Source organism: Pleurodeles waltl, chromosome 12 (genome assembly GCF_031143425.1).
Source record: "Pleurodeles waltl isolate 20211129_DDA chromosome 12, aPleWal1.hap1.20221129, whole genome shotgun sequence".
In the NCBI taxonomy this organism is placed as follows: Eukaryota; Metazoa; Chordata; class Amphibia; order Caudata; family Salamandridae; genus Pleurodeles; species Pleurodeles waltl.
In genome coordinates this window covers 5,175,598-5,319,776 of record NC_090451.1, presented here as the reverse complement: position 1 = coordinate 5,319,776, position 144,179 = coordinate 5,175,598, and the positions used below count along the sequence as shown (strand labels likewise).

General features: G+C 46.4%; 1 long non-coding RNA gene and 3 other non-coding genes across 4 annotated transcripts; 1 reads left to right on the top strand and 3 right to left on the bottom strand.

Moving 5' to 3' along the window:
- The first annotated feature begins 47,000 nt into the window (after positions 1-47,000).
- On the top strand, positions 47,001-97,375 carry LOC138267327 (uncharacterized). Its single transcript, XR_011199778.1, has 3 exons — positions 47,001-47,035; positions 77,789-77,912; positions 96,991-97,375. It is a non-coding gene; the product is annotated as an uncharacterized lncRNA (long non-coding RNA).
- Positions 47,563-47,634, bottom strand: TRNAH-GUG (transfer RNA histidin (anticodon GUG)). Its single transcript has one exon. It is a non-coding gene; the product is annotated as a tRNA-His (tRNA).
- Positions 97,376-98,153: 778 nt separating the features above from the next.
- On the bottom strand, positions 98,154-98,224 carry TRNAG-GCC (transfer RNA glycine (anticodon GCC)). The gene has a single exon. It is a non-coding gene; the product is annotated as a tRNA-Gly (tRNA).
- A 587-nt stretch (positions 98,225-98,811) lies between these two features.
- On the bottom strand, positions 98,812-98,883 carry TRNAH-GUG (transfer RNA histidin (anticodon GUG)). Its single transcript has one exon. It is a non-coding gene; the product is annotated as a tRNA-His (tRNA).
- Between the last annotated feature and the right edge of the window lie 45,296 nt (positions 98,884-144,179).

The following is a 144,179-nucleotide window of genomic DNA, read 5'->3' as shown; positions in this document are numbered from 1 at the left end:
GTTAAGGATTGCTTTAAATCGTGGTTTAATCGCTCCGCTACAGAATTTCCCTCGGGATGAAATGGAGACGAGTACTGGAGCTGGACCCCCAACTAAGCCATGGTGTCCCTGAATGCCCTTGACGCAAAAGCAGGGCCCTAGTCCGAATGGAACGCCGCAACTGCATATGTACCGACAAAGACTCGCAAATCTTTAATAACAGTCCGAGCGCCAGCCGAGCGTTGTGGCCACACCCACACAAATCTAGAGCAAGAATCAACAGCAACTAGGATATATTTATATGCACTATCCAGTGTTAGTGGACCACTATTCCGGTAGGCAGATATGAAAAGTTGGGAGATAGTTACATCCATGAGGTGTGGGAGCTTCCCTTCACTATCACAGATGACAAGGTCCTTCTCAATAGCGAGAACTTTTGAAAATGGGGACATAATTCTCATCTCATTATTATACTCATAGGGTGTGTGGAGTTTTGGTTTGTACTTCTTGCTCTTTGTCACATAGGAGGTGGGGATCACCTAAAAAGTAATTACTGGAATGAGGAGGAGGCACTTAGGGACAATTATTTTTTGGGTCCTAGTTCCCCTGTTGTTTCCCTGTTTCAGTCGCCACACCAGGAAATATTGATATCCTGAAGTGTTCCATTTACACCACAAAGGTTGTGTCTGTTGTCAGATTATCTCTTTGTAGCTACAACATTTAACAAGTAGAGGAGTGATAATGACAGTGGGCTTCATTATGATTTTGGCAGTCGGACCGCCAGACTACCGTGGCAGTGGTCAGAACGTCGCTAAGCCGGTGGCATCCTAAGCGCCACACTATCACATCCCCGCGGACTGGTGGTGTGTCGGCTGCGCAGTCAATGTGGCAGCATGGACAGAGCCTGAATTCAATGCTGACTACACTGCTGAACCTCCAGCAAGTCGGGTGCACTGTTTCCATGCACCATGTCGTGCATGGCAAATTGTGTGCACATTGACATTGCCGGCATCAGGGGGAACAACATGGGCCCTGGTCACAATCCAAATGGGCTTATTTGCCTTGAAGTCCTTTTTTGAGGCCCTTTACCTGCCTTTCTGCCGAGCTTTTCATGGCGATGTCCCCGCCATGAAAATTTTAGTGTAAAGGCAGGTCTTATACACACAGCGGAGCCAATGCTGGTACCGCCACCAGTGACCGCTTCTGTCCTCACCGCCACTGTTGCAGTACCTTCAATGTTGGCGCTGGAAGCGGTCCAACCGCACAGATTGTAATCGGGCAGTAGGACCACCAAGGAGGCAGCGGTTGGACTGCCAAAGACGGGACCGCCAAACTCATAATTAGCCCCAATGTCTTCATTAAGTCAAAGAGTGGAGGGGACATTGTTCCAAGAGGGCAAGAGGAAAAGAGAGAGAGAGAGAGGGACAGAAAAAAACAACCACACAGAAAGTTGGCACGCAAAGGGACCAAGGAAGAGAGTGGGACACAACTGTGGACATAAACTGAGAAAGGGAGAAGGAGAGGACGATATAAAATTCAAAGACAGATTGGGGCGATCAAATGACTAGCAAAACTAGAGAGAATAGAACATAGGATACCTAGACACATATACTATGAGGGAGAATTATGTTATCTAACAGTGGTGGTCAGTGGGGCGGAGCCTGAGGAGCAAATGGAAGAGCCAGTCCCCCTCTTACTCCTCTCACAACCTCCTCTCAACCATGCTTGCTTCATCTGAGTGGCACACACCACAGGAATAAGTGGCATGGGATACCTAAAGTGTGAGGAGGGGAGGGTTTACGTGTTAGACCTATTTAGGGTACTAGGCAGAGTTGGCTTTAGCATTGGTGATGCCCAGTATAACAATCTTTGTTGGAAACCCCATGACCTCCTTTGTCACGTATTTCCTCACTACCACCCTGCAAAGATGTCTTTCATTTCTCGTTTGTCCCTTTCTCACATGTATCTATTTTATAGCTCTACACATCCCACTGTAGGGCATCAGAGCGTTTTATGTCACAAGCATGAAATGAGCTATACAAGTGTACCAATCAATGTATAGGAAATGTTATTTAAGACAAGGAGGACTACAAGGTGTAGGAGTCACATGTCATTCATGCTGGTAAACATTATGGGCCTGATTATGAATTCGGCAGCAGTTTAGGCTGTCTGCCAAACTTCCGACGGGGAGGTTGCTGCCATAGTGGCTACCTCCCCGCCAGGCCCATTAAGAGTTTCCTGCTAGGTCGGCGGGCGGAACCTAGTCTTCTGGCCTAGCGAGAAACACCCTACAGCATTGTCTCCAGCTCATAATCGAGCTGGTGGCAATACAGTAGGATGCAGGGTGCACCAGCACCCTCGCAATGTTCACTGTCTGCTGGCCAGTGGGACATGTCAAGCGCGTGGGGCAGTGCAGAGGCCCTCTGGGGCCCACTGCACCCATTCTCCAACAGCCTTTTCATGTCGGTGTTACCTCCATGAAACCACTGACGGAGTACGAGGTCTTAATACTCAGGGCAGCGTTGCTTGCAGTGCTGCCCTGGCAGATTAGGACCTCTGCAACCACTGGTATCTTTAATCGAAGCAGTGCTGGCGGTCCAATCACGGCACGACTGCCTTGGTCATAATGTGGCGCTTGGACCACCCCCCTGGTGGTGGTCCAACTGCCACAGCGAGTCTGGCGATCAAGTGACCGCCAGACTTGTAATGATCACCTATATGTTAAGCGTGCTTTGTCTGGAGAAATTAAGGGGCAGAGTTATTATGTTTTCAGGAAGCTCAGCAACAACATTTTCTGTGGTGCATTGTGTTGTGTGGCCAGGAGAGAGGACAACATCATTAGCAGTGGGCATACCATGGAATTCCATGTAGTGTAAGCTAAATGCAACAGAACATAAACAGTTTTTCGAACAGCAGCTCACACTTGCTAAATGTGCTCTTACTTTAGGACCTTTTTCTCCAAATTACTCCTAATTATGCAAGTGGTTGTAAACACATTATTATCTGTAATTTGACATCAAAGAGTAATGTGGAATTACTAAAATTACTCTAATTACTCCAGCATAATTGGATTTTTGCCCAGGCCTAACCATCACCATATATACTGATATATGGTGCTGTTGATCTCTTATCTAGTGCTGCCGTATCTTAGGCTGCCTTGTGCCAGTGCACACACCCATGCACCATGGTGCAAGAGTGTGTGTGTGATGCCAAGCTTAGGTTATATACTGGAAGAGTAACCTTACAGCACACATTTTCATGCTTTAACAAATTTTAACAGTTTGCAAGTGTGCTACACTGTAATACACACATACAAAGTTGGTAAGGTTTGTAGATCATAAATGTTTTTCCCAACTTTACGCCTTCCTTAAGGAGGCATGGTTTTTGGATGCAAATCCCTTTATACCAAAGTTAGTAGATAGTGGTTAGCATCAGAAACCAATTGTTGGGTCCAAAGGAACATCCATGTACCACCCATGGTACACTTCCTTGGTGCAAAGTAGCACATTGTGTTACTATGTGTTACTTTAGGGCTACTTTCCAATGCAAATTAATGATTTATTCTTTGCACCAGGTTTGCCTCACCATTTGTATGCTAATTAAGCAGAGTGGTAGCAATTCTGTGTTGTATTCATGTATTGATGGAATTCTCTGCATGATCCTCATGCCGACAATTCCATGTTAAGAATGTCTAGGGGATTCGATGTGGGGCGGTTGATGAACTGAGGGAGAGGAGCGAAGCTAGCGAGGGACCTTGTACTGTGTCTGTTTCCACACTGGATTTTACATAAAGCTGAACTGAAGCTGCATTGAATCTACGCTTTTCTTTATTCACAACAAATTTATGGCGACGAACACTAGCGCTCTGGAGCGGATCGAGTGACAGACACAGGTGGGAAGAGTGGAAGAGCAATGAACTCATGAGACACTTTTGTTCATTTTGAGAGGAAACAAAGGAATAAAATAAGATACTGTTTGCGTTGCTTACAATTGTTCTGGAGCCTTACTTAATTCAGCTGATTGATTCAGGGTCATTGTATTAAAATGATACCTAAAGAATTACTTTCACAGGAGTGGCCGGGAGTCAGACTTTTGCCTAAAGACATAAATCCAAGAGGTTACCATGGTGAGACAATTGACATATTGGGGTATATGTTGACAAAGATTGAGTTTGGGAAGAGACAAGTTGATGGGAAGATGTATGTGGCCAGGAATGGACCACCAATTTTGGGTTGGCATAATCAGTATGATCTTCACATTAAGATTGATCCACAAGCGCATGAGAAAGTTATGTTGGTGGATATTGGTAACATTGATGAGATTGTGGATGAATACAAGTAACTTTTAAATGATACATTGGGAGAACTTAAAGGTTATGTACATAAGATTGAGGTGAAAGAAAATGCGATTCCCGTCCAACAAACAATTGAGAAGGGTTCCAATTTCAGCTCGCCGAGAAGTGAGTAAGATGATCCTATGCTGAGGGATGCTATTGAAATAGCAAAGATGGTTTAACAGTCTGAATACTGTATGAGAGAGATGGAAAAAAAAGACAAAGTAGATGCTGATGAGATTGATATGAATTGTATAAGTAAAGTAGGGAGTGAAGATAATGAGGTATTAGCAGGTACAAACTCAGTACGTAAACATTTAAACAAAACTACCCATGGTAATTTTGGAAAAAATGGGAATAAGCTATGTACAAGATATGGGTGCAAATGTCACAATTCAGAGTCTAAAACATGTTTTGCAATAGGTAAGGAGTGCACGGAGTGAGGAAAGAAAGGCCATTTTGCACATGTATGTAAGACAGGGTCCAAGTACAGTGTGGGGTGGTGCATAATAATCCAACACTTGAAGAAGGATTGGGTAGAGTTTTGTTAGTGGAAAACAAAGGAGTACTATGGGACATTAAACCACCTAGACCAACCATAAGAGGCAAGAGTATACAACTAATGATTGATTCAGAGTCATTGTATACAATTATACCAAAATAATTATTTTCATAGGAGTGGGCGGGAGTCAGACTTTTGCCTAAAGACATACATCCAGGAGGTTACCAGGGTGAGACAATTGACATATTGGGGTATATGTTGGAAAAGATTGAGTTTGGGAAGAGACATGTTGATGGGAAGGTGTATGTGGCCAGCAATGGACCATCAATTTTGGGTTGGCATCATCAGTATGATCTTCACATTAAGATTGATCCATGAGCGCATGAGAAAGTTATGTTGGTGGATATTGGTAACACTGACGAGATTGTGAATGAATACAAGGAAGTTTTCAATGATACATTGGGAGAACTTAAAGATTAAGTACATAAGATTGTGGTGAAAGAAAATGCGATTCCCGTCCAACAAAAAATTGAGAAGGGTACCAATTTCGGCTCGCCAAGAAGTGAGTAAGATGATCTCGAAAATGGTACAGGAGGATATTATTGATACAACTGAAACTTCTAGTTGGATTTCTCTGGTGGTCATAACGGGAAAATAGAATGGTAGCTTGAGATTTTGTGTTGACCTCCGCACGCTCAATCAAATATTGTGGTGGATAACTATCCATTACCAAATATCAATGAGTTGATTTGATTGTTGCGAGGGGGGGAAGTATTTTTCTAAGCTTGATCTTAGAAGTGCATATCATCAAATCAAACTTCATACTGAATTTAAAGGGCTTAAAGCCTTTATTACTATGGAGAGAATCTTCCAATTCACGAGGATGCCATTTGGACTTTCTTCTGCTGCAGGAGTATTCCAAGGGGAATGAAAAATTTAATTTACTTTCAAGATGATATGTCGGTGTTTGGTGACTCAGTGGAGAAACATAACAATGTATTGAGATGTGTGTTAGACAGGACTACAAAATCTGGGTTAACGTTAAAGAAAGAAAAATGCAAATTGTTGGTGAATGAGATTGAGTATTTGGGGTACACATTATCTGAGCAGGGAGTTAAGCGAAATAAGTGTTTATTGGATGCAATTAAAAATACTCCCTCTCCTCTGGATAAGGATCAACTTAGAACATTTCTTGGGTTGATAGGGTATTATTCGAAGTATATACAAAATTTTGCAGACAAGTCGGAGAATTTGAGGAAGCTGTTGCACAAAGGACAGAACTTTCAGTGGGGAGTAGAACAAAAAGATGCGTTTCAAATTATTAAGGATGAGATGTGTAAGGCACAAGTTTTGGTACCGTTTGATGTTAATGTAAAACAATCATTACAGTTGATGCAAGTGCCATTGGTTTGGGGGCGATACTGTCACAAATCCATGGTATCAAAGAAAAAAACAGAGGCATTTGCTTCCCGATCTTTGACTGTAACGGAACGGAATTTCTCGGTGATTGAAAGAGAGACTTTGGCTGCCACTTGGGTGATTGAGTATTTCAGGACTTATGTGTGGGGACGTAAAATTACTCTTTGCACAGACCATAAGCCTCTGTTGAAGATATTGTTACCGGGAGGTATGAGCAAGGTTTCCGCAAGGCTGGCCAGTTTGGTGGCTCATTTCCAACAATATCGGTTTGATGTTGAATATATTCAGGATTAGCGTAATGTTAGGGCTGATTGTTTGTCTCGCCCACCACAAGATTGTCAAAAAATTGATAGAGAGTGTACAAGAATGTGAGGAGGAAGGAGCAGTGGCGAGTATTGAGGATGTTTTAGAGTGTACTCAGGGCACAATCTCCCAGAAAGAATGGTGTAAGAGTATGGAAAATTATGTGATTATGAATGGTGTCATTAAATTGGTCAAGGAAGGGGGGAGGAGAGAAAGTACTTTTAGTGTCCAAATTCGTCCTTATGTAAAAGTGTTGGAGGAGTTATCATTGACAACTGAGAACATTATTTTGGGGGGTGACAGATTTATTCCCCTCAAAGAGTTAAGAATCAAATTGTTCAAGTTAGCACATGAGGGCCATTTAGGTCAAACCTTAACTAAGAAAAGGTTAAGGGAACATTTCTGGTGGCCAGGACTAGATGCTAATGTGGACCTGTGGGTTGCAAAGTGTAGTGATTGTAAGGAAGGTGAAAAGAGGTTAAAAATTGGGGGAAAAAGTGCTGTTAGGACAATACCAGACCCTGGGAAAGCGTGGCACACAGTGTGTATGGACTTTATTGGCCCACTCGGGGGGGTTACCCCAGATTTGAGATGTGCTGACAGTATAATTCTTAAGAGAGATCACTACCAGTAGTACGATTAAAGCGATGAAATAAATATTTCTGGAAGAAGGGTGTCCTGCAAAAATCATCACTGATAATGGGACGCAATTAACATCTCTTGAGATGGAAAATATCTTAAAATCATGTGGGATTTGTCATTCTCACACCTCCTTGTACAATCCACAAGCAAATGGTATAGTGGAGAGGAGTAACGGTATGGTGAAGGGTAATAGCCAAATGGCATTATGTAGTGGGAAAGATGTACGTGATATGGTGAATGACTTCGTTTGGGCTTATAGGACAACTGAAAATGGGGCAACAGGTAAAATGCCTTCATGGTGATGAGAGGCAGAGAAGCTGGGACAAAATTGAATCCATCATGGATGTCTATTTGAATAGAGAAAGGGGCGATGTTCAAGAGTAAGAGGGTACACCCCATGCCAAATGTTGGAAAAATCTTAAAAAGAGGGGATTTTGTTAAAATACGGTCGGGACACATTTGTGGAGGTCTTACGAAATTTCGAGGACCATATAAAGTGAGGGAAGTTCATGATTTTCATGTGGTGTTAGAGAATGGTCCACGATGGAACAAAAGGAAAGTTGCCTTTTATAGTAAAGGAGGTGAAAGAAGAGACAATGACAATAGTGAAAATGCTGGTAGTTACAACAGTTTTTTGCTCATGTTGGATGAGGAACTTTCATGAAATAATCACATAGATAGGGAAAGTGATGTGCAGACACCAACTACCAGTTGTGATCCTCATACACGTGGATTAGGTCCTAGGTGTCAAAAAATTCCAAGATATTTACAGGATTATATTATGTGATAAGTTGTTATACATTTTATGTTATTCTTTTTGCTTATATTAATTTGCTTCCTTTTTTTTCTTTGTATAAAGGGAGTGGATATGTTGTATTCATGTACTGATGGACTTGTCAGCATGTTCCTCGTGCAGACAATTCCATGTTAAGAATGTCTAGGGGATTCGATGTGGGGCGGTTATTGAACTGAGGGAGATGAGCCAGACGCCAGCAAGGGACCTCGTACTGTGTCTGTTTCCACAATGGATTTTAAATAAAGCTGAACTGAAGCTGCATTGGATCTACGCTCTTCTTTATTCACAACATTCTGCCTCATAAAAATCAGGATTTGGAATGTAACATTCTAAACCTATGCCTCGCAGTTAGCATGCACTGATTTGATGCCAGTGCCTGGCTCAATTCACAATATTAGAAGGATTGTAACTTATGCACTCCGAATAACAAAAGGATCTGTGTGTGTGACACAAGCAGGAACACACTGAGCTAGCCAAACAAAACAGAAATTTGTTGTCTGCATGTTACATTTTGGGGGTCATTCTGACCCCGGTGGTCTTAGACCGCCGGGGCCAGGGTCGGCGGGAGCACCGCCGACAGGCCGGCGGTGCCCTGCAGGGCATTCTGACCGCGGCGGTAAAGCCGCGGTCAGACCGGCAACACTGGCGGTCTCCCGCCAGTGTACCGCCGCCCTTATGAATCCTCCAAGGGGATTCCGACCACCCCTACCGCCATCCAGCAAACCGGGAACCGGATGGCGGTAGGGGGGGTCGCGGGGCCCCTGCAGTGCCCATGCCACTGCCATTGGCAGACAGTGAAATACGCGACGGGTGCAACGATTACGAGCCGGCTTCATCGTGGGAAGGACGGTTTCCCCTTGGCTGGCGGGCGGCCTTTTGGAGGCCGCCCGCCAGCCCAGGGGAAACCTCAAAATACCCACTGCGGTCTTCCGACCGCGGTACGGTATTTTGGCGGCTCCCGCCGGGCGCGCGGTGACCGCGCCCGGCGGGAGTCAGAATGACCCCCTTTGTGTCTTGCAGTGGAAATGTTAACCCTCTGGGCTACTTAAGGGCGAGTCAAAATTGTGACCAGATAAATCATACATTTCTCCATTATGTGCATGTTAGACCTGACAGCCTGAGGGTGGACATCCCCAAACTTTTTGCCTGCCTCTGTACACTTTTCTGACACTGTTTTTGCTGGTTTTAGGACTCTGTGTACTTTACCACTTCTAACCAGTGCTAAAGTGCATATGCTCTCTCCCTTAAACATGGTAACATTGGTTCATCCCCAATTGGCATATTTTATTTAGTACTACATGTGCCCAGGGCCTGTTTCCCTGCCGCACTGATTGTGCCACTGCCATAAGTAGCCCCTTAACCATGTCTCAGGCTTGCTATTGCAATGCCTGTGTGTGCAGTGTCACTGACACTTCGACTTGGCATTTAAAAGTACTTGCCAAGCCTTAAACTCCCCTTTTTCTACATATGTCACCCCTAGTGTAGGCCCTAGGTACCCCATGGGGCAGAGTGCTATGTAGGTAAACGGCAGGATATGTACAAATGTATTTTATATGTCCTAGTAGTAAAAAACTTCTAAATTTGTTTTCCACTACTGTGTGGCCTGCTCCGTTCATAGACTAGCATTAGGATTGCTGTCATATACTTTGTGAATGGTAGGTTCTGATCTGAAAGGGGCGATCAGGTCATATTTAGTATGGCCAGAATGGTAATAGACAATCCTGCTAATTGGTGTAGTTGGATTTAATATCACTATTTTAGAAATGCCACTTTTAGAAAGTGAGCATTTCTCTGCACTTGAAACCATCTGCGCCTTACAGCCTGTCTCCAATCAACATCTGGTCGGTGCTGGTTGACAGCTCTCTTGTGCATTTCATCCACACAACCACAAACACAGGACACTCAGTGACACCAGCATTCATCTGCATATTGAATGGGTCTTCCTGGGCTGGAAGGATGGAGGGCATGATACTTACATTTCAAAGGCCAGTGGCCTGCCCTCACACAATAGACTGATAAACCCAGCACTGGGACCTTGGCAGAGAGGACTAGGCTGAAAGGGGAACTAGTGCACTTCAAAACCACTCTTTGATGTATCCCCCACTTCAAAGGCATTTTTGGGTATATAAACTGGGTCTCTGACCCCACCAACACAGACAGTTCTGGACTTACACCTGCACTCTGTCAAAGGAGGTGCCTGGCTGCCCAATGGACTAATTTGGACTGCTTTGCTGAGAAGGACTGCTGCCATGCTGTTGCCCTGTTGGCCTCTGACTTTGCTGAGAAGGACTCTGCCTTCTCCAAAAGTGCTCTCCATGGGCTTGGATTGAGCTTGCCTCATGTTTTCTGAAGTCTCAGGGCCAACAAAGACTTCATCTGTTCAAGAAGCTCCTTGTGCATTGAAAATTGACGCACCGCTTGACAAAATTGGCACAAACCCTGCATTGAGACCAAGAAATCACTGCACAACCGACGAGACAATGCATCCCGATTGGAAATTTGACGCAAAGCCTGCCTTGCAGTGGAAAACTTGACACATCACCTACTGGATCGACGAGCACCTGTGCCTTCTCCCAGCGCATCAAGGATTTTAAACGCATCGTCCCTGGGCCTCATAATACACCCGCTTCGCAGTGAGGAACAAGGAAAGCGCTCTGAAAAACAATGCAAACCCTTGCAGCTTGGAAAGAAACAACGCATCGTCTGTGCCGCTTCAGAAAGTCCAATGCAACACCCTACTTTCCCATGCATCTCCTTCTCTGTAGTCTCCGTGCTTTGTTATTTTTGATGCATATCAGGTACTGTGTATAACAAAGAGAAAACTGTTTATTTCTAAGGATTGAGACTCTTTTAAACCTTTTAAAAGTGATATTTCAACTTGTGCATATTGGATCTTTGTTGTTTTTACCTTATTTTATTCCAATAAATATTATCTATTTTTCTAAACCCAAGTGGTGTATTTTTGTGTTGTTTTCACTGTTGCTGTATGATTTATTGCACAAATACTTTACACATTGTCTTCTAAGTTAAGCCTGATTGCTCAGTGCCGAGCTACCAGAAGGTGGGCACAGGATAACTTGGATTGTGTGTGACTTACCCTGACTAGGATTGCGGTCTTACTTGGACAATGGTGTATACCTCGCCCAATTAGAGACCCCATTTCTAACAGTGCATTTGCCACCAGAATCATTATCTGTAGTTATTAGCCCCTCAAAAATGCGGAACAGGCAAAGAGCTCTTCAGGTTGCTTTATCTTGCTTCATTATGTCAAAGTTCGTCTGTCCGAGCCAGGTCCCTGGTTCATTGGTACCCGCCACACCACCTTAACCCCTTCGCTGCCAGGCCTTTTCCCCTCCTGTGCCGAGCCTTTTTTTGGCTATTTGGGGCAGTTCACGCTTACGCCCTCATAACCTTTTCTCCACATAAGCTACCCATGCCAAATTAGTGTCCTTTTTTTCCAACATCCTAGGGATTCTAGAGGTACCCAGACTTTGTGGGTTTTTTAATGAAAACAAAGGGCTGCAGAGAAGGCTTGCGTTTTTTTTTCTCCTGAAAATGGCATCAACAAAGTGTTTGCGGAGGTAAACTCACCATTTTCCCAGCTTTCAGGAACAGGCAGACTTGAATTAGAAAACCCAATTTTTCAACACAATTTTGACATTTTACTGGGACATACCCCGTTTTGACTATTTTTAGTACTTTCAGCCTCCATCCAGTTAGTGACAGAAATGGGTGAGAAACCAATGCTGGATCCCAGCAAGCTAAACATTTGTGTAAAGTAGTACCAAATCCTGAATTAAGCAAGGGGTCATTTGTGTAGATCCTACAAGTGTTTCCTACAGAAAATAACAGCTAAAAAGAAAGAATATTGTAATTGAGGTGACAAAAACTGCCATTTTTCTCCATGGTTTACTCTGTAACTTCTTCCTGCGATGTCAGATTTTCTAAAACAATATACCGTTACCTCTGCTGCACTGTTCTGGTTGCAGGGATATGTAGGACTTGTAGGTTCATCAAGAACCCTAGGTACCCAGAGCCAATAAATGAGCTGCACCTTGCAATGGGTTTTCATTCTATACCGGGTATACAGCAATTAATTTGCTGAAATATAAAAAGTGAAAAATAGGTATCAAGAGAACCTTTGTATTTCCAAAATGGCCACAAGACAAGGTGTTGAGAAGCATTGGTTATTTGCACATCTCTGAATTCTGGGGTGCCCACACTAGCATGTGAATTACAGGGCATTTCCCAAATAGACTTCTCACACACTGTCTTACATTTGGAAGGAACACATTTAGAGAAAGACAAGGGGCAATAACACTTGTTCTTCTATTCTGTGTTCCCCCAAGTCTCCCGATAAAAATGGTACCTCACTTGTGTGGGTAGGCCTAATGCCCGCAACAGAAAACGCAACATCACATTTTTACATCAAAATCTGACAGGTTCTTTGGAAAGTGCCTAGCTGTAGATTTTGGCCTCTAGCTCAGCCGGCACCTAGGGAAACCTAACAAACCTGCACATTTTTTAAAACAAGACACCTAGGGAATCCAAGATGGGGTGACTTGTGGGGCTCTGACCGGGTTCTGTTACCCAGAATCCTTTGCAAACCTCAAAATCTGTCCAAAAAAACACCTTTTCCTCACATTTCGGTGACAGAAAGTTCTGGAATCTGAGAGGAGCCACAAATTTCCTTCCACCCAGCGTTCCCCGAAGTCTCCCGATAACAATGGTACCTCACATGTGGGGGTAGGCCTAGCGCCCGCAACAGGAAATGCCCCAAAACATAACGTGGACACATCACATTTTCACAAAGAAAACAGCTGTTTTTTGTGAAGTGTCTAGCTGTGGATTGTGTCCCTTAGCTCAGCCGGCACCTAGGGAAACCTAGCAAACCTGCACAGTTTTGAAAAATAGACGCCTAGGGGAATCCAGGATGGGGTGACTTGTGGGGCTCTGACCACGTTATGTTACCCAGAATCCTTTGCAAACCTCAACATTTGATTATGGGTTTGGCGGTCGGACCGCCAGACCACTGCGGCAGTGGCCAGGAGAACGTCGCCAAGCTGGTGGCATTCTGACTGCCGCATTATGACATTCCTGCGGGGCTGGCGGTGTGTCGGCGGCGCAGTCCATGCAGCAGCATGGACAGAGCCTGAAGCCAATGCCAGCTACACTACTGAACCTCCAGCAAGTCGGGTGCACTGTTTTTATGCACCATGTCGTGCATGGCAAACAGTGTGCACATCGACATTGCCGGCATCAGGGGAGAACAATATGGGTCCCGGTCACAATCCACTTGGGCTTATTTGCCTTGTGGCCCTTTTTTGAGGCCCTTTACCTGCCTTTATGCCCACCTTTTCATGGCGTGTCCCTGCCATGAAAATTTCAGTGTAAAGGCAGGTCATAATACACAAGCTGTCCCTACCGCCGCTGTCGCAGTAACTCCAATGTTGGCGGTGGACCGCACGTATCGTAATTGGGCGGTCGGACCACGAAGGAGGCGGCGGTCGGACCCCCAGAGACAGTACAGCGGTCCCAAGATTTCAGAGCTCGTAATCAGCCTCAAAGTCTTTACTAGATCAGCCAGTGTAGGGGGCATTGTTCCAAGAGGAAAGAGGAAAAGAGAGAGAGACAGTAAGACGCAAATACAAATAGAATATGAGAGACTGAAAAAAACACACAGAAAGTGGACACGTAAAAGGACCAAGGAAGAGAGTGAGACACAACCGAGGGCATAAACTGAAAAAGGAAGCAGGAGAGGAAGATATAAAATGCAGAGACAGCTAGGGGTGATCAAAGGAATGACAAAATTAAAGAGAATGGAACATAGGAGACCTACACACAGATACTATGAGAGAAAATGATGTTATCTAACAGTGGTGGTCAGTGGGGCGGAGCCTGAGAAACAAATGGAAGAACTAATCCCCCTCTTACCCCTCTCGAAAACTCCTCTCAACCAGCTAGCTTCATCTGAGTGGGACAGGCCACAGGACTAAGTTGCATGGGATAGCTAAAGGGTGAGGAGGGGTGGGTTTAAGTGTTAGACCTAATTAGGATACTAGGCAGAGTTGGCTTTAGCATTGGTGGTGCCCAGTATGACAATCCTTGTTTGGAACCCTCATGATCCCCTTTGTCACAGATTCCACCACTACCACCCTGAAAAGATGTCCTTCATCTCTCCTGAGCCCCTTTCTCACATGTATCTATATTATAGCTCTACCCATCCCAATGTGGGGCATCAGAGCGCTTTATATAACACAGATGAAATGAGCTATACAAGTGCATAAATCAATGTATAGGAAATGTCACTTGAGACAATGAGGTCTACAAGGTTTAGGAGTCACATGTCAATCATGCTGGTAAACATTATGGGCCTGATTACGAGTTTGGCGGATGGTTTAGGCTGTTTGCAAGCTTCCAACGGGGAGGTTACTGCCATAGTGGCTACCTCCCGTCGGGCCCATTAAGCATTTCCCGCTAGGTCGGCGGGCGGAAACCTGGGTTGCTGCCTGCTGACCTACCGGGAAACACCCAACAGCAGTGTCTCCAACTCGTAATCGAGCAGGCAACAATGCTGAGGATGCAGGGTGCACCAGCACCCCTGCAATGTTCACTGTCTGCTGGCCAGGGGGACCTGCCAAGTGCATGGGCATTGCAAGGCCCTCTGGGGTCCCTTGCACCCATTCTCCGGCAGCCTTTTCATAGCGTGTTACCGCAATGAAATTGCTGGCGGAGAACGAGGTCGTAATCCAAAAGGGTCCAATTGTGGCATGACCGCCGTGGTCATAATGTAGTCCTCACACCGTCGCATTGGAGGCGGTCCAAAGCCACCGTGAGTCTGGCGGTCAAGTGATCGCCAGACTCATAATGACCACCTATATGTTAAGAGCGCTTTGTCTGGAGAAATTAAGGGGTAGATTTGTTATGTTCTTAAGCAGCTTCTGTGGTGCACTGTGTTGTGTGGCTAGGAGAGAGCACAACAGCACTAGCAGTGGGCATACCATGGAATTCCATGTAGTGTAATCACACAGAATTACCCACAAATTCTGTGAGATTACGCAGAATAACGCAGAGAGCAATTCTATATTTAGCACTATTTTCTTAGCTTAAAACAGTCCCCTTGAATCCAAAAAGGACACTAGGAAGCATTTTGCACTACGAAATAGCTTAGAATGTCGATTTTCCTAGTCTTATGACGGAAAGTCTTAATTTTATTAAAGACACGGAGGCGAGAATTATGCGTTTCTTTGCTTACTTTAATAAATAGCAGCAGTCAAGAAATATACTACAATTCCCAGAAGGCAAAGTAACAATAGCCAACGGGAATAAAAACATAGTCAGAACAGAGTACACCAATCAGCTGTAAACAAGGGTATTGTGACATCACTTGACTGCGAACAGCCCTCTTTTCTTGCGAGAGAGTTAGTTAAAATTAAACAATGGAACAATGGAAAACAAAATGAGAATTGCCACAATGAACGAGAAAACATCGGAACAAAAGTTCAAAATCCAAGATAGCCAAAACGGATTCCGGTAGGTAGCTCCAACGGGAAGATCGGCTTTGAATGGTGTCATGGAAGTTTGAAGAGTAGTAAACCAGGCTGAAATCAGAGATTTAAGTGGAAGGCTGAGTGATGGCCAGCGGTGCTGAAAGAAGGGAGGGAAAATAAAGAAACAAAGTTAATAAAGAGGAGCGATAATACTCGCCTCTGTGTCTTTAATAAAATTAAGACTTTCCGTCATAAGACTAGGAAAATCTACATTTTATGGCAAGACCGGACGCTCCTATTATGCGAGTTTAAAGCATATTAATAACATTTAGAGACATATTATTGACAGGTTTACAGTAGAAAACTTTAAATACATTATCATTAGACCAGTCTGCAGATTTAAGAATATCCTCTAAACGGGAACCTGCCAAAAATGCTTTAGAAGCCATAGCACCCCTGGAGGAATGAGCTCCAAACATAGAAGTATCTATGCCCACCAGAGACATCAACCATTTAACCCATCTCGCTAGGGTAGCAGCCGAAACAGGAGAGTGAGGTTTCCTGAATGAGATTAATAATTGGGAATGAGAAGAAGATCTTAAATCTGCAGTTTTTAATTCGTACGCTTTTAAACATTGTCCAGCACATAATTTCGGATGATCAGGAAAATATGGATAAAATACTGAGGATAAATTGGTTTTTGTGCGGCAAACAACAGTAAACAAAACCCCTGTAGGTGTAAATTGTCGATTAGAAATATCAAGAGCTTTAACATCTGAGATACGTTTAATAGAAACCAGACACAATAACATAGTCAACTTTGCAGACAACATTTTGAGCGAAAGCATGAGATTATCAGGCCATGACAGGATGAATTTTAAAACAATGTTAACATCCCATAATTGACTGTATTTAGGTAAAGAAGGATTAGAAAACTTTACTCCCTTAAGTAAGCGGCAAATCAGAGGATGTTCTCCCCCGGGTCTCCCATTGACTGGAATATGATTGAAAGATAAAGCAGAACGATATAGGTTAATTTTACGGTAGTTTGGACTCTTGCTCTGAGCAAGACTGCTGGTCTCAGGATGACAGTACTTTCGTATGTAGGCGACTAAGTCTCTTCCTACAACTAATTGTAACTGTTGTCCAAACCTTACCGGCTTACTAGCAGTACCTCACCAGAAACACAATAGTAAAAGGTGATTTGTAGCAGTTGCTTACGCATGGACTCAAATAAGATCTCTCAGGGCTGTCGTGGTTAAACGGGAATTACCCTTTTCTCACAGATTTAGTATGTCTCATACAAACAAAGGCAAAAACACAGATGCAGTGTAGTTAAAATAGTTTTTATTCAACATAACTGCAATTTGCGATAAGTTGCATGAACTGCAATGATTAGGATAATGAATATACCAAGCAGTAATATTGTAAAGAGGAGAGTCATTGTTATAAAGACCCCCACCATTATGCAATGTATAACAGAGATATATGTATATGAATGAAAAATGGAATAAGCCCTAATACCCTAAATAGAGTAAGTCTAACCTCCTATCTAGAAAAGGAGAGCTGGGTTCGTTAAACCTAATCTGCCAAAGCCGTGTCCATGAGAGGAGCCCCCAACCCTCGTTACCTTGGAATGAGGTCTCTATCTCAGTCTCCGCAGGGACACGAAGACTGGTTCAGCGTCAAGATGACTGCAGCATCGGTATCAGCGATGGTGGCGATGCCCTCTGGTCGGAATCCCTCTGATTATCTGTCTAAAAGTGTGTTGTATTTATACAGATCTACAAGGTCCCTTTACTTAAGTGTCATTCATAACAATAGATAACATGCATGCTTGGGACGGCAATTAATATCAACAATTCCCTCGAAAGTATAGAGAGGGAAAATCCCTAAGTGTGAATGCCTACTGTATGTTTGTCTTTCGCACTTGATTTTGACGCCTTGGCGCAGTGACACTGATAATGGAACTCATAATAAGTGGCCTAACTATAAACAAGGCCGCCATCTTTAACAGAAATAAATAATTAAATGGAGCAAGCTAAGTAGGTTAAAAGTCACTGGGTGACGGGGGCACGAGTTTACAAGCCTATGGCTAAGCTAACTCCTGTTACCCTAATAAAATAAACTAGGATTCACTACACCCTCCCCATTGCCGTAACAGGCATGATAAAGAAGATAAAGAAACCCAATCACTAAAAGCTGCTACTAAACTAAACAATGCAAAAACTACTAAAAAATCTAACAAGTCGTTAATATAAAAAATCAGAGATGTCAATATCAATCATGACAAGTGTAGCAAACTTTTAATATAATCGGCATTTTTAGAACCAGGAACTGGCAATCAAATTCATCAAATTATGTGCTATATGCGGGATCTTGAAGAATGTCATCGAAGTCACCATTCAATGATCTCAAAAATGAACTAACATCGTCCGAAGTGAGATCGAGAGCTGGACGGACAAACTGATCCACAGAGCAGAAGTGAGCCATATTCATCGGTGGTGTATCGACACTCGCTGCAGCGACCTCATTAATGTCAGATTGTATAACAGAAGGCTCATAGGTAGCCTCGCGGAGCAACCTCAGTCTCAAGGGGCATGACCGTGTATGAACCCTCATCGGGGACATCAGCAGTGCGTGGTCCACAGGAGATGTCAGTGCAACAGCAAGACAGACCATCGGAAGATGTTCAAAGAGGCACCAGATGCAGCGGAACACCGGTCGTACACACCATAGTAGAGGTCGAAATGACAATGACCAATCATATTCCAGTTCCACCAGCAAAGGTGTACCGAAGATCCGAACCATGCGTTCACGGCACAGTAGTGTTGACGGGAGTGGCTCCATTGCTCTGTACTGCTGGAAAAAAACAACCACCGCGAATCAGATAAAATAGCAGTAGTAGTCCGCCAATTAAAGCCAAAATAATAGGATAGCCACCAAACACACTTGAAAAGATAGAATGGATGGCTGATGGGATGACTCCGAAGACAGTCTGGAAGATGGACACAAAACCAGACCCGACAGCCTTAAAGAAATGAACAATCCCAGTAGTGCTCGAAGCATTGAATATTCTGGACACCAACTCTCCAAAGTGTTTGGGGAAATCGGTATTTAAAAGGGATTGTATCTCGGCTGATGATCTCGCTATCTGGAGAGCATACGTCTCTCTAGCGGATGTCAAGGCGACCTGTTTTTGAAACAATAGCGCCTTCAGTCTGCTCAACTTGTCATAATTCACATTAATAGTATCTATGTGGGGCCACATTTCAGATACTTGAATCTCTTGTGTGGGGGGAAACAGAACATGGCCACAACACGTAACGACCTTCGTGACTGAGATCGCGTAGGCAATTCCAGGTCGCAAGCCACAACAGCTGTCATCGCTCAGTAGAACATAACTTCCATTAGAAAGTACATGAAACACTGAACGAATCAAAGGGACGGGAGTACCCTTCAGAAAACAGGCCAAATTCGGGACCCCCGCATTGCAAAGACCGTGAAGAGACACCTGCTTGCATATCATGGAATGACGAACAGTAGTCTCACATTCACTTCCGCTAAGAAAGACCTCCTGTTCACCGTTTAGACAGCGATACTCAAAGGGCAACTCCCACACTTCCTTAATAAAGCTATCTCCCAGCCGCTCATATCGTCCCACTGCAAGATGTTTCAGGCAGTTCGAGAAACGAAAGGTCGAAAACTGTAAAGTTATTATGCCGTGTAAGAGCCAAATAGTCGAAGGACTTTCTGCTACAGTGAAGGGCAACTTATCTAATTTCTCTACTTGAAGCAAGGTAAAACGCGCCTCCCTTTTAGCCATTGTCTCTTGTTCCCTGGAAAAATTAAAAGCAGCAAATAGTTCACTCCCATTAATGTATTTCCATGGAATGTGGCCGCTTCTCAGTGTCTGTAATGTCCAACCCAGCTGCATGATGGAACGTAGCTGTGTTTGTCCATGATATAAGCGGGACAAATCAGTCTGAGTGATATCAATAGCAGAAGACACTATATTCGACAGCGAATAAATCCGATTCGATAGCATGTTCATGCCATTATCGACAACAGCCAGTGTTTTTTCTACATTTTCCCTGTCAAGTTGCCTTAAACGTGTAGCAGCTTCAATTTGAGAAAGTTTCCAAATTTCATTATACATAGCATATAAAAACCGCTTCGAGCGTTGTTTTCTCGGACCTAATATGAAATCCTGTAAATCTATATTGTCAGAAAGAGTGTTCAGGTGTTGTTCAACCGCTGTTAAAGTGTTCGTCTGCACCCATTGCTGGCACAGCTTACCCACACTGTATGTTGTAATTATACCAGTATGTTGACCTGATAGAAATCGAGGGTCTGGTCTATTGATGGTAAAACCCCCGGATCTGTTCAAAAACCGTCGTTGACACTCATCAGTGTCGGTGGGCCACACTAACCATCCCCCGGAACGGGAAAGTGAAGAATTATAAGCACCAGCCTGAACCAGTGCATCCAGACTGCCCTCTGAAATATTTAAAAAGCGCTGCCAATCTTTAAACTTTGTTGGTGTAGGTATATTGGGCGTGTTGAGATCTTTAATTTTAGCTAACCCCAGACATGATGTCTGCTCAATAGTATCATTCAAAAAAATCATTTGCACAGGAATCAAGCAAGCTCGAAACAAAGCCTCTCTTCCCTGTATTTGCCAATCTTGTGTACCCCACACGCTTTTCAAATCTATAGTGTTCTTCCAATATTCATAACCTTCAATCGATAGTCGGGAAACAAAAGGATCAGAATAAATCAATTTTGTATCTGTCAGCAATAATTTACCAATTCGTGCTGCAGGTAGTTTAAAATAATATGATTCAGCTTTCTTTGTATCATGCCCAGAAAAGTACGTGAATTTATCACTGTAATACTTCGGACTCCCCACCTGTGGTGTTGAACAGTGTTCCCACTGTGTGTAATTAAAGAGAGGCCTATATCTAGTTGCACGGTGCAAGTAGTGATGTCCCCAATTGTGATAGCAGAACATTTCCCCATAATTCATCGTATAATCATATACATCATCACTTCCAAAAGCGGAATAGTCCTTCATTTCAGTCAGCATTGAATTAACCGTTTGGACATCCCACTCATCAGAGACAACATTAGGTGTAATAACATCAGACATTGAAATTTTGAACAAATATGGTACTTGAATTATCTCTGTAGGCCCGTATATATCGAACAGAACTTTGTCCCATACAATCCCATCAGGAATTGGAATAGCTGTAATATTGACAGGGGACAAATCACGTCGGACTTTGTGTGATGAATGATGTGGTGTTAGAATTACATCAACGGGCTCAACAGAGGAGCGATCAGCGATATAGTGACCATTAATCAGTAAAAAGAAAACAGTCACAAAACCAATCCATAAAAACAATGCAAGAAATGTCAAACAGAACCAGAGATAGTTCCATGGATATTTAAAATAGTTCTTTTTAAGCCAATGATAGAATTTGCTACAATTAAATAGTTTGTCAGTCTCAGTTGAGGATGAATCTGAAGAAAAATCATCAATGTCTACAAAATAGCCAGACGAATTTTCCACAAACACAGGACACATCGAACTCCCATCCACTGTTTGTGGAGGCTCTTGATAGTCAACGTTATTAGTTGTAGAAGTATTGGTGTAAAATACCGCCACATCCTGAAGCGTGTTGTCCACCGAAGTTGTTACTGGAACCAATAAAAGTTCATTTTCTGCCCTCCCCACGGTCGAGGAAGTGTCCGGAACAACAGTTGACATAGATGCATAGTCAGTAGCAGTGATATTCATTCTACTATGTAGATGGATGTCCTGTTGGGTAGTGAGAGGGGATCGGGAACTACCCAAGGAACCTCCTGGTCTACTGTGAAGAATCGGCCACATGATGTAGTTTGATGTCATCAATTGAGATAAATCTGTTTGATTTCGAACCAGACAATGGTGGAAGGATGACAGTCCTGGTGCCTTTTATCCCCAAGACCTGTACAGGTGCTCTGTATGATGGACCAAATTCTTTTTTCACAGCGATCTTCTCACGAACCAGATCCCCAACTTTAGGAATCCAGCCAGTCGAAGTTTTCGCCAAGTCCCTTATTCCCAAGGTGGCAGCACTCGCAGATGATTTATCATCACGGAATTGTTGAAGCTCCTGTAAAACAGCGAGACGTTCTTTTATGTCAAATGGTGTATCTGCTGCCACCACACCAGGGGCATCAAGATCGGGAACATACATAGGTGTCCCAAAGAGAACCTCATATGGAGACTTACCCCCCAAGGACCGTCTTGGCAGATTATTCAGTGCTCTCTGGACCCCATATAGGTGATGCAACCAACTGCGGCCTGAACCTAATACTCGGGCTGTTAAGGATTGCTTTAGATCACGATTCCGCCTCTCCACGACCGAATTTCCCTCGGGATGGTATGGTGAGGAGTAATGGAGTTCAACACCCATCGTCCTCATGGTATCCCTGAATGCCTTAGAGGCAAATGCAGGGCCCTGGTCCGAATGGAATGCTGCAACCGCATATGTACCGATAAAGATCAGCAAATCTTTTATAACAGTCCGAGCGTCAGCCGACCGTTGTGGCCATACCCACAGGAATCTAGAACAGGAATCTACAGCCACTAAAATATATTTGTATGCACCATCAGGTTGTAAGGGACCACAATGGTCCAAGTACACACAATGGAGTGGCTTGTCTGACACTAAGAGAGAGGTCTGTCTAGGGCGTCTGATATTAGAACCTTTAATCTGCTGACAAATGTCACAGCAAAGGACATATTGTTTAGTCCGTCTGCATAGACCAGGCCACCAGTACCGTTGTTGTAAAAGGGTGATAGTGGCCTGTATGCCCGCATGTGCAGAAGCTACCCCCTCATGTGCTGCTGTAATCAGTCCTAATCTTTGATCTTCATTTGGGATCACTCGATCACCAACATCAGGAATCGTTGCAAAAGCAACATTCTGTGCACTGATATGATAGGTATAATTCATAGGGTATCCTTTCGGAAGAGTTTTACCCGCAGCCGAGGCTTTAACTGCAATCAGTATTTCATTATCCAATCTCGTACGTGAACGAGTCACCGCAGCCACAGTAGCCGTAGCTACTGATGCTTTGGCTGCTTCATCCGCCAATGTATTACCTGCAACATGTATTCCTACACGTTGGTGTCCCAATGTATGAATTACATGGACACATTGCAGCTTATCTTTAAGATCAGCCACCCTTCCCCACAATATTCTGTGTTTAATGGTGTTCCCTTTAGAATCTCTGAACCCGTTCAGCTTCCAATGATTGAGGTATTCATTGTATGACTGGACGCAGTAGTATGAATCACAGACGATCAAAGTCTGTGTTCCTGGGTCTGAATGTTCAAGCGCTAGAAGAAGAGCCTTAAGCTCGGCCAACTGGGCTGTGCAGTCCCCTAAGGTCTGCGTATAGGTATTATGAGGATGAAAAACTCCGTCTTCCATGACCCCACATACGGCTGCGCAAGCCGCCGAGTATTGATGTTTAGTACCTACCGCCGGTTGTGCCGAGCCATCAGTATATATGATGGAATCATAACTGTCTATTGGCAATATGTGCATGGGAGTGGGGTACTCCTGCTCATACTGGAGAAATTCTTGCGTCTGAAGTCTTGGGTCAAACACATAGTCAACATCAGAGGCGGTCAGAGACGTCGCCCATTGAATCCAGCGTGGATGTAATGCTTTAGCGTTTGGAACGCTCGCTTTAGTGACCGCCTCTAAGGCCGGTACTGGGGAGACAACTATAATGCGCTTCCCCTGGGCAAGTGACCTCTCTTTTATGACGGCCATCTGAACTGCTGTCAGAATTTTTTCAGTAGGAGCAAAACGTTTTTCAGCATTGGAGTACAAATGTGATTTGTATGCTATTGGCACTGTGTCACCCTCATTAAAGGTGACATAGGTAAATCCAAGGGCACCAGCTATTATTCTGATGACCAAATTTGTTTTATTGTCTCGTGTATATAAGTGTCTAGCTTCCAGTAAGTCTTGTTGTAAATCCCTAAGGATGTGTGTGTGTTCAATTGTCCATTGCCTGCCAGAAAAATTATGTCTAATTAAGTCATAAAGTGGTTTTATGCGTTCAGCATAATCCGGAATGTATGTTCTGCCAAAATTAAAGAAACCCAGTAATGACTGTAACTTTTTGAGTGTATTTGGAGGCTGTAGTTGAGCACACTTTTCAAGGAAATGTGGGGCCAGGCTCTTTCCCTCTTTTGACAGCTCATATCCCAGGAACAATACACTAAGAAAAGCTATCTTACTTTTCTTAAAATTAAATTTATAACCAAGAGCTGCAAACCCCAATATTATCCGATCGACCCTCGCAAGATGAACGTCAAGAGTGTCGTCTGTGAGATAAATGTCATCCACATAGGATAACGCATCGGAATCAAGCTCGTGCAAGATCGAAGTTACACGTGCCGAGAAAAGTCCTGGACTGTTTTTATAGCCTTGGGGTAAACGACAAAAGCGTTTTTGAGAGCCAAAAGAGAATGCACTTAGGTCCCTACTTTCATGTGCTAAATTCTGGCAGAAAAACCCATTAGATATATCCAATGTAGTTTTATACTTTTTACGCACTATATTATTGACCAGCGCTGTGCTGTGTGAATTTTGTATAGCATATGTGCGTGTATGACTATTCAAATGTCTGTAATCAACCACTATTCTAAATGAATGATCAGATTTGGCAACGGGAAATAGTGGATTATTCATTGATGATGTACAGGGCTCTATTACTCCCTGATACTCAAGTTGTGACAGTATCTCCGTCACTGGAGTTTTCGCCTCATGTTTAACAGGGTATTGTGGCTGTGGTTGTGGCGTAGATCGTATGGGAATAATATGACAAGGAGAGTCCTTGTCCCAACCTACATGATTACGGTATAGTGCAGGTGCCTGCGCTAAAGCCCACTCAACAGCATACGCTTGTTTGTCTGCGTCTGGAACAAGATTGGAAAAAGAAGGCAAAATGACATCTTCCCCATGCGGGAGCTTGCGGACATGTTCAGGCGGCCAATCTTTTTCGCCCAACAAGATATCACTAGCTAATTCATCCCAGAATATTATACTAATAATACGTTCCACGTCTCCCTCAATCTGAATCGTTAAATCATAAACCCGATCCGGTGGGAGTACGCGGCCATCCGCCGTTTCAACTGCGATGTAATCGCTAGTTGCTGTCACAACCAGATGATCTTTCAGACTCTGGCGACATATCGTGACCTCTGCTGCGCTGTCCAACAGAGTCACTGCCCACGTCTTGTTCCTCAACAGTGTTCTCAATACTATTGGCATTTTTAATGGTCAGTGCCGCCACTTTCTTCTTTTTAAATTGTGGCTTTTGCTGAGCAGTCTTTTCTTCTTTTTTAATGGTAGACTGCGGCGAGTCTTTTTTTTCTTTCACGTATTCCGGACGTCGATCTTGACGGCCCCCTCTCTCGCTACGTCTATCCGGTGCGTCCTGAAAGGAACGAGAAGGACGTGAATCAGTATATCTGTCCGGGGTTCTAATGTTATCCCTATTCCTGAGATTATATCTCCTTTCGAAGTATTCTGGATGTGGAGAATCTGCTCTTTTAGTTCTCCTATCTTTGAAATCTTTTTGTTTGTCCCAGCGCTTTTTAGAGCCCTCCTGTGCTTGCTTTGTACCTTCCTTATGGGTGGTACTTGGTACGTCCAATTTTTTAGGTTTGGCTCCTAGCCCATCCCGTCCTATACTGGTATAGGTATCTGATATTATTTTTGGTAGCTGTCTCTCTTGGTCCCCATTTGGAGTTTCTCGGAGACGCTGGCGTATTGCCAGTGCCACCGCTTCCCCTTTAATATTACTTAGTATTATCGAGGAGACGGCGTCAAAATTACGCATTAATTTCATCCCCAGATCTAGGGCTGGTGCAGCCCCATGTTCGTTTTGTATATGTTTTAACACTTCCGGTAAATTGGCAAGTGTAGGGGTACCATGTGTGGTACTATATACGGCAGCGAACACTGTACCCCAAGTGGCACATTCATCCACCGAGGGAACCATCCCGAATGGCAAGCACATAGTGAGCAGCCTATGTTTTTCCTGTGGCCCCGTATGGGGGAACACAGCTTCCAGCTGATTCGTTTTCTGAGCAATCCAGAACGGTATTTTTTCTCGTTCCGTGGGCCTTTACCCATAATAGTATGTACTGTTTGAGGATTAATGCCAGTAGCCAATTGATATCCACCAGCAACTGGTGGCGCTGGGCGCGCTGGTGTCGTGTTCAATGTTCGCATTACGAACTGAACCAATCGTCTATATAATGCCACTAATTCATTATACAGTAGTCTTAAATCTGCGATGGGCATATTCATCATGCCCGGGTGAGGTGTATATGTGGCAAACATGGGCCATGTATGCCCTTCATTACTTAAAGGTCCCAGCCTCACCCGTCGTTGTATATGTGGTAGGGCGCCTTCAAACCAGTTCTGATGCTCTTGATACGTGAGCGGTATTTCATGATACTGGTATGCTTCGTATCGTACTGGAGCTTCCGCAATCTCATATGTGTGAAATGTGTGCGTCCGTTGGTCAGCCTCAGGAAAGGCAACCCAACAGTAAAATGTTTGGTATGCTTCTGTTGCTTCAATAATTAAAGTAACCTCCCCGCCCTCTTCTGTAAGGCCATGCGATAATAAATGTTGTGTAAGTGCATGTCTAGCATTTGCAGGAATATCTTTGGCATCAGCCATGTCGTATTTTGTTCAGAGAAACGGAACACCAAAACAGGGGAAGTTTTCCTTTTGTAAGTTCGAGCTCGAACAACCTACAGCCTAATTAGGGGTTTCCTGTTCGGCTGAGGAGGATTTTTCCCAAAGACCACGGACGTCTCCGTATAACACTACTGAGGGTACCTGTTGTCTGTGAGACTGTGATAATCAGGGTACCCGTAAATTAGTGCCTAAACACCATCGTTGGGGGCGCCATGTCGTAGTTTGGACTCTTGCTCTGAGCAAGACTGCTGGTCTCAGGAAGACAGTACTTTCGTATGTAGGCGACTAAGGGGGTCATTCTGACCTCGGCGGTAAAAGGCGCCTACCGCCGGTCAGAAATCCTCCATAATCCCGCCGCGGTCGCGGAAACCCGCCACGGTCATTCTGACCCGCAGAAGGCAAACCTCCGAAAATCCGACCGCCACAACAGACCGCCAGACCAGCGGTCGGCGGAAAGGTGGAGGTGACAAAACCTCCACCGCCACGCCAACAGAAATACGCCCATGCCATTACGACCCACGAATCCACGCGGCGGTCATTCAAACGCGGTATTCCATTGGCGGGACACACCGCCGCGGTCAGAATACACACAAACGAACAAAACTCAGCCACATTGGACGATTTGAATCCCACACACCTGATACACATACACACACCACTCCCACACACACAATACAATATAAAACACACACCCACATCACCCACAAACCCCTACGCTAAAAAATTCGTAAAGAAGGCAAGAGCGAAACACCAGCATCCAAAAAATAACAGCCACAGCCACTCAACACCATCACCCACACACTATCCACACACAAAACAACACACACCACCACACTCAACTCACTTAAATACACATACTCCACCCCACACATCATACACACCACCCCATGGCACCCCAAAGACAACCCCGCTTCACAGACGAAGAACTCAGGGTCATGGTGGAGGAAATCGTTCGGGTAGAGCCCCAGCTGTTCGGCACACAGATACAATACACCAGCATTGCCCGGAGGACGGAGCTATGGCAGAGGATTGTCGACAGGGTGAACGCAGTGGGACAGCACCCCAGAAATCGGGAAGACATCAGGAAGCGATGGAACGACCTACGGGGGAAGGTGCGTTCCATGGTATCCAGGCACAACATCGCCGTGCAGAAGACTGGCGGAGGACCCCCACCTCAACCCCCACAATTCACATCATGGGAGGAGGAAGTCTTGAACATCCTGCATCCTGACGGCCTCGCAGGAGTCGGCGGAGGAATGGATACTGGTAAGTTGAAGCTTCAATACTGCTTCCCCCCCACCTGCATGCCAAATCAGACCCCAACCCTCACCCCCATCCTCGAACCCCACCCTCACCCCCACCCCCATCCTCACCCCCACCCTCACCCCCACCACCATCCTCACCCCCACCACCATCCTCACCCCCACCCCCAGCACACCTATTCCCCGCCAATGTCTCACCATCACAACCCACACATCCCAAAACCTAGGCCTGCATGCGTCCACTAAGCATGGACACCCATCACCAAAGCATGCCCAATGCATATACACATCCCCCCCACAAGCCACCCTCACCAAAGCCCCCACACACGAATGCCAGCACTTGGGGACACGAGAACCCACAGATACACCCATATGCCACTCATTGAAACTATAACCATACCTCTATACCCCTGCAGGACCCGACCGTCAACACACCGCGGCGGAGGGGCCAGAATTCTCCACACCCCCCACCCAAGAGGCCGTCAGCGATGACAGCAGCTCTGTCGACCTGGACACCGATGACCAGCCCGGACCATCGGGGACCTCTGGACAGTCGGTTCCCCTCACACAGGCCCAGGCCACTATAGACCCTAACCCCTCTGGGAACACCAGCACAGCTCCCACCCAGCGGGCCCATGCCTCTGTCTCCAGGGCGCGTCAATCTGCGGTGTGTCTACCACTACAGGGCACCCAGGATAACCCACCACCCCAACAACAACAGGGACCTGGGGGCAGTGGTAGTGGGCACACCGGCCAGGGGGCAGAGGCCCAGGGAAACAGGGGAACTCGGAGGGCAGCTGTGCGACAGGGGGGGGAGGAGAGGCCCAGGGAACCCACTCTCCACGAGGTCCTCACCACCATCATGGGAGCATACAACCGCTCCCAGGAGACGATGGCGACGGTACTGGCCCGGTTCCAGGAGATCCAGGCACTGCAGGAGGAACACTATCGGGGGTACAGGGAGGACATCAGAGCCATCAACACCACCCTGGTTACCATGGTAGGGCTACTGCAGGACCTCGTAAACACCAGGGCGGACACTGAACAACACCCAAGGGCCCCTGCCACTAGCCTGGACCAAGAACAGCCAACCACCTCCGCCGGCGCTAGTGGACAGGAGGCCCCCGCACAGCAGCAGCCCACCAGACCCCCACCTCCTGCAGGAGAAGAACCACCATGCAAGAGGGCCCTGAGATCTCGCAAGAAGACAGAGTAGGATGTCAAGACCCCCGCCAGCAATGGATACCACCTGATGTCATCCCACTGTCCCACATTGTCACCCTGTCCATCCTTGAACTGCCCATGCTCCATCTCTCCACAGGCCTCTGGACAATGCACCTGTGTGACTGTTACTCTGGACTCTGCCATGGACATTCCTTCACCATAGCCCCCACCCACTTGAAACCACCCATCCCATTTCGAGCACTTAAATAAACACCTATTTTGCACCAAAATATCTGGAGTCTGGCTGTGATTTCAATAGATTGTAATTGACATGACAGTGCAAATATGTCCTTGTACATGGTGAAGTCAACAAACAGCTGCCACAAAGCTGTAGTCCATGGGGAAACGAAGCATAGGACTCGTAGTGGGGACCCCAGATCTGAAATAGGGAGGGAAAAGCCAAAACTCAGTCATCATACACTGGGGCAAATAGACAGGCAGCAGAGATGCTGGAGAGTAGTTAACATTTACTAAATTATCTTTGAAATGTTACCTGTGTCCTATTGGAAGTACTGTTCAATGATTCTGTCCCTGTTGTCTGTTTCAGCCCCGTCGTCTTCCTCCTCGTCACTCTCCTCAGGTTCCACCGCTGCCACAACACCACTGTCTCGACCATCCTCCTGCAGGAAAGGCACCTGGCGGCGCAAAGCCAGGTTGTGAAGCATGCAGCAGGCCACGATGATGTGACACACCTTCTTAGGTGAGTACATTAGGGATCCACCTGTCATATGCAGGCACCTAAACCTGGCTTTTAGGAGGCCAAAGGTGCGTTCGATCACCCTCCTAGTACGCCCATGGGCCTCATTGTACCGTTCCTCTGCCCTGGTCCGGGGATTCCTTACTGGGGTCAGTAGCCACGACAGGTTGGGGTACCCAGAGTCCCCCACTAGCCATACACGGTGTCTCTGTAGCTGTTCCATCACGTAAGGGATGCTGCTATTCCTTAGGATGTAGGCGTCATGCACTGACCCTGGGAATTTGGCATTTACATGCGAGATGTACTGGTCAGCCAAACACACCACCTGGATGTTCATTGAATGGTAATTTTTTCTGTTCCTGTACACCTGCTCCCTGTCTCTTGGGGGAACCAAAGCCACATGGGTCCCATCAATGGCACCAATTACGTTGGGAATATGTCCAAGGGCGTAGAAATCACCCTTCACTGTAGCCAATTCGCCCACCTCAGGGAAAATGATGTAGCTCCTCACGGATTTCATCAGGGCAGACAACACTCTGGATAACACCTTCGAAAACATGGGCTGAGACATCCCAGAAGCAATTCCCACGGTTGTCTGAAATGACCCACTTGCCAAGAAATGGAGTACTGACATGACCTGCACCAGAGGGGGAATCCCTGTGGGTTGGCGGATGGGGGACATCAGGTCGGGCTCCAGCTGGGCACACAGTTCATGGATAGTGGCACGGTTAAGACGGTAGGTCAGGATAATGTGGCGTTCTTCCATTGTCGACAGGTCCACCAGCGGTCGGTACACGCGAGGATTCATCCGTCTCCTCGCCCAACCCAGCGGACGGTGCCTAGGAAGGACAACATGGAGCACACAGTCAAGCAACCCACAGGTACGTACTCACAGCTAGCACAGTATACGATTCTCTATGCAGTGAATGGCGTGTCTGAGTGGCTATGCAAGGCCTAGGCCTGTGTGACGCAGTTGAAATTGAGCCATGTGGGCCCTGGAAATGGCGGCTGCCTGACCTGTGAAGTGTGACAATGGGATGTGAGGTCAATGCGCTGGCGTGGCACACCGCGGCGGGCGAAGACCGCGGCGCAAAGCCGCATTGGTTAACATTGAAGCCTATGGGTTTCAGGAGCCAATGGCGAAGGGCGCCGGCGGTGGCGGGACGCACCGCCGCGGTACGCACCGCCGCGGACGTCACCGCCATTTTCTATCTACTTATCCACTTGCGACTTGAACTTTCACAGGAGAGGACCTATACTGCAAGTGTTGCTGTGACCTTGGTCTGGAAGGGACAATGGCTGCTGCGCCTGGGGAAAGGGCCCCTGCCTTCACTAGAGAGGAGTTGGAGAAACTCGTGGATGGGGTCCTCCCCCAGTATGCGCTACTCTACGGTCCTCCAGACCAACAAGTGAGTTTAATTCAATCTGGATTTGGGGCCACTGGCTGGCTTGGGGGCCTGGCGGGGGGCCTGGCGGGGATGGGGGGCATGTTGGGCCTGGCGGGGGGCATGGCGGGGGGCATGGCGGGGGGCCTGGCGGGGATGGGGGGCATGTTGGGCCTGGCGAGGGCATGGCGGGGGGCCTGGCGGGGATGGGGGGCATGTTGGGCCTGGCGGAGGGCCTGGCGGGGATGGGGGGCATGTTGGGCCTGGCGGGGGGCCTGGCGGGGATGGGGGGCATGTTGGGCCTGGCGGGGGCCTGGCGGGGATGGGGGGCATGTTGGGCCTGGCGGGGGGCATGGCGGGGGGCCTGGCGGGGATGGGGGGCATGTTGGGCCTGGCGGGGGGCATGGCGGGGGGCCTGGCGGGGATGGGGGGCATGTTGGGCCTGGCAGGGGGCCTGGCGGGGATGGGGGGCATGTTGGGCCTGGCGGGGGGCATGGCGGGGATGGGGGTCATGTTGGGCCTGGCGGGGGGCATGGCGGGGATGGGGGGCATGTTGGGCCTGGCGGGGGGCATGGCGGGGATGGGGGGCATGTTGGGCCTGGCGGGGGGCATGGCGGGGGGCCTGGCGGGGATGGGGGGCATGTTGGGCCTGGCGGGGGGCCTGGCGGGGATGGGGGGCATGTTGGGCCTGGCGGGGGGCATGGCGGGGATGGGGGGCATGTTGGGCCTGGCGGGGGGCATGGCGGGGATGGGGGGCATGTTGGGCCTGGCGGGGGGCATGGCGGGGATGGGGGGCATGTTGGGCCTGGCGGGGGGCATGGCGGGGGGCCTGGCGGGGATGGGGGGCATGTTGGGCCTGGCGGGGGCATGGCGGGGGGCCTGGCGGGGATGGGGGGCATGTTGGGCCTGGCGGGGGGCATGGCGGGGGGCCTGGCGGGGATGGGGGGCATGTTGGGCCTGGCGGGGGGCATGGCGGGGGGCCTGGCGGGGATGGGGGGCGTTGGGCCACTGGAAAGGAAAATGCTGACAAACTTGAACGTGGTATTTCTCCCTCCCTGTACGTGTCACATAGGTCCGCGCCCATGAGAAGATCGGGATTTGGCGTGCCATCGCCAAGGAAGTCCGGACCCTGGGGGTCCACCATCGATGGGGCACCCACTGCCGCAAGAGGTGGGAGGACATCCGCCGCGGGACCAAGAAGACCGCCGAGTCTCTGCTGGGGATGGCCTCCCAACGTAGGCGGGGTGCCTGCCGTCAACTGAGCCCCCTGATGTTCCGGATCCTGGCGGTGGCCTACCCTGAATTGGATGGGCGTGTGAGGGCAGCACAGCAGACACAAGGGGGTGAGTACAAGCATTATCTACTCTGTTGTCGCGCAGTGGAGGTGTCTGGTTGGGGGAGGAGGGCTGGGGGTCCCCCTAGGCCAGGGCGATATCTGTAGGCTGGGCACCCCCGTAAGCCCCTGTGTCCCCAGCCACCACCCTCAGTAGTTTGTCAGTACAGCCATCCCTGGGCCGTGTCATCCATGGGTGCAGTTGTCAACTCTAGGCGTGTAGGGCATGTTCCACGGAATGCGTAGCGGACCCCAAGTGCGCAACTTAGTGCAGGGGGCATCTGTGTCTGTCATGTCCGCTAACTGTACCGGAGATCCATGTACTCAATATCCCTTTATTTCTCTCTCCCCCCCCCTTTTTGTTTGTCTTTCTGTGCTTGTGTGCATCAGCATCATCAGGCGGAGGAGAAGTGGCATCGGGGCAGGAGGGAGCTGCATCTCACATGGCCCAGGAGGGCCATGCCACAGAGTCAGACTGGACCAGTGAGACGGAGGGCGAGGGGAGCTCCACGACGGGGACGACTGGACCCTGCAGCGACACGGACACGTCCTCGGAAGGGGGCTCCCTTGCGGGGGTGGCACCATCCGTGCCCCCCGCCATTACAGGTACAGCCGCCACCCAGCGCACCATCTCCGCCCTCCCAGCAGCCCCTCAGCGTTCGCCCCGTGCCCGCTCTGCCAGGAAGCCGGGCATCTCCTTCGCCCCAGGCACCTCAGGCCCTGCCCCTGTTACCCCCGCTGCCCTCAGTGAGGAGGTCATTGACCTCCTCCGAACGCTCATTGTTGGGCAGACTACCCTTTTGAATGCCATCCAGGGGGTGGAGAGGGAGGTTCATCGCAGCAATGCGTACCTGGAGGGCATTCATTCGGGTCAGGCTGCCCATCAGCGATCGTTCCAGGCTCTGGCCTCAGCACTGACGGCAGCCATTGTCCCTGTCTCCTGCCTGCCTCTACTAACTCCCTCCTCCCAGTCTCCTGTTCCTCTGTCTGTCCCACCCACACCATCAGACCAGCCTGCACACACCTCAACACCCAAGAGAAGCTCATCCAAACATAAGCACCACAGATCACGCAGACATTCACACACGCAACATTCCGATGCAGACATGCCAACAGTCACTCCCACCTCTGTGACCCCCACCTCCTCGTCTCCCTCCTCCCTCCCTGTGACGTCTACACTCACACCTCCATTCACCTCACCATCAGCCAGTGTTTCCATCACCAGCACACCCTCCACTCCAGTCCGCACACGTGCAGTCACCACCCCCACTGCCATTTACACGTCCCCTGTGTCCTCTCCCACTGTGTCTGTCACCCCCTCTTCCACACCACACAAACGCAGCCACCCACCCACCCAACAGCCATCCACCTCACGACAGCCTATCCCTCCTGCACCTGCACCCAAAGACAGCAAACGTGACTCACCTACAACCACATCCTCTCCCTCCACTCCCATTCCCACTGTACCTACCACTCTCCATTGTCCCAAGAAGCTCTTCCTCGCCACTACTAACTTCTTTCCTGACCCTGAGCCCCCCCCTCCTTCTCGTCGGGGTAAGAAGAGCACCTCAGCCACCACCAGCCCTGCAGCCCCCTTGACAAGGGTGCAGGGGTATTGGAGCCCGCCAGCCCGCATGTCTGGATCTTCGCCCAGCAGCAAGGGGACAGCCAGCCCACCCCCTGGGAAGAGGAGCGGAAGGGGCGCCGCAGGATCCCGCCTTCTACATCCCCCCCGGACACCACCCAGAGACAGTCACCAGCCACAGCTCCAAAGGGAGGGAAGGGCCACAGGCCCACGACTAAGGAGGGCAAGGGCAGCAAGTCGGAGAGGTCAGGCAGCAGGCCTGCTGCCCAGGAGGAGCCCACAACCCCCATAGCCGCTGCCCCGGGAGGAACCGGCACAGCTGCCCCGGGAGAGCCCACCACCCCCATAGCCGCTGCCCAGGGAGGACCCAGCCCAGCTGGCCAGGAGGGCCCCACCACCCACAGCCCAGGTGGGCAGTGAAGGAGCACCATCCCCGCTGCCCAGGAGGGCACCACCAGGCAATTAGCAGTTGGCCATAGACCGTCCGCCGTCTCAAGAACCGCTGAACTGGGCCCCGCCGTCTCAAGAACTGCTGAACTGGGCCCTTCAAGGCAAGAACCGCTGAACTGGGCCCCGCCGTCTCAAGAACCGCTGAACTGGGCCCCGCCGTCTCAAGCACCGCTGAACTGGGCCCTTCAGGGCAAGAACCGCTGAACTGGGCCCCGCCGTCTCAAGAACCGCTGAACTGGGCCCCGCCGTCTCAAGAGCCGCTGAACTGGGCCCCGCCGTCTCAAGCACCGCTGAACTGGGCCCTTCAGGGCAAGAACCGCTGAACTGGGCCCCGCCGTCTCAAGAACCGCTGAACTGGGCCCCGCCGTCTCAAGAACCGCTGAACTGGGCCCCGCCGTCTCAAGAACCGCTGAACTGGGCCCCGCCGTCTCAAGCACCGCTGAACTGGGCCCTTCAGGGCAAGAACCGCTGAACTGGGCCCCGCCGTCTCAAGAACCGCTGAACTGGGCCCCGCCGTCTCAAGCACCGCTCCGCTGGGCCCCGCCGTCTCAAGAACCGCTTAACTGGGCCCCGCCGTCTCAAGCACTGCTCCGCTGGGCCCCGCCGTCTCAAGAACCGCTGAACTGGGCCCCGCCGTCTCAAGTACCGCTGAACTGGGCCCCGCCGTCTCAAGAACCGCTGAACTGGGCCCCGCCGTCTCAAGCACCGCTGAACTGGGCCCTTCAGGGCAAGAACCGCTGAACTGGGCCCCGCCGTCTCAAGAACCGCTGAACTGGGCCCCGCCGTCTCAAGAACCGCTGAACTGGGCCCCGCCGTCTCAAGCACCGCTGAACTGGGCCCTTCAGGGCAAGAACCGCTGAACTGGGCCCCGCCGTCTCAAGAACCGCTGAACTGGGCCCCGCCGTCTCAAGAACCGCTGAACTGGGCCCCGCCGTCTCAAGCACCGCTGAACTGGGCCCTTCAGGGCAAGAACCGCTGAACTGGGCCCCGCCGTCTCAAGAACCGCTGAACTGGGCCCCGCCGTCTCAAGCACCGCTCCGCTGGGCCCCGCCGTCTCAAGAACCGCTTAACTGGGCCCCGCCGTCTCAAGCACCACTCCGCTGGGCCCCGCCGTCTCAAGAACCGCTGAACTGGGCCCCGCCGTCTCAAGAACTGCTGAACTGGGCCCCGCCGTCTCAAGAACCGCTGAACTGGGCCCCGCCGTCTCAAGCACCGCTGAACTGGGCCCTTCAGGGCAAGAACCGCTGAACTGGGCCCCGCCGTCTCAAGAACCGCTGAACTGGGCCCCGCCGTCTCAAGCACCGCTCCGCTGGGCCCCGCCGTCTCAGGAACTGCTGAACTGGGCCCTTCAAGGCAAGAACCGCTGGCCCTTTGGCAGACGTGGCAGGGCAGGATCTATCTCGGGCAGGGCTGCAGGATGTCCTCTGGCCAACTTGCCTCCTCCAGTGGCAGTGGGGTCTGTTATGGACTGTATGGACTGTGGCTTTGCTCTCCCCAGGATGGCCCAGTGGGCAGGCCACCCACTGTATGGACTGTTTGGACTGTGCCTTTGCTCTCCCCAGGATGGCCCAGTGGGCAGGCCACCCACTGTATGGACTGTTTGGACTGTGGCTTTGCTCTCCCCAGGATGGCCCAGTGGGCAGGCCACCCACTGTATGGACTGTTTGGACTGTGGCTTTGCTCTCCCCAGGATGGCCCAGTGGTCAGGCCACCCACTGTATGGACTGTTTGGACTGTGGCTTTGCTCTCCCCAGGATGGCCCAGTGGGCAGGCCACCCACTGTATGGACTGTTTGGACTGTGGCTTTGCTCTCCCCAGGATGGCCCAGTGGGCAGGCCACCCACTGTATGGACTGTTTGGACTGTGGCTTTGCTCTCCCCAGGATGGCCCAGTGGGCAGGCCACCCACTGTATGGACTGTTTGGACTGTGGCTTTGCTCTCCCCAGGATGGCCCAGTGGGCAGGCCACCCACTGTATGGACTGTTTGGACTGTGGCTTTGCTCTCCCAAGGATGGCCCAGTGGTCAGGCCACCCACTGTATGGACTGTTTGGACTGTGGCTTTGCTCTCCCCAGGATGGCCCAGTGGGCAGGCCACCCACTGTATGGACTGTATGGACTGTATGGACTGTGGCTTTGCTCTCCCCAGGATGGCCCAGTGGTCATGGAGTCCCCTCGTGGATCTGGCGTCGTGTACTCAAGTGGCTGAGGTGCCCCCCCTTCCCTTCCCCCTGAGGTGCCTGTCCTATTTTCTTTCTGATGCCCCTGCAGTGTTCTCTCCTTGGAGTTCTTGTCGTGGGACTGGGCCTTGCCCCTATGCACAGGACCCCTGTGATCCACGGACAGTGGTTGGACTACATTTAGTAGCTGTATATATTTTGTACATAGTTTATTTATTTATTTGGATTACTGGTGTCCATATTTCAATATATCTGCCCGTTTATGATCTCTTCTTTTGGTCTTTGCATTATTTCGGAGGGGGGTGGTTTGTGGGTTGTGACAGTGATCTGTGGGAATGCATTGATGTGTGTGTTGTAGTGGGTGTGGGTGGGTGGGTGTGTGCCGGTAATCTTTTCCCTCCCCTGTGTCGTAGGTGCAGTACTCACCGATGTCTTCCGCGCCGCCGGGCGTGCTCCTGGTATATGAGCAGGAATAGGAGTGCGGGGATGACCTGCAACTCTGGTTCCATACTGCCGGAATCTCGCGTGGAGTGCGTAGAGGTGAGCGTTTTCCCGTTCGTAGTCTGTTTCCGCCGTGTTCTTATCGGCGGTGCTCCCGCCCCGGAAAAGGTGGCAGATTGGTGGGTCGTAATAGGGTGGGCGGTACATTGTCTGCCGCCTGGCTGTTGGCGGGAACCGCCGCGCTGTTTGTTTGTACCGCTGTGGCGGCCGGAGTGTTAAGTTGGCGGGCTGTGTTGGCGGTTCCCGCCAGGGTCAGAATTGCATATTTTAGACCGCCGGCCTGTTGGCTGCTTGGCCGCCGCTTTATCACCGACCGCCAGGGTCAGAATGAGGGCCTGAGTCTCTTCCTACAACTAATTGTAACTGTTGTCCAAACCTTACCGGCTTACTAGCAGTACCTCACCAGAAACACAATAGTAAAAGGTGATTTGTAGCACTCGCTTACGCATGGACTCAAATAAGATCTCTCAGGGCTGTCGTGGTTAAACGGGAATTACCCTTTTCTCACAGATTTAGTATGTCTCATACAAACAAAGGCAAAAACACAGATGCAGTGTAGTTAAAATAGTTTTTATTCAACATAACTGCAATTTGCGATAAGTTGCATGAACTGCAATAATTAGGATAATGAATATACCAAGCAGTAATATTGTAAAGAGGAGAGTCATTGTTATAAAGACCCCCACCATTATGCAATGTATAACAGAGATATATGTATATGAATGAAAAATTGAATAAGCCCTAATACCCTAAATAGAGTAAGTCTAACCTCCTATCTAGAAAAGGAGAGCTGGGTTCGTTAAACCTAATCTGCCAAAGCCGTGTCCATGAGAGGAGCCCCCAACCCTCGTTACCTTGGAATGAGGTCTCTATCTCAGTCTCCGCAGGGACACGAAGACTGGGTCAGCGTCAAGATGACTGCAGCATCGGTATCAGCGATGGTGGCGATGCCCTCTGGTCGGAATCCCTCTGATTATCTGTCTAAAAGTGTGTTGTATTTATACAGATCTACAAGGTCCCTTTACTTAAGTGTTATTCATAACAATAGATAACATGCATGCTTGGGACGGCAATTAATATCAACAATTCCCTCGAAAGTATAGAGAGGGAAAATCCCTAAGTGTGAATGCCTACTGTATGTTTGTCTTTCGCACTTGATTTTGACGCCTTGGCGCAGTGACACTGATAATGGAACTCATAATAAGTGGCCTAACTATAAACAAGGCCGCCATCTTTAACAGAAATAAATAATTAAATGGAGCAAGCTAAGTAGGTTAAAAGTCACTGGGTGACGGGGGCACGAGTTTACAAGCCTATGGCTAAGCTAACTCCTGTTACCCTAATAAAATAAACTAGGATTCACTACAGCTTTGCCTTTGCTGGCTTCAGCCGCTAAAAAGTTGATAATATAAATCAAATCTGCTGAAAAGGATCAATGTGTTTTCCCAAGCACCAGCTGTGCCAAATAGACCAGGCTGACGTGTAAGCCTTTTTTGTGCCTGGGGCCCAGGATCGTGAGATGTATTGGGAAGCTTCTGTCGAAATGCACGGGAGAGATTGAGGTTGCCCGAGAGTTTCCATGCCGAAGGAGTTAGTAAATTGTCCAGGATGAGAGGATGAGATTGACCTAGCGGGTCTAGAAGCAGTTCGGGGAAGGAAGGAATTAAAATTGGGAAATCTATAGAAAGTTCTAGAAGAGCCAGGAACCACGTTTGTGATTGCCAAAAGGGAGCTATGAGAATTAAAGAGGCTTGTTGACGCCTGATATGGGCCAGCAACCTGCTGATCATAAGGAAAGGGGGAAAGGCGTAATTGAGGGCAAGGGACCAGTCCTGTAAAAAGGCATCTGATGCCAAGGCTAATGGATCTGGACGCCAGCTGTAGAATCGGGAAAGTTGAGCATTGAGGAGAGATGCTAAAAGATCGATTTGTAGGGGACCACATTTGTTGTAAATGATCTGGAAAATTGAAGTGTGGAGTTTCCAATCGCTTGCATCTCGGAGATGACGAGAATGCCAATCCGCTACCGAATTCTGAGAGCCGGGAAGGTACTCTGCATGAACCGAAATGTGGTTTGAAAGGCAAAATTCCCAAAAACCCTTGGCTAGTTCCGCCAGAGATTTGGATCTTGTGCCGCCGAGGTGATTTATATAACGGACAGCAGAGATGTTGTCCATTCTGAGAAGAATGGCACAGCGAACCCTGTTTTTTGCACGGCTTTTGATCGCAAAGGAGCCGGCAAGCATCTCTAAACAATTGATATGCATTTTGGACTCCTCTGATGACCATGTGCCTCCAGTCGAGATTGGTCCACACCGGGCCCCCCAGGCGGTTCGGCTTGCATCTGATTTTAATACTAGATCTTGGGCTGATGCAAAGATAGTCCTTCCATTCCAGGCTTCTAAATGGTCTATCCACCATTGAAGTTCTGTGCAAGAATCGACGTCTAAAGGAATTATATCTGCGTATGAGAGCCCGTTCCTTAAGTGGCAAATTTTTAACCTTTGAAGGGCTCTGTAGTGAAGAGGGCCCGGACAAATGGCTTCAATTGAGGAGGAAAGTAGGCCCACAATTCGCGCTAACGTTCTGAGAGAGATCTGAGAACTGCGTAGGACTTGAAGGATCTCCGACTTTATGGTCTTGATTTTTGCGGAGGGAAGAAAAAGAGTGGCAGAAATTGAGTTTATTTGGAAGCCTAAAAATTCTATAATTTGTGAAGGGGTTAGTATAGATTTTTCTTTGTTTATGATAAAACCTAAATCTGAAAGGAGTGAGCACGTGATGGATAGATGAAACAGTAGGGATTGTGGAGACTGGTTCATTAATAGGATATCGTCGAGGTATATAGTCAATCTGATGCCTTGAGCTCGGAGAAAAGCTACCACTGGTTTCATGAGTTTGGTGAAGCACCACGGGGCGGAAGAAAGACCGAAGGGTAGAGAGGTAAAATGATAATATTGGTCTGACCATTGAAATTGGAGGAATTTCCTGAAATGAGGGTGGATTGGAACTACTAGATATGCATCTTGAAGATCCAATCGAACCATCCAATCATGTTGAAGAAGAGAATCTCTGAGATGGAGGATAGTTTCCATCTTGAAATGGTGATAGACTACAAAATGGTTGAAACCTTTGAGGTTTATCATTTTCTTGTTTTTCTTTAGGACCAGGAAAATTGAGCTGGTAAAACCTGTTGGATCGGGAATGGTAGGAGCAATGGCTTGTTTTTGTAACAGGGATTGTACTTCTGATGTAATGAGAGATGCCATGTCTGAGGAAAAACGTGGAAGGGAGGGTAACCGAGTCTGAACAGGGGTTGCATAAAGTTCCATGGAATAGCCTTGAACTGTGTAAAGGACCCAAGGATCTGCCGTGATCTCTGACCATTTTGGAAGGAAAAAACGGAGACGGCCTCCCACAGGTATAAAAGAAGGTATAAGACTTACTTGGTTGAGAAGAGGACCTTGTGTTCCTGAAGCGCCTGGAGCGGAACCCTCTTGCTCTTTGGGGGTAAAATTCCGGCCTATACTCTTGGTATGACGCGTTGTGGTATCCTCTGGAACCTTGATAGTAGTATGGACGGCCGGCAAAGCGGTTCCTTCCTCTGCTAGCCCTTGCAAAAACCAGCTGGGCAAACATCTTTTTCATTGATTGTTGCGCTTTGTCCAGTGATGTGAAAGTCGCAACATATTTGCTTAAGTCTTTGATAAAAGACTCTCCAAATAGAGCACCGTCGGTGTGAGTGTTAGGCTGGATAGACGCCAGGTTGATCAGTTTAGGGTCGAGTTTCAGAAGTAAACCCTTGCGTCTCTCGTGTGTAAGGGAAGAGTTTGCATTGCCTAAAAGGCAAAAAGCCCGTTGGACCCACAGGGTAAGCTCTTCAGGATCTATAAAAGAGCTGTCAATTCTAGCTGCCTCCGCAATCTCAAAGATGCGAGTTAGCAGACCCAAAATATCAAGCAGTTTGTCCTGGCAAGAGGACCACGCCTTGTCCACCCCTTTGCGTGGGTCCTTGCCTAATTTTATGAAAAAAGTCAAAAGGGATTGGTCAATAGAGGGAGTAACTGAGAGATTACGGGAAAGGGAGGGGCGTGGACATTCTGATTTTAGTTTAGCTCTGGTTTGTTTATCTAAGGGACAATTGATTTTAGTTGAGACATATTGTGCGACATGATCTGCAGGAACCCATTCGGTAGAATTGGGGTGAATTATATTGGAAGGGTCAAACATTGGGAAACCCTCAGGGTCTAAAATATTAGAGGTTTGAAGGGAAGAGGATTTGGCTTTTTTGGAGGGAGGAGGAGAAGGAGAAACATCATCACCATTAGAGGACACGTTGGAATCAGAGTCCAAGTCAGAGAGATCGTCATCGGTGTCTGGTATGGACGATATTATCAAGGGAGCAATAACGTTCTTTTGCTTGAGTTTGTGTTTTAAACCAGGTTTTAAAGTTGGTTTCCCAATGTCCAAATGTTTATACTCCTTGGAGGGAGCCTTTTGAGGAGCTGCGTCCTCTGCCACATGTGAGAGAGTCTCACCTTTCTTTTGCGCCAATCTTTTTGATTTTTGGGGATTTTTAGAAGGGGAAAGGCGCTGACTGCATTCCCCCGCAGTCTGGCCCGAAATGGACCTAGATATCATATCTGAAAAAAAAAGTTCTAGGTTTTGGGAAATTTTTTGCATAGAGGATGAAACAGCCTGTTGTACAGAGGTTTTTATAAAAGCAGATAATTCTTGTCTAATGTCCTCAACCTCATTTGAATGGGAGTTGTCAGAATCCATTATTGAAATAGGAAAGGCTGGAGAGTGAGGGGTTAACAGAACCAGGAAGGGAAAGAAGCTAGCAAACTCCGCCTGTGGGCGTCATCAAACCTGTCAGTCGAGAGAGAAGGCAAGAGCAGGAATGACCACAGCCTCGGGTTTTCGACCAGTAGGAGAAAATAGAGGAAACACAGGACAAAGCTTTTCTTCAGCGTAAAGAGCAAGCGCTTGATTCAACGAGCGCAGGAGAGTGAGCGTAATGAAAATAGCTGGAATTCCTCAAGCGCGGTGAAGCGAACTGCCGCCTGAGGGAGTATTGTATCCAAATAGTAGAATTAATTGATCTGTTGTTCCAAGATTGCTATGATCCAAAGTCCAAGTCCAGATTTCTCTAATCAAAGTTGGACCCAGATTTACTGACTCTCTGGGACAAAGAACTAACCTCTAGTTCATTAAAACTTATGGATATTCTTATCACTAATTCTGAAAGGAAGGTTTCTAAATTACAAAAAGAAATTGCCACACTCGAGATAGAAATTAAGGAGCTTAACCTTCCCGAGGCTACAGAGAAAAATTACAAAATCCTAGAGGAGATTCTCTCCTCATTTCAACAAGAAATTACTCAGCGAAAGGCAAGAAAATTAAGAAGGGATGAAAGGGATTACGAATCAGGAAGAGTATTTACTTTTGCTCGAAAATATGATCATTTGGTACAATCGAATCTCACTAGGCAAGTATCACAGTCTTCTATTAACTCAGGTTCCACATCCATTAGTGCTCAGATTTCCAGTGACAGTGACATTGAAGGTGGTGGGGGAAGTGTACCACAAAGTAAACAGCCTGGTAGTAGTGGTTTTTTACAAGAACTTATGAGAATAAAGCAAAGCAATTGCGATCTGAACATGAAGAAGCAATATTCAGGAGGACCAGAAGGGGTAGACGAGGGGGGAAACATAAGGGAAAAAACAGGCATGAAAACAAGATCCTGGGACAAGAGGGTATAAACCAAAGCACAACTGACTCTATAAATGTTGTTAACCTATCTAGTTTGACTCTCACATCTGATTTGAGGACATTGTTGGAAAAGGGCCTTAATTTTTGCCCCACTGATCGAGGAGATGTACATAAGTTGAAAATAGATTTATTTAAATTTGTTCGCAAACTTAAACTGAAGAAACATTTTTCGCTTTATCAATCTGATATACAGAATCAAGACAATGTAATTCAGAGTTTAGATTTAAATTAATTTTCAATTAAAGATATTCAAGACACAGCAACATTACTGTCTATCTCTGAACATGAGGAATTTCCAATTATTTTCTCTCAGGTGGTAAATGATCTTGACATCACACATAATATCAGTATAAGTAGTGGTCTTAAAAGTAAGTCCAAATGGGTTCCTAAGCTTATTGGTAATAATAAGTTAGACATGTTCTTTGATTTAGTGTGTAGAGATTTGGATGAAGCTAAGCCACATTTCTCAGGTTCGAACCTGAGTCATGGTGAAAAAATGGCCCTGAAGGATTTACGACAGAATAAAGAAATTATCATCAGACCAGCGGATAAAGGGGGCAATGTAGTGATAATGAATATAAATGACTATGAGACAGAAATTTCTTCTCAATTACAGGATAAATGTTGTTATGAGAAACTTACATATAACACAATTCCTGGATTGATCAACTGCATACAGAAGAAATTGAAAGATTGGTACGAATCGAAATTACTGGATAAAGATGAATACCAATATTTGTTGAATGCCCGGCCTAGATATCCATGTATTTACACTTTACCGAAAATACATAAAGCATTACCATTCCCCCCAGGAAGACCTATTATTTCGGGGATCTCAGGACCTACAGAAAAAATATCTGAATTTGTAGATGTTTTCCTCCAACCCATGGTCAATAATTTACCATCATTCATTAAGAATACTACACACATCCTGAGTATTCTTAGTGATTTTGAATGGGATACTAACATGACACTTGTCTCCTTAGATGTGGTTGCTTTATACACGTGTATAAAACATGATTTAGGTTTGAAGGCCGTTGAGGCATTTCTTAATAGAAAATCGATCACGTTGTGGCAACACACAAGAATGATACTAGATATGATAGAGTTAATTTTGAATAACAACTTTTTTCTGTTCAAGAGAGACTGGTACAGACAGAAACAAGGTGTGGCAATGGGCTCGAGATTCTCCCCCTCTTACGCGAACCTATTTATGGGTTGGTTTGAGGAGAGGTGGGTCTGGGGCCCAGAGGCCGCCAAGTGGCACTCGGACATATTGTACTGGGGTCGTTATATCGACGATTGTCTTATGATTTGGACAGGATTTAGCCCTGATGAAGTCATTGGGAAACTCCCGGATGAAACACGTGTTGGCTATCAATTTGGATGCGGCTGCTAACATTTAAATAATAAGCTATATCATCCTTTGAAGAATATGATTGAACCTTGATTTGAGAAAATCTGGACTGGCTATCAATTTGGATGCGGCTGCTAAAGTTTAAATAATAAGCTATATCATCTTTTGAAGAATATGATTGAACTTTGATTAGAGAAATCTGGACTTGGAATTTGGATCATAGCAATCTTGGAACAACAGATCAATTAATTCTACTATTTGGATTTGGACAGTGATACTGTAATTGGGGATTATGTTGGGAATAATCCTATTAATTTTCAGAAATATATGACAAAACATTACCTATGTATACTGACTTATGAGTACTATTATTTTTCATGTTATAATGAGTGCCTCTTGTACTTTATATTTGCAATAGTGCTTTTAACATCTATGAAGACCTTTTGGGTGTGGTCTTTCAAGAGTGCACCATTTCGAGATTCGACATTCTTCGTTGATATTCACCTCGCTACCCAGAGCGCCTAGTTTTCTCCCAGTACAATACACCCACACGTAGTTAGGGCCACCTGAGGGATTCCAAAAGGTAAACAAAGTGCGCGAGTGGCGCGCGCAGAGAAAATTTGTTAAAAGGAGCGAGCAGAGCGCTGACAGAAATGCGGCAACATGCCGTCTAGCAACATAAGCATAACAACGAACCCAATGCGCTAAAACAGCAGAAACACAACCAAGTCAAACATTAAAACATATTACTAAAAATATATGACATAACTATTAGAAATATATAATTTTTTAGAGAACGAAGGATAAAGGGTACTTAACTTGACTGCGAGCAGAAAGAAAAGAGGGCTGTTCGCATTCAAGTGATGTCACAATACCCTTGTTTACAGCTGATTGGTGTACTCTGTTCTGACTACGTTTTTATTCCCACTGGCTATTGTTACTTTGCCTTCTGGGAATTGTAGTATATTTCTTGACTGCTGCTATTTATTAAAGTAAGAAAAGAAACGCATAATAGGAGCCTCCGGTCTTGCCATAAAATTTGCTCAAGATGCAACAGAACATGAATAGTGACCGTGAGGAGCTGCTCTCACTATCCAAATATGCACTTGCAGTAGGATTTTCCCTCAGCTTACTCCTGGACTTTAGCAATAGGCTCTTGGTGCAAAATGCACTCTTGCATCCAAAATGGACAAAGGGATTCATTTTATGCTAAGAAGATAAAGCTAAATGCAACAGAACATAAACAGTATTACGAACATCAGCTCACACTTGCTGAATGTGCTCTTACTGTTGGACCTTTTCCTCCAAATTACTCTTAATTATGCAAGTGAATATAATCACATCATTATCTGTAATTTGGCATCAAAGAGTAACGTGGGATTACCAAAATTACACCGATTACTATGCATAATTTAATTTTTGCCCAGGCCTAAACACCTCCGGGTTTACTGAGATATGGTGCTGCTGCTCTACTGTCTAGTGCTGCCGGACCATAGGCTGCCTTCTGCCAGTGCACACACCCATGTACCATAATGCAAGGGTGTGTGTGTGATGTCAAGCTTAGGTTTTATACTGGAAGAGTAACCTTCCAGCACAAACGTTTATGCTTCAACAATGTTTAACAGTTTGCAAGTGCGCTACAATGTAAAACTCACATACAAAGTTGGTAAGGTTTGTAGATAATAAATGTCTTCCCCAACTTTATGCCTTCCTGAAGGAGGCATAATTTTTGGATACAAATCCCTTTATACCAAAGTTAATAGATACCGGTTAGAGATAGCGGTTAGCATTAGAATCCTATTTTTGGGTCCATGAAACATCCATGTACCACCCATGGTACGCTTCTTTGGCACAAAGTAGCATATAGTGCCCCTATGTGTTACTTTAGGGCTACTTTCCAACGCAATTTATGATGTGCACTTTGCACCAGGTTTGCCCAACCTCTGTTATGCTAACCAGGCACAGAGTGGTAATAATTCTGCCTCATAAACTCAGGATGTGGAATGTAACACGACTGGGGGCGTCATATTAATAGAATCGTAATGCTAGCCAACTGAACCCTTTTAGCATCATAAGAATAAAGAACAATTGAGAAAAAACAATAATATTCTAAACCTATGCCTTGCAATTTGCATGCAGTGATCTGATGCTAGTGCCTAGCTCAAGGCACTATATTAGAAGGATTGTGACTTATGAACTCCGAATAACAAAAGAACCTCTGTGTGTGACAAAAGCAGTAACATAATCACCTATCCACACAAAACACAAATTTGTAGCCTGCATGGTACATTTTGGTTCTTGCAGCGGAAACGTTAACCCTCTGGACTACTTTATGTTGAGTAATATTTGTGACCAAATAAATCATACATTTTTGCATTAAGTGCATTTGCCACCAGAATCATCATCTGTAGTTATTAGTCCCTCAAAAAAGCAGAGCAGGCAAAGAGCTCTGCAGGATGCTTTATCTTGCTTCATTATGTCAAATTTCGTCCGTCTGAGCCAGGTCCCCGGTGCGGTGGCACCCGCCGCACCGCCCTAAAGCCGACAGTTCAACCTTTTGCTGCCAAATCTATAACTTTGACTTTAACTACAAAAAAAATACGTACAGTCACATCCTCGGGAAAACAGTTGATGCATAGAGGAGCCAGAGAGGTCGCTGCAGCGTGAAAGTATTAGTACACACCAACATCGAGACCTGGAATCAACTGTAGAAGTATTTATCTATATTGGCGTGGAAGGTGCTCCTACATTTGCTGTCAACGATTGATTTGCTGGACTGCTCCCTTTTCCAATCAATATAAAATGAATATATTTATTGCCTGTGTCGCAATTATTTAGCTCAACGCTGTATTCAGCTCCAGTTTATAATACTTCAAAAATGCGAAATAAAATCGAAAAAATAAGAGTTGTTGCATTGGCCGGGAATCGAACCCGGGCCTACCGCGTGGCAGGCGAGAATTCTACCACTGAACCACCAATGCTTCGCATGCTTCCTTCCTGCCTGAACATCCTTGAAAAGTGAACCACAAAACACGAGGTGAGTTTGTCATGTAGTATATCTAAGGTTGATAAGATTAGAACCGCCATACAGAAGCAGTTTAAACAGGTAAACATGGCGAGAACAATCATAGACATCACCTACAACAGACAGCAATGAACTGAACGGTTATAGTACAAACAAAGACTGTTTTCGGCAGAAAGAAGGAGGTCTTCTTACACTGACTATTCAAAATCTCAGCTGTGACATAAACCTAAAACACAAGTAGGTTTAAAGTGAGCACTGGTAGACACCACTTCTGCTAAGGTTCCAATTCCTTCCTTTTGAATAATGTCTACCGCTGCTATCCACACACATTGTTTACATAACAGATTATCTCCCCAAGCTGGTAAAACAAGGATCTAAAAAACTGGCATGACTGCTCAAATAATATCGAAATGTGTATTCCCTATTTCACAAGCACCTCTAACGGTTTCAGAGCGCACTCTATCAACCCTTACCCTCCAGATACTTTTAACGTGTGATTTAAAAATCTCGCCCAACTGCCGTGACATTGCCACCCGCAATGCCGTGACTCGGATTCGAACCGAGGTTGCTGCGGCCACAACGCAGAGTACTAACCACTATACGATCACGGCGAGCTACTTGGGCTGTGGAGCATCTGCTCGCTCGTAGCTCTGATAACCTGTAACAAGTCCTATTGATGTTCTCACTGTTTGTTTCTATCATAGGCTGGAACTACCCATGCCCGCCCCTGGCATGCATTACTCATTCATGCATCCAGGGGTATTATACACAGAACCAGGAAACCATCCCGTTCCTTCCCATCCACCCAACCCTCCTGCCTACTCCTCATCAAGCATTTCATGGACGGGACAGACCGACAGTCACGGGGAGAAGCGCGAGCCTTTTACTAAATCACTCGAGTAGAAAGAGGACAGGAAACAAATGGGTGACTAGAAAGTGAACCTCTAAGAAAGGGATCAGGCTCAGTCCTGGTGCGTGTTGATTCAGACCTGTTTTTGCTGGATGAAGTTCAAGCGCTTATCATTCGGTGTTACATTCCACACTTCATCAGTCTGCTCATGCCGAAGCTAGATGACTCCATTAAATCCATAAAATAACGCCAAAACCAAGAAAGATATATCCATTTGCTTAGGATAAAGCCCAATGTCACCCAAAATATAAGTGCAAATAATGTCTGTGCAGGCACAGGCAGCACTGAAGATGTACATGCCGTTCCGTGACCCAGAAGGTGAAGTTCAAATGACAAATTCTTCATTTTCAAAATATTACTTTATTTCTTAAAGCTTCACGGCGTTCGTTCGTGAAAGCTCTTTCCTCAACTGCATTACAATTCTAAACACTTACAAATAAGGTAGCACTACTTTCTTATTTAAAAATTATTGATTTCTAATTGTGAATTAGGTCTAATTAGGGAAATAAAAAGGATATCTACAGTAACGTGTCATTCAGTGTCGCATTGCTTTAATAGGTGGAAGCCACAGAATTAGAGCCCACAACAAACCAGGCAGGTGGGCGGCAGTGGCGAGCCTATTTACGTGGCCTTGTTTTTGTTGTGTTTATACACCTGGTTGTTTTGGCTCCCACTGGAACCTATCTCATAAATATACACAGAGCAACCTCCTCAAAACAGCATACTTTGCTGTCAGTGTCGTCGCACACTGTTTAGAGATTTATTCTAAATAAATTAACATAATTTGACTCATTCTTCGTGTTTTGTTGGTCCCCCTCTTCCCCAAGCACCTTCTCAGCATCCTACCCTTCTTCTCTTACGTGCCTTGTGACTGTTTTCCTCCATTTCTCACAACTCCACTTCTAGTTTTGACGCCCCCGTGGTTTGGCATCACTAATATTATGTTACTGCAGCATAAATTAGGTAGCTAAAAAATGGCCCATGGTTGAGAATTGGGGCAGTTCAGAACTTGTTAAGACATGCTGTATACGTGTTTTGCAAGGTATGGAGACCTGCATGGATCTGAGCTTGCTACAGACAATGTTTGGTTTAATATCAGGGAAATTAACAATAAAAACTAGTGTACCATACCATGAAACAGGCCCACAAACAGCCAAAATCTGGCCCACACACTGACTTGTCAGACCAGCCTGTGGGTAGTGCCTGATTGCCCTATAGGCCAGTCCAACCCTGGATATGGTGACTAACTAATCATAGCGTCTCTATCTGGATAGTGGTCAAGGTGAATGTCCATTTCCTGTTCCACCAAATAAAGAATCACGCATACCACACTGGATGGCATATTCAAGGAAAGCTCGTTTGCAAGGTGATCTGAAAGGGCTGCCTAGTCAGCAGGACTCATGAGCACCAGCTAGCAGGTCACTCTGAGGAAACCACCTCTGAACAACTGGGCTATTTGCCTTTTCCGCTGAGTAGAGTTCTCACTAGAAAAAGGTCAGTTGTAGCCTAATGCTAAAATACATGAAATATAGTATTATACATATATATGTTTTCTTTCAATACAAGTCTATAGTGCCTAATCAAGTGACAGAAACATCTAACGTTCAGCAAAAGCTTATATAATGAGCAGATCGCCCGAGCTTCTCCTGGGAGAAATGTGAGACGTCCTTGTGGATCATATATCATTCATGGGTACAATTCTGTGTTCATTGTTCTAAAATTCTGCTTCTTATTGGCAACTCTGAAAATGAGGTTATGCTATGCAGTTATGTACAAATGTACTACTCTGAATAAAATGGCTTCCGATAGTAGCAGAATCATGAAACTTAAAGTGCACAACTGAGGCTAAAAGACATTGTAAGTCAATGAGAAACAGCATCTATGTTTCATTTTAAAATACATTGGTACACTTGTGATGTATGGAAAGCAATAACACAAAAGCACATAATATATGATTTTCTCTTCACACCCCACTTGCAGCTGTAGATTCCCTGGAGTGCTTATATGTTCACTCTTGGGAGCAGTGGTTCTCTGTTTGTGTCACACTGGCTTCTGCAAGTTTAAGCAGGACCGTTTGTGCCCTGCAAGACTCATCTCCTACATAAAAGAAATGGACAAGGGAAGGTTCATTTGCTGTCACCTGTGACAATGAGATTAATCCCAGTGTGCATACTTTAGCTATGTTTTTGGCGTGTTATATGTTTTTCAGACCTTGCACTTGTTAAAACTCTCTTGTTTTATTTGTGCTGAAAGAGGTTCAATGTGTGAATTACATTATAGCAATGAAGTCGGCCTCTACTAGTGTGAGCTGTGTATGAGCACTTTATATGTGCTCATTTGTTACATATTATCTTTGTATTTTTTCTTCAGCTTGAATTTATCAAAGTCAGGGAACGGGGTTTCCCATATCCTTGAGGAGGGCTAATGGAACAGCTTGCAGATCTGACCTTGTACGAGTTAAGATCCCGCACATCAGTGTCTTAAGAATTAGCAAAGGCTTTTGTCTTTATACGAGTAGCAAATGTAGGATATGAGGCCCTGATTTAGGAGGGCCTAGAGCCTCTTTGTGCCACATTAGCGTAATTTTTTTACGCTAATGTGGTCCTACGAGGCCAAAATCGCTGTGCCAGACTTACAAAGTTGCTCCACTTTGTAACCCCTTGCGCCACATTATGCCTGCACCAGGCATAATGTATGCTAGGATGGCATTCCTCTGTGGGGGGGGGCAGCAAAAAATTGGTGAAAAGAAATCTAAAATATTTCTTTGCGCTATTTTTTTGGCAATTTTAAACCCCTGCGCAGAGCAGGCGTTAAAAAGGGATACTCCATTGGTTACAATGGGCCCCTATGTATTGTTCAGGATTAGCACAAACAATTTTGGCACTAACCCTGAAAAGTACAGCAATAGCATGAAAAATGTTGACGCTATTGCCCTTTGCCCCGCACAATGGCGCACTGTATTTTAAATACGGCACACACATGGTGGCGTTAGGGGGGCGCTGAGGAGAGCAAGAAAAGTGGTGCTGCTCTGGGTGCAGTGACACTTTTCTTAAATCTGGCCCTGAGTGTGCAGCTGCTCTGTCTTGTTCCGTAAGCCTTAATAGAGGAACAAGCATTGGCAAAGCCAGTAGGTTTCACCTATGCCTAATCTATAGCCTTTGTCAATGTTTCTTTTACCTGTTGTGTAGCAGTTGAGCTTCTATGCAACATGCATGGTTCCAAGCAAATGACAAAGCACTATGAGGTAGCCAGCATTGACTGCTCCATAGTATTTGTTTTCCTTTAAGCCATGTTACACACAAGGTCAACTGCTGTGCAACATCTACAAACAAAATGACACAACCAATAGATTTTGCACAGGCAAAACCTATTGGCTTTGCCAATGTTTGTTTTAAACGGCGAGAGGTTATTCATTTTGGGGAAAGTCAAGTATACTTTTCAGTTTTAGAAGAAGACATTTAAACCTAGACTGCCTTCATACGTTCTTTATCTTGTTTCTTTTCAAGAGATTAAGAGTTGTGCTGCTCCGTTTTTTAGCCTTATCATTCAAAAACTCAGCTACCGATGCACACATAGACAGTGCTTAATTTGAGCCAGTGGTTTCGGTGTGGGCCACCAGCAGTTATTTTTGGGGGCTGGCACTTAGTTTTCTGCATCAGGTATTTACTGCCAGCAAAAGCCATATATGGGAAAGGGGGAGGAAGAGAAAAAAGCGTCACAAAGGGAGAAAGCAGAAAGCTGCAGAAGTGAGCTAAAGGGGCAGGGAGTGGCTGCAAATGGACTAAAGAGGCCTGAGATGGCTTTAGGATTAGGCTGCCTCTGCATTCAGTGGAAGCACATTTAATTGCAGCAGCCGTAAGATTCAAAGAAGAGCATTTTGGCACCTGCACGTTTTTATTTACAAGTTAAACACTGCACAGAGATGTTCTAAGGCCCGGGCAAAGTTGACTCTGGCCCTTGGCCCTAACCTTCTAGGGGGACCCCTGATAGAGCCAGCTCTGTTCTGCAGGGAGTTTTGCCCTGATGACCTTGAGTAATTCTTAATCAGATTGTTTTAAATACTGTTTTATTTGAATTTATTTTTAATGTGGGTGGTGTGTGAGAGTCTATTACAGACATTTTGCAGAGAACTGTGTGTTTATGATTCGTGCAACATCCCTAAAAAAGTTTTTTTTAAATCAAAGCAGGACCTCACATATGAGAAATGGTAATTTGTCACAGAGATTATTTGCAGTAATATTACTGCACTGCTGCAATGTTACAATTTTGAAAGCACATCACTACCCATGGATATTAGTTGTAAACACATTTAGAATTTGGGCAGTTTTGCCTGTGCCTCTCCACATCACTTCACTCTGCTCTGCACCGTTCCATTTTACACCAATCCACGCCACTGCACTCTGCACCGCTCCACTCTACATCACTGCACTCTACACCACTTCATGCTCTAGCTCTCTAATCTACCCTGTACCACTCAACGCAATGACAACTATACTCTTCACCACTCTACTCTACACCAGTGCACTCTACAGCACTCCAGTCTAGACCACACCAATCTACTCTGCACAACTCCAATCCATGCCACTGTACTCTACGCCACTCCGTAACACTGCACTCTGTGCCACTGCACTCTATGCCAATACACTCTTCACTAATGCACTTTACTCGGTAACACTCAACTCTATGTGCCTGCACTCTACTTCAATCCACTGCATGCCACTGTAATCTACTCTGCACTCTATGCCACTGCATTTTCCACCACTTTACCATGCACCATCACACTCTGTACCACTCTACACAACTATGCTCTACCCAGCACCACTCCACTCTACACCATTTCATTTTATTCTGAAAGAATCTACTCTATTCCACTAAACTATACACCACTCTACTCCACTCTGCCCGCTCCATTCTATGCCACCGCACTCTACACCACTCTACTCTCAACCACTGCACTCTAAGCCAATGCACTCTACAGAGCTGCATTCTATGTTGCTGCACTCTACACCACTGCACTCTGCTCTGCATTACTGTATTCAATGCCACTGCTCTCAATACAACTCTACTCCACCTTACACCACTACATTCTGACACTCTACTCTGCAACACTGCACTTTCTACCACTAAACTCCATGCTACTCTACTCTGCACTACTCCAATCCAAGCTGCTCCAATGTATGCCACTGCACTTCATGCCACTGCACTCTAGGGTGTCGTGAGGATCTCTAAGACTAAGGTTGGTCACCTCTGTTTTAGCTTAGTTTTCTAGTTGATATATATTCATATTTTATTCCTTTTAATAAGGCTGCTTTTTAGCAATGGCTTTTACACATTTTTATCAGGTTGCTTTTGTTCTAGGAAAGCAAGGAATGTGCTGCTAGTGTAGCTAGACTTTGCACAACAGATATTCAGTACTTTCTCTCCAAGACTATGGAAGGCGGTACACAATGTGCTAGCTTGTGTTGTCCGTTCAGGAGACAGCTTTTATCACCTAGACAGAGCATTGCATTAGAAGTTTATTTCCAATGTGGTTTGGTTTAATTTATAAACAGTGCTCTGATGCAAGGAGGGCACAGGGCGTCCCGGCCACAACTATCACGGAACGCGCGGTATGTGACTTGCAGCTCAGCTGGTGCTGATCTGCCAGCTTCCTGAGAGGACTGCCATCTACATCACAGGCTGATTCCTGACACTGTTTCCGGGTTTGGGGCGGGGGCTGATCCCTTTGATTGGGACAATCAGACGGTTACAATCACTATGCTGTCAGAGTAGACATAGGGTTAGGTAGGAACCACTAGTAACTCCAGAACCACATACATTATGGTTGGATTGTTCATCTCCTTTACCCTGTTTGTAATGCTGATTACCTTGCTTTGTTTCATTTGCCTAATTATTGCAGCTCACTCTTTATATGCTAGATTGCGACTGTTTCAATACATTTATTAAAAACTTATCTCACATCTTTTTATCTTTCCTTGGTATGCATGAGTAACCATACAGAAGTCGTATGACCTGTTTCCATGGCTTTCCTGGGGGGTTGGAGTACCATGCTCAGGTTATCAGGTTACCATAATAACCTTTTAACCCAAAGGGTTTGAAGGTTTGGATTAGGTACTGTGAGCTAGTCAGGAGTTAGGCCAGCAGTTACTAACTGCATGAACAGACTCAGCCTCCCAAACTTTACTGTTCTGCCACCCTAAACATGCAGTCCTATTACCAATAAGGAACTGCACAACAACGGCACTATACTCCAGTCTTCACCACTCTATCCTACTCTACTCTGCATCATTCTATGCTACTGCATTTTATGCCACTTAAATCTACTCTGCACTCTACGCCACTGCACTTTATGCCACTCTACTCTACTTTGCGTCACTGCCTTCTGCTTCACTCAAATCTATGTCATTTTATGCCATGCGACTGCACTCTACGCCACTCTACTCTATGCCACTCTACTCTATGCCTTTATACCCTACTCCACTCTGTGCATCTCTCCCTGCTCCACTCCATGCTGCATCACTCCACTCTTCATCCCTTCACTGCACTCTGCACCACTGCACTGTACTATGCACCACTCTATTCTATGCCACTGCATTCTACAATGTTGCATTTTATGCCACTAAATTCAATGCCACTGTAATCAGTGCCACTGCACTCTACGCAATTATACTCTGCAACACTATGCCAATGCTCTCTACACTAGTCCAATCTATGCTATGCCCCTCCAGTGTATGCCACTCTACACAACTCCAATACACAACACTCTCTGACACTCCACTTACAACACTTTACTCCACTCTTCAACTTTCCACTCTACAACACTCCACACCACTTTCCTCTACGCCACTAACTTTTAGCTATGCTGAACAGCAGCTAGGCTGGTGTACAACATGGCTAAAAAGCATTGGCAAAGTCAATAGGTCTTGCATAGGTGAGACTTAGTAGCTTTGCCAATGCTTGTTTTGCAAACTTTCCAATCTTTACCACAGCTAAAACAACAGCAACCTCTCTGCCAGTGCTCAGCAATAAAGTAACAAGACACCAACAAAAACATGTCTCTTTTATTGCTAGGAAACATGTGTCTATAAAAAAAAAGTATGCACATGCTCAGGATAGCCCAATAATATGCATACTTATAAAAGCAGAATATGCAAACTGATGCCCTTGAAACAGAACAGAAGTGAGCAAACTAATGGGCAATGCTCTTCCACCAACAATAAGTCAAGACAATAATTTTTACCTCGCTGAGGAATAATTGTCATCTTAGACCATATCTTTGTGTAGGAGAGAGCTGAATCCTCCCCACACACCCATATTCTCTCTCTCTTTCTATCACAGATGGCAAAGTCCTCCACAGTAGCGAGAACGTTTGAAAACGAAGACATAATTCCCATCCCAGTTCATAAAAAATGTAGTTACATAACCCTCTCCCCATGTGCCCGTCACAGAGAGATCCCAGCGTGACTTTGTAGATCTGAGACCAGTAGGAATCCCTGCTTTCTGTCCTATCTCAGTGATGAGACATGAGAAAAAACAGGAAATTTATATTTATTGTACCCATAAGGTGTGTGGAGTTTTGGTTTGTACCTCTTGCTCTTTGTCACATAATGAGGTGAAGATCACCTAAAAGGTTACGACTGGAATGAGGAGGTGGAACTTATGGACAATCATTTTTTTGTATACCATCTTCCCTATTGTTTCCCTGTTTCAGTCACCACACTAGGAAACACTGATATCCTGAAGTGTTCCATTTACAAGACAAAGATTGTGTCTGTTGTCGGATTACCTCTTTGTAGCTACAACATTTAACAAGCTGAGTAGTGATAATGACAATGGGCCTGATTATGAGTTTGGCGGACTGCCAGACCACCGCAGCAGTGGTCAGGAGAATGTCGCCAAGCCAGTAGCATCCCGACCGCCGCATTATGACACTCCTGCGGGGCTGGTGGTGTGTCAGCAGCGCAGTCCAGGTGGTTTCATGGCCAGAGCCTAAAGTCAATGCCAGCTACACTGCTGCACTTCAAGCAAGTCTGGTGCACTTTGCACTTTTTCCATGCACCATGTCATGCATGGCAAACAGTGTGCACATCGACATTGCCGGCATCAGGGGGAACAACATGGGCCTTCGGGCCCTTTTGTGAAGCCCTTTAACAGCATTTCCGCCGATCTTTTCATGGGAGTGTCCTCGAAAATGTCTGCGGAAAGGCTGGTCCTAATACACATGGCAGTGCCAATGCCAGCACTGCTAACATAGACTACTGCTGCCCCTACAGCCGCTGTCACGGTAGCTCCAGTGTTGGTGGTGGTGGTGGTAGTCTTGTGGCAGTCCGACCTCAAAGATCATAATTGGGCGGTCAGACTGCCAAAGAAGGTATGGCGGTCCCAAGACCACTGAACTCGTAATCAGCCACAATGTCTTTACTGAATCAGAGAGTGGAGAGGGCAGTGTTTCAAGAAGGTAAGAGGGAAAGAGAGAGAGGGACCTTAATACTCAAATGTAAATAAAATCTGAGAGACAGAAAAAAACAACCATACAGAAAGTGGGCATGCCAAGGAAGAGAGTGAGACATAACCCTTGGCATAAACTGAGAAAGGAATGATGTTATCTAACAGCGGTGGTCAGTGTGGCAGAGCAAATGGAAGAGCCAGTCCCCCTCTTACACCTCCCCCAACCTCCTTTCAACCTGCTAGCTTCATATGTGTGGCACATGCCACAGGAATACGTGGCATGAGATAGCTAAAGGGTGAGGAGGGGTGGGTTTAAATGTTAGATCTATCTAGGGTACTAGGCAGAGTTGGCTTTAGCATTGCTGGTGGCCAGTACGACAGTCTTTGTTGGGGACCCCACATGACCTCCTTCATCACAGATTCCCTCACTACAACCCTGCAAAAATGTCCTTCATCACTCCTTAGTCCCTTTCTCACATGTATCTATTGTATAGCTCTGCTCGTCCCAATGTATGGCATTAGAGCACTTTATATCACAAACATGAAATGAGCTATACAAGTGTATAAATCAATGTATAGGAAAGGTTACTTAAAACAATGAGGAATACAAGGTGTGGGAGTCACATGTCATCCATGCTGGTAGACATTATGGGGGTCATTACAACATTGGCGGTAAATGCCGCCTACCGCCGTGCAGAAGACCGCCAACACACCGCCACGGCCGCGGAATTCTGCCACAGCTATTATGACCCACAGCTCGGAATCAACCAAAATTTAGACACCCACACAAGTCAGCCACACCAAAGATCAGTGATAAACTGGCGAAAACAAAACCTCCACCATCATGCCAACAGGAATACGCCCCCACTATCACGACCCACGAATCCACGCAGCAGTCTTTCAACCGCAGTATTCCATTGGCGGTACACACCGCTGCGCTCAAAATACACACACATTTACAAAACACTACCACATTGGACAATTCCAAATACACACACCTGATACACATACACACACCACTCCCACACATGCAGTACAATCTAAAACACACACCCACATCACCCACAAACCCTTACGACCACAATTGTGACTGAAGGCCAGAGAGAGACACCACCTTCTACAAACTAGCATCCACAGGCATTCAACACCATCACTCAACAACATCCATGCAAAAAACACCACACACCCCTAAATATCACCCCACACATCACAACACACACCACCCCACACATCACCCACACCACCCCATGGCACCGCAAAGACAACCCAGGTTCTCTGAGGAGGAGCTCAGGATCATGATGGAGGAAATCATCCGGGTAGAGCCACAGCTATTCGGATCACAGGTGCAGCACACCACCATAGCTAGGAAGATGGAGCTACGGCGCAGAATCGTCGACAGGGTCAACGCAGTGGTACAGCACCCAAGAACACGGGATGACATCAGGAAGAGGTGGAACGACCTACGGGGGAAGATGCGTTCCGTGGTCTCAAGACACTACATCGCAGTACAGAGGACTGGCGACAGACCCCCATCTCCTCCCCCACAACTAACAACATGGGAGGAGCAGATCTTGGCTATACTGCATCCTGAGGGTCTCGCAGGAGTAGCAGGAGGAATTGGCTCTGGTAAGGCAAATCTTTCACTACTTCATCCCCCACCCTACCTTCATGCTATCACATACCCCCACCCTCGCCCTCACCCCCATCACTAAAACTCCTCACATATGTCCCACTATCACAACCCACCCATCCCAACACCAAGCCCTGCATGCAACACCAATGCATGGCCACTGCACATATCACACACACCCCTAACCAATTATCACACAAGGTCCCACACAAGAATGCAAGCACTGGGGTACAGGGTCACCCACCCATTGCACACCATGGCACACACAGATGCAATAATCACGCCTTTACACCCCTGCAGGACCCCTACCGAACATCACTGGACAGGAGGCTCCAGACATGTCCACTCCACCCACCGAAGAGGCCCACAATGATGACAGCAGCTCTGTCCAACTGGATCTAGATGACCAGCCCGTCCCATCTGGGACCTTGGGACAGTCGGTTCCCCTCAAACTGGCACAAGCTACAACAGAGCCTCCCCCGCTGGAAACACCAGCACAGCACCCACCCAGCGGGCCCAGACCTCTGTCCCCAGGACACGTCAAGCAGCAGTGTGTCCACCACTACAGGGAACCCACTCTAACCCACCACCCCAACAACACCAGGGACCTGGGGGCAGTGGTAGTGGGCACACGGTTCAGGGGACAGAGGCCCAGGAACACAGGGGAACTGGGAGGGCTGCTGTGCGACGGGGGAGGACAGGCCCAGGGAACCCACTCTCCACGAGGCCCTCTCCAACATCATGGGAGCCTACCACCATTCCCAGGAGACAATGGCAACAGTACTGGACAAGTTTCAGGAGACCCAGCGGCTGCAGGAGGAACAGTATTTGGGGTTCAGGGAGGAACTCAAATCCATCAACACCACCCTGGGCACCATTATAGGGGTGCTGAAGGGCCTCGTCAACACCAGGAGGGACACTGTGCCCCAACCAGAGGCCCCTGACACTAGCCTCGATGATGAACTGCCCACCACCTCTGCCGTCGCTAGTGGACAGGGGGCACCGCCACAGGACCACGACACCAGCACCCCACCCCCTGCAGATGGAGAACCACCCCGCAAGCGGTCCCTGAGATCCAGGACAAAGACAGAGAACAATGCCAAGACCCCCGCCAAGAAATGAGCCCACCCTGATTGTCATCCTTCTGTCCCACTTTGTCACCCTGTCCATCCTTAAACTGCCCCTACTCCACTTCCCATGCCCCTTTGGCCAATGCACCCATGAGACTAATAGACTGGACTCTGCCATGGACATTCCTCCACCATCACCCCTGACCATTTTACAACACCCTTCAATATTTAGCATTGAAATAAACAGCCTTAAAGCACAAAACAATCTGGAGTCAGTCTGTGCTTTCGAAAATGTGTATTTGCAATAAATGTGTAAAAATGCTATATCCATTGTATTTTCAACATACCTATGACACATAGCTCTAGTCCATGCGGAAACAAAGCAGATGTCACAGTGGGACCCACATCTGTGAAATTGAAAGGGAAAGTGACAACTCAGGGTCCATACACTGGGTGAAAGTGATTGACAGATGAGAGGTAGAACAATTATGTCAGATGTAGCAGGCAGTGATGTCTTCTTACCTGTGTCTCACTGGAAGTATTGATGAATCACTGTGTTTCTGTTGTCGATGTCCTCTTCTTCTGCTTCCTCTTCTTCACTGTCCACAGGCTCCACAGCTGCCACAACACCTCCATCTGGACCGTTCTCCTGCAGAAAAGGCACCTGTCGTTGCAAAGCCAAGCTGTGAAGCATACAGCAGGCGACGATGATCTGGCACATCTTCTTTGGTGAGTAGAATAGGGAACCACCTGTCATATGGAGGCACCTGAACCTGGCTTTCAGGAGGCCGAAGGTCCTCTCTATAACCCTCATAGTTCGCCCCTAGGGTTCCTTGTAGCATTCCTCTGCCCTTGTCCTGGGATTCCTCACTGGGGTCAGTAGCCATGACAGGTTGGGGTAGCCAGAGTCACCTGCAAATGTCGAGGGAATTCTGTTAGACACACACTAACTCTTAGGGACATCCCAAGACCCAGACACCTAGTCACACTGTATATTGTCCATGACCTCACCTAATAGCCACACATGGTGCCTCTGGAGTTGCCCTATCAAATAAAGGGATGCTGCTATTCCTCAAAATGTAAGCGTCATGCACTGAGCTAGGAAACTTGGCGTTCAAATGGGAGATGTACTGGCCGGCCAAACACACCATCTGCACATTCATTGAATGGTAACTCTTCCGGTTTCTGTACACCTGTTCACTCCTGCGGGGGGGGGGACCAAGGCCACATGTGTCCCATCAATGGCACCTATGATGTTGGGGATATGTCCCAGGGCATAGAAGTCACCTTTCACTGTTGGCAAATCCTCCACCTGAGGGAAAACGATGTAGCTGCGCATGTGTTTCAGCAGGGAAGACAAACCTCTGGACAACACGTTGGAGAACATAGGCTGGGACATCCCTGATGCTATGGCCACTGTATTCTGAAAAGACCCACTTGCCAGGAAATGGAGTACTGACAGCACCTGCACTAGAGGGGGATACCTGTGGGATGGCGGATAGCTGACATCAGGTCTGGCTCCAACTGGGCACACAGATCCAGGACTGTGGCACGATCAAGTCTGTAGATGACAATTACATGCCGCTCCTCCATTGTCGACAGGTCCACCAGCGGTCTATACACCAGAGGATGCCGCCACCTCCTCATTTGCCCCAGCGGACGTGCTCTATGGAGGAGAACAGCGAGCAGAGAATCAACCTTCAGCACGGAGGAGTTGGAGAAACTAGTGGATGGGGTCCTCCCCCAGTACGCGCTACTCTACGGTCCTCCAGACAAACAGGTAAGTACACTGTGAGCATGCCGAATGGGCAATGCCTGTGTGGAGTGGTGTGGATGGCAGATGGGGGGGGAGAATGAGGCGTGCATGAAACGACGGTGAGTGCATGTGCGTCATGGCAAGGGTAGGTTTGCGGGCTAATGACTGTGACGGTGCGGACGGTTATATCTTCTCCTTTTCCCCTGTACTATTCCTGTAGGTCAGCGCCCACCAGAAGAAGGATATTTGGCGTGCCATTGCCAAGGAAGTCCAGGCCCTGGGGGTCCACCACAGACGGAGCACCCACTGCTGTAAAAGATGGGAGGACATTCACCGCTGTACCAAGAAGACTGTGACTTCCATGTGTGCAGCAATCGGGCATAGGCCTTGTAACCCATGTCCCTGTGATTAATTAGGGAACTCAAAGTGCACGGTGTAGTGCAGGGGGCTTCTGTGTCTGTAGTGTCCGCCAACGGTAGCGGTATTGCATGCACTCAACATGTCTTTCTTCTGCCTTCCCCCCCCCCTTTTTGTGGTCACTCTGTTCTTGTGTGCATTAGCATCATCAGGCGGAGGAGCAGTGGCACCGGAGCAGGAGGGAGCTACATCCCACATGGCCCTGGAGGGCGAGACAACGGAGTCTGAAGCCACCAGTGGGACGGAAGGCGAGGGGAGCTCCACGGCGGGGCCAGCAGCTGAGACCAGCGACACGTACTCCTCCTCTCATGGGAGCACCCTTGCGGTGGCGGGCCCCTCTGTGCCCACCGCATCTACAGGTACAGCTGCCACCCCCCCTACCAGCACCGCCCTCCCAGCAGCCCCTCAGCGTATGCCACATGGTCGCTCACCCAGGAGGGAGGGCATCTCCTTCGCCCCAGGCACCTCAGCACCTGCCCCAGTCAGCCCTGCTGCCCTCAGTGAGGAGGCCTTTGACCTCCTCCGGTACCTCACTTTTGGGCAGTCTACTATTTTGAATGCCATCAAGGGTGTAGAGAGGCAGTTGCAACAGACCAATGCATACCTGGAGGGCATTCATCCTGGTCAGGCAGCCCAACATCGAGCTTTTCAGACTCTGGCCTCAGCACTGATGACAGCCATTGTCCATGTGTCCAGCCTCCCCCCTCCAACTTCCTCCAACTTCCTCTACCCTTCCTCTACCCTGACCCAAACCCCTGTACCTCAGCTATCCCAAGCACACCATCAGACCAGCATGCACACACCTCAACACACAAGGGAAGCTCTGGCAAACATAAGCACCACCATCCCACAGGCACTCACACAAGCATCACACCCATGCACACATACCAACATCCACTGCCTCCACTGTGTCCCCCTCCTCCACGTCTCCCTCCTCCCTCCCAGTCTCGTCTCCACTCACACCTGCATGCACTACATCTTCATCCACTACGTCCATCACCAGCACACCCATCACCACACCCCGCTCACTTGCACTCACCACCCCCACTACCATTCACACATCCCCTGTGTCCTCTCCCAGTGTGTCTGTGAGCCCACCTCCCAAGGTACACAAACGCAGCCACACACCCACCCAACAGCCATCCACCTCACGACAGCCTCCAGCCCATGCACCTTCACCCAAAGTCAGCAAACATACACCTCCTACAACCACTAACTCTTCCTCCACTCCCAAACCCCCTCCATTTACCCGTCCCAGTGTGTCCAAAAAACCTTTCCTGTCCAACCTTGACCTCTTCCCCTCACCTCCCCCACCCCTTCAGTCTCCTAGGGCCCGCCTTTCCAGGTCCCAACCCAGCACCTCAGCCACAACATTACCAGGAACAGTGGTGCCAGCAGTAACCGGCTTCTGGAGTGCGCCAAGCAGCAGGGCAGCCAGTGTGCCAAGGAGCCAGACCACGGACAGTCCCCCACCTCAAAAGCATAAAAAGTTGGCCAGTGCCCGATGGGAGAAAGGCAAAACATCTACCACCAAAGCCTCTCCCAGGAGTACAGTTGGGAATGGGAAGACAGCTGTGCCACCATCCAAGGTGGGGAAGGGGTACAGAAAGACAGGCAAGTCGCCGAAACCCTGCACGGTAGACAAGACTGCCACCAGCACCGCTGCCAAGGACACCGGCACCACCAGCACCACTGCCAAGGACACCGCCGCCACCAGCACCGCTGGCAAGCCACCAGCACTGCTGCCAAGGACACCGCCGCCACCAGCACCACTGGCAAGGACACCGCCGCCACCAGCACCACTGGCAAGGACACCGCCGCCACAAGCACCGCTGCCAGGGACACCGCCGCCACCAGCACCGCTGCCAAGGACACCGCCACCACTAGCACTGCAGGCCAATGATCGCCAACAGCTCCGACGCTACTGGGGCCGCCACGAGCAGGATGAAGCACTCTGGGCACCAAGACCCCTCCAGAACCAGTGGAGAGATACATCCACTATCTCTGTCCTTGGCGGGATGAAGTACTCTGGGCACCAAACCCCCTCCAGAACCAGTGGAGAAAGGCATCCACTACCTGCGTCCTTGGCAGGATGAAGCACTCTGGGCACCAAGCCCCCTCCAGAACCAGTGGAGAAAGGCATCCTCTACCTCAGTCCTTGGCAGGATGAAGCACTCTGAGCACCAAGCCCCCTCCAGAACCAGTGGAGTATCCCATCCACTACCTCCGTCCTTGGCAGGATGAAGCACTCTGGGCACCAAGCCCCCTCCAGAACCAGTGGAGACTGTTATCCACTTGTGATACTGTGGCTTTGCACTCCCCAGGATAAAGCAGTGGGAAAACTACCCACTTGAAAGACTTGTGAGACTGTGGCTTTGCACTCCCCAGGATACATCAATGGGCATGGAGCCCCCTCGTGGATCTGGTGTCGTGAACTCATCCGGCTGAGGTGCCCCCCCCTTCCCTTCCCCCTGAGGTGCGTGTTGTATTTCTATCTGATGCCCCAGCAGTGTTCTCTCCGTTTTGATCGGGTATCTTGTGTGGGCCTCGCCCATGCATTTTGGGCCCAGTGGTCCACGGACTTTAATGGTGGAATACCTTGGACTTGTATTCTTGGTGTATATATTTGTTTATAGTGTATATATATATATATATATATATTTGAGTACTGGATTTTAATAGATTACAAACGTTCAAATAATTTCCTTTTGTCTTTGCATTCTTCTGCGGGGGTTGGTGGGTGTAACTATAATGTATCATGATGTATTAGTGTGTGTGTTGTCGTGGGGGAGGGCGGGGGTGTTGCGTGTTGCGTGTGTGTGTCATTCTTTTTTCCCATCCCCCTCCCCTGTGTCGTAGGTGCAGTACTCACCGTGGTCTTCGCCTCCGGCGTTCGTGCTCCTGGTAGAGGAGCAGGAAGACAAAGGCAGGGAGTATCTGGAGTTCCGGTTCCATGGCGTCCTGGTTCCTCGTGGGGTGTGTAGAGGTGAGCGTTTTCCCTTCCAAGTCCTGTTTCCACCGTGCTTTTGTTCGCGGTGAATCCGCCCTAGAGAAGGTGGCGGATTGGATTGTTGTAATAGTGTGGGCGGTACATTGTCTTCCGCCTATCTATTGGCGGTTACCGCCGCGGTGTTTGTTTGAACCGCCGTGGTGGTCGGAGTGTTAAAGTGGCTGTCTATGTTTGCGGTTTCCGCCACGGTCGTGATTAAATTTTTTTTTACAGCCGGCCTGTTGGCAGTTTTACCGCCGCTTTAACAATGACCGCCAGGGTTGTAATGACCACCTATATGTTAAGAGTTCTATGTTTGGAGAAATTAAGGGGTAGATTTATCACTTTTTCTCCAGCGCAGTAGCGACAATTTCTTTGGTGCACTGTATTGTGTGGCCAGGAGACAGCACAACAGCATTAGGAGTGGACGTTCAACGTACCTCCGTGTAGTGTAATCACACAGAATTACCCAAACACTCTGTGAGATTACACAGCATAACACACTAAGAGTACTTCTACACTTAGCACTATTTTCTTTGAGTAAAAGAATCCCTTTACATCCAAAATGGACACTAAAATGCTATTTGAATTAAGAAATAGCTTACAATTTGCACTACATGCAACAAAACAAGAATTGTGAGAGTGAACAGCTGCTCACACTCACTAAATGTGCACTTGCAGTAGGATTTTCTCTCAACTTACTCCTGGACTTTACCACTAGGCACTTAGTACAAAAGGCACCCTTGCACCCAAATGGACACACGGATGCATTTTATGCTAAGAAAATGAAGCTAAATGCAACAGAACATAAACAGTAGCACAAACAGCAGCTCGTACTTGCTAAATATGCTCTTGCTGTAGGACCTTTTCCTCCTAATTACTTTTAATTATGTATGCGGGTGTAACCACATTATTATCTGCAATTTGGCATCAAAGAGTAACGTGGAATTATCAAAATTTCTTTGATTACTCCAGCATAATAAAATTTTTGCCCAGGCCTAAACATCACCGTATTTACTGAGATATGTTGCTGTTGCTCTACTGTCTAGTGCTGCCGGACCATAGGCTGCCTTGTGCCAGTGCACACACCCATGTACCATAATGCAAGGGTGTGTGTGTGATGTCAAGCTTAGGTTTGGTACTGGAAGAGTAACATCCAGCAGAAACCTTTATGCTTTGAAAAAGTTTAACAGTTTGCAAGTGTGCTACACTGTAAAACACACATGCTAAGTTGGGAAGGTTTGTAGACAATAAGGTCCATATTTAAGAGGGCCTAATGCCATCTTATGACACATTAGCGTCATTTTTTATGCTGCTGTGGCCTAAGATGGCCAAAATCGCCACGCAAGATTTACAAAGTGGTGTAATGCTTGCGTTGCGCCACTGTGTAAAACAATATGGCTGTGCCAGGTATAATGTATGCAAGGGTGCGTTTCGGCAATGGGAGGGCCAACAAAATGGCTCAAAAAAATCCAACAGATTTCATTTTTTTTAAAAACATTTTTAACACCTGCTCAGAGCAGGCATTAAAAGCAGGCTTCCATTGGTTTCAATGGGGCTCTGGGTGCTTTGCAGGATTAGCGTCAACATTTTTGACTCTAATCCTGCAAAGCGCCAAACTAGCATAACAAATTCTGATGCTAGGTCCCTACCTACCACCATGGTGCACCGTATGTTAAATACGGTGCACACATGGTGGCGTTAAAGGGGCTCTAAGGAGTGCAAGAAAAGTGGTGCTGCACAAAGCCCCTAAATGTTTTCCCCAACTTTATGCCTTCCTTAAAGAGGGATCATTTTTGGATGCAAATCCCTTTATACCAAAGTTAGTAGATAGTGGTTAGAGATGGTGGTTAGCATCAGAATCTATTGTTGGGTCCATGGGAACATCCATGTACCACCCATGGTACGCTTCTTTGCCGCAAAGTAGCACAAATTGCTCCTATGTGTTACTTTATGGCTACTTTCCAACGCAATTTACGATTTGTACTTTGCACCAGGTTTGCCTCACCTTTGTTATACTAACCAGGCACAGAGTGGTAGTAATTCTGCCTCATAAACTCGGGATGTGGAATGTAACACGATTGGGGGTGTCATATTTGTAAAATTGTATTTGCTAGCCAAAGGACCCTTTTAGCAACATAAGAATAAAGAACAATTGAGAAAAAACAATATTCTAAATCAATGCCTTGCAATTTGCATGCAGTGATCTGATGCTACTGCCTGGCTCAATGCACTGCATTAGAAGGATTGTAACTTATGAACTCCGAGTAACAAAAGAATCTGTGTGTGTGTGACAAAAGCAGTAACACACTCAGCTATCCACACAAAACACAAATTTTATGTCAAGACCAGAGGCTCCTATTATGCTTACTTTTCCTTCCTGCTTTAATTTCAATAGCAGCTGCAGTCAAGAACATTAACCAATCCAAGGTGGTTTGCAGAACAAGCTACCAATGGGAAACAAAGAGTTACAAATGGCCAATCAGAACGCAGCGCACATAAAAAAATACCAAACTTGACTGCAAGCATCCCTCTTTTCTTGCTGCTCACAGTCAAGATAAGTATCTTTATTGCGTTCCTTGATTTATGAAGTATTTAAATGTTTTAATTTGTTTAATGTATCGATATTTTGCATGCGTTTACTCGTGTGTTTACATTTGTTTATGTTGCTAGTAACTGGGACCTCCCCCCCCATTCTGCTTGTTACGGTCGACGTGACCGTTCTCCTCGTTGCACCTCACACGCCGCTTCAGCGCGTGGCTATTTTTAGCCTTCGTTTTCTTTGTGGCTCGTCTCCAGGGATAATTTCCGCCTCTTTAGACGCTCGCATTTCCTCAGGAGGCGTGGCCTTTTCTGCCTCTTCATTTCGGTTGGCAGGATTTTTTACTCATTCACACACCCCTTAACCTGGGTCCTCCTCCTTCAAATTTAACCCTGTTTTGCCAGTTTGTGTTTTTCTCTGGTGCTTATTATGGATTTTTCCTCGTTTTTTGAGGAAAATAATGACAATAATGAGGTTTTCTCCAATAATTTGAACAAATGTATTCAATCTTTAGTGGAAAAGGCAGTTTCTGCCTCTATGTCAAAAATTTCTAAACAATTGGATAATACTGTCTCATCCTGTCTGTCACAATCTCATTTGGCCCTATCTGCAGGGGAAAGCAGAAACCACAAAGCCACGGAGGCTTCTCAAGATATTCAGGCTAATGTATCCTCTGCGCTTTTGACTAGTGAGTCTGCCTCACACAGGACGGAGGACGAAGTTCCTCACAGGTCCCAGGTAAGGAGGGGAAAAACAATATGGGCTCTAAGAGTAAAGTGAAAACAACACATATACTCTCAGCTCACAAGATTGTGATTGATAATATAAAAGAAATGGATGATGACATGGACGATATCGATTCTGATAAAGATACCAGCAATTCTGATTTTTGGATTGGCCCTCCTACCATAAAGCATAAATCGTTGGCGTCGGGAGAACCTCTATCCTCCATTCCTCCTCTGGATGCTGAAGGGAACCCCAAGTTCGATCCCAAACTAATTCACCATCCTAATTCCACGGAATGGCTTCCTTCAGATCACGTCCCAGAAAGCATTACAGCCAAGCTACGCCTTCCGCTGAATAAACAAGTGCACACCAAACTTCGCTCTGAATGTCCCAGACCTTCTCTCCCACTCCATATTGGTTCTACTCCCTTCATCGATACTTCCATGATTACTTTTTTCTCTAAGTTTGGAAAAGACCTGCGTAAAGTGGTTGATAGGGCTTGGTCAGTCTGTCAAGACAAATTACTAGATGGGTCCTTTAGCTCGCATTTTTGATATGGCGGAATCCGCCAGGTTAAACAATGACTCAGTTGATCCTGAAGAACATTCCCTTTGGATTCAGCGAGCTTTCTGTTTACTTGGGAATTCAAATTCTGCTATGACTCACGCAAGACGTAAGGGGTTCCTTCTCAAATTGGACACTAAACTTGCTAACCTTGCAGTCATGGACCCAGGGCCTACAGCTTCTTTTTCCACAGGTGGAAGGATATTACTTCAGACCCTTGGGTCCTCGACACTGTCCAAGGTTATTCAATAGAATTCTACGACACCCCTTTTAAAATGTTTGTTCCTCCTCCTCTAAAATTCTCCACAGACATGTTAGCTCTTATTTCTTCAGAAATCCAGTCCCTTCTTCACAAACATGCCATTCAGGCTGTTCAGCTTCACCAGTCAGGATTTCTAAGTTCCATTTTTCTAGTTGTCAGGAAAAACATAAAGATCAGGCCGGTTATAAACCTTAAACAAATCAATCAATTTGTTGTCTATCACCTCTTCAAAATGGAGACGATTCTGCATCTCAGAGACTCTCTTCTTTTGAACGATTGGATGGTTTGTCTAGACCTTCAAGACGCCTATCTAACTGTGCCTATTCACCACGCTCACAGGAAATTTCTCCAGTTTCAATGGCAACACCAAATCTATCAATTCACATGTCTTCCTTACGGGCTTTCTTCAGCCCCTTGGTGTTTCACCAAGCTAATGAAACCGGTGGTAGCTCACCTCAGAGCACAAGGTTTCAGATTAATCATTTACCTGGACGACATCTTTCTCATGCATCAAAATACACATCTTCCCTTCTGTCGGAATTGGGTTTCATAATCAACACCTCCAAATCTGCCCTAGTTTCATCCCAATCCACAGAGTTTCTAGGATTTCTCGTAAATTCTTCTCAAGGCACCCTTCAACTCCCAGACTCAAAATTAAAATCCATAAAATCAGAAATAATCCACTCTTTACGGCAGACTTCTCTCTCCCTAAGGTCTCTTGCAAAGATTGTAGGTCTTCTTTCCTCTTCGATTCAAGCGATCTTCCCGGGTCCCCTTCATTATCGTGCTCTCCAAAGATTGAAGATCCGACATCTGTGCAAGTGTCTTGCTTATTCAGAATCTATCCTCCTCGATCAAGAATCCTGTACAGAACTTCAGTGGTGGTTACACCACCTAGAAGCTTGGAACGGCACGACTATCTTTGCATCAGCCCCAGATCTTGTATAGAACCCGATGCAAGCCTAACAGGTTGGGGCGCAAGGTGTGGTCAAATATCAACTGAAGGCACATGGTCTCCACAGGAGTCTTCATTGCACATCAGTTGTTTAGAGATGCTTGCAGGCTCCTTTGGGATCAGAAGCTTTACCAAAAGCAAAGTCCAATGCTCGATACTTCTCCACATGGACAACCTCACAGCTATCAAATACATAAATCATCTCGACAGTACCAGATCCAAACCTCTGGCCGAATTATCCAAAAGTTTCTGGGAATTCTGCCTCCATCGCAAAATCTCAGTCCAAGCTGAATATCTGCCAGGATCTCTCAATTCAGTTCCAGATTGGTACTCGTGTCATCTCTCAGATTACAGCGATTGGAAACTTCATCCAGCTGTCTTCAAATTACTTTACCACAAATGGGGTCTCTTGCATATAGATCTCTTTGCGTCTCGCCTGAACACACAACTTCCCCAATTCTTCAGATGGGGACCGGATCCTCAAGCTTTAGCAACAGATGCTTTCCTCCAAGACTGGTCAAACTCAGCAAATTATGCCTTCCCTCCTTTCATCATGATCAACAGAGTGTTCGCCCAAGTACGTCGTCAGAGGGCCACTGTAGTTCTAATAGTCCCATTTTAGCAGTCCCAAGTCTGGTTCCCTCCCCTCCTCGAATTATCAATGGATTTCCCAGTCCTCCTCCCACCCTTTCCCTCTCTACTTCTCAACCCCCAAGGTCTTCCCCACGATCTGATTCTCAACAAATCCCTTCTTCTGTCAGCCTGGAAAGTTACAGGTCTTCAATTTCCTATCCAGTAATTTCGATCAAAGCTTCAGCCTATATCAACAACTCTTGGGCCCCAGGTACATCTAAGGCATACAGGTCTGCATGGTCAATTTGTTCCAGCTGGTGTTTGGGAAAATCTAGTAATCCCTTTTCAGCAGATATGAGCTTAATAGCTCATTTTCTTGCTTCTCAAGCTAGTTCTGGTAAATCTTACAGGACTATCTACCTCTATCATTCAGCTATCTCTCTACATCATCCCTTCATCAACGGTAAGCCTGTTGGCGAATATCCTCTCATTTGCCATCTATTAAAGGGAGTAAAATTTTCCAATCCTCCTCTACCCAAATATAGGGCCTCATTATGACCCTGGCGGGCGGCGGAGGCCACCCGCCAGGATCCCGCCCTCCAAATTACCGCGCCGCGGTCAAAAGACCGCGGCGGGTATTACGAGTTTTCCCCTGGGCTGGCGGGCGGTTCCAGTTAAACCGCCCGCCAGCCCAGGGGAAAACGACCTTCCCACGAGGATGCCGGCTCGTAATCGAGCCGGCGGAGTGGGAAGGTGCGACGGGTGCTACTGCACCCGTCGCGTATTTCACTGTCTGCAAGGCAGACAGTGAAATAAATTTTGGGGCCCTCTTACGGGGGCCCCTGCCGTGCCCATGCCATTGGCATGGGCACGGCAGGGGCCCCCAGGGGCCCCGCGACCCCCCCTACCGCCATCCTGTTCATGGCGGCTTTCCCGCCATGAACTGGATGGCGGTAGGGGGGGTCAGAATCCTCATGGCTGCGGAGCGCGCTCCGCAGCCATGGAGGATTCCAATGAGCAGCGGAAAGTCAGCGGGAGACCGCTGACTTTCCGCTTCTGACCGCGGCTGAACCGCCGCGGTCAGAATGCTCATTGGAGCACCGCCAGCCTGTTGGCGGTGCTCCCGTGGTCGGTGGCCCTGGCGGCCACCGGCCGCCAGGGTCAGAATGACCCTCATAGTGTTTTGTGGGACATTAACCTTGTTTTGCAAATGTTTTTATCTTGGCAGGATAATGATCTGTTGTCTCTCAAAATGCTTTCTGCTAAATTGAGAATGTTATTGTGTTTAGTTTCTATCAAACGTCTTTCAGATGTCAGAGCTTTTGATATATCTGTTCGCCATTTTACTCCTATAGGCGTTCTTTTTAACGTTTCAAGACATACAAAAACCAATATCTCTTCCGTGTTTTACCCTTTCTTGCCCAATTATGCAAAACTATGTGTTGGTAACTGTTTAAAGGTTTATGAACAAAAGACTATTGATTTCAGAACGTCTTCGCCCACCCAACTTTTAATTTCCTTTAGGACACCCCATAAACCAGTTTCTTCCTCCACCTTAGCTCGTTGGATCAAATGGATTATGTCCCTTGCTGGAATTGATACGTCCAAATTTGGAGACCATTCTTCCCGGGGTGTAATAGCGTCCAAAGCCTTCTGGGTGGGTTCCCGTCTGGAAGACATTCTGAGATCAGCAGATTGGTCAAATGATGTTACCTTTCGTACTTTCAATTGTAAACCTATAAATACTGCATCTTCTGTGGTAATTGATATGCTTTAAACAAGCATAATAGGAGCCTCCAGTCTTGACATAAAATGTAGATTTTCCAAATAATTTATGATCGAAAGTCTTAATTTTATTAAAGACACAGAAGCGAGTATTATCCCACTGCTCATCTACTATAATGTAGATTTTCCTAGTCTTTGACGGAAAGTCTTAATTGTATTAATGACACGGAGGTGAGTATTATGCGTTTCTTTTCTTACTTTAATTAATACCAGCAGTCAAGAAACGTACTACAAATCCCATGAGGCTAGGGAAACAGAGCCAATAGGAATAAAAACGTAGTCACAATATGTAACCAATGAACATGCATAAGGGGTATTATGACATCACTTGACTTCGAACAGCCCTCTTTTCTTGCGAGATAAGTCAGTCAAAACCAAATAAAGGAAAAATGGCAAATCAAGATAATCAGAATAGCCATAATAAAAGACAATAAGTCAGAATAAAAGTTAAACATCCCGGGAAACCATGAATCCACTTGGCATTCAGCGTCAGCAGGTAGACCAATTCTGCAAGGAGACGATGAATTTTGGAGACTGGAAATCCAGGAAGAGGATGATGCCTTAAGTGGTAGGTTGAACATTGGACGATGACACTAAACAAGGGGGGGGAACAAACAAATATTAAACAAAGTGGAGGAATAATACTCGCCTCCGTGTCTTTAATAAAATTAAAACTTTCTGTCAAAGACTAGGAAAATCGACATTTTATGTCAAGACCGGAGTCTCCTATTGTGCGAGTTCAAAGCATATTAATTATATTCAAAGAAACATTATCAATAGGTTTGCAATAAAAAACTTTAAAAACAATATCCTTAGACCAGTCTGCAGATTTAAGAATATCCTCTAAATGGGAACCTGCCCAGAAGGCTTTAGAAGCCATAGCTCCCCTGGAAGAATGAGCTCCAAAACAGGAAGTGCCAATTCCTGCCGAGGACATAATCCATTTGACCCAACGAGCCAAGGTAGCAGCTGAAACATGATTAAAGGGTTTTCTAAATGAAATTAGAAGTTGGGAAACGGAGGGTGATTTTAAATCTGCAGTCTTTTGTTCATAGACTTTTAGGCATTAACCAACACATAAGTTAGGATGATCTGGAAAATAAGGATAAAAAACTGAAGATAAATTGGTTTTGGTTTGACGAACCACTGTAAACAAAATCCCAGAAGGAGTAAATTGGCGATTAGAAATATCTAAAGCTTTTACATCAGAAAGACGTTTGATAGAAACAAGACATAGGCGGTCATTTTGACCGCGGCGAGCAGCGGTAGCCGCCCGCAATGCGGTCACCGCCATTTGGACGTTCCGCGGTCAAAAGACCGCGGAGGCCATTCAGACTTTCCCGCTGGGCCAGCGGGCGCCCGCCAAGGGAGCGCCCGCCGGCCCAGTGGGAAAGGCCCTGCAACACAGAAGCCGGCTCCGAATGGAGCCGGTGGTGTTGCAGGGGTGCGACGGGTGCAGTTGCACCCGTCGCGATTTTCACTGTCATTTAAGCAGACAGTGAAAATCATGGTGGGGCCCTGTTAGGGGGCCCCACGACACCCGTTCACGCCATCCTGTTCCTGGCGGTAAAAACCGCCAGGAACAGGCTGGCGGGAAGGGGGTCGGAAGCAGCGCCGCCATGGAGGATTCTCCCAGCCGGGGGAAATCCGGCAGGAAACCGCCGGACCCAGCTGGGCGACCGCGGCTGTACCGCCGCGGTCGGAATGCCACATGAAGCACCGCCAGCCTGTTGGCGGTGCTTCCGTCGACATCCACCCTGGCGGTCTATGACCGCCAGGGTTGGAATGAGGGCCATAATAACATTGTTGACTTAGCCGATAACATTTTTAAGGAAAGCATGAGATTATCAGGCCATGACAGAAGGAATTTGAGAACAATATTAACATCCCATAATTGTCTATATTTAGGCATAGGATGATTAGAAAATGTTATTCCCTTTAAAAGACGGCAAACAAGAGGATGTTCTCCAACAGGTTTCCCATTCACGTAGAGATGATTGGAGGAAATAGCTGATCTATATAAGTTGATGGTACGAAAAGCTTTACCTTTGCTGGCTTCGGCAGCTAAAAAATTAGCGATAAAACTCACATCTGCTGAAAAGGAATCAATGTGTTTTCCCAAACACCAGCTGTGCCATAAAGACCAGGCTGATTTGTAAGCTTTCTTGGTGCCTGGAGCCCAAGATTGTGAAATGTATTGCGAAGCTTCATCCGAAATGAAAGGGAGAGATTGGGAATTCTCAAGATTTTCTATGCTGATAGGGTGAGAGGATTGTCCAAGATGAGAGGATGAGGACGATACAGAGGGTCTAATAAAAGGTTCGGAAACGACAGAAGAAGAAAAGGAGAGTCTATTGAAAGCTCTAAAAGGGTTGGGAACCAAATTTGGGATTGACAAAATTTAGTTATGAGCACTACCGAAGCTTGTTGGCATCTGAGCTGAGAGAGCACTTTGCTGATCATTAGAAAAGGAGGGAAGGCGTAATTCAGGGAGATTGACCAATCTTGTAAGAAAGCATCTGATGCCAAGACCAAGAATCCGGGTGCCAACTAAAGAATTGAGGAAGCTGAGTGGTGAGACGGGATGCAAACAGATCAATAAGTAAAGGGCCCCATTTGTTCTGAATTTTTTGAAAAATTGAGGAATGGAGTTTCCAATCCCTCGAATCTCGAAGATGTCGCGAATGCCAATCCGCTACCGAATTGAGAGTTCCTGGAAGGTACTCTGCATGAACCGAAAGATGGTTTGAAAGGCAAAATTCCCAAAAGCCCTTGGCTAATTCTGCCAAGGATTTGGATTTCATGCCCGAGGTGATTTATATATCTTACTCCCGAAATATTCTCCATTCTGAGAAGAATAGCACAACAAACTTTGTTTTTTGCAAGACTTCTGATTGCAAAGGAGCCGGCAAGCATCTCTAAACAGTTGATATGCAATTTGGACTCCTCTAAAGACCATGTACCTCCAGTCGAGATTGGACACATCAGGCCCCCCAGCCTGAACGGCATGCATCTGATTCTAATAGTAGATCTGGGGCTGATGCAAAGATAGTTCTTCCGTTCCATGCGTCTAAATGGTCTATCCACCATTGGAGTTCTGTGCGAGAATCGTGATCTAGGGGGATAGTGTCCGAATAAGATAGGCCTTTCTTAAGTGACAAATGTTTAGTCTCTGTAGAGCCCGGTAATGAAGGGGGCCTGGAAATATTGCTTGAATAGAGGAGGAAAGAAGACCTACTATTCGAGCCAGCGATCTTAGAGAAATTAGAGAGCTGAGTAGAATCTGCAAAATCTCTGATTTTATGGATTTGATTTTTGCGGAAGGAAGGAGAAGGATGGCTGAAACAGAGTTTATTTGGAAGCCTAAAAATTCTATAACTTGGGTCGGAGTTAGAAAAGACTTTTCCCTGTTGATGATAAACCCTAAATCTGAGAGTAGGGAACATGTAAGAGATAAGTGGGACAAGAGAGACTGAGGAGATTTGCTCACTATGAGAATGTCGTCCAGATAAATGATAAGTCTCACACCTTGAGCTCTGAGAAAAGCTACTACCGGTCTCATGAGCTTGGTGAAGCACCATGGGGCAGATGATAGACCGAAGGGTAGAGAAGGTAAATGAAAGAGTTGGTCTAGCCACTGAAATTGAAGAAACTTTCTGAAATCTGAATGAATAGGAACGACTAAATACGCGCCTTAAAGATCCAAATGAACCATCCAATCGTGTTGGAGGAGCGTATCTCTGAGGTGGAGAATGGTTTCCATTTTGAAGTGTTGGTAGACCACAAATTGATTGAAGTTCTTGAGATTTATTACAGGACGCATCTTTTTGTTTTTCTTTTGAACTAAGAAAATGGAGCTGATAAAACCTGACGGATCTGGTTTGGGTAAGAGAGATGGCCTTTTTCTGAATGAGGGATTGTATTTCTGCGGAAATAGGATCGGACATTTCTTTAGAAAAATGTGGAAGAGGAGGTAGCAGTGATTGAACCAGGACTGAATAAAGTTTGATAATGTAACCTTGAACGGTATTCAGAACCCAAGGATCTGATATCATTTTCAACCATTTTGGAAGAAAATAACGAAGGCGCCCTCCGACAGGGAAATGACCAAAGGGTAGGCTTACCTGATTGATTGGAGGATCTGGAACCTCTGGAACGGAAGCCTCTGCCTCTCTGAGGGTAAAATTGCAGCCTGTAATCTTGGTAGGACGCATTGTTGAAGCCTCTGGAACCTTGATTGTGATATGCGCAGGCGGCAACGTTGTTCCTTCCTCTGCTAGCCCTGCCAAAAACACATTGAATAAACATCTTCTTTAAGAACTGTTGTGCCTTGTCCAGAGATGTAAAGGTTGCCACTTATGTACCCAGATCCTTAATGAAAGATTCCCCAAATAATAAACCTTTAGTTTTTATATGTGGTTGAACAGACGCCAAATTGACCAATTTAGGATCAAGTTTTAACAAAAGACCCTTCCTCCTTTCGGGTGTAAGCGCAGAATTGGCATTGCCAAGAAGACATAAAGTGCGCTGGACCCATAAGGTAATCTCTTCTGGATCAATCAAGGTACCATCCAGTCTGGCCGCCTCAGCAATATCGAAGATGCGCGTGAGAGGACCAAGGATATCCAACAGTTTGTCTTGGCAACCTGACCATGCCTTGATCACTCCTTTAAGCGGATCCTTACCAAGTTTGGTAAAGAATGTTAGAAGAGGCTGGTCAATAGTCGGAGTAATAGAAGATTTATGAGGAAGGGAAGGACGAGGGCATTCGGACTTGAGCTTGGCCCAAGTTTGTTTATCCAAAGGGCAATTAAGCTTGGCCGAGACATATTCGGCTACGTAGTCCACAGGGACCCACTCAGTAGAGTTGGGATGAAGGATGTGGGAAAGGTCAAACATTGGAAAACCTTCAGGATCCAAAAGAGAAATGGGTTTAGGATTTTTGAGAGAGGATAACCTGGATTTTTGAAGGAGGAGGTGATAATGAGCTAGTGTCATCCTCGTCAGATATGTTGATATCTGAATCCAAATCAGGCATATCTTCATCCATATCAGGGATGGAAGAAATGATTATAGGGGGAACAATATTTTTAGATTTGTACTTGTGTTTTGAGGATGGCTGTATATTTTCCAAATGTTTATACTTCTTGGAGGGAGCCTTGTGAAGAACCGCATCCTCTGCCATGTGTGAGGAAACCTCACTCACCTTTACCGCCATTTTTTTAAAATTTTTGTGCTTAATAGGAGAAAGGCGCTGACTGCAATCCCCCGCAGCCTGGGCCATTAAAGTCTTAGAAATCATGTTGGCAAAAGAAGGCTCCAAATTTTTTGACAGTTTTTGTATGGAACAGGAAACATCCTGCTGCACTGAGGATTTTATGAAGGAATTAAGTTCCTGCCTGATATCGTTGATGTCATCCGAAGTATCATGCTTTAAAGGAGAGCTATCCATCTCCATGATGGAAGCAGTAAATAAGAAGTTAAATAAACCCAGAGGAGTGAAGCTCCGACTATGGGCGTTTACAATAGAAGTTGTGTCAGGCAGAGGAAGCTGCAGACGGAGGCGAGTGCAGGTGAGGACAGAAAAACTGAGTGAAAACAAGCCAATAATAGGAGTTAGAAGCTGAAAATAACTTTTGAAGAGGAGCGCCAAGTGGAACAGCTGCGTTTCCTCAGATGCGGAGAAGCATTAGCGTGCGGCGTCTGAGGAGACATTAGAAGAAATTCTAACGAGCGAGAGGGAAGGGCGAACGGCGACTTGCGGACTGTTAAAAACGAATGGGGAAATAACACACGATAGCGTGAAAGCAGATAAAATATTAATAAACATTTGTATAAAGCAATTATAATTAAAATACACAATCTAATTATTAGAGAAATATTGAGGTACTTAACTTGACTGCGAGCAGCAAGAAAAGAGGGCTGTTCGCAGTCAAGTGATGTCATAATACCCCTTATGCATGTTCATTGGTTACATATTGTGCCTACGTTTTTGATCCCATTGGCTCTGTTTCCCTAGCCTCATGGGATTTGTAGTACGTTTCTTGACTGCTGCCATTAATTAAAGTAAGAAAAGAAACGCATAATAGGGGCCTCCAGTCTTGACATAAAATTATGTTTCTTCTTCCCTCCCTTTAGTCTCTACAAATGCTACATCGATTACCTCGTGATAAACCTCTGCGATCATCATCACTCATGGGACAGAAGTTTTCTCCTCCAGTGCTGCCCAAGGATTCTTGCCATCTTCCTTTTCACAAGACTGGTACTGTATTATATTTGGATTAGATCCAAGATCTGTTTTCTTTAATTTTAGCTGTCTGTATAATTGCTTGTAAATTTTCAATTTTTACATCTTATTCATGACTTTCTTGCAGAAGAAAAAAGGGCTCCTTGCAGTCAAGTTTGGTATTTCTTTATGTGCATTGCGTTCTGATTGGCCATTAGTAACTCTTTGTTTCCCATTGGTAGCTTGTTCTGCTAGCCACCTTGGGACTAGTTAATGTTCTCGACTGCAGATGCTATTGAAATTAAAGCAGGAAAAGTAAGCATAATACTCGTCTCCGTGTCTTTAATAAAATTAAGACTTTCCACCATAAATTATTTGGAAAATCTACATTTGTAGTCTGTGTGCTATATTTTGTGTCTTGCAGCGGAAATGTAGATTTTCCTACTTTATGACGGAAAGTCTTAATTTTATTAAAGACACAGAGGTGAGTATTATGCGTTTCTTTTCTTACTTTAATCTATAGCAGCAGTCAAGAAGAAAAACTACAAATCCCATGAGACTAACAGAAACAGCCAATGGGATTAAAAATGTAGTACAAACATATCCACCAATGGTAATACTCTCATGCCATTATGATGTCACTTGACTGCAAGCAGCCCTCTTTTCTTGCGAACAAAGTAAATCATAAGTAAATAACGGGAATAATGAACACAGAATAAACAATGCCATATGAAATGCAAACACATCAGAGCAAAAGTCCAAAATTCCACAGAGGAAAGTACGCTCCGATAAGCCAGGAGGAGAAGTTTCCGAACTTGGAGGAAACGGAGAATTCATCCGAAACGAGGTGTTGAAGCCGGATGGACCTCTAAGTCGCCGGTTGATTGGAAGAAACTGGGGCTGAAAGAAAGGGAGGGAGAAACAGTATTGAAACTAGAGGCAGGATAATACTCGCCTCCGTGTCTTTAACAAAATTAAGACTTTCCGTCATAAACTAGGAAAATCTACATTTTATGACAAGACCGGAGGCTCCTATTATGCAAGTTTAAAGCATATTAATTACATTAAATAAAACACTATCAACAGGTTTGCAATAAAAAACTGTGTCATTAGACCAATCTGCAGATTTCAGAATATCCTCCAGACGGGAGCCGGCCCAAAAGGCTTTGGAAGCCATGGCCGCTCTGGAAGAATGGGCCCCAAATCTGGAAATGTCAATACCCGCTAAGGACATTATCCATCTAACCCAACGTGCCAAAGTGGCAGACGAAACCAGATTATAGGGTTTCCTGAAAGAGATCAAAAGTTGGGAAGCAGAGGATGTTCTTAAATCTGCAGTTCTTTGTTCAAAAAACTTTAAGCATTGACCCACACATAATTTCGGATGTTGTGGAAAATAAGAATAAAAAACTGACGATAAGTTAGTCTTAGTTCGTCGTACAACCGAGAACAACACCCCGAAGGAGTGAATTGACGGTTGGAGACGTCCAAAGCTTTAATGTCCGATAAACGTTTAATGGAAACCAAACATAATAACATTGTTAGTTTAGCAGATAACATTTTTAATGATAAAAGTGAATTGTCTGGCAGAGACATCAAATATTTCAGAACAACATTAACGTCCCACAAAAGGTTGTACTTCGGTAGAGGAGGATTGGAAAATTTTACTCCCTTCAATAATTGACATACCAACGGATGTTCGCCGTTGACGTGGGCATGATTAGAGGAAATGGCTGATCTGTAAAGATTGATAGTGCGGAAAGCTTTACCTTTACTGGCCTCTGCCACCAAAAAATTTACTACAAAAATTACATCTGCTGAAAAGGGATCGATATGTTTTCCCAAACACCAGCTATACCATAAGGACCAGGCCGATTTATAGGCCTTCTTGGTGCCAGGGGCCCAGGAATTTGAGGTGTATTGAGAAGCCTCTGCTGAAATGAGAGGGAAAGGTTGGGGATTCCTGAGATTTTCCTAGCGGATAGGGTGAGAATATTGTCCACAATGAGGGGGTGAGGGCGTTGAAGAGGGTCCAACAGTAGGTCTGGAAAGGATGGGAGAAGTAAGGGAGAATCCACTGAAAGTTCCAGAAGAGTTGTAAACCATACCTGGGACTGCCAAAATGGGACTATAAGAATTATAGAGGCATGTTGACGTCTGAGATGTGCTAAGACCCTGCTGCTCATGATGAAAGGGGGAAAGGCGTAGTTGAGGGAAGGTGACCAATCCTGTAAGAAAGCATCTGATGCCAAAGCTAAGGGATCTGGATGCCAGCTGTAAAACTGAGGAAGCTGAGTATTCAGACAGGAAGCGAACAGGTCTATAGAAAGAGGACCCCATAATGACTGAATTTTGTGGAAGATTGATGGAGGTAGTCTCCAATCGCTGGAATCTCGAAGATTACAAGAATGCCAAGCCGCTACGGAATTGAGAACTCCTGGAAGGTATTCTGCAGGAACCGAAAGATGGTTTAAAAGGTGAAATTCCCAGAAGGTCTTGGCTAAATCCGCGAGAGGTTTGGATTTTGAGCAGCCGAGGTGATTTATATATCTGACCGCCAAAATATTGTCCATCCTGAGAAGGATTGCACAATTAACTTTGTGTTTTGCCAGGCTTATGATTGCAAAGGAGCCGGCAAGCATCTCTAAACAATTGATGTGCAATTTGGACTCTTCGGATGACCAAATACCTCCAGTCGAGATGGGACCACAGCGGGCCCCCCAATCCAGACGACTTGCATCTGATTCTAACACAAGATCTGGGGCTGATGGAAAAATACTTTTCCTGTTCCAAGCATCTAAATGGTCTATCCACCATTGAAGCTCTGTGCATGACTCGAGATCTAGGGGAACGAGGTCTGAATACGAAAGCCCTTTTCTCAAATGTTGGATCTTCAGTCTTTGAAGTGACCGATAATGAAGAGGACCAGGAAAGATTGCCTGGATGGAGGAGGAAAGAAGACCTACTATTCGAGCTAACGTCCTGAGCGAAATGAGAGAGCTGCGAAGAATTTGTAGAATCTCTGACTTTAAGGATTTTATTTTTAGCGCAGGTAAAAGAAGGGTTGCGAAAAGAGTATTGATCTAGAATCCCAAGAATTCGATGACTTGAGTGGGAACTAAGAGAGATTTTTCTTTGTTTATTATAAAGCCTACATTTTCTAAAAGAGAACAAGCAGTTTGTAAATGACCGAGAAGAGTTTGAGAAGACTGACTTAAGATGAGGATATCGTCCAGGTAAATTAGAAGTCTTATCCCCTGAGCTCTCAAGAATGCAACCACGGGCTTCATGAGCTTGGTGAAGCACCAAGGGGCTGACGATAGACCGAAGGGCAGAGAGGTAAAGTGATAAATTTGATGCAACCATGGAAATTGAAGAACTTTTCTGGACGCTGGATGCACCGGAACCACTAAATAAGCATCCTGTAAATCCAGTCGGACCATCCAGTCGTTTTGGAGTAGGATATCTCTGAGGTGAAGAATGGTCAGCATTTTGAAGTGACGATAAACCACAAACCGATTGAAATGTTTTAGGTTGATAACTGGCCGCATCTTTTTGTTCTTCTTTTGGACTAGGAAAATTGGGCTGGTAAAACCCAACGGATGTGGACGGGTGACTGAGACCGCTTGTTTTTGTAACAGAGAGTCTACCTCGAGAGATATGAGATGAACTGTTTCTGAGGAAAATTGGGGAAGAGGAAGAGCATGCACTTGGACAGGGGTAGAATAAAGTTCTATTTTGTAACCCTGAACCGTGTCTAGAACCCACGCATCTGAGGTAATTGTTAACCAATTTGAAAGGAAATGGTAAATACGACCCCCTGTCGGAAAGAAACCGACCTGAGGGCTTACCTGTTGGATTGGATGCTCCTGACTTCCTGAAGGACCTGGAACGGAAACCTCTGCCTCATTGGGGATAGAACTGCGGTCTAAATCCTTGATACGAGGCGTTATAGTATCCTCTTGAGCCTTGATTAGCGAATCCGCGGCCGGTAAAGCGCCCCTGCCTCTACCAGCCCTGGCAAAAACACGTTGAGTAAACATTTTCCTCATGGACTGTTGAGCTTAATCCAATGAGGTAAATGTAGCCCCATATTTACTGAGGTCCTTCATGAAAAATTCCCCAAAAAGTTGTCCTTCTGTTTGAACGTGAGGATGTACGGTCACCAAGTTAACTAATTTGGGATCCAGTTTGATAAGGAGGCCCTTGTGTCGTTCATGAATAAAAGAGGAATTTGCGTTCCCCAGTAGACAGAAGCAGCGCTGAACCCAAAAAGATAACACTTCTGGGTCTAAAAAAGTACCTTCCAACCTGCCTGATTCGACCAGATCAAAGATCTTAGTAAGTGGACCAATAACGTCCAAATGTTTGTCCTGACAGGATGACCACGCTTTGTCCACTCCTTTACGAGGGTCCTTACCCAGCTTAGTAAAGAAGGTCAACATCTGCTGATCAATAGTAGGAGTAATGGTAGCCTTGTTCGGAAGAACAGGACGAGGGCATTTAGACTTCAACTTGGTTCTAGTTTGTTTGTGTAGTGGTGAAAATAATTGTTGAGCCACATAGCGACCCACGTGGTCTGCTGGAAACCATTCCGTTGAGTTAGGGTGATGAATATGTGAGGGATCAAACATGGAAAACCTTCCGAATCAAAAAGAGGAGAAACAGCTGAGGAAACTTTTGGTTTCTTTGGAGGAGGTACTGAAAATGAATCATTATCATCCTTGTCAGACACATAACAGTCTGAGTCCACATCAGGCATGTCCTCATCCATATCCGGGATGGAGGTAATAGGAATAGGAAGAACGACATTACTTTCTTTAAATTTACATTTCAAAGAAGGTTTGGAAGCCATATTGTTATACCTCTTGGCAGGAGCCTTGTGAGGAACCACGTCCTCTGACATGTGTGAGATAGACTCACTCTCCTTTTGCGCCAAAACAAATGACTTGGTTGATGGGCGCTGACTGCATTCCCCCGCAGTTTGGGCCGGAGATTTTGATAACAAATTAGAAAAATTGGTTTCTAAATTTTTTGACAATTTTTGTATAGAGGACGACACTGCCTGATGTACAGAACTCCTAATAAAATTACAAAGTTCGTGTCTGATGTCCTCCAAATCACTAGAAACACCCTGTTCCATTGTAGGAATGTCAGGCTTCATGATAGAAAATAAATAAATTCTGAAGCTAAAGCCAAACCAAAGAAAACCACAGCAAAATGAATAAACTAAGGCTGTATAGTCTTTTCTGAAATAACCTGCCAGGCAACCAGGGGTTAATCTTGTAGAAAAAGAAGTGAGATGGTCAAGACTCCTCCCCTGGGCGGAGTATTTATAGTTAAACGAGCACAACAAGAATTATTGCCAGACGGGGACTTGCCAGTGTGAACACAACGAAAGCAGGATATTTGCAGGTAAAAACATCGGTAAACACGTGAGCGTTTCCCAAGGAATATTTTCGTGTCAGGCGCAACCGAAATGACGGTTGCTGCCTGAGGCGAAAGAATTCCAGGAACGCTGTGCGCGCGAAGCGCGTTAGAATGCAGAAAATGTTCGGTTCAGGAGCAGCGCGACCGCTGGTGCCTGAGACCAAACAAAAGGCTGAACACGAAGCAAATACTGAAGAACAAAATGCAGCAACTTGCGGCACCATTGTAATTTTATACACAGCACATTAAAATCGAAATGCAATGAAAAACGTTTAATTAATAATACCGAAGACGAAAGACATAAGAGAAATGAAAAAAGCAAACTTATCTTGACTGCAGCAGCAAGAAAAGAGAGGGCTGCTTGCAGTCAAGTGACATCATAATGGCATGAGAGTATTACCATTGGTGGATATGTTTGTACTACGTTTTTAATCCCATTGGCTGTTTCTGTTAGCCTCATGGGATTTGTAGCTTTTCTTCTTGACTGCTGCTATAGATTAAAGTAAGAAAAGAAACGCATAATAGGAGCCTCGGCCGGTCTTGTCATAAAATGTTAACCCTCTGGGCTACTTTATGGTGAGTCAAAATTGTGACCAGATAAATCACACTTTTCTCCATTAAGTGCATTTGCCACCAGAATCATCATCTGTAGTTATTAGCCCCTCAAAAATGCGGAGCAGGCAAAGAGCTCTGCAGGATGCTTTATCTTGCTTCATTATGTTAAAGGTCATCCGTCTGATTCAGGTCCCCGGTGCAGTGGCACCCGCCGCACTGCCCTAAAGCCGACAGTTCAACCTTTTGCTGCCTAATAGTGGGATCTGTGAGAAATTCAAGCTCTGGACTCTTCTACGATTTGTCTACGCAGAACCAGGGAGTGACAGGATTTTTAACCTGTTCTGTGCCTTGGACGAGGTGACCTCGTCCAAGGCTACAGTTCCCCTGTGCCTTGGACGAGGTCACCTCGTCCAAGCCACAGGGGAACTTGGGGGAGTGCTAGCGCACCCCCCCCGTGCACCCCCCTCACCCACCAAGGCGTGGATGGAAGGGGAAGACTTTTCCCTTCCACCCCCGACCCCCCCCCCCCGGCAATCCGATGACGTCAGCGCGCGCACAGCGCACCGACGTCATCTAGTGTTGCCGGGCGCGCTGGAAGCCATTTGCTTCCAGCGCGCGAGGAGGAAAGGTGAGTCCTTTCCATTTTTGGGGGGCGGGGTGGTGAAAACAGACACGGGGGAAAGGAAAGGGTTTTTCCTTTCCCCCTGTGCCTGTTTTCACAAGATTTCTGCTCCACGATTGCGGGCAGGGCCCACGATCGTGGAGCAGGAATCTCCACTAGGACACCAGGGATTTTCTTCTTTGTTTATTTTGGGGGCGACCCCTTGGGCAAGGGTCGCCCCACCCGGGGGCAATTTGTTTTAGTATTTCGCCCCCCCTTGGGGGCAGATCCGCCGATTTTTTGGCGGATCTGCCCCCGGGGGGGGGGGGGGGCGAAAACCACTAGACACAAGGGATTTTATTTTGGGTGTGTATTTTGGGGGCGACCCCTTGGACAAGGGTCCCTCCCCCCAGGGGCTTTTTTTTTTTTTAGTATTTCGCCCCCCCTTGGGGGTAGATCGCCTTTTTTTCTGCGGATGTGCCCCCAGGGGGGTGGGGGGGGCGAAATCCACTAGACACCAGGGATTTATTTTTATTGTAAAGTTTCTTTTTGGGGGCGACCCCTTGGGCAAGGGTCGCCCCACTGGGGGGCTAGTTTTTTAGTATTTGCCCCCCCCCCTGGGGGCAGATTGCCAATTTTTGGGCTGATCTGCCCCCAAGGGGGGGGGGGGGAGGGGGGGTGAAATCCACTAGACACCAGGGATTTTGTTTTTATTGTTTATTTTGGGGGCAACCCCTTGGGCAAGGGTCGCTCCCCTGGGGGGGTATTTTTTTTTTCTGTTTCGGCCCCCCGATGGCAGACCAGCCATTGTTTTGGACGATCTGGCCCCCGGGGGGTGGAAGCAAACTAGGCACCAGGAATTGTGTGGTGTGAGTGTGGTGTGTTTTTGGGGGCACCCCTTGGGCAACGGTCGCCCCCCTAAAGTGGGTAAAGTTCGTATTGGCCATCTCTGCCCCCTTTGGGGGCAGATGGGCCTATTTTTGTAGGCCCATCTGCCCCCAAGGAGGGCAGAAACCACCAATACGCCAGGGATTTTTTTTTTTTTTTTCCCTTTTTTTTGTTTTGTGCTGGGGGTGCCCCCTTTGGGAAGGGTCGCCCCCTAAAGGGGGCACAGAGGTGTTGCCCATTTCTACCCCCCTTGGGGGCAGATTGGCCAATTTTTTTACACCCATCTACCCCCGATGGGGGCAGCATCCACTTAGGTACCAGGGACAACTTCTAAGTTCTTGGTGGTGGGGTGTTTGTCAACTGGCAAAGTATTTGTATTTGTGATTATAACAATTTATTTCTTCTTTTTCTTCTAGTTCAACGCTTTTGCTTCCTTTGCTGTGGATATTTGCGGTTTTGGCAGTAGTTGTCCTGCGGTTTGCATAGTTGCATGTTTTAGGTGAGTGAAAGCAATTTACTCCAAAGGAGTATTGTTGACATGCATGAATGACATGTTTGTAGGTGGTGTACTAAATGCAGTATTGTGTGTTTGACATTGTCCTTAGATTTGAGCACAGTGATATTTGTGTTGTCATATGTCTAATTTGCTTTTTTTTTCTTCTTTTTAGTGGGATATCATTGGTGATTGCTGTGTCTGTGCAGAGTAGTTGCTTGGTGAGTAGCTTTTTCAAGCAAGTGAGTGGTATAGTTTTTTGTAGTACATAACTCTTTGTGATAAAGCTACACTTTGTTTATTACTTATTTTAGTGCTAGTTGTTGTTGGCAATCCATTTGTTGTTAGGATCATGGCTAGCCGCAAAGTGACCGCTGAGCAGGTTGTTCGCATGCTCTTTGAGTCGTCTTCAGACCATCATTACGACACTAACTCTGCATCTGAGGCAGAGGAGGAAGCAGGAGATTCTGGAAGTGAGTTTTCTGTCCGAGAGTATTCTTCTGATGAGGAAGCTACTCTCAGTGCAGATGAAGGGCCTGTGTTAGAGGAGGACATTGATGTGCCAAGAGTGCAGCAGCCTGCGGCTGAATGGTTTCCCATTAGAAGACCCGACACCTGGATTGCCCCAAACATGGAGCAGCCACAGTTCCCTGCATTTACTGGTCTCCCAGGGTGTAGAGTTAATACGGAAAACTTTTTGCCTGTCCATTTCATTCACTTGTTTATGGACGATTTATTTTTGGAAGAGATTGTGGAGCAGACAAATGTGTATGCAGAGCAATATTTGCGGGACAACGCTGCCAGACTTAAGCCTAAGTCTAGAGCTACTCAGTGGGTTCCCACAGATCTGGAAGAGATGAAAAGGTTTTTAGGTTTGTCTTTTTTGATGGGGTTGATCAGGAAGCCGTCACTGGCTTCTTATTGGTCTACTAGTCCCTTGATGGCAACTGCTATATTTCCTGCAACTTTGACACGTAATCGGTATTTGCTTCTTCTTCGTATGCTGCATTTTGTAGACAATGCTTTAGCCTTGCCACGAGATCACCCTGATTGTGACCGTCTTTTTAAGATTAGGCCTGTCCTTGATCATTTTGTGGATCGGTTTTCAGAGGTCTATGTTCCAGGCAAAGAGATAAGTGTGGACGAGTCTTTGGTCCTTTTCAAGGGGCGTTTAGTTTTTAAGCAGTACATTCCTAGTAAGAGGGCATGGTATGGGATTAAATTGTATCTGATGTCTGAAAGCAGTACAGGATATGTGTATAATTTCCGGGTCTACACTGGTAGGGATTCCAGTATTGACCCTCCTGGTTGTCCGGCCACTTTTGGAGTTAGCGAAACAATTGTGTGGGAACTTGCTAGACGGCTGTTTAACAAAGGTCACCATTTGTACGTAGATAATTTCTACACTGGAGTGCAGTTGTTCAAGGAGTTGTTTAGGGTGGACACTGTTGCTTGTGGCACAATCCGTTCTAACCGGAAAGGCTATCCAAGGGAGCTTGTCTGTAAAAAACTTGAGAGGGGACAGTGCAGTGCCTTGCGGAATAATGAGCTGCTAGCTCTGAAATTTTCAGACAGGAGGGATGTGTACATGCTATCGACCATCCATGATGAGAGTACTTCCCCTGTGGCTGTTTGGGGTCAGGTTGCGGAAGTGCGCAAACCTGCGTGCATTTTGGACTACAATAGGCACATGGGTGGTGTTGATAGAGTAGATCAGAGGTTGGAACCTTACACTGCTCTTCGTAAGTCTTATGTGTGGTATAAAAAGTTGGCCCTACATTTATTTCATTTGGCAACTTTTAATGCCTTTATTGTATACAAAGATTGTTCACCTGAGTCAAGGATGACATTTGTTCAATTTCAGGAGTCGGTGATAGAAAGCCTTATTGTGGTGGAACCGGCAAGAGTTCCTAGAGTAGAAGTGGTGGAGGATGTGGCTAGATTGAAAGATCGGCACTTTCCAGATCACATTCCTCCCACTCCCAAAAAAGACTTGCCCACAAAGAAATGTAGAGTATGTGCCCGGAGATTAATCCGGAGGGAGAGCCGGATGTACTGCCCCGAATGCCCTTCAAAGCCTGGGCTGTGTGTGCCCAGCTGTTACAGAAGTTACCATACCAAAAACAAATTCTGGGAAATACTGCTTATTTTATAATTAGTGGTTTCTTTGTTGTTTATAAACAAAAAAAAAAAGTGATGGCGGTGCGCTTGGGGTGGCGGTTGGCTGGCAGTGTGCTTGGGGTGGCGCTTGGCTGGCGGTGTGCGTGGGGTGGCGCTTGGCTGGCGGTGTGCTTGGGGTGGCGCTTGGCTGGCGGTGTCCTGGGGTGGCGCTTGGCTGGCGGTGTGCGTGGGGTGGCGCTTGGCTGGTGGTGTGCATGGGGTGGCGCTTGGCTGGCAGTGTGCTTGGGGTGGCGCTTGGCTGCCGTTGTCCTTGGGGTGGCGCTTGGCTGGCGGTGTCCTTGGGGTGGCGCTTGGCTGGCGGTGTGCTTGGGGTGGCACTTGGCTGGCGGTGTGCTTGGGGTGGCGCTTGGCTGGCGTTGTCCTTGGGGTGGCGCTTGGCTGGCGGTGTGCGTGGGGTGGCGCTTGGCTGGCGGTGTGCTTGGGGTGGGGCTTGGCTGGCGGTGTGCGTGGGGTGGCGCTTGACTGGGGGTGCCAGCCAAACGGCAGTCCACACTCCCATCAGCTGGTGTGATTCTTGTATCAGGCATGTGGGCGTATGTAAGTGATGGGCCCTTGAGTGGCGCGGTCTGTCGATGTGAGTGTTGTAATGTGCTGGGCCCGTGGCTGGCGGTGTGAATGGTCTTGTGCGTGTCATGTATGAAAGGTGTGTAAATGGACTGTAAAGCGGTTGGTGCCTTGTCGCGGCTTTACAGCTCACGAGCTGTGAGTCATTGGTTCAGTTTTTTGCCTTTTAGTTATTAGCAGTGCATTTCATTTTTGTGAAATCTCATTAATAAAATTTGATCCACTGAACCATCACTCACCCTCGTGCCAAATCCAACCAGTATGTGTGGTAAAAATTACAAAACCTGCTTCGCTGTAATCAGGCGTCGCAGCACACCTGTGACACGCTAGGTGCCTCGGGTGGGACCCCGATGATGAAGGATGCCACCAACTTGGTTGGTTGGTGGGTGAGGGGTCTTCTTCACATAACCTAAGTGTGTTTCTTTTCACAATTTTAGTGTTTGGCACATCACGGACGTATGTGCACACATCAATATGATATATTACAAAAATACCTGTTTTTGGGGGGGAGGGCCCATCTATGTTTTTGGTCCTGGGTGCGGCCTTCATCTAGGGAAACCTACAAAACCCAGACATTTTTTAAATCTAGACACCCCAAGGAGTCCAGGGAGGTGTGGCTTGCGTGGCTCCCCCAACATTTTCTTACCCAGACTCCTCTGTAAACCTCAAAATTTGCATAAAAAAGCATATTTTCCTGACTTTTCTTAGTAGGATCACCGCTCCAGCACAAAATTCCTACTCCCCAGTTTTCCCCTCAGTCTCCCAAGTAAAATGACACCTCACTTATGTGGGTCCCCAAAGCAGAGTCCATCTAAAGATGTATAAAAGAATATGCCCTTATAAACTTGCTGTGCTATCCCTTCTATCTCTTCAAGTTTTGGGCCTTATTCTGTTGCAGGCACCTGGCCCACCCACACAAGTGAGGTATCATTTTTATCGGGAGACTTGGGGGAACGCTGGGTGGAAGGAGATTTGTGGCTCCTCTCAGATTCCAGAACTTTCTGTCACCAAAATGAGAGGAAAGGGTGTTTTTTTAGCCAAATTGTGAGGTTTGCAAAGGATTCTGGGTAACAGAACCTGGTCCGAGCCCCACAAGTCACCCCATCTTGGATTCCCCTAGGTCTCTAGTTTTCAAAAATGCACAGGGTTGGTAGGTTTCCCTAGGTGCCCGCTGAGCTACAGGCCAAAATCCACAGGTAGTCACTGTTTTCTTCCAAAAATGGGATGTGTCCACGTTGCGCTTTGGGGCGTTTCCTGTCGCTGGCGCTAGGCCTACCCACACAAGTGAGGTATCATTTTTATCAGGAGACTTGGGGGAACGCTGGGTGGAAGGAAATTTGTGGCTCCTCTCAGATTCCAGAACTTTCTGCCACAGTAATGTGAGGAACATGTGTTTTTTTAGCCAAATTTTGAGGTTTGCAAAGGATTCTGGGTACCAGAACCTGGTCCGAGCCCCGCAAGTCACCCCTCCTTGGATTCCCCTAGGTCTCTAGTTTTCAGAAATGGTTTGGTAGGTTTTCCTAGGTGCCGGCTGAGCTAGAGGCCAAAATCTACAGGTAGGCACTTCGCAAAAAACACCTCTGTTTTCTTTCAAAAATTTGGATGTGTCCACGTTGCGCTTTGGGGCGTTTCCTGTCGCGGGCGCTAGGCCTACCCACACAAGTGAGGTATCATTTTTATCGGGAGACTTGGGGGAACATAGATTATCAAAACAAGTGTTATCGTCCCTTGTCTTTCTCTATATTTTTTCCTTCCAAATATAGGAGAGTGTGTAAAAAAGACACCTATTTGAGAAATGCCCTGTAATTCACATGCTAGTATGGTCACCCCGGAATTCAGAGATGTGCAAATAACCACTGCTCCTCAACACCATATCTTGTGCCCTTTTTGGAAATACAAAGGTTTTCTTGATAGCAATTTTTTACTCTTTATATTTCAGCAAATGAATTGCTGTATACCCGGTATAGAATGAAAACGCACTGCAGGGTGCAGCTCATTTATTGGCTTTGGGTTCCTCTGGTTCTTGATGAACCTACAAGCCCTATATATCCCCGCAACCAGAGGAGTCCAGCAGACTTAACGGTATATGGATTTCGATAATCTGACATTGCAGGGAAAAGTTACAGAGTAAAACGTAGAGAAAAATTGATGTTTTTTTCACCTCAATTTCAATATTTTTCTTTTTCAGTTGTTATTTTCTGTAAGAAACCCTTGTAGGATCTACACAAATGACCCCTTGCTGAATTCAGAATGTTGTCTACTTTTCAGAAATGTTTAGGTTTCTGGGATCCAGCATTGGTGTCATGCCCATTTCTGTCACTGACTGGAAGGAGGCTGAAAGCACAAAAAATTGCAAAAATGGGGTATGTCCCAGTAAAATGCCAAAATTGTGTTGAAAACTTCGGTTTTCTGATTCAAGTCTGCCTGTTCCTGAAATCTTGGAAGCTGCTGAGTTTAGCACCGCAAACCCTTTGTTGATGCCATTTTCAGGGGAAAAACCACAAACCTTCTTCTGCAGCCACTTTTTCCAATTTTTTTTAAAAAAAACGAAATTTTCACTGTATTTTGGCTAATTTCTTGGCCTCCTTCCGGGGAACCCACAAAGTCTGGGTACCTCTAGAATTCCTAGGATGTTGGAAAAAAAGGACGCAAATTTGGCTTGGTTAGCTTATGTGGACAAAAAGTTATGAGGGCCTAAGCGCGAACTGCTCCAAATAGGCAAAAAAAGGCCTGGCACAGGAGGGGGAAAAGGCCTGGCAGCTAAGGGGTTAAACAAATCTGTAGCTCTGGCTTTAACTACAAAAGAACACGGAGCCAGAGAGGTCGCTGCAGAGTGAAAGAATTAGTACACACCAACATCAAGACGTGGCATGAACTGTAGAATTATTTATCTGTATTGGCGTGGGAGGTGCTCCTACATTTGCTGTCAACGACGGATTTGCTGGACTGCTCCCTTTTCAAGTCAATATAAAACTAGTATATTTATTGCGTGTGTGTCGCAATCATTTAGCTAAAGGCTGCATTCAGCTCTAGTGTATAATACTTCAAAATTGTGAAATAAAATTAAAAAATAAAACTGACACCAGCAGTAGGCAGGCATTGAACCCGAGTCTCCAACATGGCAGGTCAGAAATCTACCACTGAACCAATAATACGTGGCATATTTGCTCTCCTGCTCGAGCTTCCTTTAATGAGGAAAAAAAAGACCAGCCGAGCTCTTCAAACTCCTATTATGTCTGAGATTCACAAGAATAACCCATATTTATTCTTTTTTAGCACCGCGTGTGCGTCATTTTTTGACGCAAAAACAGCGCAATCTTACAAAATACTATTGTATTTTGTAAATTTTATGTCAAGAACGGAGGCTCCTATTATGCGTTTCTCTTCTCGCTTTATTAACACAGCAGTCAAGAAGAAACTACAAATCCCATGGTACCAACACAGGGAACCAATGGGATTAAAAACGTAGTACATAACATATTGAACAATAGAAACACCCCCAGTGCCATTATGACGTCACTTGACTGCAAGCAGCCCTCTTTTCTTGCTGCTGCAGTCAAGATAAGTTCACTTTTCTTTCCTCCAATGCTATTGACGTTTTTATAATATAATTGTGTGTCATATTCAAATTATTCTTTCCTATTGTAAATGTTATGTTGTCGGCAAGTTTGCCGCATTACCTTCTTTAAGCGTTTCCCCGCGCTCACGTTCATTTTTCTGCCCTCGGGTAGCAACTTCGTTGCTCCGAGGTCAGGAAAACAAATGGCTTTGTGCGCGCGCGACGCGCTCAGGGTTTCCCTTGCGTCTAGGAATTAACCGTCATTCGTTTTTTTCCTGAAGCGAGGACCCCGACTTCAACTCGCGCATTCCTTACCGCTATTCAACGACCGGAAAAGCCGTCTTCACGCCGCAAACAAGGGATTCCCTTATCTCCCTCGTCTGCTACCGGCAACACCTTTCTTTAGCCCACCCTCGAGTGGGAGGGGTTGTTTTCCCTCATCAGTTCAGCCACAGTTTCTTCTCACATTAACCCCCGGTTGTCTGAATTTTGCCAGAAGGCAATTTCTATTATTTCAAGCTCTTTATTTTCAGGAGTTTTTCCTTCTTATTAGAAAATTTGAAAGAGGAAACCCTGACATGGAAACTCATACATCTTCTGGAGAACAAGGCGTACCCAGTGATATAGAAGATCTCAGAAATGAACTTCGGAACTTTATTAAAAACTCTGTCCAACAGGCAAAAATTATCAAAAAACCTAGAGTCAAATTTTTCAAATTTTTTATCTAAATCTTCGGCCCAGTCTGCGGGGGAATGCAGTCTACGCCAGCCTGTCAACCCTATGGGTTTGACGCAAACAGAAAGTGAGTTCACCTCACACATGACAGAGGACGCGGTTCCTCAAAAGGCTCCTGCCAACGAGAATAATAATATGGTCCCCAAACCCTCATTGAAACGGACAGCTAAACAACGTAATATTTTCCTCCCCACGCCCATTGTTTCCACTCCGATGAAGATATCCCTGATGCGGATTCTGACTACGTGGCCTCTGATAAAGACGATACTGATTCTTTTTCACCACCTCCTCCCAAGAAACCTAAAGTTCCCTCTGTTTCTCCCCCCCCCCTTTTTGATGCAGAGGGTTTCCCCATGTTTGACCCTTCCCACATTCTTCGTCCCAATTCCACAGAATGGTTCCCTGCAGACCATGTTGGTCGTTACGTGGCTCAAAAATTATTTTCTCCACTTGATAAACAAACTAGAGCCAAACTCAAATCAGAGTGCCCTCGGCCAGTGCTCCCTCACAAGGCTACTTCTACTCCTTACATTGATCAGCAGATACTAACCTTTTTCAATAAGCAAGGTAAAGACCCTCGCAAAGGGGTAGATAAGGCATGGTCGTCCTGTCAGGACAAATTGTTGGACGTCATTGGTCCACTTACCAGAATTTTCGACATGGTTGAAACAGGCTAGACTAGATGGTAGCTTTTTAGACCCTGAAGAACTATCGTTGTGGGTACAGCGTTGTTTTTGCCTTCTGGGCAATGCTAATGCCTCCCTTATACATGAGAGACGCAAGGGCCTCCTTATAAAATTAGACCCAAAATTTATTAATTTGGCAACGGTTCAACCTCAAACTCACACCGAAGGACAACTTTTCGGAGACTCTTTCATCAAAGACCTGGGAAAATATGTTGCTACATTCACCTCCTTGGACAAGGCACAACAGTCCATGAGAAAGATGTTCAGTCAACGTGTTTTTGCTAGGGCCGGTAGAGGCAGGGGCCGCTTTACCGGCCGAGGTACCGCCACCCAAGGCTCCAGAGGGTACTACGGTTCTTACCAACAAGACTTTAGACCTCAATTCTACCCCCAACGCGGCAGAGGTTATCGTGCCAGATCCTTCAGACACAACAAAACCACCAATCCCACAGGTAAGCTCCCAGGTTGGTTTCTTTCCAACAGGGGGTCGCATCTTCCATTTTCTTTCAAATTGGTTAACAATTACTGCGGATGTGTGGGTGCTAAATACTGTACAAGGTTACATCATAGACCTTTATTCTACCCCAGTACAAACGTCCTACATTCCTCTACCCCAGTTTTCCACAGAAATGACTCATCTAATATCTCTTGAAGTAAATTCTCTCTTGCAAAAACAAGCAATTTCAATCACCCAGCCTCATCCTTTCGGATTTACCAGCCCAATTTTCCTTGTTCAAAAGAAGAACAAAAAGATGCGTCCAGTCATCAATCTAAAACACTTCAACCGATTTGTAGTATACAGACATTTCAAAATGGAAACAATTCTCCACCTCAGAGATATACTTCTTCAGAACGACTGGATGGTCAGACTGGATCTACAGGACGCATATTTAGTAGTTCCTGTACATCCAGAGTCAAGGAAATTCCTTCAGTTCCACTGGCTCGACCAGACTTATCACTTTACCTCTCTACCCTTCGGGCTATCATCTGCCCCTTGGTGCTTCACCAAGCTCTTGAAACCCGTGTTGGCTTTTCTAAGGTCCCAGGGCATAAGGCTCCTAATTTACTTAGACGATATTCAAATTTTGAGTCAGTCTCCCCAATCTCTCCTTCTCCATTTACAAACAACCTGCTCCCTTCTAGAGGATCTAGGTTTCATCATAAACAGAGAAAAATCTCTCCTAGTACCTTCCCAGGTCATAGAATTTCTGGGATTTCAAATCAATTCTATCTCGGCAACCCTGCTCCTACCTTCCACAAAAATAAGATCCATAAAGTCAGAGATTCTTCAAGTCCTTCGCAGTTCTCTCATATCTCTCAGGACATTGGCTCGAATAGTAGGCCTACTGTCCTCTTCCATTCAGGCAATCTTTCCAGGTCCCCTCCATTACCGCTCTCTTCAAAGACTAAAGATCCAACACTTGAGGAAGGGTCTTTCATATTCCGACTTCATTCCCTTAGACGTGGAGTCCCGCACAGAACTTCAATGGTGGATAGACCATTTAGATGCTTGGAACGGGAAAAGTATTTTTCCGTCAGCCCCAGATCTTGTATTAGAGTCCGATGCAAGTCGCCTAGGCTGGGGGGCCCGGTGTGGTCCCATCTCGACTGGAGGTACATGGTCTTCCGAGGAGTCCAAATTGCATATCAATTGTTTAGAGATGCTTGCCGGCTCCTTTGCAATCAGAAGCCTAGCAAAACACAAAGTGCATTGCGCAATACTCCTCAGGATGGACAATATTTCCGCAGTAAGATACATAAACCATCTCGGAGGCACAAAAGCCAAACCTCTAGCGGATTTGGCCAAGAGTTTTTGGGAATTCTGCCTTTCAAACCATCTTTCGGTTCATGCAGAGTACCTTCCAGGAGCTCTCAATTCAGTCGCGGATTGGCATTCTTGCCATCTCCGAGACTCCAGCGACTGGAGATTACACCCTTCAATTTTTCACAAGATTCAGTCCTTATGGGGTCCTTTTTCCATAGATCTGTTCGCATCTCGACTGAACACTCACCTTCCCCAATTTTACAGCTGGCGCCCAGATCCCTTAGCTTTGGCATCAGATGCCTTCTCACAAGATTGGTCTCTTTCCCTCAATTACGCCTTTCCCCCCTTTATCATGATCAACAGAGTTCTTGCTCACGCCAGACGCCAACAGGCCTCTCTTATCCTCATTGTACCGTTCTGGCAGGCCCAAGTATGGTTCCCTACCCTCCTGGAACTCTCAATAGATTTTCCATTGTTAATTCCGTCCTTCCCAGACTTACTGCTGGACCCTTTCCAGCGTCCTCATCCCCTCATTGTAGACAACATCCTCACCCTTTCAGCCTGGAAGATCTCAGGAATTCCCAATCTTTCCCTTTCATTTCGTCAGAAGCTTCCCAATACATCTCAAATTCCTGGGCCCCAGGTACAAAGAAAGCCTATAAATCAGCCTGGTCTTTATGGGACGGCTGGTGTTTGGAAAGGCACCTTGATCCCTTTTCAGCGGATGTAATTTTTGTAGTTAATTTTTTGGCTGCAGAAGCTAGTAAAGGTAAAGCTTTCCGTACCATTAACCTTTATAGGTCGGCTATTTCTTCTAACCATATACATGTTCGTGGCAAACCGATAGGCGAACATCTACTGGTATGCAGATTAATAAAGGGAGTAAAATTTTCCAAACCTCCTTTACCCAAATATAATCAATTATGGGACGTTAATATTGTTCTAAAATATTTGATTTCATTACCGGATAATCCTTTTTTGTCTCTAAAAATGTTATCTGCTAAATTAACAATGTTATTGTGTCTAGTTTCCATCAAACGTTTATCAGATGTAAAAGCTCTGGACGTCTCCAACCGACAGTTCACCCCTTCGGGGGTGCTATTTTCGGTTGTAAGACGCACCAAGACCAGTTTATCGTCAGTTTTTTATCCTTATTTCCCGCAGCAGCCCAAATTATGTGTGGGCCAATGTCTTAAAGTGTATGAACAAAAAACTGCAGATTTCAGAACATCCTCCTCCCAACTTCTTATTTCTTTTAGGAAACCCTATCTACCGGTTTCGTCTGCTACTTTAGCTCGATGGGTTAGGTGGATTATGTCCCTAGCGGGTATCGATACCTCCAGATTTGGAGCTCATTCTACAAGAGGGGCTATGGCCTCCAAAGCCTTCTGGGCAGGTTCCCGTTTAGAGGATATTCTGAAGTCTGCAGACTGGTCTAATGACAATACCTTTAGAGTTTTTTATTGTAAACCTGTTGATGATGTTTCGTTAAATGTAATTAATATGCTTTGAACTCGCATAATAAGAGCCTCCGTTCTTGACATAAAATGTAGATTTTCCTAGTTTATGACGGAAAGTCTTAATTTTATTAAAGACACGGAGGCGAGTATTATCCCACCACTAGTTTAAACATTGTTTCTCCCTCCCTTTCTTTCAGCGACAGTTCCAGCCGCTCAACCAGGGTCCTAGTACGTTTTCTCCATACTTTGAGAAGACTTCGTTCAGGACATGCACAGGATCGTATTCTCCTGTTTTAATGGACCACTCCTTCCTTTGTAGGATTTTGGATTTTTCTTCCGATGTTTTTGCTTTCCTGATGGCTTTGTTTATTCTTTGTTCTATTTTTCCGTTACTATTCTACAATTGACTTCATTCGCAAGAAAAGAGGGCTGCTTGCAGTCAAGTGACGTCATAATGGCACGGGGGTGTTTCTATTGGTCAATATGTTATGTACTACGTTTTTAATCCCATTGGTTCCCTGTGTTGGTACCATGGGATTTGTAGTTTCTTCTTGACTGCTGTGTTAATAAAGCGAGAAGAGAAACGCATAATACTCGCCTCCGTGTCTTTAATAAAATTAAGACTTTCCGTCATAAACTAGGAAAATCTACATTTGCGCCGCTTTTGCGTCAAAAAGCAGCGCAAATCCGGTGCTAAAAAAGTATAAATATGGGCAACACCCTGCATAGTAAGGCTTCTTTTAACAGAGCTGAGATGCATAAGCTAAGGTTCGCTCGATTAAACTGCATCTAAATTAAACAAATGCATCCAATACAAGTAATCAGCTGGAAAGAGAAAATTATTAAAACTTGCAGTGGGTTTCATATCAAGACAACCAAATTGGTGACAAAAATTGAAAACACTATACCTAGCCACTGGATAAACAGGGATCTGCTTCTCTGCATGGATACACAATTTCCACGTCATCCACTATCTACTGTCTCATTTGCAGATTTTAACATAAACAAGCTTTCACAGCCCCAAACAGATCTGCTTTGCAAGGTAACTAACTGGTCGTTGTATATCGAAGGTAGCGGAAAGGTTTATTCCTTCCTTTTCGTGAATAATGTCTACCGCTGCTATCCACACAAATTAATGTTTACATAACAGATTCTTTCTAAAAAATTGGCATGACATTGAGCAAATATTATCCAAATACTGTATTCCCTATTTCAAAAGCAACATATACCCTATTTGTCGAGTGTAGCACTCCAAGCACCTCCATCGGCTTCAAAACGCACCCTATCAACCGGTAACATACATATTCTTTTTAGCTCCAGTTTATAATACTTCCAAAATGCGATATAAAATAAAAGCTGCTGCATTGGCCGGGAATCGAACCCGGGCCTCCCGCGTGGCAGGCGAGAATTCTACCACTGAACCACCAATGCTTCACAAGCTTTCAAATCTGCCTGAACTTCTGTTAAAAGTGAACCACAAAACACGAGGTGAGTTTGTCATGTAGTATGTCTAAGGTTGACAAGAATAGAACCGCCATACAGAAGCAGTTTAAACAGGTAAACATGGCGAGAACAATCATAGACATCACCTACAACAGACAGCAATGAACTGAATGGTTATAGTACAAACAAAGACTGTTTTCGGCAGAAAGAAGGAGGTCTTCTTACACTGACTATTCAAAATCTCAGCTGTGACATAAACCTAAAACACAAGTAGGTTTAAAGCGAGCGCTGGTAGACACCACTTCTGCTAAGGTTCCAATTCTTTCCTTTTCGTGAATAATGTCTACCGCTGCTATCCACACAAATTGTTTACATAACAGATTCTCTCCCCAAGCTAGTAAAACAAGGATCTAAAAAACTGGCATGCCTGCTCAAATAATATCGAAATGTGTATTCCCTAATTCACAAGCACCTCTAACGGTTTCAGAGCGCACTCTATCAACCCTTACCCTCCAGATACTTTTAACGTGTGATTTAAAAATCTCGCCCAACTGCCGTGACATTGCCACCCGCAATGCCGTGACTCGGATTCGAACCGAGGTTGCTGCGGCCACAACGCAGAGTACTAACCACTATACGATCACGGCGAGCTACTTGGGCTCTGGAGCATCTGCTCGCTCGTAGCTCTGATAACCTGTAACAAGTCCTATTGATGTTCTCACTGTTTCTTTCTGTCATAGGCTGGAACTACCCATGCCCGCCCCTGGCATGCATTACTCATTCATGCATCCAGGGGTATTATACACAGAACCAGCAAACCGGCCCGTTCCTTCCCATCCACCCAACCCTCCTGCCTACTCCTCATCAAGCATTTCATGGACGGGACAGACCGACAGTCACGGGGAGAAGCGCGAGCCTTTTACTAAATCACTCGAGTAGAAAGAGGACAGGAAACAAATGGGTGACTAGAAAGTGAACCTCTAAGAAAGGGATGAAAGGATCCGTCCTGGTGCATGCTGATTCAGAGGTGCCCCCCACCTTCCAGGTTCAGTCGTGCTTTTGCTGTGTGAAGTTCAGTCACATATAATTCACGGCCTGCGTGAAAGCTCCTTCCTCCGCTGCATAACAGTTTGAAGCACTTAAAATATGGTAGCTCTTCTTTCTTTTACAAATTATTGATTTCTGATTGTGAATTTGATCTAATTGGGCAAACATACAAGTATAATATAGTATTTCTATAGCGCTTACTACGCCTGACGAGGCGTCGAAAATATATCTACTGTAACGTGTCATTCAGTGGCCCATTGCTTTAACGGGTAGAAACCACAGACTTAGAACCCACCACAAACCAGGCAGGTGGGCGGCAGTGGCGAGGCCTATTTACCTGGAATTGTTTCTGTTGTGTTTATACACCTGGTTGTTTTGGCTCCCACTGGAACCCATCTCATAAATATAAACACAGCAACCTCCTCAAAACAGCATATTTTGCTGTCAGTGTCATCGCACAGTGTTTAGAAATTCATTTAAAATAAATAAACATCATTTCGACTCATTCTTCGTGTTTTGCTGTTCCCTCTCTTCCCTACGCACCCTCTCAGCACCCTACCCTTATTCTCGTACGTGCCTTCTGGCTATTTTTCTCCATTTCTCACAACTCCAGTTCTAGTTTTGACGCCCCCGTGGTTTGGCATCACTAATGTAGATTTTCCTAGTTTTAATGACGGAAAGTCTTAATTTTATTAAAGACACGGAGGCGAGTATTATGCCTTCTTTTCTTGCTTTTAATTTACAGCAGCAAGTGAAAAACTACAAATCCCATGAGTGCAGAAGAAATCTGCCAATGGGAAACATTCTGATGAACATTAAACAACAACCAATGAACATGGGTGCATGGCATTATGACGTAACTGGACTGTAAGCAGCCCTCTTTTCTTGCGCTAAAACACGTCAGCTAGAACGAAATAAAGGAACAATTGAAGCCAAAATGAGAATAGCCATAATAAACGATAACAATTCAGAGCAAAAGTTCATGAGTCCAGGAAACTGATGATGAAGAGAAGCACAATGATGATCCGCCAGGCAGAGCAGAGGATAAGGCGATATGGCAGATGTTGAAGGGTTCTCCACATCCTGAGTGTAACGATTATGTAGCAGGTTGGACAGACGCTATTGACACTAAAGGGATGGGAAAGAAAAAATGTGACAGTAGTTACTACACCAGGGTGGGATAATACTCGCCTCCGTGTCTTTAATAAAATTAAGACTTTCCGTCATTAAAACTAGGAAAATCTACATTTTATGGCAAGACCGGAGGCTCCTATTATGCGAGTTTAAAGCAAATTAACAACATTTGAAGACACATTATTTACTGGTTTACAATAGAATACTCTAAAAACATTGTCATTAGACCAATCTGCAGATCTAAGAATGTCCTCAAGACGAGAACCTGTCCAAAAGGCTTTAGAAGCCATCGCACCTCTGGAAGAGTGAGCCCCAAAAATAGAAGTATCAATACCAGCCAATGACATTATCCATTTAACCCAGCGAGCCAAGGTCGGCGACGCCACTGGTTTATGAGGTTTCCTGAAGGAAATAAGCAATTGATGTGATGAGGACGTTCTTAGATGTGCAGTCATAAGTTCATAAGCTTTTAAACATCGAGCAACACATAATTTGGGGTGGTCAGGAAAATATGGATAGAACACAGAGTGAAGATTTGTTTTGGTTCTACGAGACACAGTAAACATTACACCAGACGGAGTAAACTGTCTTGCAGTAATATCTAAGGCTTTAACATCAGAAATTCGTTTAATAGAAACAAGACACAATAGCATGGTGAGTTTAGCAGACAAAATTTTCAAAGAAAGGGAGGAATTATCAGGCCATGAAAGGAAAAAATGTAAAACAATATTAACATCCCATAAAAACCTGTATTTAGGTAATGGAGGATTGGCAAACTTTACTCCCTTCAGAAGACGACAAATCAGTGGATGTTCGCCCACAGGCTTCCCGTTGACGAAATTATGATGAGAAGAAATGGCTGATCTGTATAGATTGATAGTACGATAAGCTTTGCCCTTACTGGCTTCAGCTGCGAGGAAATTTACTATAAAGGAGACATCTGTTGAAAGGGAATCAATGTGTTTTCCCAAACACCAGCTGTGCCATAAAGCCCAAGCTGACTTATAAGCTTTCGATGTTCCAGGAGCCCAGGATTGTCTGATATATTCTGAAGCTTGTGCCGAAATGAGAGGGAAACTTCTGGAACCCCAGAAATTTTCCATGCAGAAAGGGAGAGGACGTTGTCGAGGATGAGACTGTGGGGACGTTGGAGAGGATCTAAAAGGAGTTCTGGGAAAGAGGGAATGAGGAAAGGAAAGTCTGTAGTTAATTCCAGAAGGGTTGGAAACCAAATCTGAGACTGCCAGAAAGGTGTAACGAGAATTAAAGTAGCCTGCTGGCGTCGGACCTGAGCTAAGACCCTGCTGATCATGACGAAGGGGGGAAAAGCGTAGGAGAGGAACATGGACCAGTCTTGAAGGAATGCGTCTGTGGCCAAAGCCAAAGGATCCGGGTGCCAACTGAAAAATTGGGGAAGTTGTGAATTGAGACGAGATGCGAACAAGTCGATCATCATGGGACCCCATTTGTTTTGAAGGAAACGAAAGATCGAGGGATGAAGCATCCAATCGCTCGAGTCGTGAAGATGGCGAGAGTGCCAATCGGCGACCGAGTTGAGATTTCCTGGAAGATATTCTGCATGAACCGAAATATGGTTTATAAGGCAAAATTCCCAAAAGCTCTTTGCTAATTCTGCCAGGGGTTTGGATCTTGTTCCTCCGAGATGTTTTATGTATCGAACCGCCGAAATATTGTCCATTCTGAGAAGAATAGCGCAACTGACCCTGTTCTTTGCAAGGCTTCTGATCGCAAAGGAGCCTGCAAGCATCTCTAAACAGTTGATATGCAATCTGGACTCCTCTAACGACCATAGACCTCCAGTCGAGATTGAGCCACAGCGGGCCCCCCAGCCTGTTAGGCTTGCATCTGACTCTAATACAAGATCTGGGGCTGATGGAAAGATAGCTCTTCCGTTCCAAGCATCTAAATGGTCTGTCCACCATTGTAATTCTGTACGGGAGTCGTAGTCTAGAGGAATAACATCTGCGTAAGAAAGCCCTTTTCGGAAATGCTGAATTTTTAGACGTTGAAGAGCCCGGTAATGCAAGGGACCTGGAAATATGGCTTGTATGGAAGAGGATAGGAGCCCGACGATACGAGCAAGAGACCTTAGGGAGACTAGAGAATGGCGTAGAACTTGAAGAATCTCTGACTTTATAGACTTTATTTTTGCAGAGGGAAGACAAAGATTGGCCGAAACAGAGTTTATGAGGAAACCTAAGAATTCTATATTTTGGGAAGGGAGAAGAAGAGATTTTTCCTTGTTGATAATGAAACCCAAGTCCGATAGGAGAGAACATGTTATGTTGAGATGCTCTTTGAGCAGATTTGGTGATTGACTCATGATGAGAATATCGTCTAAGTAAATGAAGAGTCTCACACCTTGGGCTCTGAGGTGAGCAACCACTGGCTTCAAAAGTTTGGTGAAGCACCATGGAGCTGATGATAGACCGAAAGGAAGAGATGTAAAGTGGAAGAAACGATTGAGCCATTGGAATTGGAGAAACTTTCTGTGATCTGGATGTATCGGTACAACCAAGTAGGCGTCTTGTAGGTCCAGTCGAACCATCCAGTCGTTCTTCAACAGAGAGTCTCTGAGATGGAGAATGGTTTCCATCTTGAAGTGGCGGTAAACCACAAACTGATTGAAAAGCTTGAGATTGATAACAGGACGCATTTTCTTGTTTTTCTTCTGTACCAGAAAAATAGAGCTGATGAAACCTGTGGGATCTGGATGAGTGAGAGCAATAGCCTGTTTCTGGAGGAGGGACTGAACCTCCGAAGAAATAAGAGCGGACATATCTGTAGAAAATTGAGGAAGTGGAGGGACAATGTACTGTGTTGGAGTTGAATAAAACTCTATCATATAACCCTGAACTGTACTGAGAACCCAAGGATCTGAGGTAATCAATAGCCAATTTGGAAGAAAATGACAAATCCGTCCGCCCACGGGAAAGCGAGAAGGAAAAAGATTTACCTGTTTGATTGGCATTTCTATTATTCTTGAATCCTCTGGAACAAAATCCTCTGGATCTTTGCGGGTAGAATTGAGGTCTAAACTCTCGGTATCCTGCGTTGAAGTTGCCACGGGAACCTTGGTTATAATAGGATCGGCCGGCAAAGCGGCTCCTGCCTCTGCCGGCCCTGACAAAAACCCGCTGATGAAACACTTTCTTTAAAGATTGTTGAGCTTTGTCAAGCGAAGTGAACGTAGCGACGTATTTGCCTATTTCTTTAATGAAATTTTCTCCAAATAAAAAACCTTCAGTTTTGACTTGAGGTTGAAGGGAGGCGAGATGAACCAGTTTGGAGTCCAGTTTAAGGAGAATGCCCTTGCGTCTTTCCTGGGATATAGCGGAATTCGCGTTTCCCAGAAGACAAAACGATCTCTGTACCCATAATGACAACTCTTCGGGATCGATAAAAGACCCATCAATCCTGGCCGACTCGGCCATGTCAAAAATCCAGGTAAGAGGACCAATAACGTCTAAAAGTTTATCCTGGCAGGAAGACCAGGCTTTATCATTACCTTTTCTAGGATCTTTGCCAAATTTGGAAAAGAATGTCAGGATGGGTTGATCCAAAACTGGTGTAGTGGAAAACTTGTGCGCCAAAATGGGACGGGGGCACTCGGATCTGAGTTTAGCCCGAGTTTGTTTATCTAAAGAGCTAAAAATCTTGGCTGAAACGTAATCTCTAACATGAGTTGCTGGATACCATTCCGTGGAATTAGGGTGTAAAATAAATGAGGGATCAAACATGGGTACGCCTTCGGAATCTAAAATAGGATTAGAGGTATCCGGGACAGAGGATTTAAATTTTTTTGGTAATGGGGTGAAGAGCTCACGTCATCATGACCAGATGGGTCGACATCTGAATCTGTATTAGGTACATCGTCGTCGGTATCCGGGATAGAGGAAATTATCAGAGGGGATATGACATGTTTAGCTTTAGCCTTTCTTTTAAGAGATGTACCATTAGACGTATTAATCTCCTTAATTGGAGTCTTTTGAGGAACCGCGTCCTCTGCCATGGGTGAGGGAGCCTCACCAGTCTTTAGCGCCAATTTTTGTACAGCTTTTGATTTAGGGGAAAGGCGCTGACTGCAAACCCCTGCAGACTGGGAAGATAAAGGGGGTCATTCAGACCTTGGCGGATGGCGGAGGCCGTCCGCCAAGGTCCCGCCGACAAATGACCGCACCGCGGTCAAAAGACCGCGGCGGCCATTTAAACATTTCCGCTGGGCCGGCGGGCGCTCTCCAAAAGAGCGCCCGCCGGCCCAGCGGAAATGCCCCTGCAACGAGGACGCCGGCTCAGAATTGAGCCGGCGGAGTTGCAGGGGTGCGACGGGTGCAGTTGCACCCGTCGCGTATTTCAGTGTCTGCTTTGCAGACACTGAAATACTTTGTGGGGCCCTCTTACGGGGGCCCCTGCAGTGCCCATGCCATTGGCATGGGCACTGCAGGGGCCCCCAGGGGCCCCGCGGCACCCCCTACCGCCATCCTGTTCCTGGCGGGAGACCCGCCAGGCACAGGATGGCGGTAGGGGGTGTCAGAATCCCCATGGCGGCGGAGCGCGCTCCGCCGCCATGGAGGATTCCCCCGAGCAGCGGAAAGTCGGCGGGAGACCGCCGACTTTCCGTTTCTGACCGCGGCGGAACCGCCGCGGTCAGAATGCTCGAGGGAGCACCGCCAGCCTGTTGGCGGTGCTCCCGTGGTCGGTGACCCTGGCGGTCACCGGCCGCCAGGGTCAGAATGACCCCCAAAGTCTTATTTAACATTTTTAACATTGATCCTTCTAAATTTTTTGTTAATTTATTCATAGAGGTATTGACAGCCTGCTGTACGGAATTCTGAATAAACAGATTAATGTCTTGTTTAATGGCAGACACTTCCTCTTGGTCAATTTGAGGAGATGGAGAACTGCCAGACTCCATTATGTAATAAAAAGGACTAACAAGCTGCTCAAACTGCCGCTTAAGGGTTAACAAAAAATACAGGGGGAGTTTCCACTAGAAAATAAGCCCCGCCCCGGGGTGTGAGCTACTGGTTGTCGAAAGGCAGACACACTAACGGATAAGGGGAACCCTGTCGAGCAGCAGAACAGCGCGTCGGTAAGAAATACAAAATTATTTATAAATACGGCCGACAACACTGCAGGTAGAAGCGGCGCGAAGGGAACTCCTCTTTCCTCAAGCGCGAGCCGCAATAACGGCCGAACGCTTGAGGAAAGAGCGAAACATCGGGAAAGCTGGCGCGCGTGTGTGGGAAGCGCGAGGCAAATGAAATAAAACAACTGTTTCTCAAACGTGCGGCAACTTGCCGACTGCAAAAGAGACACGAGGGACACAATAGTTATAGGCACGCGTAGCACCACACTTAAATATAAAATAACAAGATTTTTAAAACATACGATACGAAACGGAGATAAAAATATGACTTAACTGGCTTGTAAGCAGCAAGAAAAGAGGGCTGCTTACAGTCCAGTTACGTCATAATGCCATGCACCCATGTTCATTGGTTGTTGTTTAATGTTCATCAGAATGTTTCCCATTGGCAGATTTCTTCTGCACTCATGGGATTTGTAGTTTTTCACTTGCTGCTGTAAAATAAAAGCAAGAAAAGAAGGCATAATAGGAGCCTCCGGTCTTGCCATAAAATATTATGTTACTGTAACATGAATTTGCGCTGATCCCAAAAGTTTGAGAGTCTTGTCTTTTCTGCATTTTATTTTCAGTCAGTCCAAAAGGGTGCAACGCAAATTGAAGAGTTTTGAACTTCTCAGCTTCTACCACATGGTCTCCAGTGTCCTCTTCCTTCTTTTCCCTCATCACAATATCTGCTATTGCTCCAGGAGCATTCTTTGTTCTGCCACTTGCAGTGGATATTGGTGGTTTTTCCACTAGTGCTCTTTGGTAACACTTCTCACTCTGTGGTTCGCAGTAACTTGTGCATTCAGGTGTGAACTTGTCACATGTATTACAGGAACAAACTGTGTTATGGTCTGGGTCGGAGTGAAAATAGGCCCAGGCACCAAAATAAAAGTGTCCCCAATTATTGAATTAGGTAGCTAAAAAAAATGGCCCATGTTTGAGAATTGGGGCAGTTTAGAACTTGTAAAGACATGCTGTATAAGTGTTTTGCAAGGAATGGAAACTTGTATGGATTTGAGCTTGCTACAATGTTTGGTTTAATATCAGGGAAATTAACAATAAAAACTAGTGCACCATACCATAAGACAGGCCCACAAACAGCCAAAATCTGGCCCACACACTGACTTTTCAGACCAGTCTGTGGGTACTGCCTGATTGCCCAATAGGCCAGTCCAACCCTGGATATGGTGACTAACTAATCATAGCGTCTCTATCCCGGATAGTGTTCAAGGTGACTCTCCATTTCCTGTTTCACCAAATAAAGAATCACGCATACCACACTGGATGGCATATTCAAGGAAAGCTCGTTTGCAAGGTGATCTGAAAGGGCTGCCTAGTCAGCAGGACTCGTGAGCGCCGGTTAGCAGGTCACTCTGTGGAAACCACCGTGCAACACTTGGGCTATTTGCCTTTTCAGCTGAGTAGAACCCTCACTAGAAAAAGGTCAGTTGTAGCCTAATGCTGCAATGCATGAAATATAGAATTTATATTTGCAACTCTGAAAATGAGGTTATGCTATGCAGATATGTGCAAATGTACTACTATGAATAAAATGGCTTCTGATAGTAGCAGAATCATGAAACTTTAGGAGCACAACTGAGGCTAAAAGACACTGTAAATCAATGAGAAACAACATCCATATTTGATTTTAAAATATATTGGTACACATGATATATGGAAAGAAATAACACAAGAGTACATAATGTATGATTATCTCTTCACACCCTACTTGCAGCTTTAGATTCACAGGAGTACTTATATGCATCACATTTAAGCAGGGTTGATTTCCATCAGGTGGGAATTCATCATGCATTCATCTGATGTGCATTTTTTATTTTTAAATGGACAAAATGTGGAACCCCCCTTCCTTTCACCCTCTTTTAATAGAGGGGTGTTTCTTTCCCCTTGCTACTCTGGAAACAAACTTAATCAAACTTATGTAAGCAAAAAAATTAGTGAGTAAAGGTTTTAGTGTGTCTATTTCCAGCTTGGTTTCTTCCGCATGTCTGCGTTGCCATAGTTTCTGTTGTCTGCTTACCTTCCCTTACGCCTTTGTGTGTCACCACTCCCATATTTAACTTATCAAACAAGCTATAGGGTCATAAGTCAAACACAACTGTTCCTCGTTTAATTAGTTATTAACCACTCAGTATGTTTTTCTGACCCCAAAAACGTATTTCCTGGTAGGTGCTCAAGTAGAATCTGGTTATTTTGTACTCTTAATTCTGCTAGCAATGAGTGTTCAGCTAATGTGGACTTTCTTTCAACATGAGCGACTACCATCCCCATGTTCAGGCCATGACACTGTCCGTGATCGATCTCAGATGTGTAGTTATTGGTCATGAGAAACAGGCCCTTTACATGCACCTAAATCCTCTAGGAGTTTCACACTGCTAACCCCATATATTTCATCCTGATCAGAACCCCCTTTCTTACCCCAAGTCCGAGAGGTTCGTTTGTAGCTTGAATTACCCCAGTTTGGGTATCCCCTGGTTGTTTAGCCCCAAGAAGGAGTTGTTGTCATGTTACAACGTAATAGGACTTCATTGGCTGTGTTTCCTTTTGTTATTGTTCATGTTCCTGGGGTGCTCACTCTTTGAAGCAGTGGTTCTCTTGTGTGTCACACTGGTTTCTGCAAGTTTAAGCAGGACCGGTTGTGCCCTGCAAGACTCATCTCCTACATAAAAGAAATGGACAAGTAAAGGCTCATTTGCTGTCACCTGTGACAACGAGCTTAACCACAGTGTGCATACTTTAGCTATAGGTTTGGCGTGTTATATGTGTTTCAGGCCTTGCACTTGTTAAAACTATCTTGTTCTTTTATGTTGAAAGAGGTCAATTGTGTGAATTATGTTATAGCAATGAAGTCAGCCTCTACTAGTGTGAGCTGTGTAGCTTTGCGGTTAAGCTAGTCTACTTTATATGTGCTCATTTGTTACATATTATCTTTGTACTTTTTCTGCTGCTTGTATTTATAATAGTCAGGGAATGGGGTTTCCCATATCTTTCAGGAGGGCTAATGGAACAACTTGCAAATCTGACCTTGTACGAGTTCTGTGCCACAGGGAGTAAAAGATAAATAGTGTCTTAAGAATTAAGAAAGGCTTTCTTTTTTATCCGAGTAACAAATGTAGGATCTGAGCGTGCAGCTGCTCTATCTTGCTCTGTACGCCTTAATAGAGGAACAAGCATTGGCATAGCCAATAGGTTTCACCTATGCCAAATCTATAGGCATAGGTGCTCTAGGCATAGGTCAATGCTCTTTTTTTGACCTGTTGTGCAGTAGTTGACCTTCTATGTAACATGATTTCAAGTTTTAAAAAAAAGCGCTATGACATGGCCAATACTGACTGCGTCATAGTGTTTTTTTTTCTTTAAGCCATGTTGCACAGAAGCTCAGCTGCTGTTCAACATCTACATAAAATGTCAAAACCAATAGATTTTGCATAGGCGAAAACTATTGGCTTTGCCAATGCTTGTTTTAGACAGTGACAGGTTATTCGTTTTGGGGAAAGTCAAGTATAGTTTTCAGTTTTAGTAAAGAGAAATTTAAACCCAAACTACCTTAATAAATTCATTATGTTGTTTCTTTTCAAGAGATTAAGAATTCTGCTACTCCCGTTTTTAGGTCGAGCTTAGGCGTTCAACCTGATGTATACTTAAGTATACTTATATTGTGGGTTAAAGACATTTCATATGCTGGTTGCAGTGTCCTTTAAAAAGTCTTGCTTCCTAGGGTCAATTCTACCTTTTTCTCTACCCTTTTACTGTTCCAGAGCAGTGACCTACTACTGTATTGTTCCACTTTGGTTTCTTTATCTGTTGCTGTTACGGACTATTTTTAGGTCGAGCGTAAGTGAATAACCTCTTGTATACTTTTAAGTATACTTCTTCTATGGGCTTCCCGCTTTTTCATGTTAGTTTCAGTGTCATTTAAAAATCCTTGCTTGCTAGTGATCAGTCATGCCTCTTTGTCCCTCCTTCTTTGTGGGAGAAGGCACAAACTACCATATAATTACGCTTTGTCCTACTTATTTGGTCCGTAGTGGACCTTATTTTTTACTTTATTCGTGCTCCTATCCAGGGAAGCTTCCTTTTTTATTTGCAGAGCATTCTTCTTCTAAGCTTAGCTATAAATAAGCCTTTAAATCAGGCTGTAATCTTGGTCACATTTGGTCTTTGGGGGCTCTCTGCACCCTCTCTCAGCTGCCGGTTCCGGTCCTTCCTTGGCTTGGATCTTCTTTACCAAGTGTACCTCCCTGTGTGCTAAGAGCAAGGACAGAGGGTCGCCTGTAATTGCTTATAGCCAAGGCACCCAGTTCTACCAGGGCCTGCAGTCCTTAGAGACATTGCCTGCTTCTGCTCCATACTGGGATCCCACTCACAGCTCCATCAGTGCACCTCAGTTCTGGTGGATACACCTACCTGTGGATTCCTCACCAAAAGAATTCTCCTCTCGCGCCAGCCTCAATGGAAATTTCTTCTAGCTCTGCACGCCGGCGATGACGTCACAATCGCCCGACTCCACGTGACGCCACATGACGTCATCGAAGCAATAAGAAGCCCTCGTCGACGTACAGACGTCAGTTCCCTTTTGTCCGTGCCCGAATAACGGTTGTTTCTTCAAGGCTCACAGGGAGCTACTGTTACCAACTGACGGTTACGATGTCGCAGCCTAGAAAATCCGGCTTTAAACCTTGTAACCAATGCGGGGGTCGGATGTCGGTTACCGACCCCCACGATAACTGCCTCTGGTGCCTTAGTTCAGATCATGAGGTCGAGGCGTGCGGTTCGTGCCAGCGCATGAACCCTAAGGCGCTCAAAGAAAGAGAGGCGAAGTTATTCTTGGCTCGGTCCAAGAAGAAGAAAGAGAGGCGTCATAGGAGGGAGTCTTCGTCGAGATCCTCGAGGTCTCGCCACCATCATAGTGGCTCTCGGCGCCGTCATGGATCTCGGCGGCGATCGAGCAAGGGTCGGTCCAGGTCTAGATCGGCTTCTCCGTCGACTCAGCGTCGTCCGACGTGGGAGATAAGCCCGACCTTCACCCCTCCTCCTCCGACAACCCCGACGTCACCCGGGTCGGTCTTTGAGGTCGAGCCTCTCCAGAAGCCTGAAGGTTCTTCTGGCCAGGAGTTACCCGGACCCTCTTCAGCAGCTTTGCCGGCGCGGGTGCAGCACCAACAGTACCCGGCTTTCCCGACTCCGGGATCGGATCCTGCAGCATTTTTGAACGCTATGTTTAACATCTTTGCTTCCATGGCGCCGGGTGGAAGTCACGCAGGTCTATCTGGTCCTTTGGCCTACGATTTGGGTGTTCCGGCGTCTTTAAAGTCAGCGCCGTTCACCCCATTTATGTCTACTACATCTGAAGCGGCGCCGATGCCTACGACGCCGGCCAGGATGGCTACACCTGTTATGGCGCCGGTAGATTCGCCTCGGATCCCATCGACGTCTAGGATCGCTGTGGAGCCGGAGCCTCTGGCTTCGGATGGATCCGAGGCTCTGTTCCGACGAAGGTGTTCGGCGTCGGCTGACGCCTTGTCGACTCCAGGCTTGGAGTCCAGGCTTAGATCAAGGCATCTGGCCCTCCGTCTCTTGGAAGAAGAAGAGTACGCAAGGCAACACCTGGAGGAAGGAGAAGTTGTTGAGCCCTCAGGTGACTTCCAGGGTCTAGACTCAGCTAGCGGCCTGGACACTACCCCGGAGTGGGATCTAGCTTCTCCTGGTGAGATCACAGAGGAGGCAGCTACGTTCCATAAGGTCATTCGTAAAGCTGTGGGCTTTTTGGATATTACTCTTCCCACCGCGGAGGTTAAGAGAAATTTGTTGACTGAGGTCCTCCATCCAACATCTGCTTCTGCTGAGCCTCTTGTTCCATTCAATGAGGCTCTGCTGGACCCTATAAAGGATATTTGGATGAAGCCTGTATCCACCGCTGCAGTCAACAGGGCGGTGGCTCGGCGTTACAGGACGGCGCCTGGGGATCCGGTGTTTCTCTCCAGGCAACCAACTCCGGAGAGCCTTGTGGTCCAAGCATCATGTTCCTCCAGATCCTCTCCTGGCTCGTTTCCTGGGGTCCCTGCGGACAGGGAGTCAAAAAAGATGGACCATACTGCTAAAAAGACATTTTCATCTTGCAGTATGGCCCTAAAATCTTCCAATGCCACATGCATACTAGGGCGTTATATCCATGCCCTTATGGAAGAGGCGAAGGGCCATCCTAATGTATCACAGGAGATGCTGCAACTCTTTTCGGATGCTCAAGCGGCTGCGACGCAAGTCATCCAGTCTGGTTTGGACACTTCGGACTCGGTGGCTAGGGCTATGGGCACGACCATAGTCTCTAGAAGGCAGTCTTGGCTCAGATCATCTGGCTTCTCGACGGACGTGCAGGCTACGCCCCTTGATATCCCGTTTGACGGGGAAAGGCTCTTCGGTTCTAAGGCTGACTCTGCTTTAGAACGGTTTAAAGAGAGCAGAGCAACAGCTAGATCCTTGGGACTCCAGACGTCAGCCTCATCCACCTTTAGAGGCTTTCGCAGATTTAAAGGTTTTGGTTGTGGTTCCTTTCGAGGAAGACTGCAAGGACCACAACAAACTGCTTCTACCCTGCCTTACAGATCCTTCAGGGGCAGGGGCAGAGTCCGTACGAGAGGAGCCACCTTGCAGCACTCTGCCTCTTACTCTTCCTCGGGAGGGGTGCAGCAAGGAAAGCAGCCGTAGTCCTCCACCATTCCCTGTCCATTCGTCTCCAGTAGGGGGGAGACTTTCCCTTTTTCTTCCAATGTGGGAGGTCATAACATCAGACTCCTGGGTCATCGACATTGTGAAGAAGGGGTACGCTCTTCCCTTTCGAGAATTTCCTCCCACCCTCCCTCCCCGCCATCCTTCTGTTCGGAAGATCATCTTCTCCTGTTACAGTAGGAGGTATTATCCCTATTACAAAAAGGTGCAATAGAGTTGGTTCCCGAGCAAGAGAGGGGTCAAGGGTGCTATTCAAGATACTTTCTAATTCCCAAAAAGGATGGTCGGCTAAGACCGATTTTAGACTTGAGGATTTTGAATTGGTTCCTCAAACAGGAAAAGTTCAAAATTCCGACCCTCTCACAGGTTCTTTTGGCGTTGAACGAAGGGGACTGGATGGTGTCGGTCGATTTGCAGGATGCGTATTTTCATATTCCGATCCTCAGATCGCACAGGAAGTATCTCCGTTTTGTGGTGGGATCACAACATTATCAGTTTGCGGTCCTCCCGTTTGGTCTTACTTCAGCACCTCGAGTCTTCACGAAGGGGATGGCGGTGGTAGCGGCAGAGCTCAGAAGAAAGGGGATTGCTGTTTTTCCCTATCTGGACGATTGGTTGATCAAAGCCAATACTCCAGAGCTCGTGCGGCGCCATCTCCAGTCGACGACTCAATTGTTGTACGACCTGGGGTTTTCAGTCAATGTACCCAAGTCTCACCTAGATCCCTCTCAACGCCTCCTGTTCATATGGGCAGTATTGGACACAACATTGAATCGGGCCTTTCCTCCGCCACAGCGAGTTCAGGACATACAGGCTTTGATTCCAATGTTTCGAAATGGAGCGGTAGTTCCAATCCTCAAAGTCCTTCGTCTGCTCGGTCTGTTTGCTTTTTGCATACTGTTGGTCACTCATGCACGCTGGCACATGAGGGCTCTCCAGTGGTGCATCCGCAGGCAGTGGTTTCAGCACAAAGGGGATCTCGAGGACTCGATAAAGATCTCCAGAGACACTGCAGTGGATCTTCAACGGTGGGCAGCGGTCGACAACCTGTCTCAAAGAAGGCCGTTCTCGCTACCCCCACCAGTGGCCTCAGTGGTAACGGATGCTTCCACTCTAGGGTGGGAGCTCATCTGGGGGACCTGGAGATCAAAGGCCTTTGGTCTCCAGTTGAACAGAAATTACACATCAATCTGTTAGAATTGCGGGCAGTACGGCTGGCACTCAAGGCCTTCCTCCCTTCCATTCGCGGTCAGTCAGTCCAGGTTCTAACGGACAACACAACCGCGATGTGGTATATAAACAAACAGGGAGGAGTGGGGCCGTATCTTCTCTGCAGAGAAGCTCTTCGGCTCTGGTCCTGGCTTCAGGACCACAAGATCTGCTTGATTGCACATCATTTGGCCGGAGTCCTGAATGTGCGTGCAGACATTCTCAGTCGACGCAGCTCGGTCGACCACGAGTGGCGTCTTCATCCAGATCTAGTTTTGTATATCTTTCGGATGTGGGGATATCCACAAATAGATCTGTTTGCAACTCAAGAGAATGCGCAGTGCCCGCTATTTTGCAGCCTCCAGTATCCAGTGCAAGGAGCTTTGGGGGACGCGTTTCAGATGTCCTGGAAGGGTCAGTTGCTTTACGCGTTTCCCCCCATACCCTTGATTCCTCGAGTTCTCAGGAAGATCCGCCAAGACCGAGCTCAAGTCATCTTAATAGCTCCGGATTGGCCGAGAAGGGTGTGGTATTCGTACCTACTCCAACTCTCTCAGTGCCCTCCGCTCCGTCTCCCTTGCAGGGTGGACCTCCTCTCGCAGTCGCAGGGGCAGATTCTACACCCCCACCTCCAGAGCCTGCATCTTCATGCCTGGAGATTGAACGGGGCAATCTGAGTTCCTTTTCTTTCCATCCAGATGTGGTAGAAGTTATTCTATCGGCCAGGCGACACTCCACCAAGTCAATTTATGCGAATCGTTGGGCTAAGTTTACAAGCTGGTGTGGAGAGAATAGTTTAGATCCTTTAAAAGCTGGTTTATCTGACATTTTGTCATTTGCACTCTATTTAGCACAGAAAGGTTTTTCAGTTGCCACCGTTAAGGGTTATCTGTCTGCACTATCTGCTTTTCTGTGCCTTCCTGATCAACCATCCTTCTTTAAGTCACCAATTGTTTTAAAGTTTCTTAAGGGACTCACTAATAAGTATCCGCCCATGCCATTCGTTATGCCTCAGTGGGACCTTAATTTGGTTTTAACTTTTCTTATGGGGGCCCCGTTTGAACCCATGCACTCTTGTTCTTTACGGTTCCTAGTATTTAAAACTGTTTTCCTAGTGGCAATAACATTTGCCAGAAGGGTTAGTGAGCTTCAGGTTCTAACTGTAGAAACCCCATTCCTTTCCTTCTTCAAGGACAAAGTGGTGTTGAGGACCAAGGCGGCTTTCCTACCGAAGGTTGTTACACCCTTTCACCTGGGGCAGTCAATTACTCTCTCTTCCTTTTACCCTCCACCTCACCCATCCAAGGAGGAGGAGAGGCTCTATCGGCTGGATCCGCGAAGAGCACTGGATACGTGGGGAAGAGGAAAGGTAGAGCGGTCCACAAGAGAACGCTATCCAGGTGGGTCATTCTATGTATTAAGATCTGCTATTCTTTGGCGAAGAGAGATCCACCTGTGGGGCTTCATGCCCATTCCACCAGGGCCAAGGCAGCTTCATCAGCTTTGGCTAGAGGTGTTTCTGTGGCTGACATCTGCAGGGCAGCGACCTGGGCATCCCTCCATACTTTTGCCAAGCATTACTGTTTGGACTCTGAGGTCAGGAGGGATGGACATTTTGCTCGCTTGGTGCTGCAAGATTTCTTGGTTTGACCATTCGGGCACCCACCACCGGAGGTTATACTGCTTGGGGACTCAATTCTTTTCGTGAGGAATCCACAGGTAGGTGTATCCGAAGTATCAGAAGAATAAGTTACTTACCTTCGGTAACGCTTTTTCTGGTGGATACAGTTACTACCTGTGGATTCCTCACGGTCCCACCCACCTCCCCGTTGCCTGACTGGTCAAGCCAAGATCTCTTTGGGTGCGCATCCTTGAACTTGTATATATATGTATATAGCTTTCACATGCTTATGGTTGTTTTCATTGTATATACTTTTCCTTTGCAATTTAAAATAGTGAAAAGGACATTTTGGACTGGAATTGTACATATAGATATATATTTATTTCTGTCTCGGATTGAGCATTCGTAACTGTGATTTTTACTGAGTTTTATATTAAATGTTTTTATTTTCATCTATTCTGGATGAATGTGTACTCTTTAGGTTTAACCGTTTGCCTCTATGGCACGTAAAAAATGGTGATAACTGACGTCTGCACGTCGACGAGGGCTTCTTATTGCCTGGATGACATCATATGGCGTCGCGTTGAGTCGGGCGATTGTGACATCATCGTCGACGTGCAAAGCTAGAAGAAATTTCAGTCGAGGCTGGCGCGAGGGGAGAATTCTTTTGGTGAGGAATCCACAGGTAGTAACTGTATCCACCAGAAAAAGCGTTACCAAAGGTAAGTAACTTATTCTTCACACACTCCAAGCCTTCAGCTGTGTCAGTGCCAAGAACCCCACACATACTGCCTGCTAGAGCACCTCAGTTCTTGCAATCAGTACAATCTGCTGCTCCAGTACTGGACCTAGGGTGCTGCTCCATCAGTGCACTGCAGTTCCCACACTTCAAGCCCCCAGCTGTGCCCGGAGCCCCAACAGTTCTTGCAGTCAGTACACTCTGCTGTTCCAGTAATGGGACCTCAGGCGCAGCTCCAACAGTACACCACAGTTCACACACTCAAAGCCCTCAGCCGTGCCAGTGCCAAGAACCCAACATACGCTGTCTGCCAGAGTACCTCAGTTCTTGCAGTCAGTACACTCTGCTGCTTCAGTACTGGGACCTCGGGCACAGCTCCATCGATGCATGTCAATTCACACACTCCAAGCCCCCAGCCATGCCAGTGCCAGGAAGTCCACACATGCTGTCTACCATAGCACCTCAGTTCTGGCAGTCAGTACACTATGCTGCTCCAGTACTGGGACCTCGGGTGCAGCTTCATCAGTGCACCTCAATGCACACACTCCAAGCCCCCAGCCATGCCAGTGACAGGAACTGCAGACGCGCAGTCTGCCACAGCACCTCAGTTCTTGCAATCAGTACACTCTGCTGTTCTAGTACTGGGACCTCTGGCACAGCTCCATCAGTACACCCCAGTCCACTCACTCCAAGCCCTCAGCTGTGCCGGGAACCCCACACAAGCTGTCTGCAAGAGCACCTCAGTTCTTGCAGTCAGTACACTCTGCTGCTCCGGTACTGGGACCTTGGGTGCAGCTCCAACAGTGCACCTCAGTTCACACACTCCAAGCCCTCAGCCGTGACAGTGCCAGGAACCCCACACATGCTGTCTGCCAGAGAACCTCAGATCTTGGAGCCAGTACACTCTGCTGCTTCAGTACTGGGGCCCCGGGTGCAGCTCCATCAATGCAACTCAGTTCACACGCTCCAAGCCCCCAGCTGTGTTAGTGCCACAAAGTCCACACATGCTGTCTGCCAGAGCACCTCAGTTCTTGCAGTCAGTACACTCTGCTGCTCCAGTACTGGGACTTTGGGTGCAGCTCCATCAGTGCACCTCAGTTCACACACTCCAAGCCCTCAGCCCTCAGCCGTGACAGTGCCAGGAACCCCACACATGCTGTCTGCCAGAGCACCTCAGTTCTTGGAGCCAGTACACTCTGCTGCTTCAGTACTGGGGCCCCAGGCGCAGCTCCATCAGTGCACCTCAGTTCACACACTCCAAGCCCCTAGCTGTGTTAGTGCCACAAAGCCCACACATGCTGTCTGCCAGAGCACCTCAGTTCTTGCAGTCAGTACACTCTGCTGCTCCAGTACTGTGACCTCGGGTGCAGCTCTGTCAGTGCACCTCAGTTCACACACTCCAAGCCCCCAGCCTTGCCAGTGACACAAACCCCACACGTGCTGTCTGCCAGAGCACCTCAGTTCTTGCAGTCAGTACACTCTGCTGCTCAAGTACTGGGACCTTGGGTGCAGCTCCATCAGCGCACCTCAGTTCACACACACCCAGCCCACAGCCATATAAGTGCCTGGAACCCCACACACCCTGTCTGCCAGAGCACCTCCGTTCTTCCAGTCAGTACACTCTGCAGCACCAGTACTGGGACCTCAGACGCAGCTTCATCAGTGCACCTCAGTTCACACACTTCATGCCCCCAGCCGTGCTAATGCCAGGAATCCCACAAAAGCTGTCTGCCAGAACACATCAGTTCTTGCAGTCAGTACACTCTGCTGCTCCAGTACTGTGACCTCGGGTGCAGCTCCATCAGTGCACCTCAATGCACACACTCCAAGTCCTCAGCCATACCAGTGCCAATAACGCCAGACGAGCGGTCTGCCAGAGCACCTCAGTTCTTGCAGTCAGTACACTCTGCTATTCCAGTACTGGGACCTCCCGCACAGGCCCATCAGCGCACCTCTGTTCACACACTCCAAGCCCCTCGGCCATGCCAAAACCCCACACATGCTGTCTACCAGAGCACCTCAGTTCTTACAGTCAGTACACACTGCTGTTCCAGTACTGGGACCTCAGGGGCAGCTCCATCAGTGCACCTCAGTTCACACACTCCAAGCCCCTCGGCTGTGCCCATGTCACAACCCCCACATGCTGTCTGCCAGAGCACCTCAGTTCTTACAGTCAGTACACTCTGCTATTCCAGTACTGGGACCTCATGCACAGGTCCATCAGTGCACCTCTGTTCACACACTCCAAGCCCCTCAGCCATGCCCAAACCCCTGCATGCTGTCTGCCAGAACACCTCAGTTCTTACAGTCAGTACTCTATGCTGTTCCAGTACTGGGACCTCAGGCGCAGCTACATCAGTGCACCTCAGCTCTACCCAGGCGAGATCACGTCCTTTCCTATACTGGGACCCCGCTCACATACAGTTCCATTACAGCAGCTCAATTCTAATTTTCAGTCCCACTGCCACGCCAATACTGGACCCAAAAGAGCAAAACACAGCTCAGCCAGTGCACCTCAAGTTTAACGTCCAATGGCACTGTTGATGGGAACCACCTCAGCTCTGTCAGAATCCATCAATTCTAACATTCAGTGCACATTTCTTCTCAGTACTAAGACTCACACACGTCCTTCAGGACTCCTCGCTTCTGTGGTTCAGAGGCAATGCCACTCTCATACTGGGCCCCACTCGCAGCTTCACCAGGGCACCTTCAGGCTAACACTCGGCAACACTGGCACCCCAATACTAGGTTCCACACATAGCTCTGTTAACATACCTCACTTCTGATCTTGTGTGCCTGCTACTATTCCAGTATTGCAGCTGACATACAGCTCTGTGAGTGCACCTCAACCCTAACCTGCAGCACCCCATTATTCCAATACCAGGAGTTACACTGTGCTTCGTTTCTCATTCCTCACCCGCTGCCTTTCTTTTATTCCAGCACTGGGCTGGGACACAGCTCTGTCTATACCCCCAGTCCCGATCTGAAGTGCCCCAAAATTGCTGTATTGGGGTTCACCTACAGCTCTGCTAATGCACCTCCTGTTGTTCTGCAGTGCCCTCTACTGTTCCACTTTGACTTCTGTTTGAGGACGTGGGGGAGCCAATCAAATCTATTCTTAGCTGCCATCTTTTTTGGGAGGGTCTGCTTCACCTATCTCACTCCATTCTTTCCTTTACTCTGTTTACTCTCAATGTTTTCTTTCTCCCCCACTTGTCTCTTTCCAGCTCTTAAAATCCACACAGTAACAGTTTTGCTCTTCCTTTCAACTGTTTATTTCTACTCCTCTCCCTTTTGTTTATTTCCCTCTTCCTCTTGCTTCCCCATCTTTCAAACTCTCAAAAACGTGGTTATTTCTTTCCTTGTTGCGTTCCTTTCTTTTTTCTTCATTAGGCGTTCTCTTCCCTTTATTCTTTCTTTGCCTTATTTATTTGATCTTGCCTTTGACTGGGTATGTGTCCTTTCATTTTTTTTGGCATCTTTCTTCCTTCCTTTCTCTGGTGTTTTTCTTGTCTTTATCTGTCAATTCACGTTTTACTATGAATCCCTATTTTTCCTGTCTGTATGTGGAAGCAACAAGTTACTTGTTGAGATCAGAAGTGTCAAAGTGGTTTTCCCATTCTGTGTCTGTGGGAAATGTGTCAGTATTTACATGCCGTGGTTCTTTTGCTGCTTGTTTCTCTCACCATCTCTTTTCTTCTCTAATGTTCATTTTTCTCTTTCTTTTCACACTTCTTTCATTATTTTTTCCTCTTTATCTTTTGTTCGCTTGTTTCTTTCCCTTTTTAGGTCGAGCGTGCAAGGGCTCTGGCCTGTTGTAATCTACCTGGGCTTTTAACCACACCCACTGCACGTCCATTACTATCTTTCATTCATGGGCTTGTCTTTCAAAAATCCTTTGTTTTCATTGGTAACTGCTTTATGTTTGTCCCTCTTTGTGGCATTTTTGTTACTGCCTTGGCCACCAACCCTGTTACATAGATAATTGCAGGTTTGCCGATTCGTTTGACTGTGAGGAAACTTCGTTTTCCTTTTGTGTCTCTCCATCATGCTCATACTCATGGTGGCCATGGCGCTTTGAATCGGCTTGCTTTATGTCAATTGCTTTACTTTTCATTTTTAATTTAATTGGCAAGAAAAGTCCAGTTCAACCTCGAGACCCATTGCATTGCAAATGCTTGTTTTACATTTCTTTGGTGGTTCCCTTTCACTGTGGGTGTGCGTGTTTTGGGCTGGTAGCTGCCTGCCTTTTATTGCAGCATTTCATGTGGCTGACATTTGTTTTGGCTTCATTCCAGTGCTGTCCTGGTACCAGCTCCCAAGATAAGCTTACTAAATAAAGGGCTCCTAAAATAAGCTTATTTTACTAAACAAACACCATATACCCTCATCCCATTGCAGAGTCTCTCTCTCTCGCTAGGGCCCTTCCCCGCCAGCACTCATGACATCACACACAGGGCATTGCTTATCTCCTTTTTTTGAGGCCCTAAATCTTTTCAGGCTGCTCTGCAAACTTCATTAGAGCTTTTTTGAAATGGGAGCTTTCCACATTAGCAACTGGTAATTTTTTTTAGAGCGCAAATTATCATGATTTATTTTCTTTTAAGGGTTTTGTATTTTTAATCGCATGGCTCAAGCATATCCTAGAAGCAAACTAGTGTGAACATTCTGAAATGAGTCGCATTTGGGCCACAGAATAAATTCTCATTTCTCAGGTCACACAGATGGCTCTGTGTATTTACAGTCTTCAAACCCGAGAGTATTCTGCTGCTGTGTAGGAGCTCGCCTAGAGCCCCTTCTGCAGAAATGGTAAAGCGGCCATTTCCGTAAAACAAATGCAAAATATTCTGCAATAAGCACAATGATTGCTGCCTGTTCATCCCAGGGTGGAATGGGACTAACAGGAATGTAACCGACCAGTATCTTAGAAATGTAACCCATGCACCAAACCCTTTTTGCTGGAAACAGCGTTTAAAATAAAGTGCATGTCGTAGACATTGCTCCAGTTTTCTGAAGCAGTTAATAGCCGTGGAAGTAATAACACACTGAATATTTATTTACTTTTAGGCGGGGCGTAATATTTAATTTCCAGAAGTTTGGGACCTGAATTCGGAGGTGCAATAGGCCTTATTTTTGCGTTTGCAAATGCTGTTGCTCTTGCTAAGTTCGTGGTCGACATTCTTAAGACAAGTGCTTTAACTTATGTCCTTTATATCATTTCTTTTCTTTGCTTTTGTAAAGCTGTTAATGCGTTAACAGAATGCCGGTTTTCTGACACTTTGACGTTTTACCATCACCCACAGGTGACGTGTTTCCATCACCTACAGCATGTCATTTTTTTTGTAGTTTTTATTATCAAGTGTTACTGAAGTTCTTCCACATCACTTTACGCTGTCTGGCTTTATTAATATGTAATAAGCAAATTACTATTTTTATTTCATTATTTATCAATTTGTCGTGCATCCATAGGCTTGGAAGGGGGAAGTAGTTGCTGGGCTGGACATACCCTGCACAGGCTCCCAGTCTGCCTGGGAGCGCCCTGGGTGGGCGCTCCCAGCCAATCCTGACGCTGCTCTGAGCAGAGCCAGGATTGGTGCAGGGCAGGCTGGGAGGCTGTGCCTGCAGCAGCGACAAGAGAAGGGCAGCGCAGGAGCAAAGCAGGTAACTAATATTTTTATTTTTTTATTACATTTTCTCCGCCACCCCTACGACCACCTCCCCCCACAGCACCCCCGTCCTAACAAAGCCTCGCAGCTGTTCCTGGTGATAGGCCTTTAGAAGAAAAGGCTATCCCCAAAAGATGGATAGCTCCTGCTTGTTTTTTTTTTTTTTTTTAAAGGCATTTGATATTGTGCGACTTTAGCTCCTATGAAGCAAATATACAATTTTTTCAGAGTAGTTTTTTTTTTTTTAGGTCAAAGCCTACCAGACAGCACAGCTGTCTAGTTGGCGATCACCATCTTGGGGAAAATCTGAAAACTTTCATGGGAATCAACTCTCTGCCCCTTCACTCCACTCACCTTTTTTATGCTCAACAGTAGCCACGCTGGTGTAGAGCATGGCTAAAATACATTGGAAAAGCCAATAGCTCTTGCATAGGCAAGGCCTGTTGGCTTTGCTAATGCTTGTTTATTGCTACAGGAGTATCTCAAACATGAAATGGCCTATTTTTTGTGTGTGCGTTTGTGTTGTGGGATGTGGTGCCTCCACTTTCCAGAACCGGTGTGTGATCGATTGGGGTGGGGGTGTGTTTGCAACCAGTAATTTGGACCTAATTCCAAAGAAGTCAGTGCAATTTTTAGGTTGAGTGCACACACGCTTTGACCTGTTGTAATCTATCTGTGGGCTTTTAACCACGCCTGTCTCTATCACTTGTTCTTGTGCTTTCCTTTCAGAAATCCTTTGTTAACACTGGTAAATGGTTTCTTTGTCCCTCCTTGGGGCGGTTTTGTCACCGCCTTGGACACCGACCCTGTTACATGGATAATTGCATGTTTGCTGGTATGTTTGAATGCGAGTGAACTTCTTTTTCCTTTTATGTCTCTCCTTTGCACTCATGCTCATGGTGGCCATGGCGCTTTGAATTGACTCACTTATGTCAGCTGTTTTACTTTTCATTTTCAACATATGTGGCTAGGAAAGCCAGTTAGGATTTTACAACGCTAATAGCTCTAACTCGAGCAAATGCGAGAACCATTGCATTGCAAATGCTTGTTTTGCCTTATTGTTCAAGACCTCGGCTACTGAAGTGCACAAAGACGTTTTAAGGCATAGTCAAAGTGGACTCTGGCCCAGGGTCCCAACCTTTTAGTGGGCCCCTGATAGAGCCAGCACTATTCTGCAGGTGGTCTTGCCCTGATGACCTTGAATATTTCTTAATCACATTGTTTTAAATTCTGTTTTCTTTTGATTTATTTTTAATGTTGGTGGTGTGCGAGAGTCTATTACAGACATTTTGCAGAGAAATGTGTGTCTATGTTCAATGCAACAGCCGTAAAAAAGTTTATTTTAAATCAAAGCTGGAACTCACATATGGGAAAAAGTAATGTGTCACAGAGATTATTTGCAGAAATATTACTGAGCTTCTGCAGTGTTACAAATTTGAAAGCATGTCACTACCAATTGGATATTAGATATAAACACATTTAGAATTTGGACGAGTGTGCCTGTGCACTGTCAGTGACCTGGCCAAAGAGGGTATGAAAGAGATGAAATTGATTCATAAATTCAAACCTGTTCCGAACATGGGCCCCCAAAATACATTTAGTCCAGGGCCCTCAAATCCCCAACCCCTGCAACTAAACATTGGTGCTTGTAGGATCATAAGTATTTCACCTCACGAGTCCTGTTATGATTTATTTAAGTTATTGAAAGCATGGATCATGGAGACATATTAAATAAGGGGGTACCATGATATGAAATTGTCTGAGGACTCGTAATAGCAAGGCCAAGTGAAGAAAAATTGCCAGGTCAGACAGGGACATCTGAAGGACTTTAGGGGCGTGTGCTGAATCTATTTTGGGGGCCCCTGTTTGGAACAGCTTTGAATTTATGATCCAATTTCATCTCCCCACCTCACCACCCCCAATCTTACTGACCAAGCTACAACCTTGCTTCTGGGACACTGTAGTGGATCGTATTTAGTTTAATGGTAATCAGTAGTTTAGCTTAGCCTTCTGGCTTGCAGGCCTGTGCCCCCACCACCTAGTGACTTTTAACCTACTTAGCCTGCTCTGTTTTAGCATATTTATCCAATTATTTCTCTCAAAATGGCTGCTATGTTTATAGTTAGTGAAATGTTTTGATTTTACGTTATCAGTGCCACTGTGTAAAGGCGTCACTATCACCATCAAAGTCAAGTGAGATACGCAGGTATTCGCATCATGTGCCTTTCCCACTTACGTGTCACAGGAACATAATGTACTTTTGGAGGGAATTGTTTACATAACTGCCACCCCAGCATGCCCCTTATCTATTGTTTGGGAACATACCTGTGTCAAGGGTCCTCCAAGATCTGTATAAATACATCTCATGCAGACCAGGTTATCAGAGGGATTCTGACCATATGCCATCAATGTTATCTATACTACACGTCCCTTTGATGGAGACCTAGACTTCGTGTCCCCACAGAGTCTGACCTAGAGGCCTCATTCCAAGGTAAGAAGGGTTCGGAATGCTTCTCATGGACACGGCACTGGCATATTAGGTTTATCACACCTAGCTCTCGTTGGGTAGATATGACGTTCTCCATGCTTGGGTTTTAGGGTTTTTTACATCCCATGTTTATTGCAAGATGGTGGGGGTCTTTGTATTCACAACTCTCATCTTTACAATTCTACTTCTTGTATTGTTTGTTATCCCAATCATTGCAGCTCATGCATTTTACCGCATATTGCAGTCATTTCAATAAACCTGTTGAAAACTTTCCTGCATCTCCTTCATTGCCTATGTGTGACTGAGACTTGTTGCTCATGTGAGGAAAAGGTAAAATCTGTTTAACCACAACTCCTCTTAGATGTCGCATTCTAGAGTCCATGCGTAAGGCTGCCAGAAATCACCTTTTACTGTTTGGGTTTTTGGTGAGGTACTGCTTGTAAGTCAGGAGGGTTGGGCCGACAGTTGCGACTTGTAGGATTGGCCTAGTCGCCTACAACCAAAAGTGCTGTCATCCCTAAACCAGCAGTCTCGCCCTAGAGCAAGAGTCCAATTACAACATGGCGCCCAACAATGGTGTTTTGGCACTAATTTACGGATGCCCTGAGTATTTCTGTCTCACACACAACAGGTACCCTAAGTACCATTACACGGAAATGTCCGTGGCCTTGGGGATAATAATCCTTTTCAGCTGAAGAGGGAGCATCTAACAAGGCTGTAGGTTGTTCAAGCTTGAACTCTTAAAAGGACCTTCTCCCCATTTGGTGTTCCTTCCCTGTCCCATTACTCAACATGGCTCATGACATATACATTTCAGAAAATGTCAGACACACAACATTTAATTGTCCATGGCTTATCAGAGGAGGGTGGGGATGTTACATTTATCAAGGAAGCTCATGAAGCTTACCAAACAGAAACATTCTATTTATGGGTCAACTTTCCTGAGGAAGACAATACAACATACACATTCCACACATACTGAATTGAAAACATACAATAGCGGTCCCAAGCATATTAGTATCCAGAGATAACCTTTTTCTATCAAGGACATCACAATTGGTTCAGTGGCACCATACCACATGTAAAATAACCAATGTGATTAGGTCCCTTAAGTAATGACGGACCAACGTGGCCTATCTTTGCCACATACACACCACATCCTGGCATACAGGATATGCAAGTAGCTCATGTGCGCTCACTGTACAATGAGCTAGTACAACTATATAGACGATTAGTACAATTCGCAATGCAGACATTGAATACCTCCCCAGCACGGGCTGTACCAGCTGGTCACCAATTGGCCATTACGGGAGTTAATCCACAAACAGTACATTCTATCATGGGCAAAGCACCCACAGAACGCGAAAAGATTCAGTTCTGGATAGCACAAAGACTAACCAGCTGGAAGCAGTGATTCCCCATACGGGACCCCAAAATAAACAGAGAATCCTCACAATGTGCTTGCCATTCAAAATGGTTCCCTCAGTGGATGACTGAACAACATGGGGTACAGTGTTTGCTGCAATTTATGCTACCACAAATGGTACCCTGACACTTGCCAATTTGCCAGAAGTGTTGAAACAAATTAAAAATGAGCACAGGGCTGCTCCAGCCTTGGATTTGGGGATGAAAGTGATGCATAATTTCCAAACAGACTCCTCAATAATACTAAGTAACATTAAGGGTGAAGCAATAGCGTTGGCTATATGCCAGTGGCTCTGGGAGATTCCTCAGTTGGAACAGGAGTGTCAACTACCAAATATTATCTCCGAGACCTATATTACTATAGGATGGGATAGTTTGGGAGTCAAGGCGAAAAAGCCTGAAATTCAGAATGCCACCCCTAAGGAAGGTACTAAAAAAGCACAGGAGGGTTCTAAAAACGTTGGGATCAACAAAAACAAATATAAGACAGATGAAGTCAGATAGCAGACTATCCACACACGGAGAGCTCGGAAAGGAGACATAATCTCAGAGCTAGAGAAAATGTAAAGGCTCCTGACAGATATACTGATTTACGTCCCTCTCATTCCTTTCAGGGCACACCAGATAGATGTAGCGAAAGGATGGGCTGGTCAGAGCAGCATCCTGACTATGTGATACAGAAGAAAGACTCATCACAGTCTTCAGACAAGAAAGAAGACAAACCCACACAACAAAAGCCACAATTTAAAAACAAAAAGGTGGCAGCAATTTCAATTAAACATAGCAAACAATTTGAGAACATTGCTGATGAACAAGACAGGGGCAATGACCCTGCTTGGACAGTGCAGCAGAAGTCATGATATGTCGCCAGAGTCTGAAAGATCATCTGGATGCGACAGCAACTAATGATTTCCTTGCAGTCAAGACTGCAGATGGGCGCTTTCTCCCACCCGACATGGTTTATTATTTAAACATCCAAATTGAGGGAGACATAGAGCGCACCATTAGTGTAATATTTTGGGATGAACTTAGGTGTGATATCCTATTGGCAGAAAGAGACTGGCCACATAAAAATGTCCGTAAGCTCCCACATGGGGAAGTTGTCATTTCGCCTTCTTTCTCTGATCTTGTTCCAGAGGCGGTAAAACAAGCCTACGCTGTCGACTGGGCTATGACGCAGGCACCTGCGCTATACCACAACCATGTAGGTTGAGATAAAGATTCCCCCTATCACGTAATACCTATCAGGTCTACACCCCAGCCTCAGCCCCAATATCCTGTTAAACACAAGGCTGAAGCTCCAGTGAGAGAAATCCTCACTCAACTTGAGTACCAGGGAGTAATAGAGCCCTGCGTCTCTGCAATGAATAACCTGTTATTCCCTGTTGCAAAACCAGACCATTCATAGAAAATAGTCTTAGACTACAGACACTTAAACAGTCACACACGCACATATGCAATTCAAAATTCACACAGCACTGCACTAATTAACAACATAGGTCCTCATTTTAACCCTGGTGATCTTTTGACCACCAGGGTTAATGTGGCGGTATTACCGCCAACAGGCTGAAGATGTATACCGCCACATTATGAGATTGGCGGGTTGGCTGCAGCCAGCCCGCCACTTCCCCACTCATACCGCCATGGCGGTATGAGCCACTGGGCCGGAGATATCTATCTCCAGCCCGGTGACCAACATATTACCGCCTATGGCATTATGAGCCGGCCTACCACCATAGTTTTCGTAGTCCTTACCCGTGACAGGGAATTCCTTCCCTATCACTGGTAGGTGGCTCCCCCCAATACTCACCTGGCCCGCCCAGCCCCCTCCAGCCAAACTCCCCCCTCTGATCCACACACTCACCCCCATACACGCACAAACCACACAACTAACCCCACCCCCCCACAGCCACACCCATCACCCCACCCCACCCCACCCCCACTACAGTCACAGCGCCCCTCACACCACAACTCCCCTCCCCGCATACATGCACACAGTCACCCACATGCACCAGGCATACACCCATTCACTTAGACGTACACGCATTCATTCACACACTGACATACACGCATACTCCCAGACCTACTCACACACATTCTAACGCACAATCACGCTGACATGCAGAAACGCACTCACTTCACCATTCTTAGACAAATACACTCAGACACATACACCCATGCAAACAACACAACACACACAGACGCATTCACGCATGCACTCACACACACAACACCTCCCATCCCCCTCCCCTTTCGGACGCCTGACTTACCTTGGTCGAGGAGGTCTTCCGGCAGGGAACAGGAAGGAGTTACTACCGTCCACCACCATGAGCACTGACGGATTTCCGCCCTTATTGTGGCGGAAGTCAGGCAGTGCTCATAATATGGCGGATGGATGGTAGCCACGTTGGCGGTATGTTGGAGGCCGTCACTGCGGTGGTAGGCGGTAAGTACCGCCAATGTTGAAATGAGGGCCATAGTTTGTAAAAAAATACAAAACAAACCATGGATATTTCCAACGGTTTCTACAGCCAGAACTGGGCACATGAAAGTCTTGACCTGAGTGCATTCACATTCAGATCCCAAAAACGCTTCTGTTGTTTGCCCAAGGCTACAACAACAGCCAACATCAATATTGCATGATATTGACCCCTAGACGTTGTCCATGGGGATGACATATATCTCACAGATGACCACCTCAACATTCATCTTGCCAGGATCGACCAGATCGTTCTAGGATTTGTAGCCCTTGGCTACAAATTAAATTTCAGGAAAACAAAAATAGCCTTTTTCAGTATATTATTCCTGGGCTATCATATGAGGGCATGAACCTGGCCCGCACTTTTTAGAAAAATGTGCTCCACTCCAGCTACCAAATACTATCAAGAAACTGCAGTCTTTACTCAGTTCCTTCAACTTTGGCAGAATTTACATTCCTGACAGTTGAACACACGCATATCCTTAGGGGATTATAGCAGGACACGTTAGAAGCAAAACACTTACACACCCTTGACAACAAAATAAATTTGGTCATCAGAATAATTGCTGGTGCCATTGGGTTCACCTATGTCATCATTAATGAGGGCGACACCGTGCCCATAGCATATAAATCACATTTATACACCAATGCAGAACAACGCTTTGCACCCACAGAAACAATTCTGACGGCTGTACATATGGCTATTATCAAGGAGAAGCCACTAGCGCAAGTGAAACACATTATTGTCATTCTCTCGATGCCCACCTTAGAGGCCATCACCAAAGCAAGCGTTCCTAATGCTAAAACATTACATCTACATTGGATCCAATGGGCAGACTCCCTGACTGCCACTGATGTTGATTACATCTTTGACCCAAAAGTTCAAATACAAGAACATCTCCAATATGAGCAGGAGTACCCTGCACCTCCTAAAATCTTTCCCCTTGACAGATACCACACTGTCATTTACACTGATAGTTCAGTACAACCAGCTGTAGGTGCAAAACATCAATACTCAGCTGCTTGCGCAGCCGTGAGCGGAGTGATGGAAGATGGTGTATTCCACTCTCACAATACCTACACGCAGACCCTAGGGGACTACGCAGCACAATTGGCTGAACTCAAAGATCTTATCTTGGCACTGGAACATACAGATCTAAGACACCTCTCACTGAGAGTGTGTGATTCGTACTACTGTGTCCAGTCCTACAATGATTATCTCAATCATTGGTGGTTGAAAGGTTCAGAGACTCCAAGGGGAACACCATAAAATACAGAACTCTGTTGTGGTGGTTGACTGATCTTAAGGATAAGCTACCAAATGCTTATGTAGTCCAAACATTGAGCCACCAACATGTAGGTGTACATGTTATTAATAGCACCTTGGCTGATGAAGCAGCCAAATCCACAGTAGCTACAGCTTCTGCTGCTGCAGTGACTCGTTCTCACAAAAGATTGGATAATGACATTTTGGCTGCTGTGAAAGCTTTGACTGAAGGCAAGCCTCTCCCAAAAGCATACCCTACAAAATACTCTTACCATATCAGTGCACAGAATGTTGCTTTTGCGACAATTCCTGGGGTGGGAGATCAAGTGACACCTGGTGTTGTTTTTGATGACTGGGATGTTAAAACAGTTGATTCAATGCTTGCTGAGCTGCAAGATTACACTGTATTTGAAAGTTATGATGTGTACACTAACACAAAGACTAGTTGGGAAATGTTCTGCTATAATCATTGTAGACATTACTACCTGCACAGAGCAACCAGACATAGATCAGTATTTAATTACACACAGTGGGAACAATGTTCCACACCTCTTGTGGGGAGCCCCAAAATGCATACAGACAAATTTGCATATTTTTCTAGGCATGACACTACGGAGTCATATCATTTCAAAGTTCCACCTTCAAAAACACAAAAGATTTTGTTAACTGACACCAAATTGATCTATTCAGATTCCTTTGTTTCCCGACTTGCACTTGAAGGATATGAATATTGGAAGAACATTATTGATGTAAAAAGTGTATGGGGAACACAAGATTGGCAAATTCAGGGTAGGGAAGCTTTGTTTAGAGCATACCTCATTCCTGGTCAAATGATCTTCTTAAATGACACAGTTCAACAGACATCCTGTCTTGGGTTAGCAAAAGTAAAAGAACTCAATGTACCCAGTATCCCCACACCAGCCAAATTCACCAATTGGCAATCCTTCCTATATGTCACGATGAAGAATTAGATGAAAAGGGTCAGGATGGTACCTATAATTCGTCACTTTCCAGTCCCGGCAGGTGGTTATGGTGGCCATTGGAGACAAATGGGTGCCAGGTGCATTTTGTAAATTCCTCAGGGGGTTTCAAAATTAGCTGACTGGACCCTCGCTTTGTCTCGGGCAGCACTCGGATATAGTTACCACATACAGTGTGGGTAAACTGTGGCAACAATGGTTACAGACTAACACCTTAGCAGCAGTTAAAGAACATCTTAATCTCCTTTAAATGGACTTGCAGGATATTTTGCTAGGTTCCATAAAGCCCCGCTGTAAAAGATTCTTGTACACCATATACAATGAGATCTGGAAGCTTTCGCAAATGGAAGCAGTGGCACTTTTAAGGCAGACAGACAAAGAAAATTTAGAAAAGGCTTTAGCTGTTATCGATAATAGCATGAATAAACTGTCCAAAAGAATATATACCCTTGATAACATGGTGTCATCTGCGATTGACATCATTCAGAATGACATGTCCCTTCTACACCATGGACAAAATCAGCTGCGTTCCATCATGCAGTTAAGTTGGAGATTACAGATTCTTTAAAATGGCAGCGTTCCATGAAAATACATTAGCAGTAGTGTCTTGTTTGCTGTTTTTATTTTATCCAGGGAACAGCAGGTAATGGGTAAAAAGGTAGTAAATTACATCATGCTTAACATACAAAAGTTAGAGAACCTGCCTTTCACAGTAGCAGAAAGTCCATCAACAGTATGGCTCCTACATGGAAGCATAAATCTGCCAATTTCCACTTTTCATTTCACAGTAAGATGCTTGAAACATCTTGTTGTGGGCAGATACGAGCGGCTAGGAGATAGCCAGGGGTGCAACTAGACCCACATTTTTTCTTGGGGGGGCTGACATCTTAAATGCTGGAGGTGAAGCCAAATTCAGCCTCCACCTTAAAATAGGTTGTTGGTGATCCCGTAATTTAGTTTGCAGTTTTATATAACGCAGACTCTACCTGAAGGTACTGAAGTGCTTATCTGATGGAGACTTCTAGTTGCAGGATCCTTACCTTAGAATTGCCCCCAGGCGTAAGACTGGATTCAGAGACTTTTCCCAGGGCAGTACCCCTGCGTGCCGTCAAGTGGCGTCGGTTGACTCCGCATGCATCGTTGGCGTCGTGGTTGCCGTGATGATGTTGCGGTCGTATATAGGCATCACACCAGTACACTGACATAAGTTATTTTCTTTCCATTGCAGCCTACACGCAGATCCATAGAAGATCTACCCCTAGTCATTGTTTGACTAACTGCAACACTTTTGTCGAATTATTTTTGATGAGTTTTGGATGCGTCGAGGGATGTCCCAGGAGACCAGTTTTAAACCCTGTGACTCCTGTCACCAAATGATGTTGGTGACGGATCCGCATCTTGTATGTCTTTGGTGTCTGGAGCACAACCACAACCCGAAGTCATGCTCAGAGTGTCGGGCCATGAACCTGAAGGGTTTGAGGGAGTGGTCCCAAAAGCTCATAGCCTCAGGACACTTGGGTCACAAGAAGAAGAAGTCAAAGAAGGCTGATGGCCTTCGACTTCGCCCCGTTGCTCGGACAACGTGGGAAGAAATCGACACTCTAGGCCTCCGTCTTTGGAGCCTGCATCTGGGTCGGCTCCGCACCTCCCTGACTTTCTGGGGACCAGGAGCCGGTGCCACCCCTGCCCAGTTGAAAGAGTTCTATGAGGCCATGCACCTCATCGTTGGGCACACCAATCGATCCTCGGTGCCTTTGGGCCCCCTCGGGTTCCGCGCCGGCAGCTTCGGTCTCGGCTCTGGGGGGGCACCTCCGGATCTGCTCTTGGATCTGTACCGACACCGGTCGAGCCAACACGACCTTTCCCGGCGTCAGGACAGATGTCGATGTCCCAATGTCAGTTGGGCCCATAATTGACATCAATCCTATACTCATCCCGATGACCCAGAGCCGTAATGGCGTCGCTCAACGCCAATTCTGTTTTCCATGGCCCCCTACTGGGCCCAGGTTGTATCCTGGCCCTTCTTTCGAAAGGTATAGATAGGGAAATAGTGTATAGGAGTCGTTGGACCCTTTAGAATACCAGCTTGACCCTGACATGTACTAGGTTCAGGATTTGGGTGAAGCTAGCGGACAATATACCTCTCCTGATGCTGGCATGCTTTCTCCCCCTACCGTGGCTATGGAGAAGGGAGCTTCATACTCCATGGTGGTGAGAAGGGCAGCTGATGTTTTGGACCTCGAGCTTCCTTTTGTGGAGGTTAGGGATAACCTCCGGACCAAGGTGCTTCAGCCTCGGACTTCCTCTTCGGAACCCGTCCTATCCTTTAATGAAGCGCTTATGGACATGCTGCTGGGTACCTGGTCCAGGCACAGCACAGATGGGAGAGATGCAGCAAAGTTCATGATTCGTTGTGTGCTGGAGATGACCGACTTACTAGGTAGATTGGTTGTGTTGACGGTGGTTTCGCGGTGCCACAGCTACTTGAGGACATCTGGTTTTCAGTGGATGTCCAGCAATCTCTAGTGAACATGCCCTTTGATGGCACCCGTCTCTTCAGAGACAAAGCGGACTCAGCGCTCAAGCGCTTTAAGGTCTCCCGGGCTACGGCTCAGCCCCTTGGCCTCATAGCTGTTCCTCGCCCCACACAGTCTACTTTTCACCCCTTTTGTGGCTACAGAAGGGGGGCCCAACCTCGTACATTTCCACCCAGCCACTGCCCCACGCATGCTTCACAGTCTCTGTGTGGATGCAAGATCCCATGTGCTCGTGGATCAGGGAGCCAGTGGTCCAACCAGTCCATCCCAACCCCCTCCACCACCTCCAAGCCTTCCTAGTTCATTGGAACATCCTGGACCAGTTGGCGGCAGGATCTTCCATCACCTGCCCCACTGGGAATCCAACACTACGGACTGGTGGGTGTTGCAAATTGTCTGAAGGAGCTAATCCCTCCCCCTTCGAGATTTCACCTTCGGCCATGCCACCTTCATACGATCATCCGTCAGACGATCATTTGGCACTTCTCCACGAGGAAGTCACGGCTCTTTTGGCCAAGGAAGCCATAGAAAGAGACCCTGTGCCACAAGTTGGTAGTGGTTGTTATTCCCACTACTTTCTGGTGCTCAAAAAGGACAAGGGCTTTCACCCTATCTTAGATCTCCGGTTCCTCAATCTATTCTTCACGAAGGAGAAGTTAAAAATGTGAACTCAAGCTCAGGTCCTTTCTGTCCTGGACCCTCGAGATTGAATGGTAGCGTAGGACTAACAGGACGCCTATTTCCACATTCCCGACCTGCCGGTCCAACGACGTTACTTGCGATTTGTGGTAGGTCACAATCACTTTCAGTTCATCGTGCTCCCCTTCGGCCTTACCAGTGTCCCTCAGGTGTTCATGAAGGTGATGATAGTGGTTGCAGCTCATCTGCGCAGGTTAGGGGTTTTAGTCTTCCCCTACGTCGATGACTGGCCGTTTAAGGCAAATTTCCCCCAAGCTCTCGTCTCGCACATCCAGACTACGGCAAACCTGCATTCGCAGGGGTTCACCATAAACGTGCCAAAGTCACGCCTGACTCCCTCCCAGATGCTCCCTTTCATCAGAGCAGTTCTGGACATGTTGCAGTTTCTGGCTCCCCCCCCCAAAAGCGAGTACAGGATATTCAGGCGATGTTTGAGCCTCTATCCTTGATTTCGGTTGAGAATGACTCAGCGGCTGCTGGGCCTCATGGCCTCCTATAACCTGCTGGTCGAACATGCCAGATGGCGTATACGGGCTCTGCAGTGAAACCTGAAGTTCCAGTGGGTGCAGCAACAGGTGAACCTATCTGACATGGTCCAGATCTTGGAGGGGACTGCACTAGATCTGTTGAATCCAGATTGGGTCAGCGACAGATCTCTTTCTCTTCCCCAACTAGATCTCACAGCAGTGACAGATGCATCACTCCTGGGATGGGGTGGTCACATGGGAGAGGTGAAGATCAGAGGTCTCCGGGCTCCACATCAAACTTTTGGAGCACCAGGCGATACACCTTGCATTGAAACCATTCTTCACCTCCCTCAAAGGGAAACTGGTGCAGGTGTTCACTGACAACACCAGCAACAAGTGGTACTGCAGCAAGCAGGGCGGAGTGGGGCCATGGACCCTCTGTCAAGAAGCTCTTTGCCTCTGGACATGGCTGGAATTCCAGGGCATTTCCTTGGTGGTTCAACATCTGGAGGGCTCCCTGAATGCCAGAGCAGATAAACTCAGCTGTCAATGCATAGTCGATCATGAATGGCGTCTTCCGGAGGTGGCGGGAGGTCTCTTTCAGCAGTGGGGAGAGCTTTGGTTAGATCTGTTCACCTCTGCAGAGAACGCGCAATGTCAGGTTTTTTGCACCTTGGACTTTCCAAGGCGGCACTCACTCTGCAACACGTTTCGTCTCGAGTGCAGCTCAGGCCTCCTTCACGCCAATACCACTTCTGCCCAGAGTTCTGAAGAAGATCTGGCATGACAGGGCCTAAGTAATCCAGGTGGCTCCGGACTGGGCATGAAGAGTCTGGTATCCCGAGCTATTGGGCATGGCCATCGATCCTCTGATCAGACTACTCCTTCGGGAGGATCTTATGTTGCAGCAGAAGGACGCTCATTCATCCGAACCTGTCCAGTCTTCGCTTTCTTGCGTGGTGATTGAGCAGCGGTCATTGGCAACTTTCGACCTTCCGCACTTGGCAGCCATGGGTCCCTCCACAAAAGTGTTATACACCTGTCATTGGAACAAATTTGTGGCATGGTGCATAAACAAATCTGTTGATCCCCTTTCTGCATCTCTCTCTGAGGTTGTCCTCTTCATTCTCTCTCTTGCCCAGCAGATCTCTGCTCTGGGCACCCTCAAGGGTTATTTGCCTGCCATCTCTGCCTTTTAAGACTGCCAGACCAACCTTCTCTGTTCAAATCTCCCATTGTTCGGAGGTTTCTTAAGGGACTCACGCACACGTTCTCTACTATCCTGTTCATAATGCGCCAGTGGGATTTGAACTTCGTCCTCACATATATCACGTGTGCTCCTTTCGAGTTGCTCCACAACTATCCTCTGCGGCTCTTAAAACAGCCTTCTTGATTGCCATCACCTCTGCTCGCAGAGTGAGTGAGCTCCATGCTCTCTCTTCAAAGCAACCATTTCTAGCTGTCCATCCTAACAAAGTGGTGCTTCATACCAGTGCTTCCTTCCTTTCCAAAGCGGTAACACCTTTTCATGTAGGTCAGTCCGTCCCCTTGCCTACTTTTATGCACCCCCATATCCCTCTCATGAGCAAGAGAGACTCCACCGTCTGGATCCAAAAAGAGCATTGGCATTTTACCTCAATCGTACCAAAGATTTCCAGGTGGACGATCAACTCTTTGTTGGTTATGTGGGTGCAAAGAAAAGAATGGCGATGCAGAAGAGGACCATCTAGTGATAGGTAGTCCTATGCAGAGAGATGTGCTACACTTTGGTGAAAAAGCAATCCCCTGAAGGTTTGCGTGCTCATTTCACCAGAGCAACTGCTGCTACCTCAGCACTAGCATATGGAGTCCCAGTCCTGGATAGCTGTCAGGCAGTGACATGGGCATCCCTGCACACGTTCACTAAACATTACAGCCTGGATAGTCAGGTCCGCAGAGACGGCTACTTCAGCAGTTTGGTCCTGCAGGACTTTTTGATGTGATCCTAGTTTGCAGGCCATCACCGGGGATGGTATTGCTTATATATTCTAAGGTAAGGAAGCTGCAACTAGAAGTCTCTTTCAAATAAGCAAGTTATTTACCTTTGGTAACAATGTATCTGGTAGAGATATATTCTAGTTGCAGATTCCTTACCGAACCCGCAATCATCCCAGCTCTGCGAACTGATTTCTAGAGATTGGACTTCCCTTTAAGGGCCCTAGTTATGGCGCACCATTCTGAATGTTCTTCATGGCTTCGCGCTACTGGTGTGGAAAGTTATGAAAAGAAACTGATGTCAGCATGCCTGGGTGGCGCCTATATACGACTGCAATGTCATCACAGCAACCACAACGCCAACGATGCACACAGTCTACCAATGCCACCTGACTGCACACAGGGGTACTGCTCGAAGAAAAGTCTCCGGATCCAATCTGACGCCTGGATCATTACCCAAGGTAAGTAACTTGTTTCTATATGATCACCAATTGTATTAGACAAGGTAACATTTTTTTTTGAGGCATGGGGAGATCAAGGGCCTGATTTAGGTATCAGCGGACGGGTTACTGTATCACAAAGGTGATGGATATCTGTCTGCCAAAATATAAATCCCATTGGAAACAATGGGATTTATATTTTGACGGATGGGATATCTGTCACAGTTGTGATGAAGTAACCCATCCGCTGATATCTAAATCAGGCCCTAAGTGGTTTCCCCAGAATCACAGGATGTTGAGCGATGCTGAGACTTGAACCTGATTCCCAAGTTCCTAAGTCACAGCTCTGGCCCCAGTGCTTAATTTGTAAATAAAAAGGGCCAGTGCCCAAAACTCTCCTGTGAAACACGTGGCTGCTGCATTTAAATGTGCGAACACACAGTACTGAGATAGCATAATCCTAAAGCCATCTCGGGCCTCTTTAATCCATTTACAGCCACTCCCTGCCCCTTCAGCGCACTCCTGGAGCTTTCTACTTTTTCCCTTTGTGACGCTTTTTCAGTTTTCTCTTCCTCTGTCTTTCCCATATGTCTCTTTTGCTCGCAGTAAATGCCTGATGCAGAAAACTAAGGCCCTCATTTCGACCTCAGCGGTCTTTTCCAAAGACCGCTGAGGTACCGCCGTGCTGAAGACCACCAGTGCAGGCGGTTTTACGCACAGCGTATTATGACTGCTGGCAGCCCTCCGTCCTTTTTTGGCGGTAGGCACTATCAGTGCCAGGGAATTCCTTTCCTGGCACTGATAGGGGTCTCAGACCCCCCCATCCCTTACCCCGAGTCCTCCCCCCACCCCCCCACACCCCTGCTACCCCCCAAAGGTGGCAGGACCCCCCTCCCCACCCCCACCACCCACATTCACATATACACACCCCCTCCCCACCCCAACATGCACCCCTACACGCACACATACACTACAACACATACCCGCACACATACACATGCACACAGACATATACGCACACATTTCCCATACACACAACACAACCCCGCATGCATACACGCACTCACACACCCCTCCACATACTCACACGCACACCCCCATGCATGCACATAACACCCCCCTGCCCCCCTCCCCTAACGGACGATCAACTTACCTTGCCCGTTGCTCCTCCAGGAGGGGACAGGATCCATGGGGGCTGCTTCACCGCCAGCTCCCGTCACCAGAACACCGCCACACCGAATCATGGGACGTGATTCGGTGGGCGGTGTTCTGATGACGGGGAGGTGGAGGTGGAGCAGCCTCCACTTCCCCACCGACCGCCAGTATGGCTGCTGGCGGCTCTCCATCCGAAAAAGGATGGAGGGCTGCCAGCAGTCATAATACGCTGTGCGGAAAACCGCCTGCACTGGCGGTCTTCAGCATGGCGGTACCTCAGCGGTCTTTGGAAAAGACCGCCTAGGACAAAATGAAAGCCTAGGTCTCCAGCTTTCAGTAATGTCTCTGTGGGGGGGGTCCCTGGATTCGAATTAAGATTCAGTGGGGGTCCCCGGGTTCCAGTAATGATAAAGTAGGGGTCCACAGAAGTCAAAAGGTTGGGAACCACTGGTTTGTACAGAAGGTACAAGACAGCTGACTCTGCTCTCGAGTCATTAATACAGTCGTCCGTTTAGAAGGGATGTTGTTAAATCGAATGAAGGTCCCTCAGTGCAATGAAGTAATCTTGTGTGCTTAAATGAAACAATCCAAAATACACATTTTTATTTCAAAATGTTGTATCTCCGTTATAAACAAAGATACGGTCAGCTAGGAACACTTGTAGCAGGCAGAGAGGAATTTCGAAGGACTAGGTGCAGATGAAAGTTATTCTCCTCCCTGGCACTGTTCTGCTGTGTAGAATCACAAGACCTGTCAGGGCCTCGCTACCACTCCGTACTGCCGCTGGCTGGTAGTGAGGCAGGCGATTATTGACATCCAGGTTTTCACTCCATGATGCACTGTTCCATAGGAGTGCCACCTGAGTGGATAGTATTTTTAAGAAAAGGCTGATGAAAGAAAACGTGGAACCTCAACAAAGGCTTGTATTTATTTGTGCTGGAAATAAAACATTTAAACAGGTAATATAAGCATAAATTGCACATAAATTAGTTCCCAGCAATGTACATAATCCCTAAATTATTATCAGAGCCAACAGAGGTGGAATTGGTAAATAAAAGGCATACGTCAGATTTTTCCACAATCTCATATTCAAGTACAAGCTCAGTGTTCATATTTTATATGAAAAATGTGGTAACTCTATACATAGCTATCTTCTCTCCACTTTAAATTCACCTGCCCTCACCCCTTCTGTCTGTGGAAAGTAAGCAATGCCCATTGTGGATAGAGCTATTCTCTTTCTGTGTTTTTGTGCACTTTGCAGGATACGGGACGGTGAGGCCTGAGATCTGCTTAACTCACACCTCTGCCTATCTTCGAGCCCATCTCATCACCACTGTCATGCAGAGAAGTGGCCTTAAGTCATGAAAGGGCTCGCAAGGAAAGCTGTTAAAAGAAAGGAAAAAAAACGCAGAGGCTTGTTTTCTGCATTGGAAATGCTAGGTATTTAGGACGGCCAGTGCAATACCTGGGTTACTGTCTCACAGCCCCAGTCCACAGCACCTGATGGGTGGGTTGAATCCCCTTCAGCGCAATTGCTGTTGTATGCCTGGCGATAGCTATTTTAAAGAAGAGTGAAAGTAGCCCTTTGAGTACAAATGTCTGAACGGCGAGACAGAGGTCTTTCTCAGCGAAAGTGAATGTGAGACTACTGTTGGTCATTCAATGATTTGCAAACAGCTGTCCCTTCATGGCCTTTGCAATGCAGGGCTTGCGAACTTGGACTGTTTTCTGAAGGGTACTCCTGTCTCTTTGATTTGTCCAGCATTTCATATACTTTCCAATGGAAGTTATGTGGTCCTGAATTAACAGAGCTGAGATATGAGACCAGGAATTGCCTACGCAATTTCAGTCTCTAAAAATGTAACTTGTTGTGGAAATGTTCTATTCCCCCACACAAGAGATAAGAGTAGCAGAAATGTGGCCTCACATTGATACTACTAATGTAAGTTATGACAAGCTGAGCAGACTAAAGGTGCTACTGTTCCAAAAACAGGTGGCGCTGACGTCGGCCAGAATCACGTATGTTCTGCAGATAGCAAGATCATCAGCCAAAATACAATCCCTATTAAATACCAACTTCCACTAGCACTTTGGAGAGCTGGTTTTCAGAATGTTCAACACTACAAGCACTACAGGGATTGTGCACTTCTTTGAAGCTGTTGGGTCTGGATTCATTTCCATCTTCCAGTCTGTCTTTGGAGTCATTCTTTCAGCTATCTATTCACTTTTTTCAAGTGTGTTTTGCGGCTTGCCGGTGACTTTGGCATTGATTGGTGGGATACTGCTGCTGTTCCTAATACGCAGTGATTGTGCCTTCTCAGCTAAGTGGAGTGATGGAGCTATTACCACCAGCCCAGCTGTGCCATGATCGCATGGTGCAGTTCTTTGATGTTCAGTTGCTGAAGGAATCCGAGCATGATTGGTCATTGTCATTCCGACCAGTCCTATGGTGCGTGCAACCAGTCTTTCATTGCACCTGGTGCCTCTTCAAGTGTCTACCATCAGTGTGCCTTGCTGTTCCGCTGGTGTCTCCTGTGAAGTAAGAGCTGCTAATGTTCCAGTGGTGGGTTAATTCACAGTCGTGCCCCATGTGACTGAGACTGAGGTTGATTCGCGAGGCCACTTATGAGCCACCACTGGTCAACTATCTGGCTCTTTCAGGCCCTTTGGATGGTGCTGCCTTCGCGGGTGATCCTACACTTGAGGCTGCTGCGCACTTCTGCTCCGTGGATCCAAACTGCCAGTCCTGCCATCGATCTGACAATGTGGAGTCATTCCTGGACGCACTTCCTTTTGATGACTTCGGAGACATTCTTCAAGATCACGATTATTGTTAAATAATTTGACCATAGGTCTTATTGAAAAAAAGCTAACAATTTACAGTCAAATTGCCTTATTGACTTGATTAGTTGTGCTTGTCATGGTCAGCATTTTATCTCTTTGTATGGTTTGAACTGTTTCATACACCTTCTCCGGCGTCATCACTATGGCATCATCCTTGTTCCAGCAATCAGGGGTGGGCAGTGGATCCTATTTGGTTTAATGGGAATAAGGAGTTTAGATTAGCCTTCTGGCTTGCAGGCTGTGCCCCAAGTCACCTAGTGATCTTTAACCTACTTAGCCTGCTCTATTTTAGCATATTTATTTAATTATGTTTATAAAAATGGCTGCTATGTTTATAGTTAGTGTAATGTTTTGATTTTACGTTATCAGTGCCACTCTGTGAAGGCGTCACTATCACCGCCAAATCCAAGTGAGATCCGTAGGTATTCGCATCATGTCCCTTTCCCACTTATGTGTGACAGGAACATATTTTACTTTGGAGGGAATTGTTTACATAATTGCCGCCACAAGCATGCCCCCTTATCTATTGTTTAGGAATATACCTGCATCAAGGGTCCTATAAGATCTGTATAAATACATCTCAGACAGACAAGGTTATCAGAGGGATTCCGACCAGATGCCATTGATGCTATCTATGCTACACGTTGCTTTGATGCAGACCCAGCCATCGTATCCCCTCGGAGTCTGACCTAGAGGCCTCATTCCAAGGAGACAAGGGTTGGGGGGCGCTTCTCATGGACATGGCATCGGCATATTAGATTTATCACACCTAGCTCTTGTTAGGAAAGAGATTAGGTACTCTATGCTAGGGTTTACATCTAATGTTTATTGCAAAATATTGGGGGCTTTTGTATTCACAACTCTCATCTCTACAATTCTGCTTCTTGCATTGTTTATTATCTGAATCATTGCAGTTCATGCATTTTACCACAGATTGCAATAATTTCAATAAACATGTTGAAAACGTTCCTGCATCTCCTCCATTGCCTATGTGTGACTGAGACTTGTTGCTCATGTGAGAAAAGGGTTTTCTCCGTTTAACCACGACTCCCCTGAGATGTTGCATTCTAGAGTCCATGCGTAACGCTGCCAGAAATCACCTTTTACTGTTTGGGTTTTTGGTGAGGTACTGCTTGTGAGCCAGGAGGGTTGGTCAGACAATTGCGACTTGTTGTAGGATAGACCTAGTCGCCTACAAACCAAAGTGCTATCATCCTTAAACCAACAGCCACACCTGGAGCGAGAGTCCAACTACGACAGGGAGGGAGCAGGAGATGGTTGAAGCGGAAGGGTGGGTAAAACAAGAGAGCAGGGAGGAGGTTGTGGTTTAAGAGCAAGGGGAAAGGGGTTGTTAAAAAATAATGGAGGCAGGTGTGAAGCATGGTGGTTTAAAACAGGAGGGGGAAAAGACGGTATGCAAAAAAATGCATGTGTCAATCTGTAATGTAAATAGTGTTCATGTAAAGCACTTCAATACCTTTGAGGACACAAGAATGGGTGCGGGAGGTGGCTGAAGCAGGGAGTGAGTAAAAGAACAGACAACAGGGAGGAGAATGTGGTGGGTTAAAAGCAGGGGGATCATTAAAACAACAGCGGGTGGTGGGCTAACAAGAGAGAGAGGAGAGAAGATGGCCTGCAGATGCACTCACATGGAGTGCTGATAACAAATGTAATAAAAGAAGTACCTTTAGAGTGCATAGCCATTGGAAGGACACTGGCCACTAGCCAGTGACCTTAAGCTGGGGTGACCAGACAGCCCAGATTTTTCCAGACAGTCCAAGTTTTCAGAGGACTGTACCGGTGTCTCGATACTTTTGTTAAATGTCCCGGTTTTTGGGATAAAGGTCAGGTCAACCTGTGAACGCTTTTGTTCATTTTAAATATATGTTCCAGTTTTTGGGAAACAAAACTTTGGGATAAAAAATAATAATATATATATATATATATATATATATATATATATATATATATATATGTGTATATATATATATATATATACACACACACACGCAACATGACATACCTATAATTATGAGGCCCAGCCATTGACCGTAATGAAGGGTATATTTACTATTCTAACTCCACACGCGCTTTGATTGTAGGGAAGGTTGTAAAGCAGACCGAAGCAAATATAACTACACTTTTACTTTTTTGATGCACTCGTTCAAAACTACCTAAACACAGTATGGGGACCGGTCCTCCTAATGCACCAGTCCTCACAATGATAGTGTTTGTTTGGAACTGACAATGTTTACCCACATTATGAGGACCAAAGCTATACATGTCCACACACACACACACACCCACACCAGACAAAGAAGGCAGTATGACAATGAAGAAAACACTTACAGAATTCAGCAATGCCAAAAAACAAAAATTAAGCCCCTTATTTATACTTTTTTAGTGCCGCATTTGCCCCGCTTTTTGATGCAAAAGAGTCGCAAACTTACAAAATACAATTGTATTTTGTAAGTTTGCGCTGCTTTTGCATAAAAAAATGACGCAAATGCAGCGCTAAAAAAGAATAAATATGGGGCTAAGTGAGCTATACAAATTTTACCACAACACACATCCTCCCAAGGCATCAAATACTACCCCACCAAAATACACGTTTTGCAGAAAAAAGTGAAATATGAAAAAAACACATTTTTAATTTAATCCAATGTCATCACTGGCCTAAATGATGATTTAAAACAACATTTCAGATGGCTACAACTACCTGAGGATTCCTCACCTTATGAATTCTTCCAATGCGCCAGAATTCAACGGAAATATTTTCTTCCCAGCTCTCTACGTCGACAAGGACGTCACAATTGCCCGACTCCCACGCGACTCCGTCTGACGTCATCGTGGCAATAAGAGGTCCTCATTGGCGTACTGACGTCAGTTCCCTTTTTTCCGTGCCTTCGAAGCATAACGCTTATTTCCTAGCTCTTGGGAGTTACTGTTACCGAAGGTGTTAATTGTAGGTTACAATGTCTCCTCCTCGTAAATCAGGATTCAAGCCTTGTTGGAAGTGTGGGGGGCGCATGTCAGTGACAGACCCGCACAATGACTGCCTGTGGTGCTTAAGTTCTGAGCACGATGTGAAGGAGTGTGGTTCATGCCAGAGGATGAACCCAAAGGCGCTCAAGGAACAGGAAGCCAAACTCTTTTTGGCCAAGGCGAAGAAGAAGAAGCATAGGAGTCATTGCAGGTCTTCTTCTGGAAAATCCTCAAGGTCGCACAAGAAACGGCATCAGCATGATTCCCGGTGTCGTTCGGATAGAGGTCGGTCCCAATCGAGGTCTCCATCAAGTCGGCGTCGTGCGACGTGGGAGATTAGTCCAACGGCGACTCCATCACGACGCTGATACTGTTGGTGTCGCCCGGAAGACCTTCGACGCCGGTGACATCACCTGCGAGACCAGTGGTGCCGATGACGTTGCCCCATACTCATTTGACACTGGTGAAGCGGGCCCATGTGTCTTCAGCGCCGACGGATTCGGTTCCGGCGTCGGATGGAGCCGTAGGTATGTCTCCTGGTCCACGTTAGCCAAGATCTTCGACGTCGGTGTGTTCCATGTCGACACCGAGAATAGAGGCCAGGTTAAGGTCAAGGAGAAAGGCTCTCAGACTTTTAGAGGAGCGAGAGTATCAGAGGCAACTCCTGGAGGAAGGAGAAATTGCTGAGCCCCTGGGGGACTATCAGGGTTCGGACTCAGCAAGTGGACTAGATACTTCCCCTGAGTGGGATCTAGCCTCTCCTGGGGAGTTTACAGAGGAGGCAGCTTCTTTTCATTCTGTGGTAAGGAAGGCGGCAGATTTTCTGGACGTCCCACTACCATCTGCAGAGGTTAGGACTAATATCTTAACCGAGGTCCTCCATCCTGCTTC